General features: G+C 38.5%; 1 long non-coding RNA gene across 1 annotated transcript; it reads left to right on the forward strand.

Annotated features, from left to right (window-relative positions):
• The first annotated feature begins 17,367 nt into the window (after positions 1-17,367).
• LOC140689401 (uncharacterized) lies at positions 17,368-71,273 on the forward strand. The gene is made up of 4 exons (XR_012064317.1): positions 17,368-17,445; positions 47,614-47,682; positions 70,255-70,431; positions 71,165-71,273. It is a non-coding gene; the product is annotated as an uncharacterized lncRNA (long non-coding RNA).
• Positions 71,274-144,179: the final 72,906 nt, after the last annotated feature.

Below are 144,179 nucleotides of genomic sequence, written 5' to 3' on the forward strand. Positions count from 1 at the left end.
TTCCACTCGTGCTTTGCACTCTGATTATTATTTCATTTCTGTTGTACGATCAACTTTGTTCTGGTGCCCACCAGAGAAGGAAGGAGAAGCTTTGTGTTAAAAATTTTAAATAATAACCTTAATGGGATGCACAGTAAAATGATCAAAGCTGTGGGAAAATGAAATCCAATGTAACAGTATCAATCTAACACCTCCACACAAGGCAGACATTCAGCGTTGAAACATTTCAATAGCCTGTTGATGAAACTGTATTTCTAAGGGCACAAGCCTGCTTTTCCGAGTTTTAATGAGCATTCACAGTGTTAAAGCAATTTGCTTATTCCTCTTTAATTTATTTGTATTGAATGAAGCTTATTCAGCCATCAGGAAATGTGCTCAGCCTTGTGATAGCGAAGACATAGAGATGTTTGTAAACACTTTTGGAAAAGGAAGAGTCTGTGGAGAGAAAGCAGAAGAGGAAGAAATCCCTGGCTTTGAGGATATTAAAAAGTGATCAGGTCTGGTAACCAAGAAATGCAGACAGGAAGGGGATGTTGAAAGAAATCAACCTTTCCAGAAGGACACTTGGCCCAGGGTCAGCTGGAGAGAACTCATCACCTCTGAGTGCACAAAGGCCTCTGGTCCAAGAGCGGGGACCCAGGCATTCACAACTGCTTTACATAGACCAGTTCTCACTGGACGCATCACGGACAAGTCAAGAAAACCTTATGTTCAATTGTACGTCTTCAGTTCTGTGCTGCCCAGCAGGTAACTACTTTCTGGCAAAACTAGAGCAAACCCAGAACCCACTGCTGCTCCCTTCACGACAGTCAGACCACAGGGAGTGTTATCAAGGTGGAAAGTGAGAGATTATATTTTAATGGTTTACCAAAATGCACCAATTATTCCTCTGCAAAGTGCTATAAACTCTATTCTTTTAAAAGTTATACGAATAGGAAACAATTATTCCAAAATGCTGCTCCTCGTGTTCACAGCTGTACAGAAAAGATGCTGTCTCACCATCAAACAAACTGCTTGGTATACACAATGGGTGTGTCTTTGAGAAACCGTTATTTTGCTTTTCAGTGAAGATTTTGGTAACATTTTCTGTTATTTTTAAAAGTGATGTTTCAGTGAGTTCTATAATTTTTATGATGGAGGTGATTTGCTGATATCTTTGGTGGTGATGATCTGGTGGTGATGATTGAGATTTTCAGATAAGACTGTGAAAATTGCCTCGAGAACTGTAAAGCCTCAACCTCTCTGTTTGGCTAACGTCTTTAGCCGGAACTTAGGCATCACTTGGGAATATGAGTTGATGAGATTGTTGTGGAATTGAGGAGGAAACTGTTTCATGTCTGGTTTGTGATGTGTACAACATAAAAACAGGCCACATGAGAACCTCTTAACAGAATAAACTAATTCAAAGGAAGCAATAGCCTAAAACGGAAGTGACCGTGAAGATGCCATTCCTGTCTCTTTGCTCAAATTCCCCTTCCTCCCCTCAAATCTGCAAAACTCTTGTGGAGGACTTAGTCATCTCCAGGATTTGGGATGGGACTTGAGCCAATCTTATGTGAATTCCAGGGGCCGGGAAACGTCAGCTGATATTCAGATTACACAAGCACAACCAGAAGCGGGTAGCCTGCTGGTAGGACGTTACTTGGCAGAAAGTCGGGGGAAGAAAAGAGAAGAGAAGGATCACTTTCATTTATGATACATTTCAGCCCACACAGAGATGCCTGCATGCTGTGCAGGTGACGCACTAATCTGCCCCATCCATCCCTCTCTGGATCATAGATTCAGAGGTTTTATGGTTGTCAAGTCTCTGGACTCCAAACACAAGCCTCTTTTATGGACAAAAGACAAATTTATAGATAAAAGGACAAACAGCATGCTTTGGGAATAGCATCTTTTGGCCCTAATAATCTTTCTGGAAATGTCAAATCTATTAAAAAAAAAACCTTTTACAATGTAGCAACAATACAGAACCAAAAATATTACATACAAATCTTTAGAGAACTCACATAACAAAATTGTATCACCTATAATCCAGTAAAAGTGTTTGGACCTGTAATGATCCCCGTTAGCTTTTGTTTTGGACAAGATTCAACCAGTGTTAGTGGGAAAGGAAAATGTTAGCAAATGAGTGCCCTGGGTAGTTTTGTTCTCTCCCTGATGACTTGTAAAGATGGCTTGTGCCTTAAGAATTGATTTATTGGTCTCTAAAAGACTTTTTCTTTCTTTTCACTAATTTAAAAAAATTGTAATTTGTTTAAAGTACAGTATTTATCATAAAAGCTTGAATAAGGAAATTCGATGGAGAAAGCAAAATATCACGATGGGTAGAAACATACTAACTAGTCCAGAAAAGTACATTTAGCAAAATCAATTGAACTATCTGGGGGGAGGTTCTGGTTGGACAGTGCTCTGTCTGCTTGAAGGCAGTTAGAAAAAAGTGTGGGGGAAATGACAAAAAACTTAAGGAGGATGGTGCCCATGGCTATCCAGTCATTAGTGAGAGTCTTCCGTGGGCAGAATCAACAAGTACTATTGATTTTTATGGAATTTGAGGCAGTTGCCAGGATTTAAAAAATTGCAAGATTAAAAGAAAAGTTGGCTAAAGAATCTTACTGTCAACAGTTGGGGAGTGATCACAGTCTGTGACATGACATTTGTTCCTTAAATCCTACAACTAAGTTTGTGTAATAGGGTAAAATTAACGCATGGTATTCTTAAGTCAGCAGCATTCACCTAGAGTCCTGAGAAACACCCTTCGTAACGAACGTATTGACCTTGGCAGAGAATCCTCACAATAACCGTTTTGTGTATGAGCTCTGAAGTCACAAGAGCAGAGCTTCAGTTCTGGCTCCCCTCCTCAGTAATTGAGTGAGTCTGGGAATCAATTAACCTCTCTGTGCCTCTGTTAATTCACCTGTAATGTGAGGATAATTATAGCAACTAACTCATCTCTATGTGCCGGGATAATAGTGGTATCTACCTCACAGAGTTGTTCTGAGACTTACGGTAATAAGTGTAAAGTATTTAGAACAGGATATCCTTGGCAAGTATATCCCCCATAATACTAGATATTAATATCTTTTTAATATCCTAAATTTACAGACAAGCAAGTCGAAGTTCAGAGAGCCTGTAAGCTACAAACTGTGTCTCCAGGAAGCGACAGGGCAGGGGATAAGAAGCAGATCTACTTGACTGCAAAGCACTTTTTCTTTTCCACATCATCATATCATAGGTCTGCCTATAGTTCAAAATAAAAGAAGAAAAACAAGCAGGTCATTGGTTTGGTTAGGTGAGTGAGATAAGAAGAAGGAGGGCTGACTGTGGTAGAATGGTGAGTTTACGACTCAGCGGTAAGGTTATTTGAGCTGGTGACTTGGTCTGGGTCTACGTGTGGGAATGACTTAAGAAAATGAAATGAGCGGTTATGTTTTTAAGCTATCCAAAATGTTGTCCTATCTGGGTTAGATGATAAAGGATTATAAACAAACCTCTTAACATTCTGTCTTAATTTTGTACTTTGTAAATTAAAAAGAATAGACCAAAGTCGTCTTTTAGCCCCCTTACCCAGTTCAATCTTTGACTCAGGTGTATACAATTAGCATTAACTTTTTGTCTGATCCAAACTTCTTTCACATTTTAAATGACTCCTTGCTACCGTCTTCATGGATATTTATTGAGTCCTTACTAAGCATGTAAACCATAACAATTATTATAAAAGTTAAAGAGCTAAGTTAGTGTTAATCCTGCACTGAAGAATGCCGCATTCTAGTGGGAAGAGCAAGCCATATGCACAAAACATTCTATGTGAGGCAGAAAGCAATTCTTTCTCTTTGAACATGTAACGAACTCAAACCTTGAAAGACGTGGGGTTTGAGCAGGAATTGGAAGGTATAGACATGAAGGAGAAGAATGATATTTTGAACAAGTTTAGGGAACATGAAATGTATGAACCAAACAGCTTTGCTGATGTATAGGGGATGTGCTTGGAGAAACAGAAAATGAGGTACAACCTCTCATTAGGTGCTTATGAGATAACAGGGACTGGGACCGTGGGGTCAAGGTAAGTACTTGAGAGCAGCCTGGGGGCAATAAGGAGCCATTGCAAGTTTTCAGCAGAGGATGACCAGATTAGAGCTATCTTTCTAGGAGAAGAATCTGACAGCAGATGACGTGGTGGGGAAGAGACTGCAGGAAGGTCAGCCAGTAAAGAATTGCCATAATTCTCAATCTACATCACTGAATGGACAAATACATATCTTTGATTGAAGGACCTGGTTTAGCCCTTTGCCGGCCCATTAATATGCTTATTGAATGAATAAATAATGGTATAAGATTAGAAAAAATTTGTTTAAATACTCTGCTGACCCATAATAAAATCCAGTAGACTTGAGCTGACAAGGTAATAGGTAAAGCTGACAAAAATATAATAGCATTATAGAAAGCAGATTAAAAAACAGGAGTGTTTTTGTCCACACGACCCAAAATATCTTCTAATCCATTAAAATGTTCATGTTATTTGCAAAATGGCCCTGTTTAATATTTTATTTTTACTCATTTCCAAAAATGCAACCAAAACTCCGATATATTTCACATCCAAGCTTGTGCCGTGAAATATGATAGTCTGTTCAAACAGTATCATAATTACACAGCCTCAAAAAATTTACACAAAATCTTTCTTTTTAAGCATTAACTTTCATGAGTGTTTATTGATAGCTGTATAGGAGCCTAGCAGATGTAAGGATTGTATTTAACACGTCTCCTTTCCTTAAACAGTTTATCTGATATTATTAACACAAGTAAAGCCTATCCTTTTCTGTTTACCCTGGGACACTTGGCAAATGATAACTTGCAAGCTTTCACTAGAGCTTACAAAATTATCAGCTCTTACACAGTCGATTGCTATCACAATTTTTTGAGTCTGCCTAAATGTCTTAGTGGTTTCCGTATCTTTTGTTATATGATCAACTTTCTTGGAAAGAGGGGGAGATATGAGCCCTGCCTCTTTTCCTTAGAACTAAAGAGATATTGCCTCTCATGGAGAAACGCCTCTTTTTACTTGCCCTTTTGGCCTGAGTCACAGCCCTTAAGCAATAAAGGGTAAGTTGCATAACTGTGGAATGTCTCGCACAGTGAGGGTCTAGGAGGAAACGCTTCTGGTGTTGAGCAACTTGTCCATTTTGCTTCTCTGGGGCCATTTAGTGTATATAGAGACCTGGAAAGACCCCAGTAAAAGTGGAGGAAGCCTGTGTCCTCTCACCTGGTTCAGTGAATCTTCTTATAAACTGGTTATTTGGAAAAGTTAGCAAATGGGAGTCATAAAATATGATCTTACATACATTGATATTTTATCTATCCATCTAATTGGCTTTTAATTTATTATCTAGTTAATCTTTGATAGGAGGCCAATCCCATTTTTAAATATGGGTTCACAGATCGGGGATTCAATATTTTTTTTTCACAAATCACACTCATAATTCATCTTTATAATTTTAGAATTATGGTTTCTTTGGAATGAATTAGAAATAAATGACAATCAGACAGCAGCATGGATGCAGAATCCTAATGAACATTCTTTTCCACTCCAGTCTGCTTGGTTGACTTGCCCATATACCATCAGTAGCATTTTTTAACAGTTTGTGCTCAAAGGACTTTAAATGCATTTTTATTAGTTTTGATAGAAATAGCAGCCCTTCCCTTGGGCACTCAAATTTCACCACTTTTTTAAACAGCTAATTAAAATATGTAGTTATAATAATAAGTAAACCTGGCATAAGTAGGTCTGGGAGAAAATGCGAGTAGCCCTTGCTAAGCACTGGACTCAACGAATGGGAACAGGATTGCGCTGTGACGGGGAAGCATGGTGACCAGCCACAGGGTTTCAGTGGGCTATGGCAGGGGTGTTCAACAAAACAAATGAAGACCATCAATTAATTGTTGTGTTAATGAAATGGAGATTGATTAAATAAGCTTATTCCTCTCTGGCTTTTTCAGCATTTGGGCTTTGACCAAATCTCCAAGGCAGTTGTTTAATGTCAAGCATACAAAATATATATGAGGTATCTTGAGTCTGTAATAGTTCCGAAAAATGACTTTTCTTTATTTTTTTTCTTTATAAAATGTAATTGGTACATTTCATATCAAAATAAATTGTAGCTGAGAACTACTAATTATTATCGAGCACTCAAAACAGGTCCTCTGCTCAGTGTTTTTAATCAATTTGTGTTTAATCTTTTTTTAACAACCCCATGAATTTGATACTAGTGTTATCAGCATCAGCAGATGAGGAACAGGCTCAAAAATGTAAAGTTACTTATCAAGAATCTTACAGGTAATAGGCAAGTGCTACAGATGAAAATTCATATTCTTCTAACCGTAAAGCCTAAGCTTTTAACCATTATGCCATCGTTTATGATTGTCCCATTTGTTTATTCATTTTTTTTAAAGAAATCTACATTTGGGGGGACCACTGAATGGATTTCTCCACCACTAGGTTTCTCAATCTTGAGTGCTCTGCCTCTCGTCTTTCCCTAAAGATATTAATCTTCAACTTCTCTGTCTAGTGTCAGTACTAATTGCTAAATTTAAATGAACAAAACTTATTCAATGTTTTCATGACAGTATTTTCACATCTTAACAAATTTTTTTAAGGATCTGGGGGTTCTTTAAGTTTCTTCTTCTGTCTCTCCCTTCCTCCCTCCCTTCCTTTACTTTTTAAAAATAATCCACATTATGACATTCATTAGTGTCTTAACTGGTCTCTTCTACTTCCAATCCTATCTCCCAGCAGTCTTTCCAGAGCACAGTGGTCAGAGTAGTTCTACTAAACTATAAGTCTGACCACATCACTGACCTGCTCTGACCTTCCAGGGGCTTCCTGACTTACCAACGACATTAATCACACATCTCTAAAGACGTTTGAGACCTTAAGGGATTTGCTTGCCTTCCTGACGTCATCTCCTTCTGCTCCTCCCTCCTCCTTGCTCCCTTGGAGCACATCAGGCTTCTGCTTCTGGGTTTTTGCACTTGCTGGTCCCTTTCTCGGAACCCTCGTCTCCCAGATGTCCACTCTCACTACATTTATTTATTTTTTTGTCCAAACGTTATCCTTTCTTTGGGCTCTTTGGTTGCTCATCCTATTTAATATTATACATTTTGGCATCTTCTGTCCCCCTTTCCCACTCACTATACTTTTCTCCATAATATTCATCGCCTTTTAATTGTGTGTTATTTTAGTCATTTATGTCATGTTATGATGGTTAGGTCTCTCTAAGTAGAATGTCTGCTTTGTTCCGTAGGTGTATCCTCAGGGCCTAGACCAGTGCTCAGCACAGAGTAATGGTCTACCTTGTGTTGGTTGAATGACTAAATGAATGAATGATGATTTTAATTAACACTTTATCAAATTATAATGTATGTGGGTTAGAACCTGAACACGTTTAAAAGCATTTGTGAAACTGTAGTCAGTTTAAAGATTAGATCTTTAGACTTAAAATATAAGGTAGGAAGAAGAAATTCATAAGATACAATAGTATTTTACTTTGACAATTCAAAATTGTTATTTAATTACAGGAAAGATTTTAAAATGCTGACATTTTGTCACCTAGTTATATTATAAAGGAAAATGTGTCTGTATAATATGCATATAAATGACATACATATTTATACACACACACACACACACACATACATATATGCTTAAACACACAGACACACATCTCTATATTAGAATCTTAGGAAGTATATTCTCAGGTTTTATTCGGCAAAAAACACCACAGTATTCTGTCCTGTGGTAGCTTTATAATCTGCCGAACCAACTTCATCTAAGTCTGTTACAATTAAGGGACAAAGAACAGGTATAAATGCACTGTATCGAGGAGTTCTTCAACTTAAAAGCTTGACTAGGAGGGAGTTATATCACCCTGTTCTCAACGTCTTCAGAGGCTTAAGAGTTTGGGCTGAAATTGAATTACACAGCTGAAAGACACATTTTCAGATCATGCTTGCTATATGAGTTTCCATGGGGAATACAGAGACCAAAAATAAATAACCAGTCTTAACTTGGCGCAGAACGATGTCACATGCCTGCTAGGTTAGGAGACATGGAAAACCTACACCCATTGTGACTATTTAGAAGAAATATTCTGGTCTTCTGCTCTATACTTCTGCCATAGGAGCTCCTGCTCATTTGGCAAGAAAGATACATCAAGTGTAATTTTAACATCAATATTAAGGGGAGGCATTTTCACTCACAGAACAATCCAGCCGTGTCCACATCTGTCACAGTAAATGGAAGGGTCTGCATTAGAAAATCTGTATGCTTCTTTCCAATTCTATCGTGGCATGATGCTAAAAAATCTCAAAATTTACAATTTGTCTAATATCATAAGTTTTTTTAAGGCCTGAACCTTGTCCCCTTACCTCTAGCTACACTATAGCCCTGTTCATAATTTTTCCTGAACTTCAGTTGTTCTATAACATGATCTTTAGAAAATGACTAAACTAACAGATAATACCATTTGTATCACATTCTTAGTTGACTAATTATATTGGTAAACTGACCAGAAAAGGTCCTTAAAAATCATTTCTCCAGGCAGACATGCGAACAAATGATGCTGGAGGATAAATCTCCAGCAGGGTTAGCACACAAAAGAAAACTGCGTTCAGCTGAAAACTCCACTTTTGAACTCCTTGCTCAATTCTGAGTTGCTTCTGGACGAGCAGAAAATTACAGTGTCTGTTTTTCCTTCCAGTTTTATTGAGATATAACTGATACACAACACTGTATGAGTTTAAGGTGAACAGCATCATGGTTTGACTTCTGCACATCATGAAATGATTATCACAAGTTTAGTGAGTATCCAACATCTCATACAGATACAGAATTAAAGACACGGAAAAAATTGTGTGTGTGTGTGTGTGTGTGTGTTTGTGCATGTGATGAGAACTCTTACCCTCTAAACAACTTTCAAATATAATATCCTGCAGTGTTAATTATATTTATTGTTTTGTACATTATACCCCTAATACTTATTTACCTTATAATTGGAGGTGTATACCTTTTGACTGCCTTCATCCAATAGACAGAAAAAATAATAATGTCTATTTAATCATATAAGGAAGAAAGTCTAGCTCACTCAAGTTTTCAGTTAGTGGTTATATAGAACAGGATTATATAGAATTGGGCATATTTCAATTAGTTTGTGTCAGCTTCTAAAGCTTTATGAACAGTTATTGGAGAAAAAATCCTGAAAATGGGTCAACAAATTTAGTGGGTTTCTGGAAAGATGTTACAGATTTTTTTTTTTAATGAGACCTATTACTTCCCTGGATCTGTTTCTGCTTCTGGAGTGAGCCCCATGCAGGGCTGCCGGAAGTGCTCTTAGAGGGGAAATCGGGTCGAATGCTTTCTTCACCCCCACCCTTTTGACTAGGAGAGAGTCTTTACTAGCCATGCTGAACCAGTTATTTTCCTGGTTACCATTTCCTCATCCGTGTCTAACTCCTTACCAAGTAAATATGTCAAGGACAGGGAATTTCAGGCAACTCTTAACTCGTTATCTTTTATGAATCTCAACTATACAGAGTTGAGTTGTAAGAGTGGAAAAATTGATGTTCCTCTTTCTAAGATGTCTTGTGGACCACCACCAGGCAAAGCACAGAGCTTTAAAGTCTGGATGCTTTGATGTTCTCCTGGACAGTCTTTAACTTTCATACAGCCCTCCTTTTCTCTTCCTCACCATCACCGTTTTTCTCCTCTGAAATCCCAGTCTTCGCAGTCTTTCCCCATGTACAAGACACATTATTCCATTTCTCAGCATCCATGGGGTTGAAACTCCATCCTTAGATTGTGTAAACTGTTACCTCTTCTATCACTGATTATAAGTCAAAATTATTCTTCCTTTTTACTCTGCCTTCTCCTTCTGCATGTAAGTGGCTTCTTTTCTGAGCATGGAAGGGACGAGAGTGAACATTCTAGTACTCTTCTAACCTCAATTTAGAATTCATTCAAATTTACTCTAATTGCTACTCATCACATCCTTCACGATACAGCTAAAGATTAACCTCATTTAAAAGGCATTCTGTATTGAGTCCCCCTCAAATCAACTTTAGATTTTATTAGCCCATCTCTGCATTATTTCTTCATATTTTTACTATCTTACATATGAATTTTGTACTTCTCCACCTGTAACGTTAAATCAAGGAACGAGACTGTCCTCTCATTTAGAAATGCACATTTAGAATTGCAGAGTACCAGACCCACAGTTCACCTTGGAGATCACGCAGTTCAATGACCTCACTGTAAGGATGAGTAAATGGAATTATTTTATAGTCTCCCATTAACATATAACACAATGTACACAGTAAATGTGCAATAAGCGCATGTTGAATGAATGAAGTTCAGCTGCTCATTTAACGGCCCTTGTTGCCTTTACACAGCTGGCAGCATTTATTAAGTGCCCGCTTCCATGTGAAACAGTGGTAGATGCTAAACAAACAGAACTGTAGTGAAGCAATCACAGAAAGAGACAGATAACATTGAAGCAGGAGACTCTATTAAAGCTATAAACATGGAGGAGAGGTTGGGGCTGGTGTGACATGCCCGTAATCAGGTGGCTCTAAAGAGGGAGTTTCTAATGGGAAGTGTAGGTTGCAAGGAAACTTCCAATTCTCTGCACGTTAGTAGAGACTGATTTAACTGAAGGAGTGAAGATTTTAGAAGTTGAATGATAGTCCTGAATTATCCAGGAAGATGAAGTACTCATTCATTGTCTTGTATGCTTCGTTATTAATTGGTAAAGTGTAGGACCAGTTCTTTTGAGAGATGTATTCTAAATTATATTTATATTCCTAATTAGTTCTATTCTTTCCTATAACATGATTCTTCCAGGAGAGTTCTTCAAATCACTGAATCTTTAACAAGCATTTACGGTTGTTAGAGAAACCATCTTTATTTAAAGTTATGTGCCTTATGTTGGAAGCATTTAATTTAAATATCTAAGTTAAAAATGCAGTTAATTGGTTTCTGGCTTAAGAGAGAATATACTTTAACCCACGCTCAGGAGATGGGAATGATTGCCCAAATCTATTTAATCAGTTTCTTTCCTGGGAGAGGTAAACTTTAAAGTTCAAAAAGAGAAGAAAGACAGAATCAATGTCAAAAGCTAATTCAGACCAAGGGCATGAGTAGGTATAGTGACTGTGTCTAAATTGGAGAATTTATGACTGAGCAAATACAAATATCTGAGAAACAAGATGGGCAGAGTATCTGGGATGCAAAGTAAATGCTACACACTATAGAAACACATAATTTTTAAAAAGGTAGTACACATGTATGAAAAAATTCAGACACGGTATTAAGGTGTTCAGAGGAGAGTAAACATGTCACTTCTCACATTTCATTTGAACTTCTTAGAAGCAGCATTTGTTATCAGTATCTACTGATGCCTTTTCAAAACTTCCCAAACGCACCTCCATCTCTATTTCCATATCTATCCAACTACCAACCTACTTACCTACCTACCTACCTATCTAAATACCGATCTATTCATCTTTTACTTTATCTATAGCTACAGGTATCCATCTGTCTTTGTGTTTCTCTGTCCAGGGTACATGGGGTTTTAACACAAATGAAATTATTACACTTTGCCCTCTGCAGCTTTCCCTTTTGTTTCAAAAGTTAACAACATACTTGCCATCTTTTCAGATTAGCAATCGTATTTTACCTTCACTTTTTTCATTGCAAAATATTCCAGTATGTGAGTGTACAATTTTTAAAGTTTAATCACTTCCTTATTTATAGACATTTAGATTATTTTGTCTGGGAGGAAGCTCTCTTCCTCTACCCTTCCAGGATCTTCTGGCTGGCCTGAAAATTAAACTGACACAAGATAGATTAACTGGAAAAAAAAATCACACAAAAGTTCAGTAACATGTATACATGGGAGAGACCCAGGAAAACTGAGTAACTCACCAAAATGGTCAAAACCCTCACCTTAAATACTTCCTTCATCTAAAGACAAAAGAGGCTGTTGGGGATAGTGGTTTGGGACTTCAAAAGGGAGGAAGGCAATAGACATGGAAATGGAAAAGGAAATGTTTGGTAAACAAATGTTTGCTGGGTCGTGCAGAGACAGTGGAACACAGAGGAATTTTAACAAACAGACTTTGCTATGTTCCTCCTGGTCTGTATAGTTCATGCTATAGTCCATTCGATAGCTATCTGTGGTGATAGCTCCCTTCCTGGAACAAGTCCTCTACAGTCTTCAGACAGCTAAGGGGGAGGTCAAAGTTTCTTCCTGAGTATTTTGAGCATTGACTGTTTTCCAGTCAAAACAATCCACACGCCAAAGAGACACTTTGGTGTGGCAAGTTGTGCTCCCCCAAAACTTCAAGGTCTCTTACAATGAACCTCCCTGGGCATATAAATGATAAATTCAAAGCATTTTAAAGGCTCCTAAGAGGGGAAGTGAGCAGAGTTTTCAAGAAGGTTATACAGTTGGAGGAGAAACGAGTAAAAATGGTTTTAACCAGGTGGAATATTGAATGCAATCAGAGTCAGAACTGTACTACAGAGCAATATATACATATGAAAATTCTCATATACTCAAACTATTTTTAGTTAAAGCCAAGAAAGTTAGAGACATTTTCCATATTTTAGAATCCACTTAACACTAATTATGCAATCCAATTCATCATTCTGAATATTACTGGATTTTATGTTTAAGTTCTAATGAAAGTCACTTATATAGAATAAAAGTAGCATTTTTGTCTTGGCGAAAAAAAAAAGAAATTAAAGAAAAAAAGTCAGAGTCAACAGTGAGTCTGTCCAGGAACTAAACTTTGTACTAAATCATTCTCTACTTAATTGTTTGTCAGAGCTTCCCAAACTACCAATGATTCTTTTCCTCAAGCTTTATATTTCCTGCAGACTTTAGGACAGAAAAATAATTCTAGTCTGAAAAGGCTAATATACTATACTTTCAAAATCCATTTATAGTCCACTCCAGATCTGAAAGCCAGGGTAAAGCTAATGATCTCACTCACAAGGATGACATAAAGAGAATGGTTAAATTGTTATAATAGTTGCAGAAAAACTCCATATTAAAAATGCCTAACAGTGAATTTTAGCTGTTTTAGTTATGTGCAAAATTTCGAGGGTCAAAATGGAGAGAGAGATAAAATCTATAATTTTTTTTAAAGATCTTTAAAGAAATTCTTAAATATCTTTAGTCTTGTGCATGCGATACCCTTGCAGTAGGCGCTTGGTACCAAGGTGAGTGTCTCTGTGATTATCCGGGGCTATGTAACTGTACCTCTTTGCCCTGCTCAGATAAGGGAGGGCTTTGAGCAGGGGAGAGGAGCTGGAAGATGTGAAAGAGGTCATTCAGACAAGAAATCACTCACGCGAGGCTAGACGTGAGCTTTCTAAGCACTGGAAACGGAGCTAAGGATAGAAAACAGCATTGCTTTATTATTTAGGACGGTGGATGCATCTAGATCCATGCATGCCGACCTTCCATTTGCATTTGACTTTATGAATTCCTGAAGATTCTGACTCAGTAGTTCTGAATTTCTAACCAACTTCCAGGTGATGCCAAGGCTACTATCCTTTGAGTTGCAAGGCAACCTAGGTATGAATGGAAAATTAGTTGTGGAAATGAGTGGCTAAGCTGGTTGAAAGTAACAACTGACAGTTAGGGCGAACAATTTCTCTTCCTTGGAGGGGCTAACGCTTATGCATGGCTTCAAAGGACTGAGAACGTAGCTCTACAAATGCTGATGAAATATTTAGCAATTTCTGTTACTACTGGAATGTTAATTTCAGTAGCCGAAGAAAACGCTTTTGGCAAACTTAGTGCCAGAAAATGAACTCCGGAAGGGCACTGCCGGCTGAAGAATGCTGCTCACCATCAGGCTCTGCTGTAAGGACTGAGTCATTTGCTGAGCTGACCTTCAACACACCCTGAAAGGAGTTCAGGGTGATCAGGAATGAGGCATTCTATTCTCTGGGAAAACTGGCAGAACAGCCCTTCGGATAGTTAGATATTTTCAGAGGAAAATTTTATGAACCCAATTCCTTGCATCTTCCCATATTTAGAAAAGCACTAAAATCATTAACTAAGATATCTGTTCCTCATGACTAGCAGCAACCTTCTACTAAGATGTGTATTTGATTGTACATACCCCCTCTTTGGAATCACATATACGCTGATCTCCACCCTGACCTCTTCGGAGTTGTTCCCAGGGCTATCTGAGGGGCCATCTCATGGGCTATGGTCTTAGTAAGACCCCCCCGTAAAACTGAAACTCACAGATTTTGCATTACGGGTTTTTATTTCAGTTGACAGCATCCAGTTCGCAGAAAGCTGTCTTGGTCTAGAGTTGATTCCACTTCATTAGACTCAAGTGGATGGATGGGAATTGAATTGAAAGGAACCAAGAGGAAAAGGGGCAGGAGAATTGGAAGAAAGTGACCCGAAACATCTGTCATCCACTGATCAGTCATAACAGAAATGTTAGTGGCTCTTTGCAGGTAAAGGTTAGTAACTTGCTAGCAAACGTATATTCACTACGTCTTCATATGAGTATTAATTTCATTGAATTAAATAGGATCCATTTGTTTATTCTTCTCAAGTGTAAAGCCAATTTACTGATATAATGCAATCTTTTATTTTTAAGGAATTTTTCACCTCATTTTGGCAAAGCCATATACTTTCAAGTTTAGATTGTTTCAAACAAGGAAGATGACAGAAATCATACCATAGGGAGGTATAATTCCTCCATATTTTGTCATGTCTCCTACTAGTATTATAGCTAAATATATCAATGCAAACTATGACTAAGTATTTGTTAATCTGACCATTTAGATCTGAATTTAAATGGTCAATTTATTCCCAATCTTTAAAACCACGTGTGTAAATAAATACAACCTGTATGTTGTAGTCACTTTAAAGCAAACTTTAATTGGAAGAATGAAAATTATTAGAAACTATAGAAAATCTTTTAAATTCTGAAGACAGAGGAAAATCAAACTTTGTAAAATATAATAGAAACATAGTTCCTGAGTATGCAGTTTTAAATGTGAATAGAGAAAGAAAATATTAACATATAAGGAAAAATGGAATAAAATATTTATATATAGAATTGAAAGTCATATGAGCTGCATTTTTTCTATTTATTAATATCATTATTTTCAAGAAGCATAGCCAAAGCCTGATATTTTACAGTTGTTAAGAAAGCATATTTTTTTTATTATTGGAATAATACTCAAGGAGTTTCAAAAATGATTGCATTTGTTGAAGAGAGCACGAAAGTAATGTATTGACTTCAAAATGTCCTATTTCAAAACTTTCCCATTTTAAATTTCTTTTTTATTCATGTACACTTTATAATTAACTTTCAAGTTTTGACCAAAGAATGGTATGTCCTTCAGCCTAACCCCTGCTATTACTATGCATGAATGTACTTGGTGCTTTCCACAGGTAATCACAGATTAAACTTAGATTTAATGCCTTAAATTTGGGTCAAAGTGTTGAGAGAGAAACACCAGGTAATTTGACTTCAAGGCAGGCTGCTTCTCTTCCTTTCTGCCCAGCTCTTTCTGCCCCATCTCTAAATAAGTCTATTGTTCTTATTCATCTGGCAACATAATCAAAATGGCTTACACCGTTTCTAACCACATTTAGCTCCTTTGAGATGTTAAAATATTGAAGCTGGGAAAAGTATCGAAAGTGTGTTTAATTTCCCCCCACCCCCATTTTCTAACTAAAAAGGAAGCAGTCAGTCAACGACATTTATTGGGTTCTCCCTGGGTGCCGGGGGCAGTGGAGTAGATTATATGCACAAGTGCTGAAAAATCCTGGGAAACATATCCTGTCTAAAAGGGATTTGCCTCTCTTCAGTCTACTAATCCTCCTACAAAGCAGAGAGTCCTTCTGTTGTCAGTAGAAATTCAGATGAGATGATAGGGAGGTGAGAAACTGACCCAGAATCAATGGCTAATAACAGAATTTAAATAGGTAATTCCGAACCCTCAACAATGATAGGTTGAATAGTTATTTAAAATTTTTTTTAATTGAAATTTGCTCTCTCTGTATGAAAATCCAAATAAAGGAAGAAATAAAGTTATAGCAAGTATGTGAATTCACGCAAATTTTTGCTGAACGTTTTGTCTATCTAGCATCTACCTATTACCATTTTCCTTTGATTCAGAATCAGAACTGAAATAAAATGTTAGTTCCTCCTCACCGGGTAACCGTTTTGTGGTTTATCTCAATATGGTAACATGATCGTAAAGGAAATACACTAATCTTCAGTGCCAGAGAAGGACAGAACGGGACTACAAGGCTGTGTCATTACCACACCCAAATGCTCGTGTGTGTTTGAGTCATCACACAGGATTGAGTAAAAAAAGGAAAAGCTAATTTTGTGTGTGTGTGTTGTTCAAGTGAAAATGTCCACGGTTGTATTTGGTTCGGTTTAAGTTAAAAACCAGTCAATAAAAATAGACAATGCAACATTGCCTGATTTTAAAGCCACATTTAAAAAGTTGTTTATATTACTCCAAACCATACCAGGAAATGCACAAAGAAATAGCATGCTGTGAACATTCTACATATCCTTTATAACTGGCTTCGTTGGCTTCATCAATCCCATCAGGGCAATATTAGTGAGAAAATGTCATCATCCATTATCTTCCATCTTTCAAGTCTAGGGCCACTTCTAAATTTATCACCACATTAACATTTCCAAATGTTATTGTTAGTAGGTGATTAAAACAACAACAATAAATGGAGTTCAGAGCAGTGGTGCAAACCACCAAACATCTCTTCTGCGTTTTCAGATTAATATATGAAAGGCAGCACTGCTAATTACCCTAAAAATCAAGTTGTTCATCGTAGGTGTGATGTCTGCATGATAAGCCAGAAACGTCACTTTCTTTCTCTGAAGTGAGAACTCATCATAGACAATGCTTATTGCTGAAAGCTTTTGGGGGTGGGGGTTGGACATTAAGGCAAAGGAGATACAGATAATTTCAAGCTCTATTGTGTTTGCTTTGTAGAGTTCTTATTTGCTTAAAATATAATATACAAGTACTTCAAATCTTTGAGGAATCAGTCTCCAGATACTGTTTTTATTTACTTCTTATTCCTGAATTTGTACCATAGTATCCATGAAAGGAACAAAACATAATTTAAATCTATCTTTCTTGGTTTGGTATCTGATTTGAAGAATTCAACTTTGGGGCTCATGTTACACTGTTCATCTCGCTTCTCTTTCTCTCTGTCTCTGTTCTTTTTTTTTTTCTTTTTCTTTTTTATGAATATGTATTGAAAAACGATTTTCTTTTCCCTGTTTAGAGATGACCAAGGATTAAAGTGAAAAGTCACAACGAAATTCTGCTTTATTTATTTACCTGCTTCGTCAAGAAATGAGAGAGGACCTGTAAGTAAATCAACATCTTCTCCTTTAAATATGATGAGAAAAGCCATTTTGATTTATTATTTTCCTTCAAAGGACAGGTGACATTTCCTGCAACGTTAACTTTAATTCATAAGCCCCTTTTGGCAAGCCAAAGAGAATTACAATTGGAAAGATTTTCACAGTCAGACGCTCCACTAGAATGAAATGCTGTAGAGTGCTTGACTTCAGCCAAACCAGCAAACCCTTCCATTGCCAATTTTTCTTTTATATTTTGAAGTTGGCCTCTCAGCAAAGATTTGATTCACACCATTTAAAAATAAATCTGGCGTCTGCAAAGCAAAAAAAATTCAGGCTATGTTGTCATAGTATCAGTATTTCCATTTTTATGCCTGGAGACAACCTTGACTTCTAAAGAGAGCTATGGTTCCTAATCTTATGGTAAAAGTAAAGACTAATTTTATTGTAAGTGTTCACATGATTTTCATATTTATTAAAGAAAAAGAAATATTTATATATGGCACATTAAACATTTTTATGAGTGATTTAATTCCATGAAAAATATATATATTTGTGTTACGAGGTGATATCCTATGGCAACAATTGATTTTGAGTTATATAGCTTAAATAAGAATTTGAATTCAATGTCAGCATGCCAGTTTGTTTTCATTTTATGGTAAGGATTTTATCATTACCTGCTTAAAAATCAACTAAATGATTGATGGGGTTTGCCTGGCATTCGTGTGATAGCTTGCCTCTAAAGATGACTCTTGACAATTCTGTCCACAGTCCCTACACACATGTGTCCACAAGAAGGGTAACTTTGCTCCCTCCCTTGATTTCTGTGGTGGTTTTGACTAAGAGGATGCAGAGGATGTGATGTTCTGGGACTTCCGAGCCCAGACCTCAGAGTGTGATCACTTCTACTTCCTGTCTTAGAGCCTTGAGCCACTATGTATGAAACCCAAACTACCCTGTGTGCATGTGTGAGTGCGTGTGTATATGTGTGTGAGAGAGAGAAAGAGAGAGACAGAGGTAGAGAGAAAGAGAGAGAGCAGGGGAGAGGACCCAGGAGCCAAGCCATCACAAAAAAAGCAAGACCAGAAGTGTCAGAGCCAAGAGGAGCCTAAGGAGACATGACAACTATATATAGTGTAATATTCTCAATGAGCTCCTGGAACAAAAATTGGACATTAAGTATAAACTAAGCAAATCTGAAAAAAAATACGGACTTAAGTTAAAAATTATGCATCATGGTTGGTTCATTAAGTAAGATATTAGTTTTAGAGAAAACTGGGTGTGGAAACTCTCTATACTCTCAAGTTTTCTACAAATATAAAACTGTTCCAAAAAATAAGCTCTATTAAACAAAAAAGGTGAAGCCATCGGGAGGAGCATCAGGGAGCTAGACTTGAAGTCACAGGTCCGCCCAGCCACTGTTTGTCTGCAGCTGCATGAGAGACTCCAAGTGAGGCAGCAGAACCACCCAGCAGAGCCCCGGCCAATCCACAGAATCAAGATCTAATAGAACAGCTGTTTAAGCCTCTAATGGGATTGTTTATTATGCTGAGATAGGTAAAATGATCAACGTGTTACTTTAATTTGGCTATATCAATGATATGTGCCTATTTTATTATATTTAACTTCAAAAGAATCACTAAGAATTTCATTGCATCTAGAGTTATAGAGACGTCTGGAGAAGCCACTGCTTTCTGGGACAGGCAGTAGCTTAGTTTGAAATATGAACACACAGTTTCTGGGACCAGAAACCAGGATTCAAGTTCAGTTTCCGTCCCAACCAGCAGTGTGTACTAGAAGTTACTCCTCTTCATTAACTAAGACTTTCTCCTTCAGTAAATGTGTCACCATGCTTATATCATAGAGTTAGCATGACTAATTAAAAGAGATAATATATTTAGGGTCTTAATACAATTCCAGGCACAAAGAACATGTGCATTAAATGTTAGATGCACTAAACAGACCACATGGTCATGATGTCTCCTCAGCCATCCATGAGGCTGCTCGAGAGGCCCCTCTTCCCCATTTGCTTACTTAGTTGCGGATCTAGGTCTAGTTCTGTTTTAAAAAAAAATCTGAGCAAATATTAAACTCCTAGTTATTGAGCAATTATTATATATCAAATATCTTACATGTATCATCTCATTTAATTTTCATGGCTACTATCCAAGAGGGGTACTATGACTTTCTTTTATCCAGTGAGAAACTCATACGTTACACCATTTACAATACCCGCCCGAGCACAAATAGATAGCAAGTGGTAGAGCTGGGATCCAAAACCAGCCTATTCGATTTCCAAGCCCATGCAGTCAAACATGCTATGCTTTATTTCTTCTGTTTGCATAATTTAGTATTTTTTGTTCTTATTAATCAAATACTGCATTTTAAAATGTGCATTTTTGGAGCTTGGAAACATTGTATTCATCTTGTATGATGCTAAAGGAAGTGCTTCCTGTTTTTAAGTTACCAGGTTAGCACTTTGCAAGCTGTTAAAAGTATTTTACTCTTATGACCAGCTAGATATTAATCAGTTTGATCTAGGTCATAATTTTTTTTAGCTGCTTTGCTATGAAATGCTATCAAAAGGAAGAGCTGGAAATATCTATATATCTATATATATGTGTGTGTGTATATCTATGTGTGTGTGTGTATGTGTATGTGTATATGTATATGGCTTAAATTAAGAAGACAGAATACTCAAGTAGTGAAAGGAAACATTTTTATACTTAAAGAAAGAAACATTCAGTACAGCTAGATAAAGGTCAAGGAAAAAAATCCACCATGCTGCAGTGATTGAGCTGAAGAACAGAATTAGGCTGTGATGAAGGGCAGCAAATGATAATGACAGAGATATGAAAAGGAAAAAAATAATAAACAAGTTAGGAGAAATACAACATGGTCTGCTCATATTGGCAACATTCCTGAGAATTCAGCTGCAGGGGAGAGAACCAAAGTTACATAACTAACCTCTGATCATAATCTCTTAAGGGTAAATAAAGAAGGAACAGGAGAATTTCTATACAAATATTACACACACACACACACACACGCACACACACAAGCAGTTTTTTTAGAAAGCCCTAAAATTGGTTATCTGCCAAATACTCAGAATGCCCAAGTCCATCAGTTTAAGAGCTGTATTTTTAAAAATGGGAAATGGTTTTCCTCCTGATAAAAATGGCATTTCCATTTCATCATCACAGCTCTGTAACTGCTGAAGGAGTAAGAAAAGAGAGGCAAATGGAGATCAGGGAGGGTAACAGAAAGAGCCCCTTTATAAGGAGAAAAAAATCATTTTTTAAAGCTTTTTCTTCACAAACGAAGGAATAGTTACATTGCTTCCTTGTAATTAGGCAATCGACGTTTAACACCGTATTTGTAGTTTCCTGATAGCTAGGTGAACATTCTGCCTTATGTGGCTGCTACTTATACACTTGTTCTGTTTACTTTGCTATATAAAAAAGTTTGAGGTCTGCGGTAAGTAAAATGATGACTCGCCCAAAGAAGTCCATGCCGCGATCTCTGGAACCTATGAATATGTCATGTCACAGGACAGAAGGGCCTCTGTAGATGTGATTAAGGGTATAATCCTTCAGATGGGGCGGCTACCTCAATTATCCACTCGGTCCAGTCTCATCACAAGAGCCCTTAAAAGCTGAGGACCTTCCCTGGTGGGTCGGAGAGATAGGATATGAGAGAGACTCAGCCCACAGTTGTTGGTTTTGAGGATGGAAAAAGAGGCCATGAGGCAGGAATGTGGCCTCCAGAAGCTGAGAATGGCCCTCAGTTTACAGCCTGCAGGAAAGCAAGTCCTAGAAGGGAAGGAAATTGAATTCCGCCAACAACCTGAATGAGTCAGGAAACAGAGAGGCGCTTGGCCTGACACACCTTGATATTAGCCCCGTGGGATGAGCAGCAGGCTTTTGACCTCCAGAACTGTAAGATAATAAGTTTGTGTTGTTTCAGGATGCTAAATTTGTGGTAATTTGTTACCGCAGCAATAGAAAATGTATACAAGGTTAATTATATCTTGTCCACCTTACATTTTTATAGAGCATAGCAAAGTGCCTCAGTTATATATATGTAACTATATTTATATATAAACATTATATAATTAACTTTATATACAATATACACAATTATGTATAATTGTTAATAATTGCCAAAGTTATAACTATTTATTTTCTAGTCCTAAAAACAAACACAGAGGGGCGCACCGTTATCACTCCTATTTCACAGATGAGGAAACTAGGCTTAGAGAGAAGAGAGGGAAATACACAGGCATTTCTAGCTCTCGTTCAGATTTTCCAAGCCGTAGAAACAACTTGTGAATGCGTCCACTCTGACAGACCTAAAGACCCTTCACATAATAGTTTTGCTCACCACCCACATTTGTGCTAACTATATAGACATTAATTATAAATACAGGCTAGACATTTTTTTCATCAATGTGAAATTTAAACAATGATACAATTTATTTTAAAAGCTAAAAGCATTGATGTGGGTACTCAAGACATCAAGCTTAATGAATCAATCAGACTTTATATTGTTCATTCAGAGTAGACCTTCTGTATTCTCCAAAACACTCCCAACGCAATTAATATTTTATTCAAACTAAAAAATTACATCCAGTTCCAATAAATGGGCTTTAATAAGCTGGTACCTTTTCCTTTCTGTTCTTCATGTCTCCCAGCACACAAAGAATGTTATAAATACATTGTTTAAGTGAACAATCGAAGGCATGTGGGTTAATTACTTAGCAGAGAAGCTGAAGGATCCCTTAAAGATGTTATCTATCTATCAGGATTGGTGTTTAACCAAGGCCAGCAGATATTTAGAATAGGGAGGACTCAAAAGCAATTTTGCCTAGTGAGTAACTCTAATTTGCTTGTCTGGAAAAATATCAGCAGAGCATAGAGCTTCCTAGGATAATAACGATAATGAGATGGAGAAGGAAGAACACAGCAACCTCTGCGGGTTGCATTTTACACTTAGTGTTTCACTGGATTCCTCCTTAAATGCATCAGGGAGGGGCAGCAGCGACATTTCATGGGGTGGAAACCCAGGCTTTGCGAGGCTGGGTATCTTGTACAAGGGCACAGATAAAGCACGACCTCTAGATGAGAAAGTGTCTAAAATGAACAAATTCTCTATGTACAACTTGACTTCTCATGATTTCTGTCATTTCAAGATTCTATCCTTAAATTACTGCAAGTCTCCATCAGGGAGGAAAAAAAAATTAATTAACCCAATTTGTAAATGTATAAATGATTTTTTGTTGTTGTTTAGAAACAGGTGTCATTGATACGATACTTAAGTAAATTTTGCCCTTAGAAATGTTTTCGTCACTTCTTTGCCTTCAGCTGCCGAGTCCTATGTGTGCTGATCATGATTACTTTTGCAAGATGTCTAATGTGTCACAAAGTAAAAACACTTGATATTTTATTTCTAATATTTCCAAATTAAGATAATAATAAATAGGATGAAATCAAGGCTATACATATATATACACATATATTATGAAAAATATCTAAAAGTATATATGTGAAATATATATCATATATCAGGGCGCTATATGTATTTCAGATCTATATCAGAGCCACATATATCTCAGATATGTATTTTCATATATATGATTTTTCCTATGTGTATATATGATTGATGGATTGATGTATAGTTGAGTTTCAAAGTTCTCAATCAATTCACATTTTCAAAGTCCTTTTTATTCCACTTTTAAAAAATAGGCTCTGAAATAATGGGAGAGAGTAGAAATATAAATACATACAGTTGCTCCCAGGTGTTTCACCTGAGAAAGCTATGTTTAGCATTTTCACTGTCTTAGAATCCAAGATCACTACTGATAAGTAATTTAATCATTGTGCTTACTCATTTTTTCCCTATTAATTCATACCATTAATTCTTTCAAAGATTTCTTTTTGAAAAACATGTTTTTTATGGAGTGTTGTTATGTTATTCCAGCAAAAATAGCCACTTGGAACCAAAATGTACTTATAAAAACTACGTTCAACTCAGCTTTACCTGTCAATGATGTAGCTTGATTTGAAAAAATAATCATATCCTCTTTAGCATATGTAAATACGGATTCCATGATATATAAATCTGAATTCCAGGATGCCAGGAATTATTTTATTTCTAAATGATTAATATTTCGGAAAAGGTTTGTTATACTTCTATGTCTACAAAAACTAAAATTATTTGTAAATGAAATCATAACAGCCATGGTAAGTAGATGATCCTATATTTTATAAAGTTATGAAAATATTCCAAAATTTTTGATAAAATTAATGCAGCCAGAGTGATATTTAATAGTGTAGATATGTAAAGTGAGTAAAATGTTTTACCCACCATTTTAACACATGTGCTTTTTTAAATGATGTAACTTCTGCACATTTACAGTATAATAAAAAATAGTGTTTGTTTTAAATTTTTTCATTCATTCCAAAAATCCAATAAAACTTATTGATAGGGTATACTGTGTAAAGTTAAAAAAATCTTATCATCTGACACAACATTGTAAAATGACTATAACTCAATTAAAAAATGTTTAAAATAAATTAAAAAATGAAAAAATCCTTTCAGAAGCAAAAAGAAAAAAAAATCTCTTCATCAAGCAGCACTTTGTTGGTGAGATGAATTTCATTAAGGGATCTCCAGTGTTCTGCAGAACTCTATTCTTCTTTTTCTTGCTCCAGGTCACAAAATTCTCTCCCATTGTATTAGTTTCCTAAGGCTGTCCTAACACGTTACTACAAACTTAATGGCTTAAAACCACAAGAATGTATTCTCTCACAGTTTAGGAGGACAGAGTCCAGAATTAAGGTGTCGACTAGATGGGTTCCATTTGGAGGCTCTGAGGGAGAAACTGTTTCATGCTTTGTCTTAGCTTCTGAGGTTTGCTGGCAATCCTTGGCATTCACTGGCTTATAGACCCTGACTCCAATCTCTGCCTTCATCTTCACAGCACCTTTTCTGTGTCTGTGTTTTCTCCTCTTCTTATAAAGACACATCGTCAGATTTAGGATTCTCCAAAATCCAGAAAAATCTTGAGATCCTTAGTATAATTACATCTATTAAGACCCTTTTTCCCAAATAATATCTTCACAGGTTCTGAGGATTAAGACTTGGACATATCTTTTTGGGAGCCACTATGTAACCCACTATACTCATCTTTAATATATGTCTCTTTGTTCTATACTGTGCACCCAATTATTGACCGTTGCTCTTACATGTGTCCTGCCTTAAGGAAGCAATAAAATATGGTGGTTAAAAACATGGATTACTGAGCCAAACTGCCTTTCTTCAAATCCTGGCTTTGCTATTTCACTAGCCGTTAGCATTAGATGAATTACTTAACTCTGCCTTGGTTTCCTTACCTGTAAAATGTGCATAATAATAATACTTAACCCACAGAATTCTTGTGTTAAGTAAGTTAATATGTATAGGCACAGACACATACAGTGTTGCCAATTACCATAATAGTACAATTATTTCCTTTAGCAGGAGTTACAGTTTTCAAGTGTGGCCTTACAAGAATAGTCATTGGGATTGCTAGTTCTGTAGAAATGAAATCCAAGATCTTAGGTCACTAACTTGACAAAATGGCAGGGATGGTCTAAGTACAGAGCAGGCTCAAAGAAAGAAGATTTCTGATATTATCTCTGCCCCGAGACACAAACTTCTGGCCATTGAGGACTGCAAAGCAGAAGGTGCAAAGTCATGGGAGAGGATGGTTATGTTGTTTGCGTTTGTGTATGTTGAGTTCGAAGTAACAGTAGACACGTTAAGCCAGTGATTATAAAATACAACAAAAGCTTGGGAATGGAAATTTATTAGTTATTCACGGAGAAATAAATAAAAAGACTAAGGGAGAAAACTTAGAAAAAGAAAACACCTGAGAACAACAAAATCTTAGAAACCATCCAACCAAGGAAGACAGAAGAAGGAGAGTTCCCACTAAGAAAGATAAGAACAAGTATTTTAAGGATAAAAGTGAGAAGACACAATATGCAATCTTGTAGAAATTAGGGGGAGGAATTTCATGAAAGAGATTTAAAAAATATCAAACACTTTAGCAGGGTCAAGGACACTGGAAAGACACTGGCCTTTTCTCAGTTTGCAATTAGAAAGCCAGTATTGAATTTTAGATGAGCAGTATTTGCAGAGATTTGGGAAATCCACTGAGATTTCAAAAGGTTGTACACGGTATGATTTGAGGAATTGGAGCCAATAATTAGTCTAGAAGCTTAGCAATAAAAGAAATGAGTTTTGAAAGTTTGGTAGCAGGATTTATTTTAAAAGTAAGATTTTTGAATGTATTTGAAGATAATGAAGATAAACTAACAGAGTGCAGTAATTGAAAGGATAAGAGAGATGGGGCAATTGCTGTGAAGCCTTAGAGGATGCCAGAGAGGAGGGGCTATGGGAGAGGGATGGGAACCTCAGGACTGGGAGCAATTTGGTTTAGTCAGACAAGTATTTCTATGGCCTAGAGAAAGCATTTTCCTGCGTTGCTTCATTGCTTCATCAAATATTTATCAAACCCCCACCACAAGGTAAGCACTCAATAGACACTGAACGATAAAACAGACCAAAACACCTTCATAGACCTCACATCTTAGTTTTTATGTGAGCTTAGATCTGATTTGTAGACTAATCAAATAGCATTGGACATTTAACAGCTCTGCTTAAGCATTTGAAGAAAGATGAAGGCATCACCTAAGGGCAACAGTTGATTATAGCAGAGGGTTAAAAGATCTCGAGTTGTTAATGCAGGGTTCTGGCTGGAACGAGTTTTCTTCATCTCAGCACCGTTGACATCTGGGGCTGGATAATTCTTTGTGTGAGGGCATTGTAGGATGTTTGGCAGCATCCCTGGTCTGCCAATAGCAACCTCCAACCCCCGCCCTCGCTGCCCCCGGCCCAGTTGTTGACAACCAAAAATGTCTGCAGAATCGCCAAATGTTCCCTGGAGGGCAAAATCATGCCAGGTGAGAAGCACTGAGCTGGAGGAATATCATGGACCTGGTTGACAGGGGTCCAGCTGTGGAGAGAAGAAGCTGACTGGAATTCTGTGGGAACAGAGAGGAGTGAAAAGAGAGGAGACCATACTAATGGTGAGCTGCAGATTCTGTGTGAGTCAGGGGCTAGGACAGTTGAAATGGTTGGGGAGCGTGATGGCTAATTTTATTCGTCAAGTTGACTGGGCTAAGGGATGCCCAGATAAGCTGGTGAAGTATGAGTTCTGGGTGTTTGTGAGCCTGTTTCTGGAAAAAAATGAGCATTTGAATCAGGAGACTGAGTACATGAGACTGCCCTCACTAGTGCAGGTGGGACCCATGCAATCCTTTGAGGACCTGAGTAGAATCAAAGAGTGCAGGAAGTGAGAATTCAGTCTCTACCTGAGCTGGAGCATCTGCCTTCTGCCTTCAGGTATCGGTGCTCCTGGTTCTCAGGTCTTGGGCTGGGACTTGAATGATGTCACCAGCTTTCCTGGCTCTCCAGCTTGTGGATGGCAGACTGTGGGACTTCTCGGCCTCCATAATTGTGTGGAGTAATTCTTATAGTAGATCTCCTTTTATATCTTTCTCTCTATACGTACATCCTATTGGCTCTGTTTTTTTTTCTGGAGAACCCTGACTAATACAGGGTGTCGGCAGTAGCATCAGACAGAACTTGGAAATCAGAAGATTTAGGTTTGAGCTCTGATTCCCTATGTGTGACCTGAATAAAACATTTACCTGCTGGGTCTCAACTGCTTCCTCTATAAAATGAGGGTAATATTACAGTTTGGTTTTGTTATAGAGTTAAATAAAATTCTGCCTATTAGATTATTTTATGCAACAAACTGTGCTCAACAAAAATAGCACTTTTATTAAGTTTGAGCATGTGGGAAGATAAAAAAATTAGCCACAGGTTTGGCTATTTCATATGAATTTCATATGAATGCTTCTGGACATGTGCAACACTTCAAAGATGAGTAGTTTATAAAACCTCAACTTCTTTAGATTTGTTTCTAAAAACTTTCGATTGCTTTCAATGCTCTCTGCATCATCATGATGGAAGACAGATTTTGGACAAAATCAGACCAGAGAGTTTGGATAGTGGCCTAAAATTATGTGTTCTTTTTGTGTCCTGTGAATTTAGAAATAGTCAGGACATTTCTGGTTTATTTTAGTGTGTTTAAATGTGTGTAAAGCACAGCTATATTTGAGTCTGAAAAATCCTGTTCTTACCACCCTTGTGGTCTACATGAACTAAAAATATAATTCTGTTCCAAAAAGGTTTCAATGCCTGGATCCTGCCTGACTTTTATAGTCAACATATAAACTCCAGATGATACAGGTTTATGATGGAAATGCTGACAAGCTTTTAGGTCTACCAGTTCTAACTTCCTGGCCCTGGCTTGCAGCCCCGCCCAACACCACTGTTAAGGGTTATTCAGTAGGATCTTTCAGATAGGAGGGCTCTGAGGAGGTGCGTCTGGGGTAATTCACACCATCAGAAACAAGATGTATTGACATTTAAATGAGTTTAATATGGTACTCTTTTGGTCCTAATTATAGTTGGATGTCAGTCTGTTTCTGGTTTTAAATAAGTCAGCTTCTCCAGATGGCTGTGAGAAATGATTAGGAAAATCCTCTAAAAAAATTGTATGAAACATCGCAACTACTCATTTTGCCTCAATCTGCCTTTGAACATCGACACATTTCCGTTCTGAATGGTCCACTGGAGTCACGATTGTCTTACTGTTCTCCCGACATGCTCGTGTTTGCAGTTCATGGGTGGAGACAAAGTTTCATTTTGGCTTATACTTGGCATTAGGATTCATACTTGTTCGTGTGTCCTGAACACACCTCCATGTGTTAGGAAAACCATCAGAATGGCAAAACCAAAGATAACAAATTTCATGAAAGTGTTAGAAAAACTCTTTGTTGCTTTTTCCTCTAGAGGTTTTTTCATATGAAGACTGGTTATACGTACATGCTGAAGTTTAACAAAGTCAATAAACTTTCAGTTTCACACCGTTTCCATTAATTTAAACAGTTATTTGCTATTTGAACTTCAGAATTGGCACCAACTACAACGGTTACCAATTTTTATTCTTTTAGAGCTTTGTGTGTATGGCAGAAACGAGCATTGGAAGACAACAAATCAATATAGAATGCTTTATAATATAATTTCCCAAACCACTTATTAATATCTTTTTTTATAAAATAGAAAAGACATAATTTCTATATGCCCATAAATGATGCTACAATCATTTTTCTAGTTTGTCTTTCTTGCCTGTAAAGTTGGAAAGTAATTCACTTATTTGTCTTTGAATGACAGCAAAATCTTTATTACTATAAAGGATGTTACTGAAAAGATGCACATTAAAATAAAATAGAAACACTGAAATGATTTTTTTCAGTTGGATTCATTTTAAAAAATGGTTACATGAAAGGAGAAAGATAATGAATATCCTTGGTGGGAATTTTTTTACTATTTAGAAGACACATTTTCCATGTACTAAATAAACCTCTTATCAAATAAAATTTGCTCTCGGCTCAATGTAGAGGGTTCTTTTCCATTATTTTCTGAAGTTCTTATGTTTGGATTTTGGCATTCTAAACACAAAGGCCTTTTTATAAGCTGTATTCCTTTTTAAAATCTGCTATATTATTCTGAACATTGTATATATTGCCCATTATTTGTTCGTAGACCTTCTGGGCATTTTCCCCAGTACCATACAAATTGGATCTCAAGAGATTTTTCTACTGAGTACTTCTTTCATTGCCATTTCTTCTGTTTGTTTCTAAAGATGTGTTAATATTGGGTAGTACTGAAAGATTGAGCGTACGCCATGGTTATGTTGCAGGAACACATTTTCAAGAAAAAAGATAACTGCAATTTTTAGGCCAACTGTATGTAAGCCAGGAATGGGGATGCAGTGAAGTAGGGAGAGAATGTATCATGACTCTGATTTTTATGGAAATTTTGTAATTTTTTCTGGTCCTTTTATCTTTTAAAAAAAATTGTTTTTTCAATGTTGTGCTTTGAGTGCACAGTTCTGCAGTTGCCAGCTTTACTTGGCAAAGATCTGCTCTATTTTAAGCTGCTGTTTCTGTTTCTGGTTTCTAAGACCATCAGGTTTGTGTGTGTCTATGTATATGTATATATACATACAGATATGGAGAGAGAGAGCTCAGAGGTGAGGCAGCAGAAATCACCCCCATTGTGTACGAACTTTTCTACAACTTTTGTCACTTTACCCCAGTCATTGCCGTTTTTCTTTGTAAGAGTCTTATGTTATTTCTATCAGCAAAACTTGCAATATTTTAAGATGTTGCTGTCTGTAATCTGCAGTTTATATCTTAAGCATAATTTATCTCTATCATCTAAATTCCTCCACTATGCATTGGTTTAAGTTCGTTCATCACCATCATTAATAGTAACAAGTTGAAGCATAGTTAAATATTACATTGTATGTTACAACCTTTTAATGTATTACTTCGCTTCTAAAAAGTTTATAATTCCATAGTTTTTCAACAGTTCTGAATCAACTCCTTTTCTTCAACATTGCTTTTGATTAAAAACTAATTTTTCCACCTGCCTAGGTGTCCTCACTACCCAGTGACTGAATTTATTTTCTCTTCCTAACCATATTCTCTCTCTCAACTTTTTCTCTGTTCTTTGAATTATTTTCAGTATCCACATTTAATCCCCATGTATACTTCACTATTGTTCAATGAACCATTTAAAGTTGTTTTAGTGGGAAGTGACAGAAATTTAACTCAAAATAACTTATACAGAAATGTGACTTCATTGGCTCCTGCAATTAACATATCCTGCCATGGACCTTCTTCAAGGAAGAATTCATGCAGAGGCTCTAACTGGCGACATACTGAGCAGGTTGTGGTGGGGAGGTACCCACAGAGTTGGCTCTCCCGACCAGGGAGGAGTAATTCATCACTTATGTTGTTTAAAATCATCGGTATGTAACGATAACTAAAAGCAAAACTTTTTTTCACTTTCAGAGATTCTTTTTTCTTGGTATAATTACTCTTTTATTGATTATGCATTACTATTAATTATTAATATCAATACCAGTTGTCTATCAATTACATACTATTTTCATGAATTTAAAGTAAAGTACAAAACAAGGTGCATTCAGAGAATTAGAGCTTCGATCCTTGTCCTGAATACCCTGTTCAACCCATCTCCCTTTGGCGAACCATTGTCTGTTTTAAAAAATACAAGTGGGTCTATCTATTTAATACACATACACATACATATAGACATATATCCATCCATATCTATATGATGTATGTATATTATAGAACTCTTTCTCTTTTCTGCAACAAAGGAAGCTGTATAATAAGCACTGTTTTGCATCTTTTTTTTCACATTGTATTCTGGTGATGTTACCATGTCAGCTAATAGAGAGCGTCCTCGTTCCTTTTTTTAAAACTGCATTACATTGTACTTTTTTGTGCAGCAGTAACTTACACGGCTGGGCCATTTTCTTTTAACTAAATACGTAGCTGCTATAATAATAAAAATAAATTTTAATTATAAAGCAAAATGACTTTAAATATTATAGTAACACATAAATATATTCCTTTATCCCCACAACAACTCCCTTTATGTGAGTTCCTATATGGAGAATATTTCTACTCAACTGTAATCATTATTAAGATTTCTTAATGCAATTCCCTCTTAAGCAATTTCCAACATAAACTCCAAAGTGAAAAACAATTAGAGGGAAGTTTTCCCTTTCTCCTACCAGCAAAGATTGTCCCCATAATTGGTGTTGATGTGTCTGTTCAAAAATAATTACATCCCATTTTCTTTTTTAAAATCAAAACCACTACTGAAGGGTATATTTAGCTGTTTGACAACTTCTGATTTTTGTTTCAGAATCCTGATTAATTAATGTCCAGCTTCATCGTAGCTTCTTACCATTTAAAATCATCTTTGGGTCCCTGAACATGCTGTTCTCTGCCTAGAATACTCCCCTCCCACTGTCAATGCCCCCTGTCCTACTTAACTAATGGACTTCTGGTCTAAATAACCTGCTTTGATCTACCCTCGCATAGACAAAATTATGGGCTTCTCCTTAACACTCTAAAAACACTGTGTGCATATATCAATCTTAGCACTTATCACACTAAGTGATTCACTTGTCTGCTCCCCTCCCTTCTGACTGAAGTTCCTGTAGAACAGGACGGTGTCAACGCTTCTCAATACCTTCAACAGCGAACATAATGCCTGGAAAGGTAATTGCATTAGAGAACTGTTGCATGTATGGCCAGTTAATTGTGTCACGTTCATTTTTATACTCTGATATGCCTAACACAACGCCTAAACATAGATGGAACACACAGTGTCTTTCCTGAGCTGCAAAGTTTATATGATTAAAGGGACATTAGCGTCTATTTAGGTTCACCTAGCATTAATACCTCTATTTTTGTTTAATGTTATAAAGAGAGACCTTACCAAAATTGTTCAGTTATAGAAAATGGATATGGAACAGAGTTTGGAAATACTCACAACAATAACAGCACATCACCCAGAGATAATGAGATTTTGTTGATCTTTTTCCTAGCCTGCAGTTACAGAATTCTTGCTAGGTCATTCTGCCACGCATTCTAAAGCGTTATCTCTCATTGCATTGAATACAATGCAGAAATTTCCTTCTGATTATAGTCACAAAAATTTTTCTAAAAAGATTGTTTACAGATAATTGGAGGGTGACTGTGTTCTCAGACATTTAATAAATAGCATTGAGGAAGATTTTGAGCATTTTAATGTGATTTTCTTTGGTCATTTTAGCATGATTTTCTTCTTTTTTTTTTTGCCTAATATTATATTACTCACTCCTAAAATACACTCATAGAATTTTATAAAATGTTTACATTAATTACTTGCACTTCAGAAAATAGCGTTGAGTTTGTAAAAAGTATGAATAGTAGGAAGATGTGGTCAAGAGCAGAAAGTAGACTTTTCCTATTTTAAAATTGGATTGAATATGAATATGCTATACAGGAAAGTATAATACTCCACATAAAAACTTCATGATGGAAGTGAGCTAAAGATTTCCTTCTAGAAGGACTGAGGTAAAATGTTTGCCCGAAAATAACAAAGATAACATTTTTTCCTCAAAGAGTACCTATGTCATTTTGGTCCTACCTATCCACTCTTCATGAATTCTCTATTAAAAATGACTCATGAAAATAGCATTTCTTTGATACTGGGAATAGTCATTTTGTTGAATGTGATATTTTCCTAGACTTTACAGATAGTAAAAGAATAATCCCAACTTTTTATCTTGAATTAAGAATTAGCAGCAAAACATTTTGTTGTTACCTTCTGTCTGAGACTGTTTCTAAGTTTTAGAGAGAATTTATTTTCAGGAAATCCAAAAGAGATGATATGCCGTGCTGATCACATTAGCTACATACTTATCCCATTACTGATGTAAAAACAATGTTACTCAAATTCCCACATGTAGTATTTTAATGTGCTGCTCTTTTGGTGAGGCTGGTTCTGGTTGTCTTATAAATACGTTGCATTTCTTCTGATGGCCCTTGCATACCCACCCGCCACCTGCTCTACCTGCTTTCTACCCCTAAGGGTCCAAGTAGCACGGACTAAATCAGCGGGCTCGCTTCCTGACTTCCGGGTGAGCTTGGCTCATGGGAGGCGTCGGGAGGAAGTCCTGGGGGAAGGAAAGGGAGGTTTGGCTCTTCATTGCTCGGGCCTTCTCTAGCCGTCAGGTACCCATGGGCTAACCTGTCTGTCCAGGAAAGACCACCGCTCCCACCCCCGCCCCACCAGGCAGCTCTCTCGGTACAAGTCTCTTCAGATTTTGGTAACAATGTCCCCACTTTGCCACTTCAAGCCTAGTTTTTGAAACAACTTCCTGCAGCCAGCCCCAGCTGTGACACAGTCCTTTGTAGCTTCTCCTAACCCCTTCCTACAGCTTCGTAAACACAGACACGCCTTGCTTTATTGTGCTTCACTTTATGGTTTGTCACAGATCATGTGTTTTTAATAAATCAAAGGCTTGTGGCAGCCCCAGTCAGACAAGTCCATGGTGCCATTTTCCCCAACAGCATTTGCTTGCTTCATGTATCTGAGTCACATGTTGGTAATTCGCCCAGGATTTCGATCTTTGTCGTTGTTTTATTTGTTATGGTGATCTGTAACTAGTGATCTTTGGTGTTACTGCTGTAGCTAATTTTTTGTTTTTGTGTATTTTTTATTAAGGAATGCACATTTTTTAGACATAATGCTATTGCCCACTTAGTAGATTACAGTAAAGTTTGAACATGACTTTCATATGCACTGGGAAGCTAAGAAACTCTTAGGACTCGCTTTATTGAAGTATTTGCTTTATTGTGGTGATCTCCTGGAATCAAACCCACAATACCCCTAACTGTAGTCTTCTATTAAGCTCTCCTCAGAATACCCGATTTGAGTAAGTTGTCTGTTTCCAGACAGGACTCAGGCTGATACATACACCATTTTTGCATGTCTCCATTGATGTTCAGTCCTTTCATTTCTATGGAGATTTATTAGTGTTCATATGTATGGTGTCAGTAGAGACACCTCATAGTAAATTTGCAGACATCCATAGCACAAGTAGAAATGAGAAACAGCCATACAGAATGGACTATCAGCTAAAGACTTTGTGCTCTATAAACTTTACTCAGAAACAGAATATCTCATTCAGCATCACATTTCTCATTTTTAGGACACAATTATAATTAGCTTGTCTCACTGTTTGCCCTACCTAGGACGTTTTGTAAACTACAAATTGGAATGCAAGAGCTGAAAAGCACACTAACAGCAAAATTTAGTGACAGACGACAGCCAAACAGCAAGAAAGGTGACAGAAAGTATAAATAGAAGACACAAGCCTTAAAAAACACAGCTGTCTAGCGCAAAAGGAAAAAGTATACATTTCTAGACACCTCGATAGACCCTGGAAACGTCATCGAATTCTAACCCAAAGGACAAACTCATATCCATGATGGTGATCCCAGACTACATAGCAGTGTGCCTGAGCACACAGGCGGGCATAAAGTATATGTGAGAAAAATCCTGTCAATGATAATTGGATTTTGTTAATTTTTGTTTTCACTTTAGCATTATTTAACTCAGTTGGGAATGAGATGAATTTACTTCAGAATTTTACACACACATATACATCACATGGAGTGAGTGAACAGCATGAGTTTGACTCTACGCTATTTTCATTTATTTTTTGGTTTACTACTTCTGTCTACGTACTCACTCTACTTCTGTCTCACTTTTTGGCCATTCTAGTATTTCTAAATGTGATCTTTCCAACTGTTTGGCTTCTCGGTCTCTTGACTGCCTCTTCTCCGACAATCTTTTCCTTCACCTGACTTCAGCCAGACACTAGACCTTGCAATTGCCACTACATGCGAACATGTCATTATTTCTGTCCATAAGTTAACGTTCCATGACCATCACCTCTTTTCTTTCCAGCTCACTCATTCTATGACAGCAATTCTAAGAAAGCGAAATCCCATGATCAGCCATTCTACGTTCTTCCTTGAGTACATGCTCAGTGTGGGGGGCTGCATGAAAGCTCTATATAACACCCACACCTAATCCCTGAACTGGCGACTACGATTTCAAATGTCAAAAAAAGAAGCTGGAGATGCAATTAAATTAAGAATCTTGAGGCAGAGAAGGTATCCTGGCTTTTTCATATGGGCTCTAAACGCAATCACATGAATTCTTATAAGAGGGAGGCAGGGGGAGATTTGACACACAGAAGCGTTGAAGGTGATGTGACCACGACGGAGAGCTCGGAGAAGTGCAGCCACAATGAGCCAAAAAAGCTGGCAGCCGCCAAAAGCTAGAAGAGGCAAGAAACGGATTCTCCTCTAGGGGGCGTGCAGCCCTCTTGACACCCTGATTTCAGCCCAGGAATGCTGATTTGGACTTCTGGCCTCAAGAACTGTGAGAGATTAAATTCCTATTGTTTTAAGGGAGCCATGTTGGTGGCCATTTGTTACAGTAGCCACAGGAAACTAATAATTCGTTTTTTTAATATTTAAGATGAAACCACAGTGTTCGTTAAGTACACTTCTGTTTACTCCACATCTGCATTCATGCAGCTGAATGTAATTGGGTAAAAAATCACAACCATCTTGAACACTCATACTTTTTATTCACACACATTCAATTCATGACCATGGTTATCTGGTGGGTTCTTGACGTCTCCAGCAATCATATTATACTTGCTAGTCTATCCAAACGTCTGGATCTTCTTCCTTCTCAATCTTCAATACTTCCTCCCCCATCTGCATCCTCAGCTAATGATCTTGCTTCTTATTTCACTGTGAAAATTCAAGCAGCGAGAAGAAAGTTTCTACCGAATCTTATTTTGACATCCACTCACCTTCCTCTACTCATAAACTCTTCCTGTCTGAAAGCGTAGAATGTTTATGATCCTGTGTAGGTCCAACCCCTCCACGTACACATTCCAACCTAACCCTGTTTGTCTACTTTAAGAAAGGAATTCTCTCTCTGTCCCGTGTCTTCAGCCTCCCTTCTCCACCGAATTGTTACCATTATTCCTGTTATGTCACAAATCTTTAAAATCTTTATTGCTCACGTGTTGGCCTTTGTGGTATAACTACTCCAAAGAGTTTTCTGTTTTCATTGTCTCAAGTTCCCCCTTTCTTATTCTCTCTTAACACACTCAGATCCGGGTGTCCACTTATCCTTTCTTTTACAATTGCTTTGCCACAGTCACCAATGGCCACTACATTCCTAAATCCAGCAGTCAATGCTCCAAATAAAATAGTTTCATATTTCTTGACTTATTAGCCATATTGGATGTAGTTGTGTACGCCTTTCTCCATAAGCTTTTTATACCCCCACTTGGCTTCTAGAACACTACATTCGCTTCGGTTTCCCTCCAACCTCATTCATACTTTCTTTCTGCTTCTTAACGTTGGAATACCCTAAGTTTAGTTTTTGGTCCTCTACTCTTTATGTGCCTCCACTGTCTTAATCATCTTTCTAGTCTGATGCCCTTAAATTTCACCTACAGGCCAATAACCCAAAAGTCACTGCCACAGTGAAGACCACTTTCCTGAACCTTGGTCTCATTTCTGATTCCCTTCTTGATATCTCCATTTGGATTAGTAATAATGCCAAAGTGAACACTCCCTAGAACTCAACTCCTGATCTCCATCACCCTCAAACTTGATCAAGTTGTAGCCTTCCTTATCAGGGCTGACGACGAAAGCTCCATCTATCCATTTGTTCAAATCAAGAACATTGCAATCATCTTTGATTTCTCTCTTTCTTTCATATCCCACATATGTGACACCAGGAAATCATCCTGTCTTCAGATTGTATCCTGGATCTAGACCTTCACCACCTTCTAATCTAGACCCTTATCAACTTCTTGCTACTTTTCTTAAGGGGATATTATCTTTCCTTGATTTGAGTGGCTTCCTAATGGGTCTCCATGCTTCTGGTCATTTCCCCGCAGCATCTATTCTCAACACATGAGCCAGTGCTCCTTCTGCATGTAGGTCAGAGCAGGTCACTCTATTCTTCTAATTTCTCTTGGAGTAAAAGTCCAAAACCTTGCAGTAGCCACAAGTTCCTACATGATGAAGTCTCTCTGCTACCTTTTTGAGCACATTTCCTTCATGCATTCTTCCAGACACATGGTCCCTTGCTGTTCTTCACACATGCCAGGCACACTTCTACCCCGGGGCCTTTGCACTGGCCATTTCCTCTGCATCCATAATTGACTCTTATGGCAAAATTTCTCACACCCTTTAAGTGATTTCACTTAAAATCCTTCTCAATAAGGCCTACACTGGCCCCCTGATTAAAATTGCACTATCATTAAACTTTTAATTCTCCTTACCCTGTTGTATTTTTCTTTTTATTTCCCAAAGAATTCACCACTTTCAGACATAGTATACTCTTTATTTTTATGTGTAGAATTGATTGTCTGTTGCCCTGCCTCTGGAATATAAACTCTTCAAAGGTGATATCTTTGATGCTCACTGGTGTACTGTAAACACTTAAAAACTACCCGGCACATAGTAGGTGCTAAATTATTTATTACATTGTAAGAATCAATGTAGATTTGCTTAAGAGGTACAACATTTTTATCATAAAAGATATGAGTGTAAATAAATATTATAATTTTAATCATATCAATCAATGAAGCTAAACTTGAGAATTCTCATCTTTTCAAAAATTTTAATTTTGAACCAAAGTACATTATTATCATAGTTTGATATTTTATCATGTTGGCCTAGGAACTCACTGGTTTTATTTTGGAATTTCTGTCTTAAAATTACATTTAAAAAATAGAGTAATCTCTCTTCTTCATCATGAAACATAATTGCCGTACTCAAAGGATTTTGTAATATTGATTAATTTGATGTTATAAATACTTGAATTTATACAAATAAGCTATATAATCCACAGCATTAGAGTGCTGAAGCAGAATAAAGAACTAATCTATATTGAGTCCCTAGCTTCTCTATTCAAGATGTGTATCCTTAATTCCACTGTGAAAATTGGTTTGTGTTTCCAGCACTGCGCTGGGTAATTTATATATGCAGTTTCAATGAATTATCTCAACAATTCTGTCAAGTAGGTAAAAATGATATGCATTTTATATGTGGCAAAGCTAGAGTGAGAAGAACTGAAGTCATCTATTTCAAGTGGTACTAACGGAAGATGTCAGAAGGGGTCCACGCTCTCACAGCCTGTGCGATAGCCACCGTGCTGTGAGAGGCAACTGTGCTAATTTATGCAGGAGGCTAGATTCAAGCACCATTGTTTAACTTAGGGGCACCTCTTTCCCAAAACTGCAAGTTCTCACAGTGAAAGGAATGCAGTTCCACAGTAACGTACGCAGTAACTGTTTTTGACTTCCATTCCAGAAACTCAGGCATTCTGAACATAGCTTGTTTTCAGCTTTTAAGATACTTTTGGCTGCCCTTCATCCAAAGCTTTGACATACCTTTTATCACATGACATAAGAAAGTGCAGATGATGTAAAAGACAGTTTCTTCATCAGTGGATGTGAGGAGACCAACCCCTGAAGCTGACGCTTCCAGGCGGATTCAAAGCACACACATGAAAACCTTTTCCAAAAGGAGAGAAAAAAATCCGGTTATCCACTTGAATATAAGCTTGAAATAGAATGAAAAGGGAAAAAGTCTAGCCATAGTCACAGAGTTGTTAGGCAAACCCCTAGGAATGCAATGTTTAAATAACAGAAATCTGTAATTTGCTCTCACTATTGTGAAATGTCACTGAGGAGGTCTCCAAACAGATATGCTTTGTGGTGGGTGAGTTGTTAGGCGAAAAATATGGGAGGGGGGAATTCTTCCATTTTAAGATGCTGAGAGAAGCAGGGTATGTAACCACTGGCTGTAGTTTTGAAGCCTTAGAAGACCTGCAGGGTGACAGTCTGGCTCTGCTCGGATACATTTCCTGGATTTTATCTGTGGTTATTTCAATGTGAGTCATTCCTGACGAACATTTACTCTGAAGTTAGTGGTGAAGGGTTATATTTCAAAATAAAGAAAGCAACTGTTTCTCTACTTTCTGTCCGTGAATTTGCCAGTTCTGGACATTTTATATAAATGGAATCACACATTACGTGGTCTTTTATGGCTAACTTTCACTTAGCATAATGTTTTCAAGGTTCATCAGGTTGTAACATGTATCAGAACTCATCCTTTTTTGTTGCCCAATTGTGTGGCTTTATTACTTTTTATTTATTCATTGATCAGTTAAAGAAAATGTGGGCTGCTCCCACTTTTTGCTGTGACGGACAATCCGACTGTGAGTGTCGTGGACACACCTCTGTATGGACGTGTTTTCATTTCTCTTAGGTGTAGGTCAAAGAGTACAACTGCCGGATCCTACAGTAACTGTGTATTTAGCCTTTTAAGAAACTGCCTAGTATGTGCATGCTACACAGTTTAAATTGCCACGCAGACCTTTTTTGGTTTGTTCAGCCTTTTATCGTGTTGTAAGGACGAAGGGTGACAACTTCCAAGCTCTTTACATGTCCCAGCTGAAGCTCAAATCCTGATACCCTCCTCCTCTTATCTGAGACGGCGCATCTTTCTGAACCATCGACGTCTGTGTGTGAGGCTGTCCTGGGCAGGCGTGGGAAGCGGAGCCCAGCGTAGCTGAGCTGAGCAGAGTTTTGATGTACCTGAGTTTTCTCTCTTTTTTTGAGATTGTGCTAAACATACTCTACCAAGAATCACTCTGGTCCCTGGGGATAATTTGTCTTCAACTCGAATTCCAAGTCAGTGTGGGGCCTCAGTGTTTTTGTTTTTGTTTTTCCTTATTACCATGGCTCTCCTCAGTACCACCTATCAGAGAGTGAGACGAGGGTCGGGGAGAGACCACAACTGTATGCTTCTTTCCTTTTCCCTTTCTTTGTATTTTTTCTCTATCATTCCTTTTCTTTCCCTCTTTTTTTCTGAAATCTATGGCAGAATTGTTACTTTTGTTTCATTTTGTCTAATTTCTGCTAGGTTTTCTCTTCTCAGATTTAAAAAAAAATTTGTTAATGATTTATTGGAATTGGGAGATTCTGTGTTTACTATCATGGTGATGTCTACCTGGGAGTTTGAAGAGAAAATTGTAAGTAGGACATTTTGGCTAGTATTTGCAAAAATGTTTGGATATATATATTTTTTAACATGGGGAATAAAAAGAATAGATTTTTTTCTTCGAGAAAAAGACCAAGTGGGAGGGAGAGTTCAGCGGCCGAGCCCTTGACGGGAGGTCAGTTGATGCAGGGGTCATTCTGCTTGTGCCGCTGGGCCTGACCCTGTGTGGGTTTGGACAGAGGTATTTACATTCTTCAAATGTTGTCTGGGCATCTGTTATGTTCCCAACATTGTGTCACTGGGGATTTATTGATGAGTAAAACAAATTCCTACTCTCAAGGCTTGCGGTCCAGATTCAAACATTTCTTTAAAATAGAAATTAAAATAAGGAGTTTCACTGTCTCTTAACCTTCTTGGAGCTTACTTTCCTTTCTTGAGATGAGAGGCTTGTCTGAATACGTAATTGTGTAGCACCTTTAGCTCTAGCATTCTTTGATTCTCAAGGACAAGAATGATAGAACATTACAAGGTATGTGATGAAGAAAGAAAGGATCTCTGTTAAGGTGGACTTACCTAAAGAAAACATAGAGCTGATAGGTTTGCACTTAAAACACTTGCAAAGGATTGGGAAGGCCATCAGTGTAGGAGATGTCCATGCTTTACAGAGATGCTGCGTGTTTAAGTTACTGAATAGGACAGCGGAAGACCCTGATGTCTTGGGGCTCTCTACTCTGTGGGGTCTTGGCAACTTAGAAGAAGCAACTTTTCATTGCTTATCCACGCTAACACACTTTTCAAACTTTTTTTAAGAAATTGAGTTGCTGCACAATATTATATGTTTCAGGTGTACAATACAGTGATTCACGATTTTTAAAGGGTATGTTCCATTTACAGCTATTACAAAATATTGGCCATATTCCTCGTGTAATGCATTTTTCAGTTTAAACATTCCTGAGCCTGCTACTGTGTTCCATCATTCCCAGTTCTGTAATCACACGAGAAAATATTACAGTGGTTTAACATGACAGGGGAACAAAGGATGGAGGGGATTTTATTAAATCTCCTCCAAATTCAGGAGCAAAAGAGCCCATCAAGAATCGTTCCTGTTCCCAAATGTTTTCATGCCCAAGTGGCTGAGCATCATGCCCCAGGAGAAGGGGGGAAGGATTTGGCTGGAGCTCCCTGCTCTTCTCTGTGCTAAGGCTGCGGTCAGATAAGCAGCAGGGGGAAAAAAGCGGAAGTTAAGAGTATTTAGCACTCAGCGAGAATACCAGCAACCTTGTGTCTAAAGCTTCTTCACCTTCAAATTATTTATTTATTCCACACACACTTCATTAGAACTTCGCTTAAAGATGAAGAGAAATAGCACGCAACAGTATCTTTCATCTAAAACCAGAAAATTCTAGGCCTTTTCAAAAGGTATTGCAAAAGGAATAAAGTATTAGTTACATAGGTCTTGCCTTCCTGTGTCTCGAATCCTAATCGTGTAAGTGAAACACCCAGATGCTTCTCTATGAGTTTAATAACCAACGTATTCTTTTTTATACATACACGAGTTATTCAATGTAATATTGCTGGGAGAAGAGTGGAAATAACTCAGATGTCAAACAACAGAAAAATCTGTTAAATTATCGTATGATAAAATAAAATACAATGAAATTCTATCCAACTAGTTACAAATTAAGGATGTATCCTCTTATTCTTAGTAGTGGGGTGGGGCGGGTGTGGGGAGGGTGTCAGGCAGGTTTGGGATTTGAATTTAAAGAATGTCTATGGCATTTGCTATCGTATGAGAGAAGAAAACGCTCTGCTGGTGTTTACAGTAGAACAAAGAAACTAATCCCCACTCTGGCCACTGAAATTTGGACCAATTCTTAAGCTCTTCGTTAACATGCCCATGGATGCTAGACGGGTCTCTGTTCCAGACCTGTCTTTACAGCTTTCATGGGCAACACAGTAACCAGAGAAGTGATGTTCAGAGCTTTAGGAGATAGCATTTAATCTAAATGTGGCTTCCGGAAAGAAAAAGGGTTTAGAAGATTTGATCCCGCTATTGGGAATTCCCAGGCACTAGCCCATTTCTGTCCGAAATGTCTGCCAGACCACAAGCACCACGGTCACCGCTAATATTCGTTGAGCTCTTACTCTGCACCAGTTGCTTTATATTTACGAACTCATTTATTTCTCGTAATAACCTCAGGTAGGAGGTGCAATTACTGTCCTTGTTTTAAAGACAAGATTGAGGGAAAGTAGGTGATGTATTCAAGACCTCACATCCAACAAGGTGTCAAACCGGAGCTGAAATACAGGCTGTCTGACTCCGGAGGCCTTGCTCTTGTTTACTCCCCTTTATCTCCAAGGCTCAGTTTCAGCCCAGGATGCTGTAAACACTATTCAAAAGTGCTTGTGGTTTAAAGAACGCTAGGCTCATTTTGGCCTGGATCCTCAGCCCAGCACGGATGGCGAGGCAGCAAACTGGCGTAGGAATTTGGCTCAGAAATGCCTCTGACACTAGGCAGGATTATTTGGCTTTGTTCTGGACCACTTTGAAATGTGTCATTGAAGCATCATTAAATGATGCCACACAGTCATAGACTCTGGGCACCTAACCGCAACACACAGACTCAGCTGCAAACATTCCAAAGGCTTTCGAGTTTCTTTTCCTGCATCCCACCCACCAGCCAAATAATTAATTCTCTGTTCCCCACAGACTCAGGCTCGTCTTGACTCTCTACGAAGACTCATACTTGTGCCTGTTTAAAAGTTCCCCATCCTCATGGTTCAAAAGACATGCAAGATTTCTTGGTTTTCCTAGTGAAAATAACAGTTTCTTTTGTGTTTTCATTGTGATATTTGTCATTCATTATCCTCCTCGTCTGAGAGCTAACTTATTCCTTCTTAATTTCTCTTTCCTAGCCATAGAGGCATGTTTTTCATACCAGATTTGGTCTTCTGTACTCCACGGCGCCTTGCCCATAGTAGGAATTCAGCAAATATTTTTTTAAAATAAATGAAGGATGAGTGAAATGTGTTGAGGAACCGTGATTCAGGGGAATGTCAGCAAATCTGAAGGAAGAGGTTAATAAAAGGAAACATTCATGCAGCAACTGAGTCAGTTGGCATTGCTCCATTGAGCAGGGTGGTTACTCAGAGGACATGATGCTAATTTTTATGCAGCGTTGACAAATGCTTATGAAACTCCTCGAGCAGATCTCTGTGGAGAGCCAGCTATCATATTCCATTCCAGTGGAGGTATAAGGAGACATGACTAATAACATAAAAATAAAATAAAACCAGCATGGAGATTCTAGGATAAAATGGCTGTCCTCACGTGTAGACATATTTTTGGGCGTCACAGAACTAACAGTGAAGGATGAGATTCCGCCACCTAATTTCACTTTCTGTTTCAATAGACACTTGCTAGGCTTTCTTTGCTGTCAAAGGCAAGGGTAAATCCTAACTTACGGAGCACATGGCAGAATCATTTTTCTAACTGTGACTTCAGGGATTCCACAGTATCTCTAAGCCTTCCGTGGATTCCATCATGATTGTGGGGAGATGCAGATCGGGCTGTTGTTTAGGACATCAGACACAAAGGGTTCATTCATTGCTTTCCGCTATCTGAATCTCAGCCTCCTTCTCGACACTTGAACACGGTATGACCATAGGTGACAGCTCCTTTGGCATTGGCATCACATAAAGGGATGGATAAAGCAGAAGATAAATGTCCTCTTCTCACTCCCATCCACATCCTATGCTTCCTGATGTTAAGGTACTAAAAGGGCAAAATTTTTTTTTATCAAAGATTGCTTAGTGGCTTTCAAATCAGAGCAAAATGATCACTTACCTAAGTGATGTGTATAAATGTCATCAAAGTGTGGGGAACGTTCCCTGCAAAGAGACTGCTTCTCTAGAGAGTTCCTTGGATTCCCTTCTGCTTACACAGGGCAAGACTCTCACTGACAAATTGACTTCTGCTTTTCTAGGCTGACCATTGCCTTCCAGCTGAGACATTCTTTCCATGAATGATGTTGGCACTGTTTCCATATCCCAGTTCCCATGGTTCTGGGAGATACCCTATGTGTGGCGATATCCTCCTGGACGCCTTTAAATAGCTTAGCCTTCATGAACATAAACACTGGCTCCCTCGTGCTACGGAATTCACGCTCTGGAGTGCCCAGTGGCCGTCCTCTCTTTTGCCTTTTCAAGTAACATTGTCATGCTCAGCCAAGCAAGTCTATTTTTTACGACTCCCTTAATTTCTTATTCTGAGTTTAAACTCTTTTCCTTTATCCATTTCTCCAGAGCTAAAATAAATTGTTATTCTTTGTTTGCTAAGATTCTTCCTTCTCTTTCAGAGAGCTCTCAGAATCTCCTTTCTTAAGCTTTCCCAATTAAATATAAGATAGCAATTTCTCTTCATTGTCTTAGCAACCAATTCCCTTATGCAAATAACCCCTCAAAACTGAAATAGACATGTAAAAAAACTTTTCTATTCTAATTCGTGCCCTTGCTGGGATGCCTGCATTTCTGTATTGACTGGATGAAATATAATAAAAGATTTCAAATATGCAAGATTTTGCATAGAATTCTTAGTAACTTTTGGCTGGACATTTTGTGTTGGTTTATTCAAACTCCCTTATACCTCGTCTTTAGTTGGGAAGGTTGGAAAGCTAAAAACTACGCTCTCCAAACTCCTTTGATGTTAAGATTCCAGGTTGATGCACTTGTGAGAAATCTGGAAGGCAGGCATGACCAGAGTCCATGTTCCTGAAGGTTTTGGAGGCTGCTGCTGACAAACAAGTTCATGGAAATATGAAGTTCGTCCAGCAGCAGCCAGTTCTACGTGGACTCTTGGATACTAAGAGGCAGCAGTGGCAGAGGAGCCAGCTTTAACTTCTTATCTCCAGCGGATCTCCAGTGTGGTGGCCTCAGGGATGACAGTTCTATTTTCTGTTCTGTGTTGTTTTGTGTGTAATTCCAGGAGATGTAACCCAGACCTACTCTTTGGACCTTCTACAGATTTTGCAAATGTCTAACTCACTGTATTGAATGACTTTCTGCTTAAAATACCTGGAGTTGTTTCTGGTTCCTGCACCAAACCCTGACTGATACATTCCTCCTTTGCCGATGTAGAAAATGTGACCTCCAGGGAGCCCCAGACCTGTCTCCCCTAGAAGGCTTCCGTCCATGCTAGCAGTCTCAGCACCCAACACTCTTGCCACTCTTGTGTTCTCATTACACCGTCCAGAATCTATCATGCTCTTCCATATTCCTGTGCTTTGAAGTAGCTGCTTGTCTTAAACATGTCCCAGCATCTTCTTCTCATCTCCGGGACTCCCTTTCTTGCACCCCAAGCTTAAGAGTCTTCTTCAGTTTCCTTAAGCCATTAGAGCAAAGTCAATTACATCATCTGCATCCGGTGTACAAGTTCTGCTACTGAACTTCTCACCGCATCCTGCAGGATGCCTTCAGATTTCTATCTTCTCTTCTAAACTGTTAGTGCCTTGAGCTCAGGTATCTTGTACACCATTGTTCTCAAACATCTAAAAATTAATAATAATTACTTAATGAAATGTTGAGTGAGTAAATGGAAATTATTCATGGCTTCTCACTGACCTTGCATTATTCCTGTCTCCCATATACTTGGTACACTTTGCAGCTGCATATAAATAATAGTGGCCTGTTGGATGACAATGTTGTCCTGCCATGAATGAAGTAAAGCATTAAAACTTTCCGCCCTCATGAACAGTATTTACACATGTTTTATGGCCGTTTCATGCTGATTTACCTCGACCGCAGAGCATATGCATTTGAATATGATCTGATTTATAGCATAAATTCTCAGAGGAGAGAATTGAATCTGTTTAGCTTGTTTGATATAGATACTGTAGCTGAGTCTTCAGGAATAGGACTGAAGGATAATAATTTAAATACTCCTCTAAGTGGGACAGTCCCGTCAGGGGCTTTTTCCATTCTGTGCTTGAACAGAGAAGCATCCATATTTGTTGCTTCATGTGTATAAAGAGCAGGGAGTCAGAACTCCCGCCTACTCCAAGAGGAAAAATGACTGCTGATGGCTATTATACCACTGTTGAAAGCTGGTATTTCCTTTTATGGGGATTAATATTTGAATGTGGTGGGAGATTTATTACAAGACTTTTGTTAATACTAAAATGTGCAGTTAACTTTTTGTATAAAATTTTACTTTCTACAATCTTTCTCACTCTATCTGATCTTTTAAAAATGTGTATTTATGGGAATGCCAAAGCAAGGACTGTATGAAAGTTTATTTGTCTTTACTTAATAGAATTTGGGGGAATTTATTTTTTCTGACAGTATGTACTTTTAACTTTTTTAAAAAAATGTGAACTTTTGGACTCTTTATTAGGAGAGATGTTATTCCAAAGAAACATTAAGTAAATTTTTTAAACTGAAAATTGTTACCACCATTTCATGATTTTATGTTTTCTTTATATCACACCCAAAGTCAAAAGTCAGTAATGAGTGCAAAACATTTATGAGGAATGAAGGTATAAAATAGGGTTATGATGGAATAGTGGCAGATTTTATATTGTTTTTGTAACCATTGCTAAGTTTTCTAAAGAAATATACCTTCCCGCCAGGAGAAAACACACACCGAATGTGTTTTTGTAAATGTGCTATTTTCACTTGAAGCTCATTCCAGGCTACCTTTACAAACCAGAAATCTTTACATCCTTGAGACTGAACATGGATATTTATCCAGTTATTGGACAGTAGGGACACTGTCAACATCAAGGTGCACAGTGAATTTTGGTACCTTTATGTAAGTTAACTACAGAGCTATTACCTATTACAGAGCTCTATTTCAGAGACAAGTCATATTCTATAATTCTCATGTTAGATAAATGGAAAATACTCTCTTAAAATATATTTCTTTACACTTAAACATTTAAATGGTTCATCATTTTTGTGGCCACTCAAGGGCTAAGATGAACCCCACACAACACTTGGATTGGTCCCCAAGACCCATGGTGCCAGACACCCACCAAGAGGGCAGGAACGGTTCACTTCTCACATGAGGGGACATTGGAGAGCGAGGAGGGGAAACTTCCCAAGCTGATCTGAAAACGGCTTGACAGAGCAAGAGAGAAACCTGGCCTGGGTTTTTCATGACAGTGACAGGATGAGGGGATGAAGATCTTTTCTGAGTGGTTTAAACTCCCTGTTGGTGCCAAAAGAGAGAGGACCCAGACTTTCACGTCAGCTTGCCCAGATGCGGGACACTGGGGTCGGAGAGAGGGTTAGGCTCAAAAGCCGTCAGCAGACAGACATCAAAAGTCAAGTCAGAATCTTTAATGCAGTTATGCTTGGAATTTTCTCCATTTATGTAATATTGAGCTCCCAGAGGAAGTTAACAGTGCTTTGCATCACACAACCTGACAAGCATAGCAGAACGAACAGGAGCCTTGGACGCAGACGCGCTGAGTTCACATTCTGATGTTGTTGCTTGTTGGTTTTCTTTCCACAGGGCTGTAATGAGCAGCGGATGAGGAAAATGGATGCAAAACGTCTGATGCCCGATGGACGGCCCGTAACGGTAACTTAGTACATTTTGCTTGAGATTTCTTAAACGTTGGCTCCTCTGACATTTATGGCACGTTTGATTGCTGTAGCTACAGAGCAAATGAATATAAAATTTAACCTTTGCCAAATGTAAAGCGGAACGCTAGTTGAAATGGTAAGGACAGATTTTAATCAGTGATAACCATTGCAATAGGGAAAAGAGTCCAGTGTGAACTGAACTCAGCTTTGATTTGCACAGAGGTGAATGGGTGCCTTGAAGAGAAAATACAGGTTTGGGGAGGAGATGATCAGGGTTTTGGTGAACAGGGTCTGGTAAGAGAAAACTTACAAAAGGCAGGAGTGGGGATTGGTCCACGTGAATTCCATCTGGGTTTGCTAACTGGTGCTTGTCGGATTGGCAAAGTCCGGCTCCTACTTTCCCATGGATGCTGGGACACAGGGGCTGATCTTCAGGTGATGGCTGGAGCAGCGGATTTCTTCGGCAGCCTTGAGTTTCCTCAAGCAAGCACTCTAGGGGTGGCTAAAGTCTTCCCAGGGGTGCAGCTTTGAGCTGTTAGAAACTCTGTCAGTGTTCGTTCAAGTCTTTATTGGCCAAGCTTGAGGCCTAGTCAAGGAGAGGGCGTAGAGGATCCTGGTTAGAGTTTGGTCAAAGAGAGAATCTTTGTCACTTCAAAAAGGAATTTTAGAGAAATATTTCTTGGAAATTTATACTAAATTTAAAAACTGCTAAAATTGTTTACAAACATAAATTTAAAAATTCTTAGTCTTGTGTAGAGATAAAAGTCTCAGCATATGAAGTCGTTCATGTCAATATGAGGTTGAAAAAGTATGAGATTTACTCTTTTTTGAAGAAGGGTTTACAAAGGCAATTTTGAAAAACTTTATTTTGAAATAATTATAAAATCACAGGAAGTTGCAAAAAATAAATGTGTATATACAGGAGATGCCAAATACTCTTCACTCAGTCTCCCTCAGAGGTAAGATCTGACGCAATCATAGCAGAAAATCAGAAAATTGACATTGTGTAATCCAAAGAGTTTATTCTGATTTTATGGGCTCTATTCTCATGTAGGAAGGTTAGTATTCTAATTCCAGAGCGATAGATATGCTGCATCTGAGATGCAGGAAGAAGGCCCTGCAGTCACGCCAAGCTTTGGCACGTGCCCGTGCCTCGACCCGCACTCTTTCTAGTACCTTTGATCTGTCGTCACCGTACACAAGGCTCCACCCTTTCTCTCATTTTTTGCCTGGTTTTGCTTTGATTTGTATTTTGACATAACTTCAGACTCTCATAAAAGTTGCAATAATTGCACAAAAATTCCCCCATGCCATTTACCCAGATTTCTCAAACATTCGTATTTCACCACCTTTGCTTTACCCCTCCCGCACACGCGCACACACTTACACCCATGGCGCCTCCACACATTTTAAACTGTTTCCTTCTAAATACCCAGTACGATTTTCAAAATCAGGAAATTAACTTTGACCCAATACTGTTACATACCCTACAGAACTTACTCAGATTTTGCCATTTGTCCCAGTAATATCCTAGACGACAGATGCATTTAGTTTTCAGGTTTCTTTAATCTCCTTTAATCTGGAACACTTCCTCGGTATTCCTTTGTTTTCTGTGACATTGACATTCTTGAAGAGTTCCAGCCAAGTATTTTGCAGAATATGTGTCAATTTAGATTTGTCTTTGTTTTCCTCATGATTAGAGTTAGGCTAAGCACTTGTAGCCAAAAATAGCACATAAGTAACACGAAGTTCTCTTCAGTGCCTCTTATCCAGAGATGGAAGAAGTTTATCTGTGCCGTTATTGGTTATAACTTTGATCACTTGGTTAAGGTTGTTTAGATAGCTTTATCTAGTATAAAGTTATTATTTTTTTGCTTGAATTTATGAAGCTCCTGAGGACATAACCTTGCCACCTCTTCCCCCAGTACTTTAAGGTTCAGCCCAAACATTGCTTCTCTACCTGACACATTCTCCACTGTATACCTGTATTACTAAGAATGTAGTTTCATTATAGTATTCGTTACATTGAAAAGTAACTTTTTTTCCCTATAGTAGATTAGAACCTTTGCCATCAGGATTTTATCATATTCATCATTGTATATTATAGAAAAATAATGGGTTCTCAATAGCTGTTAATTGAATAAGCTCGTAAATGAACAAATGAATTCCAAGAGGCGGAATTAAGAGGTATTATCTTCTCCCTTCTATAAAGAAGAATACTGAAGGTCAGCAGAGTATGATTAATTTATGACAGCAAGATCTTAACATAGCTGCTGATTAGGTAACAGTGAATTTTATTAAGCTCATTTTCTTTGCGTTCAAGAGGCTACTCTAATTTACTGTAACCCAGGAACAGAGAAGGCAGAAGATTTTTTCCCATCTAGGTTCATATGCCTAGATGGATTAGAAAAATGTGACTGTTGATAGTACCTGGGACATCCGTTAGTCCTACAGGACAACCCACGCACAACTTAGTGACCGAAGTAGTGCGCAGCGTTCTCGCATACTCTTTTGTGGGTTATCTGGGAATCAACTGATACAGACCGAGCCCAGCTGGGCTGGCTGCAGGCTTCAGGTTGGATCCAGTTATGCTCCATTTATCTCTCATTCTCCTTGGAGCAGCAGACCCTTCATGACCAGAAGAATAACAGGCAGAGGCCATACCACTCAATGCCTCCTAAGGCTGGTGTGCGGAAGCAGCACTGTGCCTGACTTCATCTACTGTTCTCCAGAGCCGATCACCTGGCCACACCCAGCCTCACGAGGGCAGGTCGGTACACTCTGGTCAAAGGGCAAAAAGCATGGATACAAGAGGAGCAAATAATTAAGAGGAGTAATGGGAGCAATAATGCAATTCTTGCAGAAATACAAATGTAGGGATGGATGGATGCCAGCTTCAAGTGGAGGAGGGACACAGCAAGATTGCAAATCATGCGAGAGATCTGAGTGTCCAGGCACATGTGTCTGCCTTCTGTGGACCGGCTTTCTTTTTGTGGTCCCTGTGCTCTGCTGAGTCCATATTCTCATTAGATCCTGAAATCTTGTCTTCCCAGTAACGGCATATGTGTGCAACGTAAGGCGTTTAAACATTCTGATGTTCACCATATGCCCAACATGAGTCACACAGTTGTTGGGACGATAAAAGTCACACAAGAGAAAATAATGCAAAGTTACAAGTACTATACTAATAATATCTTATTGTTATTACCACCCTTTTGCTCTTTAGCCCAGATGTCAGTTGCTCCCCAGGGAGCGTGAAGATGCCCTTACCCTGAACGGCAGAACTTACTCCCTGAGTACAGACACATCAGGGTTTAGATTGGCTTGCACTGATCAGAAATAAGTGAATTCTTCCATTTCTATAAGTCCAGGGAATAACATCAGAGAATGTCCAGAGTGTCAGGTAGTTTTTCAGCCATTAAAAAAGAGAAAGAGAGAAAGATAAAGAAAATTCCAAAAGCAAAGCAGACTTCCTAGAGTTCCAGCTTTCAAAAAAATATTTAGAACTGAATTTTTAACGTTTATTTGCTGAGTGCTACCTGGAAAACAATTTGTATCTCCAAACACAGTCAGGTAAGAAGCATAATAAATGCAAGTAAAATTCACAGAAGATCTCTACCTGCTTCACGAAGAGCAGATAAAAATATCTTTTCCTCAGATATGCTCACACTCCTGCTATTATTCAAGCCATAACTATAAAAGTCATGGTCTGCTTTTATGGTTCTGTGGGTCTTTTTGGCGACAGAAAATAAATGTTTAAGTCTTTAATATGAGAATGTGAAGTAACTGCTCTGTCCTATCATTTAGTTGTGACAAGTCTTTACATCAAAACAAAAAATGCTACCAAATAATCATTTGCCAGGTTTCTTTTATCAGGAAAAAACAAAACAAAACAACCATTCTTAAACATAGAAATTATAAAGAAACTATTTAATATGTAGATAAAAAGAAAAGGAATACATAGAGTCAAAAGGATGCTTCTACAGGACACACACTCAAGAAAGGCATTTACCAGCTCCTAACCTCATTTACCCCCAAATAAAAAAAGGGGACCTTCACCGCCTTCAAATTCAAGATTTGCTTTCTGTAGTGCCAACATTCTGTTCTACTTGTCATCAGCTAGTTTTTTTTTTTTTTTTTCTTAGCCTTTTTCTTTGTTCTCCTTTCAGGCGAATGACTATGTAAAGGAGAATAGTTTCAGATTTTCTAGCAGCTTCTATGAGTGGAGCTCTCTTAATTCTCATTTCATTCTCAAACTTACATGTTCCCAACAGGTACCATAAGCACATACTCAAGACTGACTTGAAACATTTTCCAGGATTTCGCTTTGGTAATTTGCTTTTTGCAGCAAATGCATCTCACACAAACGTGTTACCAAATACACTGACTGCAGTGTGTGCAGCGTGCCGGTCCTTCCCTGCTCCATCTCAAACTTCTCGCCGGTCTGAAAGTCAACACTCACACCAGTCTTTTTAAGCAAATGGTATATATAGTTCTCCTCCAGAGCCGAGTAAACCTCTGGGGAAAATGCAGAGCGAGTAACAGTCTGAATCTCTTTTGTAGAGACTAAAATCCCTGAGCTTCTACAACTCTATTCTGAGGTCTCAGAAAGTGTATCTCTTTCTTAATCTTTTGAGGTTCCATGTCATTTGCAGTGCGGGTCCTTCAGACCATGGGCTCTGCAGGAAGAGTGAGAATGTTGTCTGTCTTTAAGTTCCCCATTGAGGCTTCATTCCCTTCCTTCTATCCTCCCTTCCTCCCTCCTTTTTCTTGTTCTTTCTTTTCCTCCCAAATTTAATTAGGAGATCTGATTTACCAAACAACAGATTTGTTATATTCCTTAATGAGTTTGCATTTTTCTCATAAAGTGATTTCAAATTTGTTGTCATAGAATGAGTGAGAGACAGAGGGAGTCTGGGGGGCCCATCTAAGTCATTTTCCAGATCAGTGTCACATGACTCTGTGTAGCCTGTTCACATTGCCTTTCCTATCTGTCGGGTTTTTTTTTTTAATTGCCTTGCTCTGCTTGGTATAATTTGCTGGTATAATTCCACCAAAGCCAATCTACACATACTCTGGATTTCATTAGTCAAGGTTTCTGATACTATATAACGACGTTTTAAAATGTAAGAACAGATTTATTATCTCTTTTTTATTGTAAAACCCATGAAGTTTACCATCATAACCACTTTTAAGTGTGCATAGTTCAGTAGTATTCAGGATATTAATGTGGTTGTGACACAAATTTCCAGAATTTTTTCGCCTGCAAATCTGAAGCTCTTGTTTCCATTAAACAATTCTTCTTCCCACCCCCTTTCCGGCAACCCCTAGTAACCACCATTCTATTTTCTGTTTCTATGAATCTGACTACTTTAGATACCTCTTAATAAGTGGAATCATAGTATTTTTTGTGACTATCTTATTTCACTTAACATAGTGTCCTCAAGATTCACCTGTGTTGTAGCATGCATCAGAATTCCCTTCCTTTTTAAAGTTGAATAAATTATGTTGGGTGTATATGCCACCTTTTGTTTATCCATTCCTCTACCGATGGACATTTAAGTTACTGTCACTTCTTGTCTATTATGAATAATACTAGTATGAACAGGGGTGCACATAGCTCTACTGTCTCTTGCAAAGGACAAAACTATATGATAAGAACCTCAAAATGTTGAGTTATCTGAACTAAATCTAGGGGATGTCCTCTAAGTTCCTGCCTTGCACACTGGAGAAATATTTCAGATTAAATACTTTGCCCTACAACTTGTAATGAAGAGCAACAGATGTAATTGGATTAAAAATTTTTTTCAGTAGAAATGTCTTACTTAGGCCTTTCATGGCTCAAGGCCATTCTTACAACTTGAAAGAGAAATGTACACAAGGGCGGTGCCTATGAAGTGCTCCTGGCGTGTCTTCCTCCCCCACAGAGGCCCAAAGCTGATCTTCACTTTCTAGACTCACTCCACTTAGAGGACAGATCTGGGTGCTCTCCGTGGCTTCCTTGGTAATGACTGGGGCTTGGTCATGCGCTCGATGGTGTTTTTCTAAACGTAGAAGTGTCAAGAGTCATTTTGGGAGCCCGGTTCTTTGTTCTGGTTCTTGAATCACCCAGAAACCTCTTTTCCCAATGATATCTGTGCCAGTGAGTGAACGTAAGGAGTTCATAATATAATGGGAGCTACATTGAAAGTATTGGCTTAAATTATATTCAAAGAGATGCTCACACGTGCTTTGGCAATATTATGACGGCTGTTCATACAGTGATGTGCCATAATGCAGTGATTGCTTTGCTTCTAGACTGCGAGCTCCTTGGGAACAGAGTCCATGCTCCGTTCAGCTAGGCTTCCCACGTGTGATGTTTTCGCTATTTACCAAAAATTGAAGTAATACCTGTAAGATACAAAACGTGAACCACATTTCAAGATGATTGAAGCTCTTAAAGGACAAGGGCCTGTAGCGTGTGTTTATTTGATTATTTATTGGTAACAAATTTACCTTTGTAAGACCAAGGAAGAAAATTCTTGATGCTGGTTAAGAGAAAAGTGTGCATCATTAGTAAAAACAAATGGCCCTTGGTCCTTTCAAGCATGATTTTGACCCACATAAGTAACACACATACCTATTTATAACAAATCACATAGCTTGTAAAGTGGTTTTGATGCTATCGAAAAGTGATATTTCTTTTGATGTCCCATGATTCGTTTTTATATATATTGAAGTGTAAATTATACAAATTACCTTATTAATTGAGAATTTTCATTGGTATGTGTGGTTGATTAAAAAAAAAGTTATTTCCTTGACCCTGCTTTTGGTAATAATCCAGAACTGTGAGAAACTCATTTGTTCTCCCAGACCAGTGTCACCAGGGAGCCACACTTTCGGATAGGAGAAAGTCCTGTCTTTGCTGGGAATGCTTCAACTCCTGTGTCATAAATCAAACAGCTCTAATGGGTTGGGGGAAGGGAAGCTGCTGTACGGAAGCATAATTAAACCACTCTTTGAAGGCAGCATGCGGAGGTAACTAAACCCATTTATCCCTTCCATGAACTTCACTCTTCTGTATGTTTGCCGAGGCTGTATCAGAAAACCAATTACAGATGTAGCTTCTGCACTTTGCTTCCTATCACTGAGGAGCAGCTAATGCCCTGTAAACACTGCTCTGTTATCTCATTAATTGAAGAAACACAACTCAAAAGGGAAGTGTGTTTACTTTCAAGGTAATTAAAAGAAATATCTAAAAAGCTGGGACTCGATGCCAACCTGCCTGCCTTTCAGAAAAAGTGAATGACCTCAAATTTCCGTGTAACACTCAGTGATATAAATTCTCACCACAAAGTGCTGAAGGGATCAAGGTAAATGCATTTGCTATAAGGCTTGTTCTGAAAGATTTAAAATTTAAGGAAACATTGTCTCAAACATAAAGTAAATTTTTATGTCTTTAGACAAAAGAACTTCAAACCAGTAGCCAAAAAACATACAAGCAGTCTAGTTAAGTATTTTTTGGAGGTAAAAGTGAAGATTCATGAATAATTCATGTAGAAACAGGATGAGAGGCAATGGAACGACTCCTCATCTACAGTTATCTGGAAAAGCTTTGTGACCGGTGCAATTTCAAGAGCTTTTTGGGTGATGAGAGTGTTTGAATTGGTGGCTTCAATGCAATACATCATGTATTCTAAAAAAAAAAATAAACACAGAAACGCTAAAATTTTAGACTGTATGTAGAGATATTCTTAGAAAACCAAAGTTCGAAAACACTAAACCAAATTTTCCTCAAGAATAAATCATGCCACAGAGCACTGCAGCAATAGTTTTCATGAATGATCTGAAATACTGAATGCGCTTCTCACAGTACTTAAACTGTGAGTGAAGGGAAAATGGAAGCACGTAATAGAGGAGCAGAGGAAGCCCAGAGTGAGTAGAAAGAAGGAAACAATAAAGATCAGAGTGGAAATAAATGAAATGAAATGAAAAACCCAACAGAAAAAATGTTCAAAGGAGATTAAATACCTATCCTTTTCAAATTCTCTCAAAAAATTGAAGAGAAGACACTTTCAAACTCATTTTACAAGGCCAGCATTACTCTGATAGCAAAACCCGACAAGGATACTACAAAAAAAAGTACAAGCCTATATCCCTGAGGAACACTGATGCAAAAATCTTAAATAAAATATTGGCAAACCAAATTCAACAACACATTTAAAAGATCTTACACCATGATCAAGTGGAATTTATTCCAACAATGCATAGATGGTTCAACATCTGCATTTCAGTGTGATATATCACCTTAACAAAATGAAGAATACAAATCATATGATCATCTCCACAGATGCAGAAAAAAGCTTTTGACAAAATTCAGCGTTCATTTATGATAAGAACTCTCAACAAAGTGAGTATAGAAGAAACCTACTTCCAAGTGATAAAGCCACATATGACAAACCCACAGCTAATATCATACTCAGTGGTGAAGAGCTGAAAGCTTTTCTTCTTAGATCAGGAATAACAAAAAGGTACCTACCCTAACCACTTTTATTTAACATAGTGTTGGAAGTCCTAGCCAGAGCAGCTATGCCAAAAAAAAAAAAAAAAATCCAAATGAGAAACAAAGAAGAAAAAGTGTCACTATTTGATGATGACAGATTTTATAAACAGAAAACTCAAAGACTCCACAAAAAAACTGTTAGAACGAATAAATTCCTAAAGGTGCAGGGGACAAAAATCAATATGCAAAAAATCTACTGCATTTTTATACACCAACAACAAACTATCAGAAACAGAAATTAAGAAAACAATCTCATTTACAATTGCATCAAAAAGAATAACATACTTAGGAATAAGTTTAACCAAGAAGGTGAAGACCTGTACTCTGAAAACTGTAGGAAACTGAAGATGAAATGGAAAGATAGTCTGTGCTTATGAATTGGAATAATTAATACCATTAGAATGTCCATACTACCCAAAGCAATCTACAGATTCCATGCAATCCTTATCAAAATTCCAATGGCATTTTTCACAGAAATAGAGCAAACAATCCTAAAATGTATATGGAACAACAAAAAATCCTGAATAGCCAAAGCGAACTTGAGAAAGAGAAACAAAGCTGAGGCATCCTGTTCCATGATTTCAAACGATATTACAAAGATACAGTAATCGTAACCATATGGTATTGGTGTAAAAACAGACACATAGTTCACACAAGTATGTTTAATTAATTTACAACGAAAGAGGCAAGAATAGGCAACAGTCTCTTCAATAAACGGTATTTGGAAAACTGGACAACTACATGTAAAAGAATGAAATTAGACTACTCTCTTACACCGTGAACAATAATTAACGCAATGAATTAAAGACTTGAATGTAAGATCTGAAACCATAGAAATCCTTAAAGAAAACAGACAGTAAGCTCCTTGACATCAGTCCTAGAGATAATTTTTTGAGTCTGATTCTAAAGGCAAGAACAACAAAAGTAAAAAAATAAACCAACGGGACTACATCAAACTGAAAAGCTATAAACAAGGGTAGCCATCAACAAAATGAAAGGCAGCCTACTGAATGGGAGAAGATGTGTGCAAATCATATATCTGATAAGGAGGTAATATTTAAATATATATAAAGAATTCATACAACTCAGTAACAACAACAAAAAAACCCCAACCAACTTAATTTAAAAATGGGCAAAAGACTTGTACAAAATTTTCCCCAAAGAAGACATACAGATGGCCAATAGATACATTAAAAGATTTTCAACATCGCTAATCATCAGAGAGATGCCAATCAAACCAAATGCGATATCACCTCACATGTCTCAGAGTGGCTAGCATCAAAAAGACAGCAAATAACAAGTGTTGCCAAAAATGTGGAGAAAAGGAATGCTTGTGCCCTGTTGGTGGAAATGTAAATTGGTGCAGCCACTACAGAAAACAGTATGGATTCCTCAAAAAATTAAAAACAGAGCTACTGTATGATTTAGCAATTCTGCTTCTGGATGTTTATCTGAAGAAAACAAACTAATTTGAACAGATATATGCACCAGTATGTTCATTGCAGCATTATTTACAATTGCCAAGTTGTGGGAGCAACCTAAATGTCTATTGATGATGGATGAATAGATAAAGAAGATCTGATTTTATATCTATCTATATAAATATATAGATATATAGATCTATAACTCAATCATAAAAAATAAAAAGAATGAAATCTTGCCATTTGAGACATCATGGATGAACTTTGAGGGTATTATGCTAAGTGAAATAAGTCAGACAGAGAAATAAAAATAACATGATTTCACTTATGTGTGAAATCTAAAAAACCAAGCAAAGAAAACAAAACAAAACTAATAGAACAGAATGGTGGTTGCCCAAGGGGAGGAGGTTGGAAGGTAGGCAAAATGGGCAAAAGGAGTTAAGAGGTACAAAGTTCCAGTTATAAAATAAATAAGTAATGGAGATGTAATGTGTGGCATGGTGACTACAATCAATAATATTGTACTGAATATAAATCTCTAAATTTCTCAATACAAGAAAAAAAACTGTAACTTTGTGTGGTGACAGATGGTAAATAGACATTGTGCTGATCATTTTGCAGTATCATTATATTGTAAGCCTGAAACTAATTTAATGTTGTATGTCAGTCATACCTCAGTAAAAATAAAGTGGTATTATTTACATATCATGGTACTTTTGGTGTAAATTACCGACAAATATTCAGTAAATTGCCAACATCCAAAATACGGACTATGATTACAGCTTAGCTGAACAGTCTTCAGTGTCCTCCTTAGAATCTCACCTGTCTCCATATAAGGGACTCTCTGGATCAATTTACTTTAAATTCCCAATCTCATTAAGGATGCTTTGAATGTGCAAGTTTACTTTAATTTTCTTATATCATTTTTAATGAGTTATTTACAAAAGCAAAGAACCAATGTATTCACCTGCTCCTACATCTCACATAATATGTACCAGAATATCAAAAGAGCAATCAACTATGGAAAACTTAAAAATGGATAATTTGAGGTGGGTGTTCACACCATGTTCAACAATTAAACATATCTTTAATGTTTTCTCCAAATTCTTCAGCGAATTTAAAGTGTCATTCTCAGGCAATCAAAGCACATGTGAGGAATTAGCAAGAATGTCAACACAAAGTTATGATAATAAAAATGGTCGCATCACATTTCTATAAATTTGGTCAATGAGTCCCGTCGAGAAGAAATCCTGACAGGAGCTGCTTTGCTGGCATAAGTCAGCATCACCAGCAGGACTGTTAGAGCCTCATGACTTCACTGAACAGCAATAAGAACTACTTGGATAATTCTCTTCTCCTGTGACCTGATAACTTTAGTCAACTCCTGGAGCTCTGGAAAAACAGAGAAGGGCAGGCATCGGTGTAGAGATTTGCCTAATTTTCTGTGATTTACTCTTTCCTTCTTGGCTCCTTCGCCTTCTCTCGGGAAAATGTTATGGAGAATATATCTTGGATCACCTCCAATTAAGCCAGGTTTTACACCGACTTAGTAGAAAGCATAGAAAATATCGCAACAAATCATGTACTGTATTTGTACAATTAATATCTCTAGTTATATAAGAAAAAATAATTTAGCAGGAAATCAAGAGCTTACGTGTGAAAGAAGAGAGGGCTCCATCTAGGTTTTGGAACAAAATCTGAACTTTTAATTTATTCACCTGTTGTGAGTGCCTTGGCCTGTCTCAGATTCCCCTTCTTAAAATATAAATCCTTCTTGGATTGGGGTATCTCTCAGTGCCTTCCATTCTGCACAACATTTCTGTGAAGAAGACCTTACCTCGTTTCAGTTTCAAACAGGGAGACCCAAACCCGGCTGAGTACTGAGACTTAAATTCTGCCTTCTGATTCCCCAAACTGGACTTTTATCACTGTATCAACCCTAAGGATTCAATGGGAATTATTTCAGGAAATGGGGATTTTAATGGGGAGATTGACATGATAGATTTAGAATTTCTATCATCCTCATCTCCCATCAAAGCAAAAACTATGATTCTATTCAGTTCAATTAAAATTAGTAGGGCATATCCTATGCTCGGGGCCGTGTGCTCAGCGCTGAGAGTTACAGACACCTGGCAAGATTCAGTCCCTGTCCTCAAATAATTTCCGTCTAGCATAAAATAAGAAAATATGATTAAATTCAGCTAATCATTGATGATCCGATGCGTAAGTTAAGACTGTTATTTTGTTCTCTGTATCTGTCATTAGAGAACCATGAAATGTTGTGGGGCTGGAGGAAAGGAAAACTTCGTACCCCGATGAGGTGGGCCAGCCAGGAGGGGGCCTGAGGGAGATGAGACTTGGCTCAGAGAGGGAAATACGAAAGGGAAGGTGGAAGGAGTCACGAGCAGGTTTCCTTTGCTCCTACAACATTGCTTAAAAGAAACAGAACTCTCCTTTTGGTGTATCTGTTTCCTGTGTAAGTCAGCGTTGTGTGGTAAAGTCTTCTCCACCCAAAGACCATGTTAACAGTGATGACAAACGAAAGATTGGGGAGTGTGGGGGACAGCAGAAGCAAGCCCCAGGCCACCGGTCAGAGCTGAAGAGGCAGGAGCTCGTGGTTAATGGACACTGTGGGGTACGGGGCCCTGACCTCCTCTCCCTGCCTTCAGGCTCTCTGCTCCTCGGAAACCTCCCCGGCAAATCTTCCCGCTCTCCCATCCCTCCGGCAAAGTGCATAGCCACTTGGACGGAGGATGGAGTTCATGGAAAACAAAAGTGAATATTGTTCCTGTACTACGTGGCCCTTACAAGTTGTGTTGAAAGGATTCCCTGAGGCAAGAGGAGAAAGAAGTCAAGACAAGAAAACAACTTAAAGGGAAAAGTGAGAGAACTAAGTTTTGAAAGGCACATATACCCCAGAGGAAAAGAGGGCAGAATACACTGGTGTGGGAAGGAAAAAAGAGGAAGTTGGAAACCAGGGGACAGGAGGCAGCGTTTCCGCCTGTGAGCAAGAAAGAATGTTTTCCTAGTTTGTGGTACTCTTCAAGACACACAGAAAATGACCTTCAGTTTCCAGATCTGTCCTTATAGGCAGATTTTCTCAATTTAAAATGAGTTCATCTTAGTAATGTTTACCACTTGCTGACTTTGTTTTCTCTTCTCCATTGTTCTTTGAGAAACTCAGAGCTTATTTTACCCCATGGGAGCACATATGCAGCATCACACTGCGTGTTTGAAATGTTGCTTATAAAGTTTGGAGACAGTTCCGCTGCAAGCATGGAACACAGGAGCTCTTCAGTCTTTTGGGGCTGCTGTAACAAGATGCCACAGACCTGGTAGCTTACATACAACCGAAATTTACTCCTCATGATTCTGGAGGCTGAACGTCTGAGATCAAGGTGCCAGCATGGTTGAGTCTGAGTGCTCTTGCAGGGGACAAACTTCCCCTTGTGTCCGCACATGAGGAAAGGAGTGAGCTAGCCCCCTAGGGTCTCTTCTACAAGAGTGTCAGTTACATCCCCGATGTCCTGCCTCCTAATGCCATCACCTTGGGCATCAGATTTTCAGCATAAGAACTTTGGAGGATCAGAAACATTCAGACCGTAGCACAGGAGAATGGACTCAGAACATGCAACAGGAAGTTCAGAGCTGGGAATCCTCAATTTGGGAGAGAGTAGAGCTGAATAGTGTTTTACTTACCAAATAGAATACACATTTTTTTTTATTTTAAGTGTGCCCCCCAAAAAGATAGAAAGGGACAGTTTTGCCCTGAAGATCACCAGGTGGTGACTGCATCATAATATACTAGTTCATTAATTTACTTACCCTAATATAGTCATGTTCTTGAAGCAATTTTCCCTTAGGTTTAAAATCTGTTTCTCAAATAAAAGTCTGCGCTTACCTCTTCTCTGTAATAAAGAATATGCTTTTATGCTTAGCAGAAAAGTAGCTTTGCAAATAAGCAAACGTACCATTGGTTTTCAGATTACTTTCCCCACTGACATCCTTGCTCATATGTCATAAGAAACAGTGGCTGCATTTGTCTGGCCGAATGCCATGAGGAAATACAATACCAAATGGCTGAAGTTTAAAATTTCCACACGGAGCTTCCACCATAATCACCACATGGGACTGTCCTCCGGACAGACGGTCCCAGATGCCTCAGTATGAAACTGTACATGTGTGCTGGCATTATCATTGCCCTGGGGTACTCTGTGGGCTTCAGATACAGAATAAAGAATTACCACTGCATCAGAAATACACAAATGTTAGTTCAAAGGCAGGGGGAAAGACACGCGGATGAGAAGACATGCGTGATAAGAAAAAGTACACAGATTCCTTGCACACTGGATCAGCTCTTGAAGAACAGTTTTTCTTTATATAAAACATGCCTCTTAAAGTAAGATTAAGACTTTATTTACACATGTTTGGCAAGATGATTGAATTTCCATAAAATGTCTGATTTGATGAACACCGGACTAGGCAGAATCGTCCACTAGAATCAGATGTTATATCTTCTACCCACATTTGATTTGTTCCTACATCTAGAATCAAATATAATTCAGCTGACTAAAGCAAAGTTATATGGAAATATGGCAAGAAAGGAAGATTCCACACAATTTACTATTTTAATAACACAGCGAAGAAGATAATACAATTTGTCTGCCAACAATAGTCTCAGAATGAAAAGGGAAAGCATACTGAGAAAAAATACATGTACTCTTCACTATTGTGATCACTAAAACAACATTTTGTCTTTGGCTTTTTTAGGAGGTTTTTAAAAAAATAATAAAATGTCTTATAAGGACTTAATTAGCAAAAAATATATAAGGAACTCATACACTCAATAGCAAAAAAGACAATTTGATTTTAAAAATGGGCAGAGGACTTGAATAGACATTTCTTTAAAGAAGGCACACAAATGGCCAACAAGTACATGAAAAAGGTGCTCGACCTCACTAATCATCAGGGAAATACAAACCCAAACTATGCAGTGTCACTTCACACCTGTCAGAATGGCCATTATCAAAAAGGCAAGAGATAAGAAGTGTTGGCAAGAACGTGGAGAAAAGGGAAGCCCGGTGCACTGCCGGTGGGAATGTAATTCGGTGCATCCACTCTGGAAGACAGTATGGAGGTTCCTCGGGAAATTAAAAATAGAACTACCATATGATCCAGCGACACCACTCCTGGGTATAAGTCCAAAGGAAATGAAATCACTGTTTTGAAGAGATAGCCACACCAGCTAGCTCCATGTTCATTGCAGCATTAATCACAATAATCAAGACACAGAAACAGCCTAAGTATTCATTGACGAATGAATAAAGAAAATGAGGTATATATGTATGTAAACAATAGAATAATTATTCAACCATAGAAAAGAAGGAAATTTTGTCATTTGTGACATGGGTGGACCTTGAGGACATTATGCTAAGTGAAATAAGTTAGAAAAAGACAGATATTGTATGATGTCACTTATGTGTGGAATCTAAAAACATCAAACTCAGAAACAGAGTAGAATGGTGGTTGCCAGGAGCTGAATGATGGGTAGAATACAGAGATGCTGGTTAAACTTCCAGTTATAAGATGCGTAAGTTCCAAGGATCTAAGGCACAGCCTGGTGACTATAGTTAACAGCCCTGTATTGTACACTGAAAAATTGTTCTGAGAGTAGCTCTTTAACATTCTCACTATAACAACAGTAACAACAACAAAATGGTAATTACGTGAGGTAAAGGGTGTGTTAACTGATCTACTGTGGTAAACATTTCACAGTATATACGTGCATCAAATCATCACATGATACACTTTAAACTTATACAATGTTATATGTTAATTATATCTCAGTAAACAAAAAAACAAACAGATAATCTTCACAAGCACCTCAAACTGAACAATTCCATTCAAGCTTTCGTGATTTTTCTCATGGAATACCGCACCCAGTAACCTTCTAAGTGGTCTTGCTTCCACTGTTCTCTCTTCACCTCCAGTGTTCCCTCTATACTGCTTCTAGAGTTTTCTTCCTAAAACAGACAGCCAGGCCTGTCACGCCACTATTCAAGGCAGAAGTTAAATCCGGCTTAATTCCTTAACATGGCACATGTGTCTTCATAATCGGAAGCCCTCACACCCTCCTAATGCCAACCATGTGTACCCCTTGTCTCATGGCCCCTCCCCTCTCTGGTCAAATTATATTATTCTAAATGTAACCGTGTTATACTTTGTAGACCTCCTAGTCTTCAACATGTACTGCTTTTTCCCCCAAGATACTCCATCTCCTAAGTGTTCACTCTACCTCAACCTGGGGAACCTTTGCAGACCTGGGGAGCACCTACTCATCCCTCAAGATAACAGCTCAAATAGCGCCTTCTCTCCAAAGCCCCCCCAGCCACTCATTACTTACTTGTGGGTTCCTCCAGAGAACTTTCGCTGGAGCAATGGTCCTATAAGATGTCTTTCTGTTTCTCCCTACTAAGGTGAGAAGACTATAACTTATTCAAGTTTTATCTGGTAATTGGCTGGTAATTTATCTGGTAAATCATTAAATATTCAAGAATTTTGCAAACTGGTTGTTAATTGCTAGTAGCTTAAAATCGACCATGATAAAAGAATTTATACCCCACAGTTGACAAACACTACACATAAGGAGTCTTTTTTTTTTTCCCTCAAAAAGGTGGTTTTTGAGCATAGCTGGGTTTGGCCCCATAGTCTAACAGAGTCCCTACATATTCAGTTGAATCGCTCGAGTTGTTAATGTGACTTCAATTAGCTGAAAATCATTTGGGCATAAATAAAACAAAGATAATTATAGAAACAATGATAGAATTTCCTACATTGTCACAATTCGAATTACAACCAGATTACAAGAAGCAAATATGGATTTCAAGTTTATAAATACTTAGAGAGTTTATTCCAGTATAACACAGTCTGTAGGTTCAGGAAGAGCAGCTCAAATGCAGGGATGTTGGCTTATTCATCTTTGTGTCATTAGACATCATGCAGAATCTGGCATGTGGTTGATCCTCATTAAATTCTTATTAAGCAAATTTCCACATGAAAAACCATAGAATATGTTTCTGTATCTGAAGGGTTAGCTATTTTTATCCACTCATATAGAATCACTGCTGGAGAGTGGCAGCACCCATATGGTAAATTTTTTGTTCAGGAACAAAAAATTAAGCTAGTTGAAAGCAAAAGAAAGAATTTTCTAAAAAAAAAAAAAATCTGAAAAATAATTTCTATTTCTCCAGAGCTGTTAAATTTTTAAGAATATTATATATTGAGCATTTTGTTCATTTGCCTATTTTTAGTGACTATATGTATATTGATGTATAGATAATAATCATATTTATATATTATATTAACAACTTATTTATATAATTGCTTATAGTAAATATATATGTATGTATATATATACATATTCATAACTATAATCTTATAAGTAACCAAAATTACTTATAGTATATTGGAAAAAATTATATACAGGATAACCAAAATTTTTCACATTCATTTGTGTTTAGGTTTTTATTCATTTCAGAAGTCGGACGTAAGGTATGTCACTGGTTGTCAGTTTTCTCAACAGCGTCACCAGAGGCGCTATATAAAACAGTGAGTCACTGCCCACATGATGAAATTCACAGAGCCACGTGGGAACCAGCCCAGGGTTAAGACTACCATTCTGTCCAACACACTTATTTTACAGATGAGGAAGTAATGTCCAGAATGGTTGATTTTGTTTATCTTCATACAACTGGCTAAGGGCATAGCCAGGATTTTAGTTGACGTCACTGACTTTTAGGTTGGCATATTTCATCGTAGCTAAGCTTTGGGATGTGTGTGTGCGTGCGTGGTGGGGTGCAGCTAAGAATGCTATTCAGAAATTATTAAAGACTAAAGAACAAAAGAAGAAACATTTTAAACTTAGGAGATTTAATTAGTAATCCAGTCATGAGTTGGGTGTCCACAGAGGAGTTATCACTAAGAATGACAAGCAAATTACAGACTCAAACCCACAGCTCAGATGTGGATGAATGAATATAGAATGGACTTTCCCAGCTCTTTTTCTCTCAGTGTGTGTGTTCATTATACATTGTGTTCTTTGCTCTTTACTGTTTGTTTTGTTAAGAACTTTTGAGTTTCCCGCAATAACATAGCAAGATCAGTTGCTGTATTGTTTTCTTATTTTAATTTCATATTTTTATGATTTTGCAAAGTAGAGGAAGATTATTAATAAACAATGTAATCAGACTACTTTACCATTGTTAGATAGTGAGGGTTTGAAAAATAGTTCTTAGCGTATAAATGATTTAATTATACTTAGTAATTGCTTTCTACTGGCTTTCCCGTTTCCTCCATCTCTATCAGAAAAAGATTTGGAAACCCATTTCAGCTAAATGTATCTGATCATTGAAAACTTCTACATGAGTATGTTTTTCACATGTCTTATTTTGGGCAAAATATTCCCCACCCCAAATTTCTCCTTGATTTTTCAGGAAGGTCAAGATACTCCTTACAACTTAGAATAAATATGCCTCAGAGCTTAAATTTTAAATTTATGGTCAAAGAATACAGATTCTCACTCAAGTGACATCCATAATTATGGTCATGGATAGCCAGTTCCAAACATTCACAGTCCCTTGTTTTTTTTTTGTCACGATGATCTCCGTGAGATTAATTTCATAATTCAATAGGTAAACCTGCTGAAATAAAGAAAAATATCTTTAAGTTCTTATTGAGGGCAGAGACCACATTGTCTTTATCTCTTCAACACTAACACAATGCTAAGTATAAAATAAACTGTCAATAAGTGTGCATCAAGTTGAACTAGGTAAGGAAAAATAAATGATCCAAAATAAAAAAAAATCTCAGCCCTCCTACAGGATTCATATTTTTTTCAAAATGTCTTTCCGTTTATACCCTGCATAATCATATTTAATGACTATTTCTACAATATTATTTATATTAAAAATGTGTATCTACTTCTTACTTTATTAGATTTTTTAAAATTAAAAATAAAAGTAAATGATTTAGGAAAATAATGTTTTTCTTCCTTTAATATACAATTTCAGAATCTTCTTCCAACCATTCAATGTTTATTGACCCCTGAAAACGTTTTTGTACTAAAGAAAAAAAAAAAGGTCCAGGACCTAAACTGCTTCAGGAAAATAAATTAGGCACAAGTACCCCTTTCTTACAAGTACCAAATTGTATCCTAGTGCTGTAAGAAAGTATGTGTGTACTGTTGTCCAGGATTTAGAGACAGGGAGATTTGTTGAGATTCTGAATTAATTTACTTCTTCCTTTAATAATTTAATTTGATTAATTTACTTCTTCTCACAAGTTGTTCTTGTGAGATTCTTGTGAAATAATGAAGACTGGAATTAAGTAGCCATCAGATGGCTACCATGCAAAACTTACATTTAAATTGTGGATTGTTTTCTATACCTCAGTGATTACTAAATAAAGATTAGTGATTAAAAAATTAAAAGGTGTGGAAGAAAGTGAAAAATAAAATTACATTTAAACATTCCTTTAGTTCATTAGTTAAATAAAATTTTGTGAGACACATTACACTACTAATATTTTAAATTCTTAGAAAAGATTGAGAGACTTTATATAATTTTGTTATCATTCTTTATTAATTATGTAGTTTAATTCTGCAGTCAACACCTTTAGTGCTAATGAACATCTTAAAACTTGACTCTAGAATGTTCATAATAAAATGCTTTGAGTACCCAATGATATAAATATGATATATACTTTTAATTATATTTATCTCCTAATTTTTCCTCTATTGTTCCTTTAGATGCATTGCCATATTTAGTATTACTTTGAGGCATATTTTCAAGTTTCAAATGTTCACATATAGGTTTATACAGATTTTCAGATACAAATGAATATTTAATGCCCAGATATTTAGGTGCATTATAGTATCATGCAATTTACATTGTAATAAGACAGTAAGATGCAATTAAATTGAACAGAAGAATCAAGTGCCAGTATCCAGACAGCTCATAACATTTTTAAAAAGTGTTTATAAAGATGAGAATTTTAAATGTGCTTTAATGCAACAAAATTTTCTTATAAGGAGTATTGTAAATAGCTAAGTAACAATTCATTTTATTACTTAAGTAGGAATGACTTTGTAAAAACGGATATCACTGTATTTGAAACTACTTGTGTGCAAAAAGATGATGATAGATAGATTGATAGATGGTATTTCTGTTAGTCAGCCTCACTCTTTCAAACCAAAGAGAGAAATTCTATGTCCTGCTTTCTGCAAATTATTTTTGTTTTGTTTTGACTGCTATTCATACAGGAGTACACAAAATATGTGAGGTCAATCTGATAGTGGCTACTCTGCCATTATGCCACCAGTTAAATCTTCATGCTTAGCATGTAGCCAAATGCACGGCACATATTAGGTGCTCAAAACTGGCAAATCAATTACTAGATATGGCTGTTCAGGTGGCTTAGAATATATTGTTATACATTGTCAGCCTCCTTAAACATTTCTTGAAAATGATAGTTAACTTCCGAGTTATTTTGAGTTTTAGGATAAGAAAATAGTTTGAAATAGTTCTATGAGTAAAAGTAGAACGATAATTTAAATAACTTTAAATCTGAAGCAGATTTTAGTAGAAAAATAACCTAGCTTGGTTAAGCGAATAGCCAGGTTACACAGATTTCAAAGTGCTGGGGAGAACAGCTGACGTTCTAGGTGCTTTCGAAACTCTGTCCAAGGATTAGGAAGGAATTTAACAAAACAAGAAGAGTGAGTTAATCTCCTTAACTATTTATGATAATATATAGGAAAACCAGATTTCAGAAACTAAAATGAAACCAGAACGGACAATTTTAATAAACATTTACATAGTGTTCTCTAGTAGGTGTTTTCCTTTTATTTTATGTTGAATTTACTTATTATAGATTAATAAGTTTGTTTATAAATCTTATTTATAAATGCTTTAAGTCTTCTGCCTGCAATTTATGTCATCTTTGTATCTGTTCACACACCCTAAAGTCCTTATGCTCCATTTCTGTTTAACCTAAGGCTGGGGTATAAAAACGTTTACCGTCTCCTTGAAGACTCTGAATGATTTTACCATTGTTCTATAGGACAGTTTAGGGAGTGATGCTCTCCGCGGATTTCACAACATGAATGTTTTCATCCCATTCGTAAAGAATTGGGTTACTCAGAGGGCAGGATCAGAGCCCAGATACCAGATATTAGAGCTGGTGTAATGAGCCAGAGTCCTTCTTTTGAGGGCTGTAATTCTGAGTCTCAAACTGTGCCCAAGAATAAAATAGAAGCTTTCCCTGAAACCTCAGTTATGGCCAGACTTCTCAAATATCGGGTGGTAGTTGCCCTGCCCAGTGCTGGATGGTTTCTGCTACTAGTTTACAAGGTATCACTGGTCTACTCCTCAGCACTGAGTTGCCTGACTCAGCACAAAGATCTTCCCAGCATCCCTCCCTGACAGGATAAGAGGACGGGACACATTTCTGAGGGAGCCGGAAGAGCCAAATATGATTCGGCCTTCATCGCAACCTTCAGGCTATTTGTCCCTGCTTCTACTAGACTGAGCAGAGACAGAGACACCGCAGGCACAGGAATGATGAAAAGAACTTCCACGATGACAAAAATATCTCCCCATGAGGGACAGTCACCAACACAGCAAAACATTTAGATTTCGCATAAAATTACTGAGACTTTCTGATGTTATTTTACCCGGCTCATCCTGACATCTCTCAGGGCAGCCACAGACCTGTCAGCCCTATTCTTCTACGCTAACTTGGTGGCACTGCTTTTTCTGAAGGTTGGGCTTCCATTACAGTGGCGATGGGGACAGAGGGAGGTTGCTGATGGAATACTAGTCATAAGAAGGCACAGTGTTGTGCACGTTGCTAAACCGAAATCAGGACGGGTCGTTTCATGAAGAATTATTATGCTGTTTCTAAGGACAAAAATAAGTTTTGGCAGATGAGGCTTGAGTGTCAAAAATTGGGATTTCCAGGATATTAAGGTTTATGGGACCAATAATATAAGAAAACGCTTCAGAAATAGCATATGATTGCTATGGATATAGTAAATAGTGCAACAGCTTACCAAAGACGTGATGTGGGGTTTATTCTTCACAGCTTACAGGCAGTCGGTCAGACTAGGTAAGACTCTGCTGTGATTGTTACAATGGACAAGGCCCAGAGAGATTCTTTTATACTCACTGTGGCCACTTTAAACTGCCTAGTGTGACTTGCTCAAGAAATCGGTGGTTCAAAACCAACGAAGCAAACATTCTTTAGCTTTATATAGAATCCATGTAAATAAATAAATACAATCAAAGGGTGCATTTAATTTGCATTTTCTCTGTACACTCAGTATTAATCCCTAGACTGTGGGGTTTAAATGGCGTGGAGGGGAAAAATTCAAAAGCTTTCCACAACCGAAAACAGCATGCTCAGGAGGCCAGAGCATTCTAGAGTGACTGGAGATCTCACGTCCCATCCGACCCAGGGTGCTCAATGACACCTCTTAGGTAATAAATTTCTGCTTTTGATTTTAAGGTCCTACAGGGCAGGATAATTCTCTTTGTATGGTTCCTAGGACAGCACTCTGCACATCTGAACATTTAATCAGCGCTACTTGATAATGAATATAGGATTTTACGGCACAGGATCAAATTGGTCCTGAGAGAAAAATTCCTCCCTCTCTGAGCCAAGCACTTTCTTCCGAGTTGCTGAACAGCATCTTCTCGGGTTCATCGCTGTGAAACATCTGCAGGTAAAGAGCCACTTCCACCTCCCTTGAACCTCCCCAAGGTCAGATCCAGGAGTGACGAAAAATAGAACACAGATTACATGGTCTGCTTCACTTTAAAACCTAGAAAACTAATAGTGACTCTTGAAGGGTCATCCATCCGTAAGGCCATTTTGCAAGAAAGCCACATTGCCCACGGACTGCCACAAATTGAGAAGCACTCAAGGCCCAGAGGTCCTTAAAATGTCTTCAGAGACTGTTGAAAAGATATTTCCCCTCTAACATCTAGGAAGGATGTAATTCCTTTTACTACGTGCGAGGATACAGTACGCACCGCGTGTCCGCTCATTAGACTCGCACCCCCAAGTGCAGTCAGGAGTCCTGACAAAGCTGTCAGGGTCAAGGGCAAACACCGGGCCGGTGGGCGGGAGGGAGGGAGGGGGGCCAGAGATCGACTCGTCGGGCCTGTTCTAGCCTGCTTGTCCTCTTCCTTGGCTCCTGCCTGGACGGGTTTTCAAATCTGACTAATTCTCTGAACTACCCAACATCCTGGCAACAGTCTCCTTGCCTCTGCAAATTAACCAGTTTCTATTCACTTACCTTTTTAAAAAAAATTATTCAAGAACTCTGACTAGTAAAAATGGGTGCTTTGTGAATGTCTTTTTCAACAAGATGTATTGATAAATAAAGGGGAAAAGTAGAACTGTATTTCTTATATAATACCAGTTTCATTTGAAATATTTTAATATATCCACAGGGAAATGGAAAAACAACGCTTTCATCAGTGGATATAGTGAGAGCCCTGTTCAGCTACACGTGATGACGGATGCCTGGCCATCCTGGGTGCCTTGTGTCCAGAGACCAGCAGTTAAGGACAGGAAAGTCCAAGCTGGCAAGGTAATTGGCTTGACCATCTAGTGGGAGTAGGACTGCAGGTCGCCGCGAGGCGTGGAGGAGTATGTGCGGTGATGCACTTGGTGATGCACTTGGGTTCTCTCTTTGTCCTTTGGGGCTGAGTGTAGTCATAGTCCCAGGTGAGCCATGAAGACAAGCAGAAGTGCCACAGAGCTGCAGGGAATCGAGCATGTGCAGGACAGGAGGGAGGCGATGACGAGGGGCAGGTGTGGAGGCCGGGTCACTCATCGTCTTCTGCCAAGTTTCCTCTAGGCAGAGAGGCCACCAGCAATCTTAGTTGCTGCTTCCCAGATGTATGTGAAGAGAGGGGTTGGAGTGGCAGCGGGGGTGGACTATGATGGACAAGGAGATCCACTGCGTAGATACCCAAGAGGATGCCTTGTTGCCCCAGACGTTGAGTCCTGCCAGAGACGGCCTCTATCTGTAACCTCTCTCAGGCATTGCTTCAGATTCAGAGAGCTGCCTCACCCACGGCCACATCCCTCCCAGGAGAGCCCACAACTCAGGAGTAATGAAGGTGATCGTACAAGTGCCTGGCGTTTTGCCCCAACATGGGAGGATTCGGACAGGCCATTTTCCCTCGAGAGCTCCATTCTCCCTGCCACTGGCCCCAGCCTGCTTTCTTCCCACTGGTGTTGATGCCAAAGACACAAATAAACCACCTGCATCCTGTTTCCCAGGAAACCTAACCTGCAACATAGGGCTTACAGCATGAGACCTAGTCAGGTCCCAAATAAAGGTGGTTCCTTTTATTCTAAGGAAAATGGGAGAAATAAATATCACCACTGGTCTTCTAAGGAATTATACTTGTGCAATATATACATATATGCTTAGCTCATGTAGTGGAATCACATCTCAGGCACCCACTGGCTCCGTTTTGTTTCGTGGCTGGAATGGCTCTACCTCCAGCTAGTCATCCCATAAACGGGTTCTGATAGTCTTCAGTGGGACTAGACAAGAATGGACATGCCCATCTCTCACTGAACCTGAAAGCAAAACATTCCCACAAAACCCCCACATTGCATGCCCTGCGAATCCTAAGACTATTGAATCAACTGCCGACCATCCACCTACTGTCACACACCTGATAGCAAGGCTCCTCCCTAACATGGGAGGATGGCAACATTATGGAGAAATTCCAGAGCCCTGAGCCTGGATTCTGTGGATGGATTTGAAACCCTGCCTGAGCTCTTCCTTTCAACCAAACTGTGAGTCCCTCCTTCCTGGAGCTTCAGGGTAGCTTGTTTATCTACTGTGGAAGAGCATGTCACCTCCAAGGCCGGACAAGCCAGGCGGCACTGAGTGAGAAGCTGTGCGTTTCTTGAGCTAATGATGGCGGCCCTTTGGCAGCTTCCAAATTATCCACTGCCAACATCGCCCCCTGGATGCGGTAGTCAAGATGGTAGAGAATTTCTGTGTTTGATCCCAAACCTACGTACTCCCTTATAAATTTCATGTGCAGCCTTTCAGATCCTAAATGTGTGGATTGATAGAAAAAAAAAAAAAGCAATGAACTTGAAGTCAGCTATTCTGGATTTAAATCTTAGTTCTGCCATGTAGAAGCTGATGAATTCAATATATTTTCTCACTGACAAATAAAAAAGAAAGAAAGAAAAAAACTAACCAATCAAAGAATTTTTAAAGAAAAGTTAATAACAAAAATGTAGTTAAAAGCACCTGTTGCAGGCCCTGACCTCTATTAGAGATCAATATTTACTAGTTTTTTTAGGCAAATTGGGATCCTCAGCCAGAGAACTACTTCTCCCCACCCCGCTTTATTCTTTGCCCTTCCTCCACAGCTATTTATTCAACTTGACTTTAGAATTTTAAGTCAAGTCCAGACTTAAAATTTACACATTGATTTATTTAAAATTATGAAAATTAAAGCAGTTCCAGAAACTAGATAATGTCTTTCCAGCATTAATTATGCTACCGTTTTATGATACAAAAAAATAAACACTCTTTACGGCGTGATTACATTAAATGCCTTGACTTTTCATGTCTGCAAATAGTTTTAATAATGAACATAGTGTAACAACAGGAATAATCTATTCATTTTCCTCACTGTTTTTCTGTTCTGGTAAGCTTTGTAATTATGTATAATAGTATAAATTCTTGTGATTAAAGGTAGTCTTGTTTTAAAATACTTGCTTCCTCTCCCTGGGTAAGGATTAGGCTCGGCCCTATGACTTATTTTGGCCAATGGAGAATGAGCAGAAGTGATGTATGTCTCTTCTAAGAGAAAGCCTTATGGTCCAGTGAGTGTTTGGCCATTTTTCCTCTCTGCCAAGGCCATAAAATTTCCAGATGGAGACAGTTCCATCATCCTGACTTGGGGACTAGAATCTCCTATGATACAGAGCCCAGAGTTGCCGAGGTGGAAAACCCAAAGTCTCCTGGTGGATTACGGAGAATGACAATAAGTAAGGTCACCTGGCTTCTATCCTTTGGTTCCTCAGCCAATTTATTCTCCTCACTGGGACACAGTCCTTCTTCAAGTCTTGGATTCAAGGTGGATATTTCATCACGCAGGAGAGTGACCCATCCTCACGGAGTGAGGCTAACGAGCTGGCGCTCAGGCTGTGCCTTCAGCAGGCCTCGCCGACGCTCTGTCCTACCCGCAGCGTTATGTAATAGGACTGGAGGTCCCCGGGCTATCCTACTTCAAATCGCCTTTGCAGTAAAGTGAGTCCATTTCATGCTGAATCCCATGCCAGTAGATCAAACACTCTGTAAACCCTTGGAGTAGAAAAGGCAAACCGAAGTCTGGAATGTGTATACTTCTGGGGTAAGGAAATTTTGCTCTTCCAGGTGGAAGGGTCCAGTGTACTCAACTTGCCACGAAGCGGCCAATTCACTTTCTGGAGAAATGGTGCCATAACTGAGGCTCAGCGTTGGTCTCTGTTGCTGGCAAGTTGGATATCTGCTGGCAGAAAGCACTTAATCAGCCGTGGTAAGTAGGAGCCAATACGTCGCCGTCATTTCTCCCACTGTGGCCACTCTAAGCTGGCAGTCCTTTCTGCCACTCACTAAGTACATAGGCCAGACTGGTATTTCCAGGTGTGGAATATGCAACCTCCAAAACCCAAAGAGGCTTACCAGATATTGCATTACTAATTACTTTGGGGGAGGACCAGAAAATCATTACTGTGAACAGTTGCTGTTTGATTTCTGGGTCCTGACCCCTGGAATTCCAGTTTCTTTTCAATCAGGTGGCTCTAAGTTTGAAAATGGACTCATGTCCAAAAATTCAACACAGAAAACTGTTGTCTATCCCTGAAGACAGAAAAGAGCTGAAGACTTTGATATCAGCATCCCAGCGGGGGAGGCATCAAGGCCTTGATGAAGAGGGACCTGGGTGTCAATTGCCACATCCATAATGCCCTCTCTCAGTCGTTTCCTCCAACAATAAAGTTCTCTTCAGGAAAAATACACAAGCCTAATGCAACCCCAATCAGAACCACTTGTAGATAATTATAGGAGGCACCTGTCAGACAGTGTAAAAGGAGGGAGAGACCGAACACAAACTTGGTGATTATTTTGAAGGATATGGCCTTACTAGCACAGGTGTTAGCTGCATTATCAAAGGCCATCTAACGATCACCATTAAAAGCAATACGGAGAATGATGACACTGCGAGACGGAAACCCACACCAACACAAATATAGAAAACTAAAGTAATTCTAATGTTCTAAGCACTGAAAAATCAAAGATTGTGACCAGAGAATCTCAAGCACCTTTTAAAAAAAAAAATGATGATCTTGGATTGTGGAAAAGCGTGGGAGGTGATTCAAGCAGTGACACTAATAATGATATCCAGACCCCGACGTTCAAGATGCAGATGGAGAAAACGGCCAGATGGCTTCCCCCGCTCTGTGCTGAGTGAGTCTTAGGGTATGGCCCTCTCCTGATCATGGGATGCGTGGAAAGCCTTCATGAAATTTCCCATGAGTTCCTTCTGCATCCTTAAGTTCGGAATCACATGGCAGCTTTCCTCAAAATCGCCAATGCAGTCTTTCACTATAGCTAATACAGTCAGTGCAAAATCACTTTTCAACTCAATACGGCAATAACAATGGAGAAAATTCAGTTTAGAAATGGAAGAATGAAAAAACCTGAACTTCGAATAAAAGACAGAAAAATGAAAGTTCAGTAAGTGTGCATAAAGGCAGCGTTGCTCAGAGATGAATGCATTTGGTTATTTTAGGCATTTCGTTTTGTTTTATGCTCTGGGCTTTGTGGACACATTTAGGCAATCTCATTTGGTGGACAGTGGCCTATTTCCTCAAGTTTATCAGAATCCTATTATACTCTAATCCTCTCCTAAAGCATCGATTCTTGGCTTTGGATTGTCCGCAAATCCAATTAGCACACTTTCAACTCAATTTACCAAGTATTTAATAGCAAGACTGAGTAGAGTGAGATTGAAAAGGGATTCCTCCAACACACACGCTGTTAGTAGGCTACTGAAAATAAATGCAGTTCATATTCTAACATTTTCCCCGTAAGATTGGGATGAAATCCAAACCATTACCGTAAAACCAACATTAGTATACGGCACATATTTTTATAAAATTGGTTCACAACCATCATTTTAGTCATTCTTTTCAGTAAACTTTGGAGGGCGGTTAAGCATTACCAAATACGTTCTTGTTACAATATTGATCTGACTTCGGAAAATGTGAAAATATTCATCTTTGTAGTACGGATGAGAAAACCTAAACTGGCTTAGGCAGTTTGGAACACACAAGCTTTTGTTCAGTATCTTAGTATTGCCTATTAGCCCTGCCCGTGATACTGAACGCTGTTTTTCTGGTTTCAAAATATTCATTCTGATCTATTTGTCATTTAACAAAAACTGGCTGCTCTTTTCACAAATATGAAGGAAAAAGAAAAACAATCACCGTCTAAGTTTTCTGATGGCCAGCATGTATTCATGCACGCAAGACGGTGTTGAGTCACTGCGTCCGGCCCAGGATGGCTTCGGCCTCTGCTTTAGGAAGTTGTTACATGTCTCATCGTCCTATCAGATGGCTTCTCCTCCCATCCCCTTTCCTGAGGAAACCTGGCTGCAGTGGACCTCTACAGACCACATGATGAATGATGAAGCCACAAGGAAATTGTCACTAAACTCTCTAGAAGTCAGAACCTGAAACAGTTCTCTTTGGAAAATGCAGACCATCACCATCATAATGAAGCCTCCTCTGAGCAGCTTAGCACACTGACACTCCCAGGAGTGAAGGGTCTCAAGGAACTGTTTCAGAAGCAATTGGCCCCAAGGTTCTCTAGCCCCAGTCAGGTGTTTTAAAGTTACCACGATGCCAACACAAATTTATACTGGCTTTGCCTGGAAGGAACTACTTCAATGTCTATGTTTCTGTCTAAAGACGTGGTTAGGATCTTTCCATTGTAGCCACTGCTGACTGAGAAGCCCGCCGTGGATGCGGGGATGGCTTCTGGGACAGATGAGCCCCTGATGTGGGGTTGCCTCTCCCTCACCTTCCTGGGCCCTCTTCTCTGTAACGGAAGGCTGTTGACTGAGGAAGCGAAAGGTCTCCCCTGTTGCACACATTTCTGAGACGTCTCTGGTTGAGCAGAGAGCTTGCTCCAAAGACCCTGGGACAGCACAGCCTTCTTAAGGGTGACTTTAATGCGCCACAAGTCCCACTGCTACCCAAGGGGCTTTCAAGGGGTCTGCTCTAAGTTTGTCAAAATAAATTTACATTTCTGAATATAACACTTGAAGTAGAGTTGGGTTGTGTTGAAATTCGACAGCAACCCCAGGCTTTTCTCGTGCTGTGTTTTTTCCTCAGCTTAGGAGTTCTGACTTGTTATTTCCTTATTCACAAATAACATGTAACACAGTTGTTCTATATATAAACTCAGCGGTTAACATTCAACCTCTTTTGTCATGTTTGTGTTTCAAATAATGAAGCATCTGTGAACCATACATCATCACTCTTTTTCCTGATTTGCAAAAATCACTTCTTACCCTTTTTAAGCTGAGCTGCCCTCCGGCGAGATCAAATTTAATGAGATGACCTCTCTTGCATAATTCCCTTCAAAGATGAACAGGGAGATAGTCTTTTACTACGTTTATAATTACAGACCAATTGTAGAGAATCCTCAGCAACATTGCCTGGAAGAGAAGTCACACAGATTGGTATACGTGGTGAGAAATTAATCCCCTGGTTTTGTATTCTCTCGCCCAACCTGCTTGGGACCGTGGAAAGCATTAATTTGGAGGAGTGCATTTTAAAACAGTAGCAACTGGATGAATGGACCATTTGCCAGAAATGCAACAAAATGGCAAGATTTTTGGTCCCACCATAATGTCTGCAGGAGGGTGGTGTGCTGAGTAGCTCACGCAGTCTGACCCTGGGCTGAGTGTGCATCCCTGCGTTTATCAGTGTCCTGTTCCTGAGGGTCTCTCCTCTATTGAGTATTGGTTGGTGAGAGGAGGGGAGTGAGAGCTGCTGGATGAGGTAAGAGGGCTATGTGGATGGAGACAGGGAACAGAACGGGGTAACGTGATAAAGTCCAAGGGCCATTACTTTGTGGTTGGGTGGGACCCACAGTATGGTCCTCACGATGAAACAGTGGCTTCCCTGCGTTCTCTAGTTGGTGCTTGTTGGTTGATCGCCTGAAGGAATGACCCTTGAAATTTCTGATTTGTAAACAGCATCTCTACCTGAGAAAACTCCCGTGGGGGTGGCAAGGGGGGATATCAACACAAAATCAGTGTGTGCAGCACTTCAAAGAGAACAAGTTCCCGGGGATAAGCAGAATGCGTTACGAAGGTGGAGCAGAGTTGGCCGCTAAAAGGCTGCTGGAATCTTGTCTCATCCTATTTCAGCAAAATCCTTGCTCAAAGGAATAGATAAAAAGAAAGTTGAGTGTGATTTTGAATCTGGTAAAGACTTAATATGTGATAGCATTAGCGTGTTATTACCCCCAGGTCCCTCCCATATATCTGCATAGTTGCCAGGTTTTGTTCTTTTTTTAAGACTGTCAGAGGTACAACGTGAGTGCTCATTTTCATAATCATGTGGAATATCTGCGTTACTAAGTTCCATTTGGCATGCTTTGAAAAGGAGTATCTTCTCAAAGTCTTCTAGAGTCTAAACTGGATTAGAGGGCTGATTCCTCTGAAGATTATATTTTAATTCTGTGCTAGTCATTCAATCCCCCCCACCCCGCCAAAGGACTTTAATATATAACTAATTTTAGAACTTAAAAGTGATTCAATACCCAATTAAACTGAACAATGGAAGTGCAATGTCACAGAAATTAACAATGTGTGCGAAGGGTAATATTTTGGAGGTTTTTGACGCTTGACGATTTTTGTTTGCTTATTTTTAACACATGAAGCATTTTCCTGATTCTAAGTACAGGGTTATTTTTCACCTTCTGTCACCCTCTGTCACCCTCTGAACAGTACTGTGATGCCAACAACAGTTTTTATGAGTTAAGCTTCTCTAATCAGAAGACCAGGCAGACTAAACACAGATACATGTACTTAGAACAAATGCATATGTATGTAATCAGAAAACTAGGAAGACTGGACACACACATATACTATATACATAGTACATTACATCGTCAGCACTATGTTTTCATATGTGTGAATCTATGCACCTAAAAAGATTAAAACTATATCCCTATAAATAGTTATAAAACCAGGTGGTGGTGCTTATCCCTCAGGTGATAGCTTCACGAGCTCCAGCCCCTGGACCGTACTTGGTTTTACAGCATCCCGTTGCGCTTCCTGCACAGGCTGCCCACAGCTGAGAAGGCCACACCGAGCCTTAGTAAAACCATTCTCCCGTACATTTTGTGGCCATGCCTCCTCTTCAGAGCCCTGGCATAAGTCTCTGAGGTGGGTAAGGCGGGGAGAAAGTAGAGAAAGTAACCCACCGAAGCAAGACATCTCACCCTGACTCACTGTCCTGGGACCTGACTTGTGCTCCTAAAAACTTGCCCAGCTACCATGGATTTTTTATTTTCCTATTTATTTATTTATTTACTTATTTATTTTTGTCTCTTGTACATGACCCAACACATCTGAGTTTTCTGGGGAACAAGGCTTAGCTCAAAACTTGAAACACTCTCCCCCACCACATATGTTTTGTGTGTTTTTCTAAATACGATAATGAGAAAGGGAAATATGGCTACATCCATGCAATTTTACAACCTGGACAACGTCATCTGCTCCAGGGTCACATGTCATCCATAATGCGAAATGCCAGACCCAGCAGATTAAGACAAGTAATGAACACAATGCAAAGCAATCTTTTATTTTTCTGCAGTCATGCAGGTGACGTCTCACTTGGCAAATATCTTCCAGTTCTAAGAAGGGTGCTATCACATTCATGCCTGTTGCGCCTCTCATGTTGTGCTTCAAAATCCTAGCACTCACGCAATTTAGTCTTCCATTTCTTCCAACATTCATTTATAGAAACTCTTTTTTAATATGTCTACTGCGGAGTAAGCATTTCTTTGTGCTAAGTTCATTTCTCCAGAAATACAAATGATCACCATGCGTTATCTTTAACTGGCACGGTTCAATTTGCCAGTCTGCATTCCCTCACAGAGAGCAGGGTCCAAGACCAGAGCAGACGAGGCATGGAGTTGAATGCCTCCGAGGCCAGGATGAGCTGACCGACCATCTACGTCTGTCTGGCACTGAAGAGTGTCCTTGGATGTGAGATGTTAGTGCTAAAACCAGGACAGTTACTCATCCAAACCCTAAACCGATTGGAAACCACTGAATCCTAGTTGGCGTTGTGACACTCAATCAGTACAAAGTAATTGTATGAAGCCTATGAAGCGTGTATACAAAGCAGGACTAGAGATTCTCTCTGGATAGCAGATTTATTTCTACTCTCTTATTAGGACCATCAGAAAAAAGTCACTTAGCTCTTGGAACTCCCTGTACTGCTTGAAAATAATTCATCACCTAAATTCACCTGATGCTTTGAAAAGTCATTCTTTAAGGAAAAATATCATGGCTCATTAACTCACAAAATTAGTTGAAAGGGCCCCAGCCACCCTTATAATCTAAGGAAATTTACTTTTTTCCCATTATTCAAAGTATTGCCTTTTAGTTCAGATAGATAAAAGTTTATATAGTATTGTGATTTATCAAAAATACTTATTCACACTATTAACACGGAATAAAATGCATTCTGAGATCATTTACTTTTGCTCACTTATGACTTCAAGCATTAACAAATGTAGTTAAAATTTATATCCAGCCACGTAGTTAAAAGATGTATTTTACTTGATTTACATATCAAAAAATGTGGGGGTTTTTTTCAGGAGAAATGTAACATCTTTCAAATAAACCTCAGTGTGTCTTTTACCAAAGAGTTAACATTCAGCTTAATTTTATTGTCCATAAATGGGCTGCAAATTGCTTTATATATATATTTTTAAAACTACTGTTTTTCTACATACCAATATCATATTTTTACAAATTTATTAAATTTAGTAGGTCATTTAGTGAGTTAAACGTTCTTACGTGTAAACTTTGTTGACTTAGTTTTAAGATGTCTGATAACTATAAACAGTGCCTGAATTTTAAAGAAGAGGCGGGAGAGAGCTGTTATGCAAATAGCACAGTCATTACACGCTGCGGAGTGAAGACAGGTGCTTCCCCACATGCTCTGCTGATGAGATTGTGTCCTGCAGCGTGAGCTCTGCCCCTGTTTCCTGTCTCCGTCACACACGTTGTTATGGAATGCTCCAACCATCAGCCATCGGCTACGGAAAATACATTCCTGTAGGAGCTTCTTACAGTGGTGAATGAGTCACAACGGCTTAAAGATTTATTTTTAGAAAATGTTCTCTTTATACTTTATCGTTAATAATCGTGATTATCCAGTTGTGACGTAAACCAGTGTCCCAAACTAGAAAGGCAAACTGATACACTGAATCTGGAAGAAAACCCATCGAGGCTTCCACATTTATTCTCATGTTTTTGTTTGTACTTGTTATGATTCAGGAGCCTTTTTTTTTTTTTAAAAAAAATTGTTTTTAATTGTAACTGTTTGACTTTAACTTACTGAGTAACTTGGTCCAAAGAGAGGCCAAGGTGTTTGGTCAAACAAAAGGCCAAAACAGAAAGGAAGAGGTGCTGTGGCATCCTTGTTACTGTAGAGATTCAAGCTGAGTTTTTATCGATCACTAGGAGTCAAAACAAATTTTTGAAAAATAGGATAGAAGTATGTGGGAGAACTTTTTGGACCAGAAAAAGACAATGACCTCTCTCTGTCTCCTGCTAAATAATGTCAGGCCTTTGATGAATTATTAGTAACTCCCATCCTGAAGCCTCATGGTAAGCCTGTGAAAAATGCATCTGCTAGTCCAGCATCTGCTTAGTCCTGCTCCAGGAATAAGTTTTTGTTTTTGGTTTACAAACTTTTCTCCAAGAAAGAAAAAAAACAGAGCTACAGGTAATACATGTTTTCAAAAACCTTGTCTATCCACCGCATGACCTAGCTTGCTCTGTTTTGTAAGTTTCATCCTTTTGTGAATAATATTCATTTTAATAATTTGTGTCGTTTTGAGCAGGTTCTCAAAATGAGGATATTTTAGGAATGCAATTCCGGAGTGGGAAAAGCTGAGGAAATGAACGGCAGGGAGTGTGTAATTTACTCACCCAGAGACGTAAGTATTTTCTGAGCATTTCCCACATGCCAAGCGCTGCTGAATGTCTGGGGATATGGTGGTAAAAAGGAGGAGCAAGGCCCCTGACTGTGAGCAGCAGTAGGTTGTAGCAGTGAAGCTGGAGGAGCTTGCCAGTGTGGCCCCAGCAGGCAACAAAGTCAGAAACGTTTTCCAGGTTGCGCTCGGCCTGAAAGTTGCCTCTTGCTGCCCCAAACAGCTAACGCTGTCTATAAAGTCACTCCTGGTGACGCTGAAGTGTGAAGATGCTCAGAGCAGAGGACCAAGTGCAGCAGACTCTTCCCAGGTACAAGAAAGACATCGCTTCCAGGGTAACCAGCAGCTGTGGTCCACATTCGCTGGTGCACATTGGAAAAAGGCTTCTTTCAGGCACCTTTATGGGGCGGACCCGCAGTGGTTACTAGGAAGCGGCAGAGACGTGCTTGAAGCATCGGTGCTTCACTTTGAGTACCTGCCAGGGAGGCTGGAAGCGCCACGCAGGCAGGGCAAAGGCTTTGAAATAAGTGTGATGGAAGGTCACCTGTATGGATGGCCTTTCCTTTAATGCCTGAGTAAAGTGTCTCAAAACTCCACCCCCCACAGTAACGGAATCTTTCTTTTTTCACTCCTCCTTGGTGGATCATCTTCCCCCGGGACTTACAAGTAAGATTGGTTTTCTCTCATCCGCCAGAGAGTCAGTCCACCTGCAGCCCGCCTCTCCACCTTCCTGCACTGTGACCGCCTCTCTACCTCCCCTTGGGTTTGCTGTTGCTCACAGTCCGCAGGCAAGGAGTCCTGCCTCCTGTCTGCACCCCCCAGAGTTCCAGCAACACAAGGCAAGTGTGTTTCTTCATGTGTTTTACTTACAGTGTTTAGAAAAAAAAGCAGGTTACTTTCCCTAGAAATTCATTAACCATTCTCTGCTAAAGGAAATTTCACTGGCCATGTCCCTCCGGTGGTCCAGGAATCCTGCCACCTCGCCAAGTCCCTCTTTCCGTTCTCCTGTCTACTCTTCCAAAGTCCTGCCTCCTGCACACGCTCGCACCTCCAGGCAACATTCGCACACTGCAAGCTTCCTGTTACTTTAATTGACAGAACAAGTTACTGATGGGACCCCCAACTTACAATGATTTGATTTCTGATTTTTCCATTTTGTGATGTTGTGAAAGCAATACTTTGAAGTTTGAATTTGGATCTTGGGTTAGCAGTATGCAGTACAACCCTTTCCTGTGATGCAGCCCCAGCTCCCAGTCACCCAGGATCGAGAGGGTGAACAACACTTAAAACCATTGTTTTTCACTTTCACTGCAGTATTCAATACATTGCATGAGATAGTCAACACTTTCTTATAAAACAGGCCTTGTGTTAGATGATTTTGCCCAACTATAGGCTAATGTGAGTGTTCTGAGCCCAGTTAAGGCAGGCGAGGCTAAGCTGTGATGGTCAGTAGGTTCAGTGAATTAAATGCATTTTCAACTTAATGATATTTTCATTTTATGATGGGTTCATTGGGATGTTACCCCATCGGAAGTCAAGGAAGAGACGTAATTCTTTATCTCAAATATTTCCACATAGATCATCCCAGGTGCGATTACACAGAAGCAAGAGATCACATGGGATGTTGCCGTGATCCATATTTAAGTCATTTAAAGAGTAAAGCATGTATCTGTGAAATCTCATTTTGAGAAACACTTCTCATAGCCCATATTTGGTCAATTCAGTACAACCTGCTTATCCTCCGGCCCCAAATTTAATAGACTAGAAAAGAAAACCAATGTTTGGATAGCATTTTGATTTTGTTTATTTGTTTTGTGTAAAGTGTCCTTGAACACACATTACATCCACTCTGGGAAGCACGCAGAGATTACTGCTTGAGGACAGTGAAGATTTGAGATGTTTGTAAAATAGTCCAGGTTACCCCCTGGGGGGTTAAGGATGAAAAGAACTGCACAAGCTGGTGCACCACGTACATCCCTGAGATCAGCTAGCTCGGTGAGGCGTCTCCATTCCCCACGAGGCTGCGGTCCCCCGCACGCAGACCACTAGGACTATGTGCTGGAGAAGGGGGTGATGTGATGTCTATTCACCAGCTGCCCCTAATCTTTAAGGGGAAAAGTTCTTTCCTTGTGCTCAAAAACACATAACATGGGCCTTTGTAATATGTGATTTATAGTAAAAAAATATGTATTTGGTCTTGGACCCAGTTTCTGGCACAAAGCTCCGAAAACCTTTGAAATTTCCTAAGTGATGAGAGCAGTAAAGGTGTCTTTTGTTATGTGGATGAGGTGACTTTTGGACACACCTAATGGCAGGGGCTGGTTGCCAGGACAACCAGCCGTGCAACTAGAGGATTGGAACTTTCCATCTCAGCCCCTCTCCCGAGGGGAGAGGGGCTGGAGGTTGGATGAATCTCCAGTGGCCAATGACGTAATCAATTATTTCTATATGTGAAGACTCCTTGAAGAAAAAAAAAGGATGTAAGTTTTGGGCTGGTGAACACGTGCTGATTTGGGGACAGTGGTTCTCTCAGAGAGAGGACAGAAGCTCTGTGCCCCTTTTCCATACTTGCTCTCTGCATCTCTTCAGTTCAGCTGTTTCTGAGTTGTACCATTTTATAATAAATCAGAAATCTAGTAGGTAGACTGTTTCTCTGAGTTCCGTGAACCCCTCTAGCAAGTTAATTGAACCCAAGGAGGGAGTTATTGGAACTTCCCATCTATAGCCCTTTGGTCAGAAGCACAGGTGACAACTTGGATTTGCGATTGGCATCCGAAATGGAGGGCAGCCTCGTAGGACCGAGCCCTTAACCTGGGGACCTGACACTGTCTCCAGTCAGATGGTGACAGAACTGAGTGGAATTGCAGGACCCCCAGCTGGTGTTAGGGAACTGCCTGTTACGGGGCAAAAGCCCGTATTTCGGAATTGGGTGCAAGCTCTTAGGCTTCTTTGTGGGCTGTCATTACAGAACTGTGCTCTCAAGGAGATGCTCTTCTTCAGCTGAAAATAAGCCGAAAAATGAGGCTTATTTTTGTCTGGGAGGCAAAACAGAATAGCGATTAAAGGCTTTACCTTCAGAGTCAGAATGTCCAGGTGTGAATTTTGGATCTGCCAAAATTCTATGACATTAAGCAACTTAAATGCTCTAAACTTTAGTCCTCTCCTCAGAAGATGGTAATGTTAATTGTATTTACCTCATAAGATTGCTGTGAAGATTAAGTGAGGTGATGCATGCAAAGAATTTGGCACAATGCGAGATACAGAGTAAGCATAAATAAATATTAGAAATTGTGTATAAGGACCTCATCCACCACTCTTTAATTTTCTTAGGGAAGTCTGTGTTGTTTATGTTCCACTTTGTTAAGAAGGAGAGAATCTGGGTCTCACATATATATATATATATATATATATATATATATATATATATATATGTTTAAAGGGTGGTGTCTGGATAGATCTATGCAAAGAAATCTGTATAAATATAGAGGTGTATAAATATATAAATATATGCTTAACTCTACAAAACTGTATAAAATTATGATAATGCATTTCAAATGCATGCATTTTACTTACAACTTAATATATTAAAATCCTATAAACATTTTATTATAGTGTTTGCTGTGCTATTTCCAGGAAGAAAATACAGTTTCCAAAAAGTCATCTTAGATTTGTTATTTCGTGAAGGTTTCACTTTTATTTTTTTTCCATCTAGGTTGAAAATAAAGGCAGACTTCATTCTATCCAAGTATACTTTAAAAATAACTCTTGGAGCAATGACATTGGAACAATGGAAGGCCCCAAGTTGATCAGAGACAGTTGCTCCTCTCTCTGCTTCCTCAGCCCCAAGCAAGATCAGAGCAGCAGAAGCGCCCTCTTGGTGGGGGGAGGGCCGGAATTTCTACAGGACGGGACTGCTGCTAAGTGGAGATGTCACTCTGGCCACCCTTGCTGGAAGTCGTCAGGTTCTGGAGTCGCCGTTTTCCATTGTCCCAATCCACCCAGCACCCAACCCGGGAGACAGCACTGGTAACACTTGAGTGTTTCTGAACTTCATCCTCACCCCTTCATGATTTGGTTGTCTCGTGCTTCCAGAGCAGGTGAGGGAAACAGAGTGACACGAAGAAAATAGTGCAAGAGTAGCATCACATTACACTGGATGGAATGTGCAACTGAATACCCAGTTAAGCGCTCAAGTCAGGAAGTTGAGTGTGTAAGGACTGAGGTGTTCGAGACAATGTTCGATCCCTGGAGGCAGGTGAAGGTGAGCGCAGGTGAAGGGGAGCGGGGCTTAACTAGAGGGAACCCAAAGAGCATGTTGTGTGGTGGCTGGTAGGAGAAGGGACTGACAACCAGACAGAGGAGTCTGGGATTGATAATGCATAAAACTGGGAAAACTCAAAATGTTTTTGAGTAGGAAAAGTCTGATGAAAAGCCAAATGGCAACAGTAACACTAAAACCTCAGTTTTCCAACATGTAAACATTGACGGGTTTGCACACTCATAGTCTACAAATATTTTGTGCAAGGAAAGTTTGTTGGAGGGAGGGAGGAAATAAACAAATGTATCACTGGCATTCTTAAGTGAGAAAGTCAAATCTCTCCATTTGCATTAATATTAAAAGCACAGACTCTGCTTTTCAAAGTTTGCTTGTTACCCTTGCAGTCACGTGCTGGTTCCGGCAGTGGCCACGACAGCTCCATCTGCAGCACGAAGATGACAAAGGTGGAGCGCGCAGGAGCTCCTGTCTCTGGGACATTTAGGTAAAGTAGACACTGGTACTGCTTGATTTTGGTTTTGAAATTGTAGTCTCACTTCTGAAGTCCTAGAACACACAGTCACAGGGAATCTGAAGGCGACTGCAAGCTAATGGGATCCTGCAGACCTAAACGGGGAGCTTGTTCTCCATGTCAGCTGTGACGGGCGCTGGCTCCCCAGAGGGGACGCTGGGCAGAGCACACATGTGGATGTGGAACCCAGGTCAGGACTGTGACCAGCAGAGGCACATGAGGCACCGCATTCTTTGTGAGTCAGGGATAAAAGGCGCCATCATCACGTTGTGAGGTCTGGCTTTCCCCTGTGTTTTGCTGAAAGAGGACTCTGGCCAAAAATACAAAATGAGAAGCTACTTTCTGCTTGCTTTGTATTCGTATTACTGCATTTCCCAGGGTTCCTAGAATGTTTAACAAATTAACTTTTAGTAAAAATATACTTTCAAAAAGTTACAATTGGGTAACATATGATAAAAATATCGTGCACAATATGTATATATTTTTAATTAATTTTTCACACAGTTGTCAAAATTCAAGTTTTGTAGTTTAGTTGCTTAATGTGCCTAAGATTAAAATTTCTTTAAACAGGACAAATACTAACAACCATCCTCTACCCTAGAATGCTTTCTGTTTCTTCCACGTTACAGGGAGAAGCTCAAATTCATGTTCTCAAATCAAGGCAGAGCTATGTTTGCAATGGTAGTGATTGTTATGTAGGTCTTCCCATTCAGTGCTCGAGTTAAAAGGCACTGCAGTTCATCTTTAAAAATTAAAGTGCACTGACATGCAGAATGATCATAAAATAGATGTTTCGTTGTTTGTGTGGAAAGTTTCTATAATTGGGTTCTAATTAAGTTATTTTAAATGGATATTTTGAGACCTGAGTGGGTGTGTTAATAATGTGCTAATATATGCAGCTGGTAATGTCTTTTCTCCTATTGATTGTCAGTGAATTGAACTTTTATCCGGGTTTGCCCCCTGTCATTTCTTCCTCCACACCCTTTTTTTTTTTTTTTGGTTCCCTGCACAGGGATTCTGGTGGCAAAACCTTGAAAATACTCAAAACCAGGAAACAAAACTGTGAAGCCACATTACAAGGCTTCAGATCAAAACTTCCTCTGAACGTCTTTACTGTTGTGTCCACGCTACTTAGGATGTCAGACAGCGTTTGTACTTCAAAAGGAAACCTATGGTGTGTCCTCCGGAGGTCAGATCCTGCTGTCTGGGATACACTTAGACATCTCGGAGGAGAAGAATGAGCTGGTGGATACAGAGGAGGCTGCTTCCTAGCAAAAAGTCAAGTCCTTCAATCGTCTCATCCTGTTTTTAGTACTGGGAACTCAGAGTCTAACTCAGGGTGTTGGACAGACTCTCCGGAAGCCACGCCAGATGGCTGGCTGTGAGATCAGGATGAACTCCAAAGAGTTGCCCTGACTGCTGTGAGCGATGATTTGATAAGACGGCCCCCTCCCAAATGCTGGCCTTCAAACCGGCCCTTCTGACGCCAGGCTGTTTGCAGTTCATGCAACAGGCCGGGCAGAATTCAGTTCTAACGTGTGGTGCCTCCGCGTGTCTCCAGGAGCAGCAGCGAGCCCCCCCCCCCCCCCCGGCTGTCTGCTGTGACTCCAGCCTTCCCGCCCAGGGTGTGCGTCTCCTGGGCGCGCCGCCCTCTCCCGCCTCCAGTCCTCGGCTTGTGGCTTGTCTTTAGCCTCGCTTTGCTTCTGTGCATCCTCACCAAGGCTGAGGCACTGGAGAGCGTTCAAGAAAAGGTAAGAACTCTGTGAGTTGGAAATACGTCAACATCGATATCCTCTGACACCTTAAAAGCGCTGTGCCAGTGTCAAGAGGAAAAGTAATCACACTGCTCTTTAACCCACCGGCCAGATTTGGGTGGTTCAAGGTAACGTGTTCAGTTTTCACGCCTAGATGCTGCACTGATGTTATGATGGAAATACGCCGATCTGTAGAAACAGAGGAGATGACTAAAACCTCAGAATACATGAAAAAAATGTGGTATCTTGAATCTAGGTTGCAAACTCTAGAATACCATGTCTAGTTTCATTGAAACAATGGGCTGTGTGTGTGTATGTGTATGTGTGTGTGTGTGTGTGTGTGTGTGTGATGTCGGACAAGTTCCTGAACTTCCCCAAGCCTCAGTGTCCCCAGCTGTGAAGTGGGCATGTTGACTCCCTCCTGTGTTTGTTGTGAGGACTCAGTGAATTATTACCTGATTAGACAGCACAAGAAGTCCTGCCTGTTACTGTTACTGGATCAGGCAATAGCGTTTGAATGGATCACTGTTTGCAAAACAACTTTGACTCAATTAAAGGCAAGTGAAAACACACGCTGGAAGAGAAGCACATTCACTCCACCTTCACAAAAGAAAAGAATCTGGCAAATGTGTTCAATATACAAATCACGGATAGAAAGTGTGAATTAAATAAACTCCAAATAAATGTATGCAGTAAGTCGTGTTCTACCCAGCTTCTAGTATCTGAATGCTGTGAACATTCCCTTTCAAGCACCTTCCTTGTTAGACCTCTGAAGCTGGTTTTACAACCTTGCTCTTTCATCTCTTGTTCTCAAACTTCCCGTATACGCCAAGTCTATAATGCCTGCCCACCCTTCCCTAATCTGCCAGTGCTGTGGGCACTTTCTTCCTCCGTTCCTGCTAAAGACAGGGGTTTGGAATCTAATACCTCCAAAAAATTCAGAACAAGTATTTCCCTCTCCTCAGAAAAATGCCTACATTATCTGTATTAAAATGACACCTGAGGAGGGTGAGTATAGCTCAGTGGTAGAGCACCTGCTTAGCGTGCACGAGGTCCTGGATTCAATCCCCAGTGCCTCCATTTAAAAAAAAAAACAAAACAAAAATTTGGCACTCGCTTGGCCCCAGCACAGGACCTAGAATGGACAAGAGGATTGGAAAGGTTACTGTTTAAGGTGGACTTAGAATTCAGCTGGAAGAAACCACAAACAGACAACCACGACACAGTTAGATGAAGTTCCTGAAGTTTAGCTAAAGATGTAGACGTGGTTCTTGCCAGGTGGGGTCTTGCTAGAACAAAGCATCCCAGTTTCTCAGTGTTTCACAGCTTTTTCATACCCATTCAGGACAGACATGTTAAAAGTTTACAAATGTATGGGCAGCCACCAGTGCCCGTCTGGATTCTTGATGGAAACCAGTGATCAACCAGTCGACGCCTTCATCTAGGAGAAGAACAGAGAGCTGTTAGCGTGATGCTCTGATCTGTACCTCTAACTTCACAGCCGTCCGTCTTCCACTCTCTAGCCTTTTCTTTCTGTCTTACTCTGCCATTATACTGGCAGTCTGATTCTGAATTTTGTTGCTCAAAATCCAATTACCCACAAAATGGTACATCCATCCAAAAGAAGAAAATAACAGCAGGAGATCTCTTTACTCCAAATATGAGCATTATGTCAGAGTAATTTCATAGCGTAAAGAAAAGAGAGGTAAACATATGTTACACATGTATACAATTATAAATATGTTTATGGCTACAGGTATCAGTCTTCCTGAGCTGCTGTAACAAAACACCACGATCTGGGTGGGTTCAACAACAGAAATTTATGTTCTCGTAGTTCCAGAGGCTAGAAATCCCAGGTCAATGTCTCTGGGATCAGTTTCTGGGCCTGAAGACAGCTGCCTTCTCACTGTGTCCTAACACAGCCTTTCCTTGGTGAGTGGAGAGAAAGAGAGAGAGACAGATTCTTACAAAGCCACCATTCCTGTCAAATCAGGGCTCCACACTATGAACTTGTTGAACCTTAATTACTTCCTAAAACCTGTATCTCCAAGTACGTCACGTTGCAGGTTGGGGCGTCAACATAGAAACTGCGGGGGAGGGTGTACAGTTCAGGCCACACTGTACAACAACCACATTAACACCACTCTTTAACAGATTGACTCAGGACAGTAATATAATCTGCTATAATTAACTGACAGGTCATCCGACTTACTCTGTAGCCCTTACCAAACGCTCTCTCTTTCATTTCCGTTCTGGTCTCAGTAACAGGACAGCTTTTCTTACCACATTTCTCTCCTCATGAGTGTAGCTCACACACATGGCATTATTTCGGCGGCTGGCATGTGAGCTCAGCAGCCCCGCTCCTCCCGTGCCAGCCTGCTTCCTGCCTGGTACGTGCCAGGTCTATTTTATGAGACTTGAACTTGTGCTGCTTTTGCTCTTCAGACGTCTCTGATACCTGAACTTCACACTGAGATCCCCAGGTTGTTTATCCGCCCACCCTTCTGCGTTCTGGAAGCTGCACCATAAGTGCTGGCCCCCTCACACCCACATGTGTTTGCATTTTATGTCTGAAAGCCAAGCGTCACACATTTCTGGAAGCACACTGATTTGTCAAGGAGAACTTATTCTGTTCAGTTGTGCTCATCACATTTGACTCTGTCTCCCTGAGATTTTTTTTGAGTTTCCAACCAGGACATCACTTCGGACTTCGCTCTCTTACCATTAAGTTCTCGGAGCGCTGCCCTTCCCGCCGCACCCGTTCACGCACATACACCCCGGCCACCACTCCGCCAAGCACATCTGCGTCCGCCTTCCCAGGGCAGGTTCTCCCACTACTGCCAGGTAGTGATGAACTGTTTTCAGAAGAAAGAGATCACATGTCGTAGGCCCCTTGGACCACTTCCCCAGTACGTGCCAGAAAATTTCATAGAACTCAAAGGAGCCTTTGGCCAAAGCTTGGTGTGTTTCCTAATTGCAGGCCATGCAGCTTGGGCTCTTTTTAAAGATTTTCAGGGACAGTCACTGCACACTACCTTGGCAGCCTTTGCAGGCCCTGACTCTAATAACAGAATGCTAAACTCGGTAGTTAAATGATGACGTAGATTATGAGTCTGGGAAGTCTACGTCTAGAAACCCTTTTAGATGGCCTTGAGTTATTTGGGGGAAAGTTTTAAAAACTGAAATGATTTCTCAAGCAACATCGGAAAGAGTGTAGGAATTTCTGATTTCTTATTAACCTCCAGGTTATTGTGATTTTATTTAATGCCTCTCCCTTCCAGAACCTCACTTACCTGACCAGTTCGCCAGTCTCTAGCTGAAGGGACCCCTAGGAGAGGCTTGATCCTGGCCCTGAGATTGTTCGGCTTTAGGAAAGGAGGATTGAGGGAGATCAGTTGCTCTCTGTGGGCCTCCTACACTAAAAGCATGTAAGTCTGTGATGGGCAGGGTCCTCTTCTGCCGTAAAGGGAGTCAAGCTACAGAGAAAAGTGGTGGAAGCTGACATCCAGAGGGAAAGAGAATAAGGATCCAGGCGGCCCTAAAGGGAGAGGGGATGACCGAGAGGATGAGCTGGATTGCCAGGGGAATTCCCGGTTGCTATTCCCATGGCTTCTGAGGCCCAGCTGATATTCCTTCACTTGAATTCCATGGCCTTCCCCTACATAGGGAGTTGAATGGTGCTGTGGTCCGAATGTTCATGTCCATCCCCCAGATGTGTATGTTGAAAGTCTAATCTCCAACATGTCGGCACTGGTGGTGGGGCGGGGGCCATTGCTGGAAGGTAATTCAGTCACAAAGGCTGGAGCTTCAGAAGTGGAATTAGGGCTCTGATAAGAAGAGACATTACAGGGCTTGCTTCCTGTCTCTGCGCCCCGCCGTGTACAGGCACAGCAAGAAGGGGCCTTCAGCAAACCCAGGAGCAGGCCCCCGCCAGACACTGGATCTGCTGCCCCCTTGACCTTGGACTTCCCAGCCTCTAGAACTGGGAGAAACAAATGTCTACTGTTTAGACCACCTGGTCTATGGTAAGTTGTTACAGGACCCAAACTAAGACAGAGGGTGACCTCCCCCCAAAAGATACGTCAACCTGAAACCTCAGAATATGACCTTATTTGGAATAGGGGTCTTTGTAGACACAGGTAAGGTAAAGATCTTGAGATGAGGTCCTCCTGGATTAGGATGGGCCTTAAGTTCCCATGGTGGATGCCCTTTTGAGAGACTGAAAAGAAGACAGACAGAGACACAGAGGAGGAGATGGAAAGCAATGCTGTAAAGACGGAGGCCGAGCCTGGGGATGCTTGGACCAGTCAGCCGATCACAGAGGTTGCTGGGCAGCCCCCAGAAGCGTAGGCTACGGTTCTTCCCTAGAGTCTTCAGGCTCTGCTGACACTTGAGTTTGGACTTCTGGCCTCCGGAACTGTGAGAGAATAAATTTCTCTTCCTTCGGGTCTGTGGCCTGTGGTTTGTGGGAGTTTGTTACAGCGGCCCCAGGAAACCAACACACCCGGTAATTCTCACAATTCATTCTGTTTAACAGGAGCAATATTTAGTTTTACAAATAAGGAAAAGTCATTTCACTAAGGTTATTTGTAAATAACAACTACTTCACAAACACAGTTTAAAATTATTGTTGTTGTAGGACAACAAAATGGTATTTTAAATAATGTTAAAAATATTTAACAAACTGTTGGATCTTAAGGAGGTGACAACTAAGACGACAAGCTCCCTGTCATCACTGTTTGGCCATTTGACGTCAGCACTACATCCAGGATGAATATGCTCCCTGATGTTCTAAGATGTGAAGATCTTTGCATGAATTTAATTTTCCAAAGTTTTGTTTTCTAAGCATCCTGGGAATGACAATGCCTTTTTCTTTAGATACCAGTCAAAGTGAAGTGCAAACCTATAGAATTGCTAATCTGAAAACAGGAGAAAACCATCCCATGGTGAAGGGGGAGAGGCAGGATGAGGCTCTGGGGCCTCTAGCAACACCACCCACAGTCTCTTTCACAGATGGACAGGCATGTTCTCTTTGGCTGCAGCCCCTTAACGAGCTGATTCTCCAGTATTTGGGGCTATAGTCAGAGATTCCGTCTTCCCACAGGGGGACATGCAAACAGTAAGCCCACACAGACCTAGATAATAGACCAAAACCCTGGCACAGGATATGATTTAGTCGGACTCTGTTTACAGAGAAAAGCCAGGGCCCGGAGAAGTGATGTGAACTCCCTACCGCTGGCTGGTTGATGCCTCCTCCCCACAGGTCAGTGCAGGACGATGGAGGCGGCAGGACTGGGGGCTTCGAGAGGCACAAGCCGGCCAAGGCAAAGAAAAAACAAAACAAAACAGCAGCAAATACAAAGCACTACAAGGTTTTAAAATGCTACTTTGTGGTCACTGGAGGAAACTGAATTCTGCCTTCAATTCCATCTCTCTGTCCCTGAAGTAAATAACAAAGAGAAGTTCATGTTTCTTTCGAGAGCGATGTTGTCTGTTCAGTACAGTCTGAACGGTAAGAAAATTGGGTTCTGCCCTGCCCTCGTCTGTATTTTTCAGCTGGGTATATTTTCCCGAACCATGTCACACATCTGCAAGTAAATTAATCCGAGAGGAAAGAAAATGGTGTTTATTTAAAGTTCAAGGCATTTCTTCAACATAAGCATTTGGTCCAATGGGTCACTGATTCCATTTCCAGAGCTCTGATAACAAAATCCATGTATTTAAACATTAAGAAAGTAGTAATAAGGAAACCCTTTTACGTGTTTTTGCTTCTTCTCCATGACATTTCTTGAGAGTTAGGCATTTGGCCACTCATTTTATTTTCACTTCACTGCTCTGACAGCCAAGCCACATAGCTTGGTGTTTTTTTAAAAAAAAAATCAGTATGACTGGTTGAAATATATAATTTCCTTGGTTTGAGAAGGCTCGCAGTGTCCGGACACTGACTTCTACCTTCTTTGTTGGTTTTATTGAGATGATGGATCATCCAGCTTTGTGATGAAAGATGAATTGGAGAGAAGAGAAGGAACATAATTATCCAGCTTTGGGTCTGATGGCGTGGAGACGGCCTGGAGGGCTCAGTACTAACTCGAACCCTGTCCCCTTCCCAGGCCACAGGGCAGGAATGTCAGTTGAGCCTCCTGATTTAAACTTCTCGTCATTCCCCAGACGGGAGAGTGGTGTTCCGTTTCCTTTTTTAATGCATTGCCACTGTGTTTTCTGTAGTCTTTATCATCATTTACTTCCCATCTCCTCTCCATCCTGAAAACTCGGTCTTCAGAGCTTGCCAGTAAGGTCACCGTCCTCACCCGTCGGCGCCCCTCCCTGGCTTTCTGATGGGCAACCCTGCTTCGCGGGCCCTTCTCAGATCAGCCCTGGCCTGGGTGCCAGCCCCTCTGTAAACAGCTTTCAGGTGAGATTTTTAGATTCAAAAAAAAAAAATTGGAGGCTCCATTCCTGCCTTCCTGTGGCTGAATGTCTGCTGGCTATTATTTCCCGCAGGGAAACGGCAACTGGCAGGGAAATGACTCAGTCCTCCGACTAGAGTATTGAATCGCCTCAGAGTCTTTACTTACACTGTCTGGGGACAGAGGCAAGACCCTGCTGGCCTTTAAGCTCCAACGGAAGCCCTACAGAGCCATTTTCTTAACAAGATCTGAAAGGAAAAAAACCGAGCAATGCCCAGAAGTGTCTACATTTGCTAGGTTTATAAATCGTGAATGAACTGCGCATGTTTTGCCTTGTCCTGGAAAAGGAAAATCTAAATTTTAAATGTCTGCTCCTCGAAAGTAAACAAAGAAAGATACTCAATTTGCAGATACTACTATATCTAAATCTAAACTATATCTATATCTAAAATAGATTTTTTTAAAAAGGTCCTGCTGCATAGCACAGAAAACTGTATTCAGTACCTTGTAATAGCCTATAATGAAAACGAATCTGAAAAGGTACGTATGTGTATAACCAAATCACTAAGCAGTACGCTGGAAGTTAACACATTGTAAACTGACTATACCTTACTAAAAACAAATTTAAAAAGAAAGAATTTAATCAAAAGAGAATAAAATGAAAGAAGGTTTGAAATAATTTTTCTACAAGGCCCCCTGCAGGGCTGCTGGGCGGCTCTCAGGGCGGAGGAGGGAGGAGGAAGGCGCAGGGCAAGGGCCACCATGTGGGGGCGTCTCCCTGGAGCTGCTCTGTGCGGGGGGCGGGGCCAGCTTTGGGGCCGGGCCGGGCCGGGAGGGAAGTTGCCTGAGGGGTAGGCAGATAGGGAAAGGCAATGCTTTCTCACCGTAAACTTGCCTGAATGTCGCTAATTGTCATTTAGTACAAGAGCCCCGCTAGGACACCCTCAAAGCAGCCTCAGGACTGGGGAGGAGGCACTCTCCTCTTCAGCGGGGGGTCTAGAGATGGCCGTGTGTTTTTTCCCAGTCTCTCAGTGTATTCTGCTTGGAACTGGGTTCACCCAACACTTAATGCCCCCTTGCTCTTTTCATGTAAGAACATACGCTTGTTATTTATGTCTTTTCTCCATCCTTGTAGAGCCCAGCCTTTCCAGGTTATTGCCATTATTTCTGACTCCACTCAAATGTAAAACTGGCTTCAGAAATGTCAAACAGACTAAGGGGGATGGAGAAGTCAGAGACGGAAGTCAGTCATGACCAGCCCGGCAGCGCCTCCTGCTACGTGGCAAATGTGACTTACTGTCTCATACAGAGCGCTTTTGTGGCAGTGTGAAAACCCCTCTCTTTCAAATGCACACACACACACACACACACCAACTTGTCCACAAAGGTAAAACAACTATTTGCTAAGATGTCAGTTTACTGAATTAAGTTTATATTTAGCTCTACCTTAATTTCATATTAAAGGGCTTACATGCTCTTTTTGGAGACAATTTCAGCACAATCTTATGTAAGTTCATTTTGAAAGGCTATATTTAAATCAAAAGGGAAAAATGGGAATGAAAAAGGAAGAAAACAAATCTGAATTATTCAAAATGGAAAGAATGGAATAATTTCTTATGAAACAATAAATACTGGTGGGTAAGGATTACAAGTCAAAAATAATTTGACCAAACTTCTATTATCACTATAAATTTTAAAATAACTGTAAAGAACTAGGGTAGTGAAATGGGAGCCCCTAGGTTCTAGTGGTGAATCTTTTTCTGACCAATCATTTAACAATAGACCAATTCCACAGCATTACGTTACCTCCATTTCTTCTGGGAGAAAGAGAATTAGAGTAGACATATGTCTAAAGTCTTCTGAGACTCAACTTACATAGTTTTAAATCATTTACAAATTCAGATTGAAAAAAAAGTCAGAGGAGGTTAAAGAGTGTATGATTGTGAAAAATTCACCTCTGATTTTTACTAATGGAATTCTTTTTAATATATAATTATGTTTATAAATGATAACCTATTTCTAACCCATAAATTTATGTTTGTGTCTAATCTCACTGGGAATACCATCAGAGATCCACAGGGGAGATGCCATTAAACTGACCTGAGGGTAAACACTGAGACATAGGAAAGCTAAAAGTGAAACATAAAAGAAGTTTTCTGAGTCCCAGTACTATGCTTATTCTTTAAAGCCAAGCTACTTCTCCGAAAGTACAAGAGACATAAATAACTTTTTAGAGAACCATTGAATACATCCCTAAAACACTGAGATTAATTTCAGTAAATTTGAGAGAAATAGTAGAAAACAGAAAAGAAACTGAACTAAGAGAGGCTCAAAGAAAACACATAAAATCCTTCCCGTACGCAGAAGCAGGAGTGAGAGCGGGCTGCTGTCAGCGCCTGTTGTCGATGTACACTGCCTTCGCGTGGTTCCCGGGGAATGGACTCAAAACTGGGGATTTGTGCGCTTGAGATTTATTGGGAATTGGTCTTGGGAATTATACATACAAGGGAGAGAATGAAGCAGGGTTGACCACAGAGCAAGACTGAACCATGATACAGCTGCAACACGGACCTCAAATGATTCTTTAGGGATCCTAGAACTGAGATCCCTACAGGCTGTCCCTTACTGAGGCAAAGGGAACGGTCCCTGAGATGCCCTCATTGCTCAGCATTGGTGGCAGGCTTCCCCTGGGATGGAGACATAACATGGGACCAAGTGATTCTCTTCTGCCAAGGGGGATTTTCACATCAGGACTCAGCTGTGACATGTCAGCACCCAGTAGCCCCAGCAGCTAAGGTATTCAGTACTCTCCATCCTAAAGGGGGATCTAGGTGGCACACGAAGGCATTTGCTACCAATCCCATACCCTAGTTAAGTGGACTCCCTTTTTATCTAGCCACTGTAAGTTTAGTCTAAAATAAAGTATCTGGAGAAACTGAAGGAAAGAAAAAAAAAGACATCTGTTGAAAGTCTATTATCTATCTCTGATTGCCGACCCCTTAAATCTTCAAATGAGATTTTCTTTATGCATTTGGCACATATTAGGAGGTCCTCCTGTTTGCAAAGCACCAGGGGCTGGCCAGGAAATTTCTACACATAAAAATATTTTAGAAGAAAAAAGAGGAATCTAGAAGATGACTGCTAACACTGCTTTCTTTCTTTGTGCGAGTTAGTGTGAAACAGTATAAAAGATGTAAATTTTGAAGGCAAATTTAATCTAATTGCATTAACCTCTCCGTTCATGTTTGTTTATCTCTCTCACCAAAAGTATTCTGTATATAAATCATAATTAACCAAGAAACATTTATAGATAACCTACTGTCTACAATATGGCACTAGTCTAGGTAATGTGGGGGAGACAAACAAATGGTAAGACCCAATTTTATGTTTCTCTTGTATAAAAGAAGGAAGCGCATGTCACACAAAGGAGTGATCACAATGAAGAGGCAGAAATACATAGAAAATATTTTAAGATAGGAATTACATAAAATAAAGAGCCACGAGTAGATTAGTCATATTATAACATAGGGATGGGAGTGGTGGGCAGTATGGGAAGTAGATTCAAGGTTAGACATGGCGAGATTGTAGAAGGCCTTGAATGTTGAGCTAGGGAAATGAGGACTATAGTAAACAGGTTTTAAGGACGGGAGATGAGCAAATTGGCCATCTAAAAAGCATGCAAAATGGATTGGAGGAATGGAACCACGCAAGTATCTAAAAATAGTCTTTGGCGTTCACGGGCAAGTTGACCTTCTCGCCTATCAGTCTGACAGGTGTGAATAATCGGGTTTTTATAGCAATGGCATAAGAGATAAAATTATCAAATTAAAATGTCTGTATACACTTTTATCCTTATGTGATCTTACAATTGTATTACTGATCAAAAATTTTGTTGCATTTTCTAAAAAATGGAGAACTTAGCAATCATTTTATGTCCAAGCCCATGATATACATTCGTTTCCCCTAGGCTTTTATTCTCTAGGGTTTTGCATAACAATAATACACTTTGAATGTACTTGTCTAGACTATTTGAAGGTTTTCCTAATATCTTCCAAGATGTGTTACCTTTGTTTCTGTATATGTTTAACTTCTATTCTCTCTGATGATCTTACATCTAGCTGAAAATCTAAACATTTCTTTCCACTCAAGAAATATATTAAACTACAAAAACATGATATCCAGGGTTTGAACAAGACAAAACAAACCAACCTTGAGATATTCATGAACTTCAAATCATTCAGAATTCACAAATCTGTACACATTAGGCTGCAGGAATTTTAACAATATGTGTAATGTGACATACTGTCTGCTTTACATCTAGACAAAATAAATAAAAACGGTAATGGTTTTGTGGAAATCTTAACACACATGAACATTGTAAGATACGTTAGGTAGGAAGTCTGTTATGAACATTAAAACAGCATCTTATGTATGACTTTTGCAATAAAGAACATGACCCAGATATCTGGTGGGTACACATGATCACACCTCTTCTATCTTCGCAAGCATCCACAATTTGGACAGTTCCGAGTAAAGAGAAAATTTGATTGATTTTAATGCAATTTTCTTTCAGTCACTGCCATTTGGATATAGATTCTATACATGAACCTCTCTATTTACCTTTTAAAGATTGAAGTTTCTCACAACTAGGTTCTTAGCACTCTTTTCTTACTCGTATACACTCTGACTCAGTTTCTCAACCACTCCCATCAATGTAGATGCCAGCTATAGGCTGAGAAATACTGATTATACCTTTAACCCAAAACCTCCTAGATCTAGGTTTAAATCCAACTGTTCATTTGAAATCTACATGGAATGCCTCTTAGGCATCTCAGTTAGCTTGACTGTCCCAAATAGGTTGACCTTCCCAGACATAGCCCTGGCATTGCCATCACATTTCAGTAAAGGGTGCCATCGTGCATGGAGCTCCTGGCCAAGAACCTGAGATTCACCTGTGACCGCTTCCCCTGCCCCGCACATCTGCCCATCAGCCTATCAGCCTGTCTTGGCGCTTCCTTCCACATCCGTCTTACTTGCTTTCCTCCACCTTCACCCTCACCACCCTGATCCAAACCACAGTGTTGTTTTGCCTGGATTATTCATTAACTGCTCTTCCAGTTTCTATTTTTACTCTTTTCAACCCTCTCAACCATGAAGCCACAAAAATAATTTTTAAAAAAATGTAAATCCTATCATAGGAGCAAGACACTTCCCACTAAAATCCTTCGGTGGCTTCCTGTGACCGAGAGGGCCCTGCGTGGCTTGGCCTCTGCTCTCCTTTCCAGATGCCCTGTTTTCTCAGTCACTAAACTCCCTGCTCCAGTCATACACCAGAAGCCCTCCCATCTCAGGACCTTCAGAGTTTCTCTTGTGTTGTCTTTTCACATGACTGGCTCTTCCTCATCCACTGGGTCTCAGTTTAAATCTTACCTCCATAAAGGTCTCCCTACTCCAAACCATCTTAAAGTAAGTTCTCTAGATTTTTTCTCTCTGTTTCTAAGACCCAATTATTATTAAATAAGGACCCAGAAACCCCATTTCTGTTTTTTATGACAGTTTTCACAGTCTGGATTTTATTTTATTCATGTGATTATGTGTTTGTTTCCCCCAAAAGAATGTGAGTTGGGAGTCAGGATCTATCAAGCTAGATTCCTACTCCTAAACACGGGGCCTGCCACAGAGATTAGCCAAAAAGTATTCTGGAGTGCATAAGTAAATGAACGGATGAATGAAACTTGGAATTTGAGTGAAAAATGTCAACAGTGCTGAAATTACAAATTCCCTGCTAGAAATTATCTTCTGAGCGCTTAGTCAGTAAGTGTAGTGATGGAACTGTCCTACAGCCACCATGGTGGAACAAAGTCCTTCTCAAAGTCATCATATGGAAAATGCAGGGAGTGAAATATTTCCATGGGAAAAAAAGTAGACCGTTTGTAATAAGGTTGCCACGAGTTTCTGGCTGTTTCCAAAGGAAATGGCGGTCTCCAGTTGAAGCCAAGCCAAGGAGAGTAAATAGGGTGTGGTCATATAGCCCAGAAAGTGTGTACGTTGGCAAAGCTGGAGGAAGACAATTTTTCAGCTGCCGCTTCTACTATATTTGGGCACGAGATTGTATCATTAGTCTTTTTCTTCCTTTCAAGAATGACACAATTAAAATAGGAAACTAGTTTTTTTTTAATTTTCTAAAAATAAGCTCTAACTTCATAATCTTCACATCTAATAAGGTGTGAATTAATAGTCCCTTTAAACAATGTCACAATTTGGACATTTATTAAACACTCTGGTTTTATTTAAATTTGCAATATTTAAATTTGCAACAAAATCACTGTTATAATCAAAACACTCATGCTTCGTTTTCCTTGGCATTGTAAAAGAGAATAAACCAGGCAGACATATTTTTAAAGCTAAAATAAATGAATAATCTTTGGTCACCTATTTTATAATTTTGGAACCAGGACGGGGTTTCTTCTCAAAGGGACGGATTTTATTCTCACCTCTCACATTATCCCTATACACTGCTTTCAGCTTCACTGCCAAAACTCCAGTCTCCACTCGTGATTTTGACAATGATGTATTTTGCTTCCTGAGGCAGAGACAAAATTATATATTCATCAAACCTTCCTTATTTAGCTCCTGGGCACACAGCGAGACTCTTTCCCAGTCTTGCTTAGCGTTTGGGCGCGGCCACATGACCAAATTCTGGGCAGTGTCGTGTGTGCAGAAGTGACTTACGCTCCTTGCAGGTTTGACTCCTGTAACACCTTACAGTACCCCCCTTCTTTCTCTCTTTCCTTATCTGCTGGGTAAAGGTAAATCTTCCAGTGCAGAGTTATTCCAAAGACTTCAGATCCACAGCGTAGACAGAACCTAGGTCACTAAGTAACTTCATGGAACAGAGCCACCACACTTCATCTTGACCCTGCTGATTGGACTAGGACAGATCCAAGAATGAAACCTTTATTTTGTTAAATAACTGAGATCTTTGGATCAGTATCTTTATGGAAGTTAGCCTTTCCTGATATAAATCTGTAAAACCCTTTTTTTTTAACCAGTTAAAAATTGTGACCGTTTATTTTAATTATATGACTATGTTAGGAACAGGCATACCTTGTTATATTGCACTTTGCTTCATTGTGCATCAAAGATACTGTGTTTTTTTTGTTTGTTTGTTTTTGTTTTTTTACAAAATGAAGATTTATGACAGCCCTGCAGCAAGCAACCTAACGCTGCCATTTTCCCAGCAGCGTTTGTTCATTTTGTGTCTCTGTTTGTCACATTTTGGTAATTCTTATAATACTTCAGACTTATTCATTATTATTCTATTTGTTATGATGATCTATGATTGGTGACTTTGATGTTACCGTGGCAAAAAGATCATGACTTGATGAAGCTTCAAATGATGGTTAGCATTTTTCAGCAATAAAGTATTTTTAAATTAAGGTTGTATATGTTTTTTAGACATAATGCTGTTGCACACAATAGGCTACAATATTGTGTAAACATCATTTTTATATGCACTGGGAAACCAAAAACTTTGTGTGACCCTTTGTTGTGACATTCACTTTATTGTGGTGGTCTGGAACTGAACCCACAATCTCTCTTGAGGTATGCCAGGACCGTACTGCACAGTTTATGTAAATTGTCTTATTTAAATAGATAAGAAAAATTATTTAAATACCTTTTTTTTTTACTTGGCAGTTAATTGTATCATTTTATTATTAACTGCTTTATTTGAAAGAATAGTTTTTGAAGTCAGGCCAACATAGGTTTAAATTCTGGTTCTATCCCTACTTCTGGTTTTGTGAAGGTGAAAGTAATTAAAATGTCCTTCTGAGACTTTGTTTCTTTATCGATACAATGGACCCGTTAATGCCTAACATAAGTAATTCTGCTGAGAATTAATTGAATATCCTATGCCAAACAATATAGGACCTGACACAATAAAGAGTGACTTAAAAATATGCGGTAGCAGGGATGTTGTAAAATAGTGCCTTTTACCTCTTAGACTATCAGTCATATTGAGAAGACAATGAATAAAGGAAAAAAATATGCCACAAGATGTTTTTAAAACATATTTTTGATCAGTACATCAGTATAAAAGCAGAATCTGTTGGATCAAAAGAGCTTACCAGATCAATTAACATGGGGAACCCTGATACGCAAACAAGATTTACAAGTTACGATTCTGTCACATAGTCTACAGTTGTAAATATATCAGAAACCACAATAAATTAATAGAGATAGATACTCAAGGGGAGGGGCTTTTGATTTTAGGGAGAATTTCCTCTTATTTATGATTATATGGCCTAAAGGAGGATTCCAATATTTAATGACAAATTGAGAGAGAACAAACAAGGAAATTCACAAATTACAAGAACACAGTAAAGTTAAATGTCAATGCGCAATAGGAAAAAAATGCTTCTACCATTATTTATGAATCATTGATTCAATTTTTGTGTTTCAGTTGATATTCTAGTGATTAAAATAATCAAGTTATTTAAAAATCCTGTAAACGTATAAAATATTATCTTAACTTATAAAATCTCACGATATAAAAATCATTCTTCCACAGTGAAGAAATTATTCACATTGTAAATGCATGCAGAGCGCTGAGCATTTGCTTTTAAGTATAGAATACCTTCTTAGACTCCAGAAGCATGCTGCTGCACAGATTTTAATTTTACCCAATTAGTGCAGAGTAGTCATCTTATATATTTTCATTGAATTCTTCTTTGAGAAACTTATCTGATGGGCACTGAAGTTTTCCTTTCATCTTATAAAAAAGCACATGCAGATTTTAAAATTCAGTGTTAATATTATGATTAGTTCCATAATAATCAGACATCAAAAGTAACCTCTCTTTTCTTTTCCTTCTTTCTCTTTCTCTTGATACAATTATCATCCTGAGAGTATCTTATTAAATACTCCCCTACAGATGTATCCTCTTGGAAACACACAATTTGATTTTAATTGCATTTTTAATCAAGAGTATTCCTGTTTCTCACTAAGGTCTCACTAGATACTTTAGGAACTCTGAGTCCAAAGAGGAGTCACCCCTGTCATTCACTGCATTCATGGACTGGACCTAAAATTCCCCATTTTATCATAGTGGAAGGTGAGGGGTGGCAAAAAGCCTTCCAGCAACAACACAAGCAAGAGACGCTGATCCGTAAATCAGCGTGAGTTCCTCCACGCGAAGCAGGAAGTGACCCTCACTCAGCCACGATTACTATGAACGGTCACTGTAAGACTCAAGGGAAGCGGTCTCAGTGCGGAATTCAGGAGTTCTGCTGCAGGATGGTACAAGTTCTTCCGTCTAACGGTAGAGTCTCAAAGAAGCTCTTATCAGCCCCTATCTCTGCCGTGCCTTATGGAACATCCTTTCTACTGCCTGACAAAATCTTCCCCAAATAGAACTATTTCTTTAAAAAGCAGACACCTTGTCCCCCAAACCCCCCACACAATGAGATTCACATTGACAGGGCTAAAGAATGAGCAGGCGCTAAGCAGGCGCGAGAAGGAGGGTAGTAACTTCTGAACAGATGAAACAGTTGTGTGCAGACCCTGCGGCAAGTCCTGGTCAAAGAGAGCCTGGGCAGCTGGAGAGGGATGAGGGCAAGCGTGGCTGGGCTGCCACGACAGTGGTAAATCCACGGGCTAGGTCAGAGAGCTCTGTCTTTATCCCACTGTCAGTACAAGTCCACGAAAGCCTTTTAACAGGGCAGTGGCACATCAAATCATTCAGATACTGAATAGGGATTGCTTAGAAGCTTTGATAAACAGGATCCAGTAAACATATACATGTGTATAAAATTTGAAAAGAAACATGTAGTGACTGAGCAATCTATTTCTGAAACTGCAAACTACATTCAACTGCTTTGGCCTAGAAGAATCAGATTTTACTTCTTAAAACATATATCCACCTGCCAAAAACTCCGATGGTGTATTCATAGTTTTGTGTGTGTGTGTGTGTGACTTAAATATGACGCTTGTCAGATTTTTATTCATGGTATTTAAGAATAAAAGATTCCAGAAAGTGTATACATACCATTCTCAAAAATGGCATTTGTTGTTTTAACTTTCAGAATTTAGCTTTTGAAGAAAACAAACGTAAAATCTGTATGAGCAAAATTAGTATTTTATGGATAAATTCAAGAAAAACGTATTAGATTGATCACCGTCTCTCCCATAAATACGTGTAACCCCTGGAGGACATGGAGTTGAGCTGATATTAACAGTTTCAAAACTTAAGTGACCGACGCCGCACATTTCAGGCTGTAGGAGGTCAGAGAATACACTGCGACCTCATGGCTTTTCTAGGTACTCGTAATGTCTCCTTTAGAAGAAGCATTTTGATTTAGTAGTTAGGGGAATGACCATGCACTAGATGTTTTATATTTTAGAGAATGGAAATGTCTAAAGTATTATGTTCCAACTTTAGTAAGATAAAAAGAATTTCCTGCCTGGTGGAAAACATGTTTCCCAATAAAGTAATGGACTCTCACTGAAATCTGTATTCAAAGGACTAGGAAGCAGAGAGTCAGTCATGAGACTGGAATGGTTAAAAAGAGGCTGCTGAAAGCACAAGTGATTTATAGTGCTTGGACTCGAGGTGGAGGTTTACGGGCGAGACATTTTTGTCATGTATTTTCCCAGTGACAGGGCACTTACAGACTAGCCCAGTGTTACTGAGCTGATGAGTCTGACTGGCCTGCCATCCCAGGGAATTCTGAGGCCAGGGCACTGGGTAGCCTGGCTACGAGACCGTGAGGAGCCCTCTTCCCACTCTCCTGGAAGCAAAAGCAAATTCCAAGACAGTTAGTGCTTTTACTTTGGCTTAGGAATATCCGGGTTGGGAGGTAGGATCCCAGACATACGCTGGCCTGGAGTGCTTCCACCAGGACAGCTCGGCTCCAGGAAGACTCAGAAGGCGGGTGCATATTCTGTTTGGGACCATCTCACTTTTAAACAACACCCAGAGAATCTCAAGAGTCAAGAATCCACCAGGATACTCTAAACTTCTAAACATAAGTGTTGAAGTAATTACACACTGCCCATTTTACAGGTCTGCATCCCAGTGTTTCCAATAATGGAGCCCTCTGGGGAGCTACTGCTTTGCCCGAGTCAACTTTTTATCTCTTTGAACTTCAGTCATAGGAGCAGACTCTTTGAATCTCCAGTGCAAAGGCTTTGAGAGAATGGTGCTCTTGCACCTTTTATTGTAACTTCTGGGGCTTTATGATTACACACATTCTTAACAAACAAAAAAGTATTGTATCACAACAATTTAAAACATACAGAAAAATAGAATACCACAGAAAAGACATACTTACCATCCAGATTCAATAACTATTAACATTTACCTTTTCTGTTACTCCAGATCTGTACTCTATATGTAAACATATACTTGTATCATTACTTACGTTTATCTTTTCAGCTACATCATTTAAAATAATTTACAGATATTGTGAATCTTTCCCCTAAATTCTTTGGTATGAGAAGAAAAGCTCTCCCATATGATCACAGTAGCATTATCATACCTAACAAAATCAGCAGTAATTCCCTACTAACATCAGATACCCAGTCTGCGTTCAGATTTCCCCAAATGTCTGTGCATCAGGATTCAATCAAAAAGTACTCAGTACATTTGTTGGTTATGTCTCTTAAGTCTTTCTAAATCAAGTAGTTTCCACCTTTTTTTTTTCTCTCTGAGATATTAACTTTTTTTAAAAACATCAGACCAGATGTCCGGTAGATAGAATGTCTTAAATTTTGCAATTTGTCTGATTGTGTTTTCATCATATAATTCATGTGTTTCCCTATCACCTGTATTTTCTATAAACTGAAATTTTAAACGAACATCATGATTATATACAAGCTGAATACTCATGTGAAAAATAGTTTATGGAGAAAATCAGTATTTCTTGTTGTTTATCATTTATAGAATGTCTGAGTCGTTCACGATTAAGTGGTGATTCTGGATTAATTTTGTTACAGTCAGACCTTTCTACCATAAATGTGTGTTTCCTCCTTTGCAATTAACAAGTAATCTGTGGAGAGATACTCAGCATTATGTGAATACTTTGTTTACCAACATTTCACCAAAAAGTGTTAGCATCCATTGAAGTTTCTTCCTTTGTTATATTAAGATTAACAAAAGGTGATTTCTAATTTTACTTTTTAACATGTATTATTCTTCTTCTGTAAATAAGTAAAAGCTTTTCTTCATCACTTTTTAAAAAATCTTTGAACCTACAGCTCTTATTGAAAAAACAGAATATTGTATCTTGTTCTCATCTTTTAGCTGCCAGTTTTCAAAGAAAGGAATTAGTATATTATTCACCTCTAGTGGTGATAAATGAGTTTGTTTGATTTATATATTTTCCTAGTAATACTACTAACTCAATGGAGTTAGTAGTTAGGTAATGGAGTCCAGTGGATTACAGCTACTATTATTGTTATTGGTACTTGAACTCTCTGTCTGGACAAGAAGGAAGCACCTGTGTCCCTTTAACACAGTCCATTCATTCTTGAGCACTTTCTTTCTCAGAACATGGAAGGCACTCCTGGTGTGAAAGGCTCGGCTGTCACCACACCCTCCCACCTCTCTGCTCCTCCTTTAAAATCAGTCGTTTGCGAAGGGTCTCTGGTTCCCTCAGTATGAATAATAATTAGAAAACAAAATCTGGGTGTGAGGAGTGCTGATTTCTATAAGCAACATCATTGTTTCTGGATATTTTTTGATGGCGAGAACTAGAAAATTGTATCTTTTAAAATTATATTTTTATTTGGTATTTTCAACTTTAACATTGCATGGTTTTTATTTAACTTAAAAAAATTATAGCTATATCTCTTTTCTATTTTATTGCAACTCTTGGGCCTTAAACAATACAACTCTTACTATGAAAACAAAAATATTGAGATAATTTTAAGGTTCCCCTGAATTTTTTTAACCTTAGGATATATCTCTAGGAATAAACAGAGCATGTAATTTGTTCTAAAATCATTCAGATGTGAATATTTATATTTCAAAAGGCCTGTAAGTGCTACACACATTTTTTTTTAATTTGTCTTATAAAAACCATCTCTTTACACCCCTTTTTGTTGTTTCAGTGTAGACTTTCCAGTACCGTCCCGTTAAACTTTCATATGAAATCTGACTTTGGTTCTCCCAACATTTTATTCTGTGTTTCTATAATACTTCTTATTACTTGTAAGCCAAGACTCCTCCCTCCAAAGGAGGAAAACTTTCCTTCTCTGACGCTCCAATCCAAATGCCAATTACCTTGATTCCTTCCTCACTTTCAGAATTAATCCAGTATCTTCCTCTACATTTAACAGGGTCTTCTCTAGTAATACCAGCAATTATATAATTTTAAAAGACACTTAATCATATTTTTATGCTGTTTGACTTCGCTGCTGTGAATAGAAAGAAGTCATTTTAAATTGATCACAATATGACACCCGGATACTCAGAAGAAGTTAGAGTTAGGTATTTGAAATAATCCTGCGGTAGCTCACGGCGGAAAAAATGTGACAATGAATGTATGTATGTTCACGTATAACTGAAAAATTGTGCTCTACACTGGAATTTGATACAACATTGTAAAATGACTATAACTCAATAAAAAAAATGTTAGAAAAGAAAAAAGAAATAATCCACTGTTGAAGTGGAAAAGGGAAGCCTGGAGTTGAAACAATTATTCTGACAACTCAGATGGGAAAAGGAACTTAATTAAAGAATAGTATTACTGTGGAGAAAGTAGCAGGAATTTGGGTAAAATTATCCTGAGAGTCTAGTTTGATCAAATCCTCAAAAAAACTGCTGGGCATTCTGTTTCCTTCTACCTGACACCAGGGGCTTTTTTGCAGTCTTTGAAGAGTTGTGGAAAATAATTTCATCATAGATTCTTGCCCGTTATAAGATTTGCAGTGTTTTTCACCATGGCTTTTGGGGTTTTCTTTCTGTAAGAACTGTGACCCTCTCCCAATATTTATCATTTATTTAATAGATGATATATTTCTCACACAGATACTTTGGGGGGAAGTTTTATGACGCAGAAACCTCGTAGTGATCCATGTAAAATTTTGCCATTCCTGTAAACTTCACTAATAGTTTGCCCTGATTCTTGTGACAAAGTAAATTACTTTCTACTTATTTTAAGACTCAATAATAAGATTAAATAATGTTAAAAATGATTTTAACTTACCTGAGAATGTCATCAAAGTATGCTTGATATCCAAGAGTCACATTTATTAAATGAGAACAGAGTTAATTACATGTTAGACAAGAATATTTAATGCAATTTGCACTAGTGTAATTCTTCTAGATCTTGAACAACATACTGTAAAATACTAATTTAGTATCTTCTGTGTGATATTTTGACTGCTTTTTTATTTTTTAATTTGATCTCAGACTGTACACTTCAGATAACAAGAACTCTCCAAATAAATAATATTAACTAAAGGGAAAACTAAACTGTAGTAGTTCTTAAAGGAAATATAAGTATACAGAATTTAAATGAATGCAAAGTCTTTAATCCTATGAGTTTTCAAACAGATACCATCGTGTTTCATTCTGTGTAATATTTCACTTTCTATGTCCATTTTAAGGGCATCTGATTTTGAAGAAAGCAAACAGAACAATGCGGAGAAGAAAATATAGAAATACTTACAGCTGAATACTTTGGGAGTCCAAACAGTGACCTGGAAGATTTATTACTTAATTTATTAGCAATGAAAAGGATCAGTGTTATTTGTGGATTCGGATTAGGAATACCTAAATCTAATGAGTAAACTGTAAAGCTCAGATTCACAGATTCTTTTAAAATCTGAAATTTAATTTAATCTTCTTTTGGGTAAACATTAATAGTTGACAGAAGAACAATATGGAGGAGACTAAAAGTCTATGTCGGTTTGTTTGAGAGAGAACTAGACATTGAAAGCATAGTGAAGCAAAAGAGAAGAAATGAATTAAATTCACAAAACACTACGGTAATATTCTTCAGCTACTGAGGAACATAAGCAATAATGTTTCCAGCCGTAGACATCTTAAATAAGAGCACTTGGACACGTGACAGCTGCGGTAGTCAGATAAGAAAAGCATTGTGCGACAGTAGAGAAGTAATTTTCCTGCAACTTATTTGTGGTAGCCAGGGCTATAAAGGCAGTGGGAGAGGGGTGTGGGTGGCGTAGAAAAATCAATCCCAGCCTTGGAGGGAAAGAACTCAATACTGATTTTGTAAACATCATACATTGAAACAGTGATACTGTTATTCCACTTCGTTTCCCACACTTTTTAGATATAAATCGGCCCAGTGAAGACTTCTCATTGATGCCAAGATGCGTTTCTTGGTAGTTGTCAAATGTTGTGAGACAGCTGTAAAGCTGCTGGGAGTAATTCAGTGTTAGCAGATTCTAATGACGTTTGTGTTGACAGAGTAACATTCATGGCATGTAGCCGGGCAGAGCCGTACGGAGATCTAATAACCTTCTGGCCTAATGTGAATGCCTATTATAGCTCCCAAAAGAAGCCAAGGAGAGCTATTTGAAGCAACGTATGGAGACACACTGTCCTCTGTTCCTGAAATTTCCACTGGGCATCCAGCCCAGATATCAGTTCGGTTACAAAGTACTACACACTTTAAACGGGAAAAACCAAATCTAACTGTTGACCAGCAAATTGTTGGTGCATCTTTCCTCTCCCCAAGACCTTTGAGTACAGTGACAAGAGCAAGAAAAAGGGGAGAGAAAGAAACATTTTTCCCCCTTCAGTGAGGGAGAGGCTATGAAATCATAGGGAAAAAATGTTCTGACAAAATACAGTAAATAACCTTTTAAAAATACCCTGGATGCCCCTTTACCTTGAGTGCTTCAACTGTGAAAATAATACGGCTGAAAAATTGTAAAACGCATCTTTCAAGAATTAGACTTTCAAAGTAGATTAGTTCTAACACTGTGGCTATTATTTCCACAGCATCCCCAAGGGGATTAGCTTACTTTCTCACAGAAAAAGTAATGCTGTGTATTACAGCTCCTACAAGGAACTCAGGCCTGCTCTTGAAATAGCCACGGACTATTCCAAAAATAAGAATTTTATGACTATGGGAATCCCAGGGTCGAAAAATCTCGACCCCAGGAGTCGCAGTCCCATGCAGATTGTATCCTCCCCTTGGAGGGAAGCCAGTCACTTTGATGCTGCTCTAAAGGCCAGTCTTTTTCAGAGGTGACCCAGTAGCTAAGGGCTGTCTGAGTAGGTCAGCAGGAACGGAAGGAATAGAGAATCAAATCAAAGTGAAAGTCAAAAGAAAACCCAGTTATGCTGGAGTATGTAGAATCAAATATAGAAAAATTGAGACAGCCTAGTTTCTCTATACAGCTATTGCTATGAACCAAAATTAATTTTAGTAATTCTTTTAAAGGGTCTGTTGAATCATCTGGCTTTAGAAACCTTCCTTTATCATTTATTTTTCTCCCCATTATGCACAGGTAGAGTGCTTGGAATGTGACTTAGGTGGAAACAAATTCTGAAGACTCAGCCGCCTTAACAGAGGCATGTACTGAATTTAACAGCATATTTAAAAGATCATACACCATAACCAAGCACGATTTAGCCCTAGGATGCCAGGATGGTTCAATATATGCAAATCAACCAATGTGGCTATAACACATTAATAGAATAAAAGATATAAATCGTATGATAACCTCAATAGAAGCAAAAAAAAAGTATTTAACAAAATTCAATATTCACTTATGATAATTTTTAAAAATTTAGGTATAGAAAAAATGTACTCAACATAATAAAGGCAGTGTAAGGCAAGCCCACAGCTAAGATCATACCAAATTTCCTCTAAAATCAGGAACAAGACAAGGGAGCTCACTCTCGCCACTCTTATTCAACATAGTACTGGAAGTCCTAGCCAGAGCAATTAGACAAGAAAAAGAAATAAAAGGCACCCAAATTGTAAAGAAAAAAATTAAAATCGTCTCTGCTTCACAGATGACATGGTCTTATACATAGAAAATCCTAAATACTCCACCAAAAATTGTTAGAATGCAAGAATTCAGTGAAGTTACAGGATACAAAATCAACATACAAAAATCAGTTTTGCTTCTATACACTTAACAACAAACTATTTGAAAAAGAAATAAAGAAAACAATCTTGTTTACAATAGCATCAAAAACAGTAAAATAATTAAGAGTAAGTTTAAACAAAAAGGTAGAACTGTACACAAAAATATTGATAAAAAAATTTAAGGCATAAATAAATGGAAAGATATTTTGTGTAGATGGATCAGAAGAATTAATATTGTTAAAATGTCCTTACTACCAAGGCAATCTATAGATTTAATGCAATCTCTATCAAGATTCCCATGGTACTTTTACAAAAATAGCAAAAACAATCCTGAAATTGTATGAACCACAAAAGACCTTGAATAGCCAAAGCAACCTTGAGAAAGAAGAACAAAACTGGAGCTACCACATTCTCTGATTTCAAACTATTTTACAAAGCTATAGTAATCAAAACAGTATAATAACTGGTATAAAAACAGACACATAGACCAAAGGAACAGAGCTGACAGCCCAGAGGTAAATCAATGCATATGTGGTCAATCAATATTTGACAGGGAAGCCAGGAATATTCTAGGAAAACAGTAGTCTTTTCAATAAATGATGCTGGGAAAACTACATCTTAACACAGAAAAGAATAAAACTGGACCTCTATCTTATACCACTCACAAAAATTAACTCAAAATGGATCAAAGACTTAAATGTGAGGTCTGATACCATAAAAGTCCTACAAGAAAACACATGGGAAAATCTCCTTGACATTAGTCTTTGTGACGATTTCGTGGGTATGACACCAAAAGCAAAAATAAACAAGTAGGATTACATCTAACTAAAAAGCTTCTACACAGCTAAAAAAGCAATCAACTAAACAAAAAGGCAGCCTACAAAAGAGAATAAAATATTCGCAGACCATATATCTAATAACAGGCTAATATTCCAAAATAGATAAGGAAATTATACTTCTCAATAGCAAAAAATAAACATACAAAAATAAAACAAACAGCCCACAGATAATAAGATTAAAAAATGGATAATAGACCTTAATAGATATTTTTTCCAGAGAAGATATTCAAAGGACCAACAGCTACATGGAAAGATGCTCAGTATCACTAATCATCAGGGAAATGCAGATCAAAGTCACAATTAGCTATCACTTCATACCTGTTAGAATGGATATTATTATCAAAAAGATAGGAGATAAGAAACACTGATGAGGATGTGGAGAAAAGGGAACACTTATACACTGTTAGTGGGAATGTAAATTGGTTTAGCCACTATGGAAAACAGTATGAAGATTCCTCAAAAAATTAAAGATAAAACTACATATGATGCAGCAATCTCCCTTCTGGGGACATATTTGAAGGAAATGAAATCAACATCTTAAAGAGACACCTGCACCTCCACACTCATTGCAGTGTTATTCACAATATGCAAGACATGGAAATAACCTAAGTGCTTAATAAAGAAAGTATGATTTATATAATGGAATATGACTCAGCCATAAAGAGAAGGAAATCCTGCCATTTGTGACAACATAGATGAAACTAAAGGGCATTATGCTAAGTGAAATAAGTCAGACAGAAAGACAAACATTGTATGACCTCACTTATATGTGGAATCTTAATAAACCAAGCTCATGAAAACAGTGAATGGATTGGTGGTTGCCTCAGACAGGGAGGGAGGTGAGAGAAATGGGTGAAGATGGTCAAAGGGCACAAACTTCTAGTTATTAAATAAACTCCAGGGACGTATGTACAGCATGGTAACAATAGTTAATAACGCTGTATTGTACAGTTGAAAGTTGGTAAGAGTAGAGAGTAAATCCTAAAAATCCTTACCAGAAAAAAAATTTGCAGTTATGTGAGGTGATGTATGTGTTAACTAACCTTATTGTGGTAATCATTCTGCGATATACACATGTTCAAATCATTATGTTTGTACATATTAAACTTATACAATGTTACATGTCAATTATATATCAATAAAGTTGGAAAACAAAAACACATTGAGTTACATTCATTAAATATGTGCAGTTCATTGTGTGCCATTTATACCTCAATAAAGTTGTTCAAAGTGAATAAATAAAATATTTTTTAAAATAAAGGGAAGACTATCTCAGGAAGAGAGACAAAAGATGTGCAAAGCCATGGAAGCCTGAGAAAGGAGTTCTGGGTCCCACCATTAGCGTACATTTCAATACAACATCTGTACAAGTGTGGGAGGAAGACCCCGGAGGGAGGAAGGGACAGCAGAGTGCAGAGATCAATCCCACAAGTTTGGTTCACCTTGTAAGTAAAAATGCTTCATCTATTTATGCATTTCTGCTCCGCTTTGCTCTAGAAAGGGGTTCTGGCAACTTAACAGTTTGCAATAAAATGATTTTGTAGATCTTTCCGTAAGTCTGTTGGATGGGCTCCCCAGCAACCCTACTGCATGCAAGTTCTTTAGCGGAATGTGCAAACCTAGAAACCAAAAAAGCAAACAAAGTTCCTAGATTTACTTTTAACAGAATCCAATTCAGAAAAATACGTAATTGGAAATAAAACAGAAATATTAAAAATAGTCATCACTTAATTGGGAAATCCTGGGTAGACCTGAGGACTGGAAAAGGAAAGTGATATCTCATACATTGCTCTTAATGTTGTGGCAAAACCAGGCCAAACAATAGGAAAAAAATCTGTAGACAGTAATTTGGCATGAGTCAGAGGAAAGTCTCCATCATCTGCAAAGATTTTGCCAATTCTAATTTATCTAATTCTGTGAATATTGACAGATTTTGTTTAAAGAAATACAACAATATAGGAAAGAAGCTAGATGGAACTTGCCAATAAACAAAATATGTCAACTTCTGTGCCAAGTTATCTTGCCAACGCTGTTTAAAAGCAAGGCCCGGAATTACTATTAAGTGATAATTAAAAAGAAAACATATGCTCAGAGCTGGCTTGATTTACTGGGGGAGGGTAAACTTTGACAGCCTTGTACTTCATGAATTTGTAATTTCTGTTGTATAGTGGACCAACCCAGGCTAATATACATGCTTTAATTGATTAAAAATGCCGGTATCTGCAAGATCAATGTACTGTTTCCCTTGCCATAAATTTAATCATTAATTCATTACGAGTAATGTAATAAAAACATTTAGATGTTTTTATTTGATTATCGTAATTCCATATTTTGAATTTTAGGAAACTAAACCGAGCAATGTTCTAGCGAACAAAAGAAGAAAAGGAATAGAGCCTTAAGAATGATCTCTCTGAAAAGTTTTAACCAGATGGGAATAATTTTAGAGACTTTTCTTTATCTACAATTAATGTCAGTCTGTACAAGAATAAATTATCTCATACAGTAACACTAGCTTATACAGTTATGATAAACCCCAGAGAATAATGGGGAAGCCACCAAATTAGGTCATTCCCTCTGGAACTTCCATGATACTTCCTCCACTTAACAGATACCTTTAGCCAACACGTATGCCATCTTGCTGTATACTGTTTTCACAGATGCATATAATACCATGATTCTTTCGCTCCTAAAGTTATTCGAACTATATTTCAAGGCCTGGTTCACTGTACCATGAGTCCAGTCCACAGGAGTCGATAGAAAGATGAAAGAGGCTCTCATTTCTTTCCTTTAATTCTCAGAGCACATTAGAGTAACTCCAGGACCTGGCGTCACAAAGGAAAATGAAATGTTGCTTTTTGTTTCAGATGGGTGCTTGAACATAATCATGGAAACATCTCCACTCAGCGGGTTAAAGTTGGAAGGCTGTGATCTGCATGTCCTACAAACGCCCCAGTTCTAAGATCTACATTTTGTTCTACAAATGAAGGTTTACCTCATGAAAAACAATGCAACTCTACTTGGGCTTGTTAAAAGACTGCATTCCACAGTGGCTACAGAAATGTTGATGCAGAAATCAGAGCCCGGGGGTTTTTTGCCTGAAAGGATCTGGAGAAATACAAAACTGCTTTTATAAAAGTCTTTCTAGAGATCAGACTGCTGTGATTAGGGTGCGAAATTGAAAGGTTTGCTTTCTAATATTTCCCTTTCCATGCTCCCTTCTGGGTCATGACAATTAACTGGCCTACCTGGGGCTAAGTGCAGTTAGCTCTGTGATAATTGCTAAAAAAAAACAAAACAAAAACAAACAAACAAAAAAAACCCACACACACACACAAAAACAAAAACCTATCTTGAAGTCAAAATAACTCCTTGGGAATTTCGCTTTTTAGTCAATGAAACACTCCAGGACAAATACTTAATCTCTGTCTGATACCTTCTCCCCAGTTACCTTTGCAGAATGACTAAAGGATCCACAGGTTAGCCGTTGCATTTTTCAAAGCTTGCCCATAGGAAAAAAAATGCAGTCTGAAAGAAGTATTATTAAACATTAGATTGGCAAAGTCTTTTTAGGGCCACAGTACTGAGTCTTGCTGACTTTCATCTAGCTTTCCCGTGACTAAGGGGATCCACATGGATTAAGGCAATAATTCAATCTGAATGTTTGCTTTGTATTTTAAAAAACAAATGAAATGTTGAACAGTTGTCAGGTGTTAGCTTGATCTTCATGGTAACTCTCTGCTAAGATTACAAGGATTACACTGAGCACTTGAAGTAAGATTTGAACAGTGACAAGTACCAGGTTACTGTTTTCTGACGTCAGCAGCAATCAAAAATGTATTAAATAATCAGATAATGTCTCCAAGCTCTCAAAAAACTAAATCCCTTTATGGTAACCCACACATGCTACTAATCATAAGGCAACCACAGAAACTACACAAGGAACAGCATATATGGTTCCATTCACAGATCCTGTATATCAATATGGACTAAGAATTAAGATACTCCATTCTGATCATCCACACGTCTTACACCTTCAGGCAAGAAAAAATATCTCAGGGTTTCAGGGCCTCTTCTGGTTTACGAAGTTCATTGTGAGCCCTTCATTCTTCTTGCTTCTGCTGATTCCTTCATTTTTTTTGATTTTTCATCTATCTTTGGACCCAACTTCAAAAATGAAAACATTATTATTATAGAAACACAGCATTTTGAGTCTGAGTTAGAGGTTCAAAATGGTTTACTCGAATCCATTCACGTTATGAATAAGAAAACTGTATCCTACAAGGTTATAGTTCATTTTTAGTAGAACTGAAAACTTCTGATCCACAGCTCAATTCTATTTTTCTAACACCAAGTTAGTTCTTGTTTTGGAATTTTTATTGCCTGCCTGTGCTCTAAATCATCATTATTTATAAAGAGGAAAACACTTAGAATTTTTAAACAGATTTTTAGAACATTGTTTTCCATTTTCGTTTGATGATATAGGTGACTTCATGAATATTTTCAGCAAGAAGCAAGGATTCTAAGTATAGCAAAAATCAACAATGTTTTTTAGCATACAGTTGACCCTTGAACAACACAGGTTTGAACTGTACAGGCCCACTTACACAGAGATTTTTTTCAATAAATACGTTGGAAAATTTTTTTGAGGTTTATAACAATTTGAAAAACTCAGATGAAACTTGTGGTCTAGAAATATCAAAAAAATTAAGAAAAATTCAGGTATGTCATGAATGCATAAACTAAATGTAGATAATAGTCTATCCTATTGTAGACATAAAGTGAGTGATATTTAATACAAAATTAATAATGTGTTCATTTTCTTCCTGTTTTATAACTTTGCTTTCAAGGAGTTACATTACTGCCTCTCTCTTAAGTAGAGAAAGAGGGTATCAGTCTATCATCACAGTTAAGTGTTTTTTTTTTTTAATTGTAACAATGTTTCCAATACTGTGTGATAAACAGGACTGTAATACTGTATGGCAGAAAAATTGTATAACAATTTATTTATTATCGTAAAGGCTAGGCTACTGTGAAGCTATCCCACTGGCTACACGAAGTGACCATAAAGCAATCATATCACTGCTTCTTCATTATCTTGCAAGAATTATTACACCTGTAAATAAATATAAATTTCTTTTTCATATTGTCTCTTCACTTTTGATGTCTAGTGTTAGGAATACATACAACAACTACAGTGTTGTGTATCCTATAAGACAATACAGAAGGTACTGATGGACAGAGGATTCATCTTGTAAACAGACTGAAACTTTACGGTATCAATAGATATAGCACAGGACTGTAGATGCATTTTCTCTTCCTTACGATTTTCTTAGTAACAGTTTCTTTTCTGTAGCTTACTTTGTTGTAAGAATACAGTATTTAATACACATAATGTACACAATATGTGTTAATCAATTGTTTATGTTATGAGTAAGGCTTCTGGTCAGTAATAAGCTATTAGTAATTAAGTTTTGGGGGCAGCCAAAAGTTATACATGGGTTTTGGACAGCATTGGAGGGGTCAGTGCACAAAACCCCCACGCTGCTCAAGGGTCAAGTTTTTCTTGTTTAATAATAATGATTGACTAACTTTGCCTCCCCTCCTTCCTACGATCTTACTTCTCTCCTATATATGTGCTTACATTTCCTTGAACAAATGCTTCCCTCCTGCTCACCACCCACTTTTCTCTACAGTTTGGTTTCTATCTTCCCTAAATTCACTGAAACCTGTCATTTTTCCTAGATCAATGTCTACAGCCTTTCCCCTGCCGTCTGTGCACTGCCCCAGACAGAACTTCACAACTTAACCCAGTCTTACTTTGAGTGATTCCTCCTTTTACAACTTCTGTATCTGTATTTTCTAAGATTAAATCCTTTCTCAAATTTGTTAGAAAAAAATAAGGGGCTTAACAACAATCTCTGAAACAGAGAAGTCTCAGCATAATAGAAATTTTAAAAGACTACACTTCTGTTCAGACTAGTAGAATGTTGTTATCAAAACAAGAGAATTTCCAATTTTGGTCATGACTGAGTAACTAGTATTGTACTTGCCCATCTAGTGCAAACATTAGAAAGCTGGCAAAAACCACAAGATAACTCTTTTAACTGGACAACAGGCAGTGTAGGATGGATCCTTGAGCAAAGGTTAGCCCAACATTTATCCAGGCTTTCTGTGGCTAGATACTCCCTGAATCAGGCAGAACCAGAGGCTTTGCTGAGCTGAGGAAGCACAAATTGGAATTCACAGATGCGGGAATGGCTGGAATTTGTCAGGAAAAAAAAATCCAGAGACAAGGCAGTTGAATGTAGAGGAGTCTTAGAAGTCTGAACTGGGGTTCTGCCTAGGTTCTTGCCTGAGAACTAGGCTGTACATCACAGGCAAGACTCTGAGTCCTGGCAGAGAGGGACTATTGTGGGACAAAGCTCCAGATCAGTCAGAGTGGAGAGATTTGCTGAGATCCCTGGCCATCCAGTTGGGACCTCAGAAAGGCCACACCTGGGAGGATGAACTATAGTCACAGAGAAAGACTGAACATGCTACTGCTTAGAGCAAAGGAAATCAGCTCTAACAAAGAATAAAGCTAAACCTAACAATGTCAAGAGGGCCTATTAGTTAGTAAGTAACTTCGCAAGATAGAAAATTTAATATCCTCTAAAGAAGACAATATTAGCCAGACTCCTTATAACGTATCATCCAAAATTCTAACATACAAAACCAAAACATTATTAAATAAGTGAAAAAGCAAAAATATATATACTCATAATCAGGACAGTGAAATCACTCATTTAAACAGGTTTCAACAGACCTCAGAGATATTGCAAGTTTGATTCCAAATCACCACAATAAAGCAAATATTTCAATTTTTTGGTTTCGCAGTGCATATAAAAGTTATGCTTATGTTACACTGTCATCTATTAAGTGTACAGTAGCATTGTGTCCAAAAAAAGTACATACCTTAATGAAAAATACTTGATTGCTAAAAACTGCTAACCATCATCTAAGCCTTTGGAAAGTTGTATTAAGGGTCTCACCTTGGTATTGATGGCTGCAGACTGATCAGGGTGGTGGCTGCTAAAGGCTGAGGTGGCATTTTCTTAAAATAAAACAACAATGAAGTTTGCTGCATCGATTGACCTCGCCTTTCACGAATGATTTCTCAGTTGCATGCATTGCTGTTTGGTAATACCTCAGCCACAGCAGAACTTCTTTCAAAATTAGAGTCAAACCCTGCTCTTTATCAACTAAGTTCCTATAATATTCCAAGTTTTTTGTTGTCATTTCAACAATCCCCACAACGTCTTTACCAAGAGCAGGTTCCATCTCAAGAAACCACTTTCTTTGCTCATTCGTAAGAAGTAACTCCTCATCCATTAACCTTTTATTATGAAATAGCAGCAATCGAATCACACCTCCAAGCTTCGTTGCTAATTCGAGTTCTCTCGCTATTTCCACTGCATCTGCATTCCACTACATTAACGACCACTGATCACAGATCACCGTAGCCAATATAATAATAGTTTGAAACCCGGTGAAAATTACCCAAATAGTTCACAGACACACGAAGTAAGAAAATACTGTTGGAGAAACAGTGCCAATACAATTGCTTGACAGAGAGTTGCCACAAGCCTACAATTTATTAAAAATGCAATGTCTGTGAAGGGCAGTCAGGCAAAGCAAAAGGAAACGAGTTATGCTTGTGACCCAAACGCTGAAAAATGAGCAGACAACAATTTTAAAACAGCTATAATAAATATCTTTAAGAAGGTAAAGGGAAAGGTGACATAGTAGGTAAATATGCGAGGAATCTCAGCACAGCAATTAAACCTATTAGAAAGAAGCAAACGGAAAAGTCTAGAACTGAAAAGTACACCATCTGAAATAAAAATTCATCAGGTGAACTTTACAGCACCCTGGATAGACCACAAAAGAAAGACAATGAAATTGAAGATTAAAAAAATTAGAAATTATCCAATCTGAAGAACAGAGAAGAGAATGTTTTAAAAAGTGCAGTTACATGTGGAATGACATGAAGCAGTGTAATGTTCATGTATGTTTTGTATCAGAGAGAACAGTCAAAGAAATTATTGAAAAAAATGATACTTCAAATTTTCTTCATATTTGGTAAAAACCATCAACCCAGATCCCAGAATGACAGCAAACCCAGAACAAGATCCATGCAAATACAGCCACATCCAGGCACATCCCATCAAACTGCTGAAAATCAAAAATAAACAAAATGTCTTAAAAGCAGACAGAGTAAAAGACAATTTACATGCGGAGGAACAAGGATTGAATTGAGAGCTTCTTATCAAGAACAGTGAAGTCCGGAAGACAATGGAATGGCGTCTTTAAAGAGTTTTAAGAGAAAACTACCAGCCAGAACTGTAATATTCTTTTTTTTTTTTTAGTAAAATATTCTTCAAAATCAGCTAAACAGAAATTCAGCTAAACAAAACCTGCGCGAACCCACTGCCAGGAAATCTTCACAGTAAGAAATAGTAAAGGAGTTCTTCAGAACAAAGGGAATTAGCACCCAAGGGAAACTTGAAAGGGAAGAATGGCAAATACTTGAAATGATAAATATGTGGGTAAATACGAAAAGATTTAAGAGAAGTTTGTCTTCAGATTTGGGGGCTCATTTTTGTGGTGTTCTCTGTCTCTGCCCCTTGGGTTTTACCGATTTTGCCCACCTGCCTTTGCCTCCAGAGCACAGAGAGGCTCTTCTTGTCCACCTGGGCTATTGCCCTGAGGAAATGAACCAAGGTAATCCTCTGATTTCTTTTCCTCAGGTACTCTCCGTGTTCCTGCTCTCCAGTGTCCTCAGAGTTTTTTGGGTTGTTTTTGTTGTTTTGTCAAGGGTTCACATTGTCAGCAGGAGGATTAGTCTTATAAGCTGCTCCATCGTGGCTGAAACAATAAATTAGCCAAGCAATCTTGAAGGATAAAATCAAAGCTAAAGAACGTAATTCTATATTTCAAAACATTATGAAGTTATAGCAATTAAAACAATATGGCTTGATGTAAGGAGAAAAAAAATACGCAAGCAAAACATAAGAGAGCCCAGAATAGACAAACATGGATGGAACTAAATTTATGACAAGGATGGCACTGCATCTCAGAGGAAGTGGTACAGACATTTCAAAAACTGACACCAGGGAAATTGGAAATATATATATTTATAGAAACAATCTTTAGACCTAATTTACATTATAGGCAAGAATCAATTTTAGATGAATTGCGGATCTAAATGTTAATTATAAAATAATAAAGCTTCTTGAAGTAAACACAGGAGACTATTTTAATGATCTTGGTCTAGGCAGAGACTACTTAAACAGAACACAAAAAAGCACTAAAGATAAACAGAAATATTTCAAAATTAAACTGCATTAAAATTACAGTATTCTGTTCAGCACCAATAAATCAAACAACACTAAGAAAACCACAGAGTGGAAATTGTGTTTGTGTTTTGTTTTGTTTGGGTTTGGTTTTGCCACAGTTACGGATAGAGACAGCACTAAACACCTATCAGAATAAATAAAATGTATTTAAATTTATGGTAAAAATTACAGTAGTAAGTGTTGTCAAGGCTATGTAGCAACAAGGACTCTCACATATTTTTTGACAGGAGGGCAAACTGGTGACACCACGTTGAGGAATCATTTGGCAGGATCTATTAAAGCTAATATTAGTGAAACAGCTAAAAATCAAAAATTCCACTCTTAATATATGCCTAAGAAAAAGGTATACTTACATTTACTTAAAGATATGTACAAGAATATTCATAGCAACATTATTTGTAATAACCTAATGTAATCAACCTGGATGTACGTCATTAGTAAATGGATTTACATACAGTCATACAAAAGAATACCACCTTACAATGAAAATGCACAAAGTCAGGCTACCCACTCTAAGATGAATAGATCTCATAATATTGAGCAAAAGATGACAGAATATAACAGCGCTCGTTCATATAAATTTATATGAAGATCAAAACAGGCAAAAGTAATCAATGATGTCAGAGGTCAGGATGGTGGGTATTTGGGAAGAGGATCAGAGACTGGAAGGAGCGTGAAGGACACGTCTAAGGTTCTCATATTTCTGACCCGAATGAAGGTTACAGGAGTGTTTAATATGAACATTCTTTGAGCCCCGCTTACAGTTGGTGTGCCTCTCTGTACGCATACTGTGCTTTGACCCAAGAAGCAGCTTACGAAACACGCAGTTTGGTTGAGCAGGAGGCAGAGGCACAATGATGAATTGGCAAGAAAGACCAACAACAGCAAGATTACAAAGAGAATGTTTTGAATTGAGGTTTTTCTAGGGCAATAGCTTTTCTGAAGCCAAAAGCCCACAGTGAGAGAGACAGTGTGTGTGTGTGTGTGTGTGTGTTTATACTTAGGCATATATAGAAAAAGAAACAGAACTTTAACAAAACAGTACCACACCAACAGCAACATACCCCGGAGCTCGCTGCATGCTAACTCCTTTTTTATTGTACTTCCTCAACCTGAAAAAGACATCTACAAAAAACTATAACTAACATCATATTTACTGGAGAAAATCTGAAGGCTTTCTCCATGAGTTTGAGAATAAGACAAAGGTGCTCACTAACACCCCTACCAGTCAGCATCGTACCAGATGTGTCATCCAGTTCACTTAAGAAAAATCAATGAAAGTTGTGAAGACTGGAAAGAAAGTGAACTTCAATCATCTCAGGACTGAATATGTAGAAACTCCAATGCTTGACTGAGAGATTTTTCAAAACCCGGATTGTCCAATTCCCCTGTTTATAATTTTCATCAATAATCTATAATATCTTTATTTTAAATTAATGAGAACATAGCATGTGTTCAATACATAAATTTTTTGAGACAGATACATAACCTGAGTGAGAGGGAGATTCAAAATTCTAAGTGTAGGTAAGCTTTGAACCAAAATTGTAAATTTTCATAACATGGTTTCAATGCCAGAAATCACTACAGTTTCAAATCTCTTTATCAAATTTTTATATAAACTATTCCTTTGAATGAATAAACCTCTTAGCATACAGACATGAATACTATTACAGGATTATTAATAATAATTTAAATGCCCAATGAATGCCTAACAAGATTAGCTTAACTATACCAGGAATGAGCATATAAGTTATCAGATGTGAAGTACAGACCTAAATACTTTGAATAAGGCAACTACTTTCCAAAGCTTGTCTTTCTTTTTTTAGTTCTACTCTTCCTTTTATTTTCATGTTATCAAGTAAAGAAAGAAGGCATGCGTGCATGTTTGTGCTTGTGAATGTGTGTGTGGGAGTGTGTGGGTACTCGTTCTGCAGGTCATGCTGGACAATATTACAAGCGCTCCAGTAGCCAAGACATTTCTAGGGCAAGGGGACTGGAACTTGAGTACCTGGCTGCCCCTGGGAAAACCACCTTGGATTACAGGAACAGGCTTTCTGGCTAGCATCCAACTCCACAGGAGGTCACATTTTTCAAAACTAACTTTTTAGCTTCGTGTGTTTATTTATTTATTTTGGAACTCCACTGGGGGTTTTGTCTCTTATTACTTTTTAAATATATTCTTGTAAGGATATTTACAATGTTCTCTTTCATGTGTAGCTTCAAATTGAGTTCAGAAACCCAAGGCAAGGGTATTCTGTGTGTCTTAACTTTTAAAGTTAATGACTTCTAATTAACCCAGCAAGAAGCTAATGACTTGTAATCACTTGCCAACTGAGTCTGGTTTTTTTTTTTTTTTTTTGGTTTTTTTTGGGGTTTTTTTGGTAGAATTAGTCTGGGTGAAACTGAGAAGGCTCTGGCTGGTGGGGAAAAGGCAAAGGAGGATCTGAGTTTAAGAAGCACTCACAAGGTGAGTTCTGGAAGATATTCAGGGTAATAGGAACCATACTTGTGGTCTTTTACCAATTATTGTAAGACCTATGAACGGTGTCATAAATAAAGCTGCATGTATTGGAAACTATATAACTGAAACATTGAGAAAATCATTACTTAATGTCATTTCAGTAACCTTAGTGTTTATCAGTTGCATCAATTCAGCTATAGAAAGAGGAATACACACACAAAATTGTGCATCAGCTAATTGATTTTATGAGATACTTTACTTACCATGATATATATACTTTGGTTGATGAAAGTTGTTCCATAAGAATCAAACATGTATGGCTATGAATCAAATAAACATTTATTAAGATTCTGCCCTTCGGCCAGGATCTGGGCTATCCATTGGGCAATGAAAGATGAATAATCCACAGCCCCTTTCTCCAAGGATTTACAGTTTCAGGCTAAGTTTAAACTGCTTCAGATTAATAAGTAATCAGCTAGAGTAAGGAATTCTATGACAAAAAAAAATTCTACAGGATATAAAATTTTAAAATGCATGCGTAGTCCTCCCAGGTCCTTCATACAAAACGCACGTATACTTTTATACCTTTTAGAATTAGCCAGTTACTAGCCATATTGAAGTTCAGGAAGCTGACAAAGAGATCTCAATATAAGGAAAATTTGATGGAGCAACGGTACCGGCTAGCCTTACTGGAATTGTAGGAACGTTTCAGAGAATATTCAAAAACAATTCCTACAGCTCCAGCTATGGAACAAGATACCGTTTAAGACCAACACTATTCAAAAGCATTACGCATTAAAAATAGTGGCTTATGATTAGGTATAATTGGCTATAGTAAAGTGATAAGAAACTGGGAAAATTTGTCATTACTCACTCCTATTTTTCAAGATAAGAAAACATACAGAGAAGGCTGACATTATGGAACAATTTTTACAACCATGATGTAAAAAGCTGTAACAATAAGGAGAATTTTTAAAATAAAATAAAAGCAAAAAAAAAGTACAATGCTTCAAACACTATCCTTTTTTTCCCCTTTAGAAAACAGTTAAAGAGCAATTCGGCCCTATAATTTTTTTCCAGCAGAGAAACAAGAAGGTCAGAGTTATCAGCAACACTGGATGTGTATGAAGCCATGTCACGTCCCTTTCTGCCTCTATACATGGTCAATACCTAATTCCTCCTCAGTCCTGCAGCAGAATCACCCACTGGCTCACTCATTATTAGCTGGCACCCCTCTTTTTAAGTGCCTGACAAAATATCCCACTTAACTACTATGGCAAAAAAAAAAAAGAAAAAGAAAAAGAAAAAGACCATCAAATTAGGCAAGTAAAGGAAGAATAAGGCCATTGTCTGTGCAGGTACCTTCCAGGCTGGCCAGTCATTTTCCCTAGGAGGGAGCTCTGAACTGAATTAATAGCCTGAAGTCTTAGGTTCTGTTCTCAGCCCTACCACTATGATGGCGCGTGACCTCAGCCAAGCTCTTTGATCTCACCAGCCTTCTGCTCTTCCTTCAGAGGGAAGACGGCTTTTGCTGATTGCTTGTGCTTGAGTACGCGTGTGCAAGCATCTGGGTGTGTCTAATCAGATACCTGACAGATTTGACTTTTGGGGGGGTGTATCGCTTTAATTTTGTGTGTTTTGTTTTATTTGATGATGTTAGATGATTTCAGTAATTCTGATATAAATACATATGTATCTCCATGTATGTACTACGGGTGTATATGTGTGAGTGTGTATATATTATAATGTATGTGTAGCTTTATAAAAGGTAGCTTTATAATAAGTGTATTGTTTATCGTGCTTTGATCAAGTACAAAGGCTAATTTGAGAATCCTTGGAACAACAGTTAGAAATCTGTTTTTTAAGTATTCATTCACGAATCTGTGTGCCTCTAAGGACAGAAACGAACATGACAATTCAGCATGGTAACGGTGATAACATCAGAACATAAAATAAACTCATTGATCTTTCTTACAAAACAAAAACTGAAACATGACAGGGTTTTGCTGTTGGTGGTGGTGTTTTAGACCAGAGGCTAGCATTTCTTCTGGGTTTCTCTTCTCATCCAGGAAAGCTGTTCCACATCCCCCTCCACCCACTGCTGCTCTCTGTATGACAGCTCTCAGGACCACAGATCCCAAGAGTTGAATCTAGTTTGAAAACTCAGGAAAGTTCAACCCTAACCGTTACTTGCACCAGCAAAACACAGGATGTTATCCTTGCAGACAAATACAGATGAAGATCATTAATGAATCTTTCCTCCAAACTACACAATCCTCTGACTAATATTTAGTGAGAACAGATACAATTAGGCTCTATCAACATGAGTAAAATGCTTATGTAAAGAACCTTAGTAAGTAAATGCAAATGATGGTAAATCACAGGCACAGAATCTTTGCCTGGTTGTTCCCTCTGCCTGGAAGGAAATTTTCTAAGATCTTTGTCACGTTTCTCGCTTCTCATTATTGAGGGTTCTGGTCAAATGCCCTCTACTGAGAATGGCCATTCTTAACAATCCCATCTCATAAAGCACCCTAAACTCCCTTTTCCACATTTCCTTGTCTAGTTTTTATAGCACTTTGACCGTTATCTATTGTTGTTCTTTTGTTAATCTGCTGGCTGTGTCTCCCATTAGCCTGTAAGCTCCCTGAGAGCTGAGAACTTGCCTCCCTGATTCACACACTATTTCCAGCGCCTAGAATCATGCTGGCATATGGAAGTCTCTCAAGAACATCTGATCAGTGAATGCATGAACAAACGAAGTGCTCGTTTTCCTGATGCAAAGGCAATGATTAGATAGAAATAAAAGGGTGACCAGTTGCAAACAAGCCCAAGACTAATTTCACATGGAGGTACGCATAGTTCGCCAGACACTACTTATTGCACACTTGAATTTTTAAACCTCAGTGTACTAATCTTCCTGAAATTTTACATATAATCGCCATCTTAAATTTGTGTGGAGAATATGCAAAAAGGATGCACAAATAACCACGGCAAACGGGAAGTATTACAGTGAAGTAAAATCAACAAACCTGGTCTCCTCCGTGTGACAACTGGCTCAAAGTTGAATTCCTAAGTAATTGAATTAGAATCATTATCTTTTTTTAAATGAACTTGCAGATTGAGACACATCAGCTCTATCTACATTATAAACTCATGAAACATAGCAATTATAAGTTAATGAAAGTAGACGGCAGCAATAAAATTCATAACCCAGTTCCCTCCTAGACAGGTCGCCTATGAACAACCAATTAAGCGCTCTGGCACAAAACAACAGGAATTACTCATTTCCGTCTATGTTCTAATTGTGCTAAATGCTGTCATTGCACAATTTGATTCTGAATTCTTACCTTAAAAGACGAATGGTATTTTCTTAGTCATAAAATCAAAATCTGAGTTGCATGACTCAAATTACTTTTTATGGCTTATCTTCTTCGTTATTAAAAATATGATAAATTATTATATGATTGAAAACCATCATATAATTAAAGAAAAATGACTGTTTGAAAGCATTTTGATCAAACTATGTTTCAAAAGTACTTGCCTACAGCAGTTTATTTTTCTCCCTATTTTTAGGTGTCAGATCTGCTATAAGGCAGAACTTTAGGTAACAAACACAAATTAGAAAAATTCAGTAGCAGATTCACAATAGGCAGGCATTCTCATATGTTTTGGATAGAATAAAACCATCTGAATTCATTCTATATTGTAATAATAGAAAAACAGCACACAAAATTTATGTTTGCTTTGACCTTTCCTTGATCTTGCCACTGAGAAAATTTTTGTTTTATGTTAAACCCCAATGATGAAGACCTATGTGATTCATGTCACTACCTGGACTCAGAAACTGAAAATCTGATAAAAATATAATAAGGAAATTTCAGAGTCAGGGTTTGTTTTACAATAAAAGGTTAACATGTGTGGGGAGATGTGGATTTGCTAAACTAGGGTCTTTTTTTCTCTGTAATGATAATTGGTTCTCTTTCTATAAGGTAATATCTTCCAAGTCAGACCTCCAAGAAAAATGGATTCTGAAATTCAAACATACCTGTGCTACTGCAACATCACATTCTCATGGCAGCTTGGTCATAATCCTAAGAAAATATTAACAAAGTTATGATTGTAAGATAGTAAGTACCGGTCGTAATACATGTGGCCATCTGCCTAAACAGCACTTTAAACCTACCCTGTTAAGAATGTCAGGATTATTTGATGGAAAACAACAAAAAATATTGGATTAATTTTTAGTTATCAAGTTATATCCAAACTCAACCTTTCTTCTCTCCTCTATTTTTTACATTTTTTAGAGAATCCTAATGATATAAAGATGAATGAAACCCATCTCACAATAAAGTTCATTTTTCGGTCTATTGGGAGAGAGATAGGTGACTAAAAATTAAGATACAAGCTATGATGTGTAGAAATTGTAGCCCTCATACATTGCTGGTGGGAATATAAAATGATGCAGCCAGATTAGAAAAGATTTTGGCAGTTCCTCAAAATGTTAAACATAGAATTGCCACACTACCCAGCAATTCCACTCCTAGGTATCAACGAACAGAAATAACAAACATATATCCACTCAAAAACTTGCATACAAATATTCATAGCATCTTTATTCATAATAGCTGAAAATGGGAATAATCCAAATGTTCATCCACAGATAAATGATTTAATTAAATGTGTTATAATCATACAATGGAATATTACTCAGCAAGAAAAAAGAATGAATTACTCAGACATACTACAACATAGATAAACCTCAAAAAACATTCTAAGTGAAAGAAGCCAGTAACAAAAGACCACATATATTTATCTATTTACATAAAATGGCCAGAATAGGCAAATTGATAGAGAAAAAAAGTAGATTAGTGGGTGTATAGAGCTAAGGAGGAAGAAGTAGGTGGAGGTGGAAGAGAGGATGGAGGGTCACTGATAATGAGCACAAGGGTTTTGAAGAAATAAAAATGTTCTAAAACTAGATGACATGGTTGTACAATTCTGTGAATATAACAAAATGATTCAATTGTACATTTAAATAGGTAAGTATTATGGTATATAGACCATGTATCATACAGCTTTTAAAATGCAAGGCGATATGTTATAAAATAAAAATACCAAGTAAAGTCCTCCAGAAGGATGGGAAAGAGAATGAACAATTCTTCTTCTGGTAGAGCAAGGGAGGGAACAGAACGTTCGGATTTCCTAGCTGAAGAAAATTTTGAGTTAGATCTTGAAGAGTAAGCAGAAATTCTCTTAGATGAGAACATTTATCATGTTAGACAGAGGAGCAAAAGCATGAACACAGGGAGGACCACAGTTCATTTGATGAATGATTGAGTAGTGGGAAGCAGGTAGACTTATGGAAGGAAAGGCATTTGGAGTGATAGAGAATGTCAGAAAACTAGACTAAAAAGACAGGTAGAAGACAAGCCTGGTTAAAACTCTTTAGACCATGCTAAAAAAGGAGATATTAATTTTTAGATGGCAGAAAGCTATTATTAAAGTATTTTTTAAGGAAATTAAATGCTTGTTTCATAGAAATAAAACCCAATTCTTTCAGATAAGATTTCCATCTCTGATCAAAATTATCTATGAAATCTTGGAATTAAAAAGACATCAGGAAGAGTAGAATTCCACTTTCTGGGAAAAATTTCTTGTAACTTTGTGGTTCAAGAGAGAACTGACATAATCTTACAGACACACCTTCTTGGCCACAGGTATATCTGGGGACAACCTTGAGCCAAGTAAAGTCAATCATAGCAACTATGACACTGTCCAAAGTCTTTAGTCCTTTGTCACTTCCTTTTTTTTTTTTTCCTTCTCTATTTGGGACTAAGAAAAGAGATCCCCTTTCTGTTTGATGATAAAACCAGAAAGTTAAATTAATCCAAACGCTGCTGCTTTCCTTGGTGCCAGCATCATAGAGAATGTTTGTGTATGAAAATTAAGCAGAGAAGCACAAACTGGCAGCAGCAGGAAACCAAATGCATCCTGATGGTATTCAAATCCATGGTCCTAGCAATTTTTGAGGCCATACCCTGCCCGTCCTGTAGTTTGGTAACAAGAACTATTAATTTCTTCTTTTGGCTTAAGCTGCCTAAAGCTGAGTTTCTGTCACTTGTGGCAAAATATTTCTAACAGCAGTAGAGCTAGCCAGCTTAACCAGTCACTGGTAGATGCTTGCTGGCTTATTTGATGCACCAGAGTTTATCAGTCACCTTTATCTATGACTTCCTGGCTTAGCTGGAACCTGGGTATTAAACTCAGAAGCAAGAATCATGTGCATGTGCTGTGGAAAGGGGACTTGAAAGGGAACAAATAAAAACGTCCCGTAAATGTTTAACATCAGTTCCTGGACGCTAGATGTTGGCATAACCTCAGTGTACACATGTACTTGCAGAACGCCATTTGCAGCTAAGAATGTGGTCAGAGACACCAAATATCCAGCATGTGTGTCAGCTCTCCCTCGATGCTTTTGGCAGCCATGGCTAGCTGTCAGCAGAACTATTTTACAAAACCCAGATGTGCCCCAAAATTCTTCATGGACAGCCCTGTAAGAAGCCACTGACAATTAAGTAGAGTTTGCGTGCAAGATAAAATCTACTTGCTAACCTGGATTAGGTTAGTGATCATTATCTTAATAAAATCATTATGACCCCCCTTTTTCCTTCTTCTGCATAAAGTTATACCCTACTACCAGGTTAAAACAGAAATCTAGTATTCGTGTAGTATCACTTTAAGCAAGGAGTCACCTTTCCCAGTGTATGTATGTGCATTTTAATCCTTTACTACAAACATTGGATGAAAGGATTTCCTTTTGGTGATAAAGAATTTCAGGCATCTGAGAGCAAATGGAAGAGCTATTTCAGGAAGACTTTTTCCCAGAGCTCCTAAAAGCCTGCCATGTGTTTGGGGCTAATCCCCCTTTTTTGGAAGTCACGCTGCCTGTATTCCACCCACCAGGCCCACTCTAGACAGAGAGTTTGAGAGAAAGCTTGATTTGCTTCATTAAATGAACCCCACACAGTTCCTTTTACAGATTAGTTCAGAAGTCTGTCAAATCTTATTTCAATATCCCTCAATATTATATAGACAGAGAGTCAAAAATGATATATATTTTTTCCACCTGTGAGACTCTTTGATTTCTCTTAGCCAAGGTAGTTGTGGGGGAAAATCAACCAGCTGTTCCTAAAAGCTAAGCTCCCGAATCCTTGCAACAACTGTCAGGAGCCCATTCTCTTACACACACACACACACACACACACACAGGAGATTACGACAACCTAAGGAAATCATGTCATTTGATTTAATGCACATACACACATTTATACCAAAGGTAGAAATTCAGAAAGTGTTCATGAAGGGAAAACCCTGTCTCCTTGTCTTCTTCCGCCTAAAGAAATCCCTTTGTTCTTTGTCTTTCTCACAATGTTGTCGGGAACAACGAAGGGTCTGAGATTTTTATCCTAACTAGAAGCTAATACGTCAGCTCACCAAAGTTTCAGGGATTCTGTCAAGTCATGAGACTCAAAGGCTAGTGACAAACGACTTTGTTATTCAAGGAATAGCAGTAGCCAGAATATTTCTTGCTCCAGTTCTGCAAGCTTAATTCTCAAAGGGCAGCTCAGAGGCAGGTGACTCTGGTGCCTGCAGTGGGTCGTATTAGAGGACTAGAACCCCGAGCTTAGGGAATTCAAGGCTTTTACAATGGGCAATAAACTTTCCTGCCCGTTTGTTCTAGAGGAATATAATATAGTATAGCATAGTATAACAACAATTATTATATTAAGCAAAACTGCCTTTTGCACTATCTCTATCTTCCAAGGCTGTTTGCTATTTTAAAATCCTTGAAAAAATAGCACAGAACTATAGCAGTCATTGCCGCTGCTCACAAGACATATAAAAATGAAAAAGACACTTGGAAAATTATCTCCCAACAGATGTGTACAACACATTCTTGTTAGTCAATATGGTTGGTTTATATTAAAAGCAATATAAGACCAGTTAAATTAATAGTGAGCAATTGATTTCATGATAAATGTTCTCACTGAGAATTTTTTAAATGTAGTATTAGCTGATTACTGTCATGTAATGATGGGAGAAATACTGTCAGTGTATAAATCAAGAAAATATCAGGTTTCAGGAGGAAATAGTGGCCATTTTATGTCTATCTTATTCCAAGGGTGGAACACACATTGAAAACAGTCAGGAGAGGATTTTACTGGTAGAGCAGCACCCTCATTGATCTAAAATCAACCATATAAAGATAGCGTAGTACATATTGAATGTTGGTTTGCCGTAGGGATAAATGTATAAAAAATAAGAAAATTAATTGTGTGCGACCCAGAAAACCAGCTTTATTTTTAGATGAAATATGTAATTGACTAAAATAAACATCATATATTTAGGCCCTCAAAATGACAGCTCACTCCAGATTTTACAATCTAAATCTATAATCAAGTAGTAGTTTAAAAGTATGGTATTGCTAACTAGAAATAAAATTTGACACACACTACCCTGTAGTATTTAATCAAGTGATTGAAGTCATTTCGATATTTTCACTGTAAATGTGCCAGGTTTGTAAAATGCCATTACCCACGCACATGACTCACATACAAGCTGTGCTCACAGTTCTGGAACCGGTAATGGTCCTACTTCCAAGCTTGTGTCTGTTTAGGAAGGACCCTCACCTGTCACTTCAGGCACAGATTGAGCCCTGCCCTCCCTGGTAACTTCAAGGTCTTATCTTTTCCAGGTTGGCCTCTCACATAGGGATCCTTAACAAAAGAGGCCTTTCTAGGAGCCCTATGGAATTAATGCACATTGTTTCAGTGGCATGGCAATTGCTAATCCAGCATGAACTTGATCCAAGACCACATCTGGTGGGTTCAGACTGGACTGAACCTTTTGGGCCACCTGAGCTCCGTGATATTATCCACGACTGCATCCGTGATTTCAAGGCTCTAAATACTCCAAACTCTAATAGTTTCCTTTGGCTCCTGTGCTCCCAATTTGTCTATTCCTTTCGAGGCATGAGTTTAAGGGACCACATACCAGGCCATTCTAGTTCAACTGGAAGCCTGTGTAGAAGCCAGACTGCTTTTCTATACAGTGAGCCTGCATTAGCAGATCAGTTATTTCCTCTCTGTCATGCTCCTTGTTCGTATGTTGCACCATATGCCTGAACGTTAACTCACACTAACGTTTTACTCGTCATCAGGCTGGTCTATGCCCTGTACTGACAATTCCTTCATTCTTCTGTCATTGCACATGAATCTTCACCCTGTTCAAATTAGCCCATTTCCAGTTATTCTCCTCGAGTATGGCTTCCTGATCAACATGTTGCTGCCAGTTTCCAACGCAGAAGAAAACCAGCGTGCCTTCCGCCTTCAGTGAGGGTTGCCTTAATTTTAAGAACCCTGTTACAGCAAGCAGTCTAAGGACCACTTTTGTTTTTTTCTCTATTTCCTGCCTGTCTAAGTAGTAGAGTGTACAAGACTGAATGTAGTACTGGTTTGTATTTTTCTTCATTGTAAAGCCATAATTAGTTTGTTTCCTTTATACAGTGTAAAACGAACAAGATGGATTAGAGTGGTTGCTTCAAGTAATTATGTAATTAAGATGTGTGTGCACTGCTAAGTGAATTCATAATCCTTAGGAAATTCTTTCCAATGGTAATTAGTGTATAGCAAGCGACATTTTAACTTTTAAAACCCCAACAAACATTTATTTTTTTCCTTAACATGCCAAGTTAGACTTTATTGACATACTGGCTTACAAATTTTCCTGTTTATATTTAAATTTTAGTTGGCATAGAAGTGCTCTAGAAAGGTTCATGATCAAGTCTGAAAATCTGAATTACATAAAGAACACTTGTTAAAAATTGCCCTAATGCACTTACTGAAACTAACAGTCAACAGCTTGGATTTTATATAGTTTTGGGTCTAAGAGCTTGAATGAATTAAATCTGGATGGCCCAATAATAACACTACCTGAACATTCAAAACTAATCATATTCTTGCAAATATTCTGTAGGAAGCTAAATCAATATGAAATTCAAAAGTGCACAGCAGGCTCATCTGCTTCATAATATACCTATTTACCTTTTTAAAATTATAGCATTGTGATTTTTGAAATTAACCATCATTCCATCCTAATTTGTCTTACATGACTCCATAAACATAATCAATCAAAAATGAACAGAGAATTTCTTCATTCAACATTTATAACCATCATTCAATAATTCACATCTAATGAACTAGAAAATATTCTCACTTATGTTATAATTATCTTTGTACCTGTTTTATATTACTCTACCTTATTGTCACCAGCCAAAGTACCTAGTATAGTACATTGAATGTAGATATACACGTATTGGCTGAAGGAAGGGTTGGAGGGAAGGGAGAAGGGTGGGAGGGAGGAAGGGAGAACCCACTTTGGGATTTTTTTTTTTATCAATGATTTTACACATTTTTAAAAGTTAAATACAATCTTAATTGTAACTAGGCAAAGATATTATGAAAAGATTCCAATGAACACAACACTTAGATTCTTGCAGTAAGATCATCAAAATTATTCCAACGCTTCTGGTTAAAATTTACATTTAGAAGAAGTTGAGACTATGATACAAATACTTTACTCTCAGGGATAAGTTAATAGAAATAGTATCTGGCTTTTAACGTTCTAATATTTTACAAAAGTCTTTGATATTCTCTAAATTAAATATGTTTAAATATATTTAGAGTTTATAAACAATACAACTAAATCATATTTTCCCTAAATATGACACTGTTCCATCACGATCTTCAAATACTTTTACTTAGCTTTAACTTAAAATTTTTTTGAGGGCTTCTAAGATTTCGAGTCATCAAAATAAGGAAAGTTTTCTTTTGTTTTCTTGACTTGGAGGTTTTCTATCTTTCTCTTGTACTTGTAACTCCAGCTTTGGAAATGGCATTTTGTGTTTAACCTCAAAGTGAGTGTCTTTCTTATAGCTTCGACTCAAATTACATTTATGTTGACCAAGTCTAAATCTTAATTTCAAACACGGTTGTTTCCTCCAAGCTCCAATCATCTCCAACTGCCTAATCAACATTACAATTCAAAATTAGTGTTACTTTCACTTAAAAATGAATTTCAACACCAGTATACTTTTTACCCCTTATCTTCCTGTTTGGATCAGTGGCATCTGTACCCCATGTGACACATCCTTGAAATAATTCTTGACCCTCCTTATCCCCTCTGGGTGCTGACAACCACCTTTATCTCTAAATTGCGCTTGAATTAGACTTTTCTTGGGAAAGAATTGGAATCACAGACTCAAAGGCTTGTGATGCTTTAAGTTGTGAAAATAATCACCCATGCACTTCTTCCTGTTTTAAGGATGTTAGATGCAGACTCAGTAAGAAGCAGCATGCTATTTAAAAGCAAAGCTCAAGAACTGAAAAACGACATATGCCCTTGTGTATCAAGTGATCTTGACTATTCAGATAACAACATTGAGGAGCTGTATCATACTCAAGTCAGCAGCAAGATGCCACAAAGTTATTTTGTGTATTTCCATTAAGAGTTACAAGTGTTTCTGACAAAAGATGAAACATGACACCATTTGAGATACACCATAAACTAGTAAAGATGTTGGCCCTCATGTTTTTCTAACTCTCTTTAAAGCCTTACTCATTAGCTGTTGATCGTTAACCAAGATGATCAAATATTTATCCCTAAACATAAACTATTTCAAGTAGTTTGGATTTTCTATACTTTTTCAGTATTTTATGGCAAGACTAGATTTCTAGGATTCTTGGTGTTTCCAAATTCCATCATGTCCACTATAACTAGTACAGTGAACAAACCTGATGTGCGAGATACTTCTCACAAAGCAAACGTATTTGAATTCTTATTGTCATTAAGTTTTCCAGGACCCTATTTTACTCTACGGGTTAAAAAAAGAAGAAAAGCAGTCCCATTATTTTCTTAACATTCTTGGGTAATACAGTGTCCAATAATGACTTTAAGACACAAAATACAAACTAAATTTTAGAAAAATAGAGTGTTTAGTTCCATAAAATAATCAACACCTTGATCTTCATTCCAAGATAATCCTTCTCCTCAGTCATACAGCTAAGGTAAAGGCAATGCCTCCCCTGCTCCCACTCCTGCTCCCTCTGCCAACAGCTGCGACTTCTGCCCTTCCAGTTTGGGGCAGGAAGGATGGAGGGCAGAAGGAGGGATCAAGAAGACAACCTGAATAGATTATCTAGAATAGGCAGATTTCATTCTCTGAGTCTAGAAGTTGTCTGAAGAGGATTCTCTCCTCTTTGCATGTTATTGTGTTTTCTAGAGCCTTCCTTCCCTTGTTCTACCCCTCCTCCTTTCATCAGTAGGGATCTTTGACTTGCAGTTTTCCTCTATTCTCGCCGCTTAGTCCTTCTGCCCCTTTTCAGAATTCAGAGATTGAACTCCAGCAATTCTGTTCACGCTACATGGGGCGGTAGGGAGTGGACACAGGGCAGGAACGAAGTAACTAAACCATCCATAATCTTATTCCCACCTTGTACTAGTCATCAGCCAACTCAGCCTTTGCGGAGGGAGAAAAGAATTGTAAAAAGACACTTTGAGATGAGACATTGAGGAAGCAAGAATTATAAAGGGAGGTTCGATTGGCCCTCTAGAATGACTTCCACTCAGCATATAAAGAAGGAAATCATGTGATTTAAGTTTTAGATTCACAAATTAATTAAACATCCACTGTATTTCCTAAAAAGTCTGAGGATCTGAGTCTATTAAAAAATTCTAGAAAAATTTTTCCTCCAGCAATAGGTAGATAGATTCTGCTTTTTCTGCAGGCTGTCTTAGAAAGTAATAATGAACCAAAAATCCAAAGGTTTCAGTTTTATCCATATTCACCCATGACTGTGTAGATGTGACCTAACTTGCTCACTGGTAGAATTCAGACTCAAACTCCATTCTATCTGTTACATGGCATTTTAAAGCTGAAATTGCCTAAGACCTTTAATTTGACTTCCAAGCAATAGTTTGGAAAATCCTACAATGGCAAAAAATTTTGGCAGCAAGAATGGAAAAGTGAGGTTTGTCAGGACAAAAGGACAGACCTAAGCCCTGAAAGTAATCAGACACTCTTCAAAGGAGGTTTCTTAAAGTCAAAGCATGTACTGACTGGTTAGAAATTCTACACCAACCAATTCTCTCAGAAGGTTAAAATTACACCAATTCAATATCAGAGCTTTCAGTGCAGGGTTGATATTGAAGTGTGATATGTAATTCAATGGGGTAGAATTTTCCAGTATAATTAAATCTAAAGCTATAGCTAATGTGACTATAAAAAGGACATTTGGTCATCCAAGTACTGTGACTCAGGGAATATGTTTGTTCATTTAAAGTGTTCAAGATATTGAAAAGTAAATTGATAAGTGATCTGTTAACCAAAGCGGGAGGGGAAGAGCAGGTAGAGGACTGGTAAAAGGCAAGAAGAAGGTAAGAGGGAAACTGAAGTAGACCTTTAATCTATTTCTGTAATTTTTCTTTGCTTTTTAATACATATTAAAAAGCCTAAAAATGTGTTTATTCATGGCCTTATCAGAAACAAATACATAAAGAGAAAGAGATCAATTGGCTTTTCATTGTTGGACACTAAATTATCAATTCAGAACAATTTCTAGAGAAAAACAAGTCTAGTCAGATACTAACAGGAGCACACACATCCTCTGCGTCCTGTGAAGCTGCGACGCATCCCAGGGCAGCTGACCACACGCTCACCAGGGCCAAGGTGTAGCCACCCAAAGCCATGAAGCAGCGTGAGGTCGTCAAGAAAACCACAGGCCTGGATGGGACCTCTCAGGCATCCTCCAGCCGTAGAGATGGTTTGACCACTGCTCTGAAATTTGTATTGTATGTCCTTTCCACAGTCTTCACGTTGTCAGTGTATTGACACCCATGCTCTACCTACTGTCAGCCTAGCAAACGCTATAATACTTCAAGCAAAGTCAGCTCTGCTATCAGTAGCTTAATTAATTCATTATTTAATAATAACGATTGCTAATTATTTATTTCATGAGGCTCACAGTCACGGAAATCCTCATTTTTCACGTGGGAAAGCGGGAAGCTTAGCTTGTTCAGTTAACTTGCCCAAGGCCGTTTACACAGCTAGAAAAGTGTCAAAACCAGACCTCAGATACATGCACGTCTTAACTCATTCAGAGCCCGTGTTGAAAACACCATTTCTCTTTCTTTTCTCCCTCTTTGGAGCTGGCTTCTCCTCCTCGGTGCTTCTCCAGCCCTACTTGTCAAAAAGAAAGTGTTTTCTGAACTCAACACTCACTCTAGTATTTGTTCCCAAGTAATTTGGCCAACTCCCATTGCCCACCTAGTGAATTGCATTTTTTAAAGTTTCTAAATACCTAGAAAAGCAAGGCCTGATTCTATCAAATAACTTTCTATCGGGATGCGTTGGAGGCAGTGGGCAGGTGATACACGGGGGACTAGGTTTTCTCTCATATCACATTATACAAACTACTTTCAGCTCCACTGAAGTGGAAGGAAAGGCCAGCTTCTCTTGCTGTTCCCCTCCTGTCTCGGGACTGTGACTTGCACAAAGCAAATACTCTGGGGGGTGGCGATGACAATGATGGTAACAACACTGAATAGAAAACTCTTCCTACATGACTGTTGAACATTTTTTTTTAATTTAAAATTCCTGTTAGTTTGCAAAATCCAACTAAAATCCTTTTCAAAAAAATTACACAGAGAATAGCACCTATGTCTCAATTCAGGAAGTATCTTCTATTAAAAAGTTTAACTTCCAGCAATCAAATAAGCCGTATTCCTCAAAACATCATCAGAAAATCCGATTGTCTTGTCTCAGCCATTTCATTAGCTGATGCCCACAAATGAACTGACATCCTTAGAATTTTTATAAACTTGGCTTGCAATGTAAATTTTAGTTGAGTGATGTTTCCTCGTGATCTAAAATAATCTAAGGGCTCAACCTGTCTTTCTTCATACAGTACTGACTGCCCTTCCGTCAAAGCCACAAGTCCTCCCCTCTATGTTACACTGCCTTCTACCTCTTCTTACCCAAACTCCCAGGTTCCTAAAGCATCAATGCGTCTTCTACCTGCAGTTGCGCTTTGAAGTAATGCACACTTCTGAGTCATCCGTCTTTAATTCCCCTTCTTTGCTTTTCTCCCACTCTAGTTTCAGTTAAATATCACCTGGCATTCCTGCAACGCTACCATGATTGCAATATTATGAATGCCAGCGAAAGAGCTTCCATATTTTGCAACATCCCTGTAGATTAGCTTCCGTCTCTGGGAAACAGCAGTGCCTCCTGGTTCTAGTTTCCTACGTCACTAGTAGCTGACATCACAACTGAGGGAATCAGGGCTGCCGAAAGAAAGTGACTCCATCTAGGGTGGCATAGAATGACAAGAACGACACGTGATGTTGCTAATTATACCCACCACTTACTGAGTACTTACTGCGCGCAGAGCAATGTGTTAAGCTCATTTCTTCCTCACAGTGATGAGAATGTATTCTTCTCCTTGGAAATGTCCAAAGTGAGGAACTAAAACACAGAGAAATGAAGTCATTTGCCCAACATTAACAAACAAGCAAACGACAAAGTGGAGATTTTAACCCTGGCATCCTAACTTCAGAGCCTGCTTGCCCAGCAGTACTGCAAAGCGCCCAAAGTGGTTTGGGTGGGCAATACCGCGAAGGTAAGGGTGGTGGGCAGCAAAGCAAATGAAGATGGATGGACTTTCTGGATGAGCAGTGTTATGTGTGTCCCAGATTCCACGGTTGTTTGAAAAGAATAAAAATCAGCGTGAAGGGGATACCAAGGATGAACGCTTTCAAGACCGTAAATTTATTTTACTCAATCTCAGTGCATAGGAATACAGATGGCTGCATAATAAGCCGGCCTATGTAATGATTAGCAAAATAACTCAAGCCCTTGGCCTTTGGGAAAATTGCCAGTGTGGTTCCAGACGCTTGGAAGATGTGCCCCCTGGACCAGGCCAGACGGGGTCCCGTAGGCGAATTAGTGCTATTCTATGAATCACACCCCAAACGCGTAGGCTGCGTACTGTACTTTTATTTATTCAGCAACCATGAAAGACAAGGCTGCAGAGATTCCCAAAGCACCGATAAACAACAAAAGAGAGCCCAACTGTTTTCCCACATGCCCCTCTTCTCAAATGGCAAAACTGCTATCCATCCCCATGTTGACTTTAACAAAATGTGGTCATCTGCAGGGAACGTTTTCTCTTAGGAGCAAATAGCACTGAAGCTTGCTGCTTAAATTTTCCTTCCACTGATGCACTTGAGTATTTAAATCACAGAGTTGAAAGTAATGAGCACTTAGCACCATTTTCTGTCTGCATCAAACTGCTCTCCCCCACTAGCTAAGAGAAGGTATTCATCCTGAGCTTCTCAGATGAAATAGAAGAGGGTTTTTTTTTTTTTAACCTGCTTTCCTTTTTTATTCTCATAGTCCCGCAGTTTTCCCACATCTTAGCGCAACCGCTTTTGGACGCTTGCGTGCTTCCTTTAAATGAGAAACCAGTCCTTGAAGCCAGCTCTGCGGTAATGCCTTCCGCCTGTTTTTAAAAGAGCTGTCAAATCTAGTAAAACCCACAACGCCAGTGTTTTCCCTATCATTTTTCTTCCCAGGTAGTGATATTAGCTTCTTCTGCTGTGAAATTCTTTATAAAATATTTTTTTAAATAATGAGCAAATTTTACTTGTAGCTCAGTGTGTCACTTGCTCTCCTGCCATGGCAATGATTTCCAGTCAGAGGTACCACAGTGAAAAAGATAATGATTTAAAAATAAACTTGCTGATGTTCAGTGACCCAGGCTTTGGGGTGTGACTCCACCTGACCACTGACTCTCCACGCTAACAAAGACTGACAGAAATCTCAGTTTAGACTCAGCGTGTCTTTCAGCTACACTGTGCTTTTTCCTCTCTCCTAGGTCTGGACAAAGTGAAACAGAAGGCAGGGAGATGGCCCATCCGGAGTGGGGCCCTGAGTCGGTGGCTCAGTTTGTAATGAATAGGGTCCAGCTGGCTGATGCTCTGCTCACCACCCTGCTCCCCACGTCCCCGAGGAAGACCTCCCTCAGCTGGGCTTCCTCTCCAGTTCAAGGAGTGATGGGGAAGTGACACACCTCATACACTTCCTCTCTGAAAAAGGACCTCTCCACCCAGCATGTACCAGATCTGCTCACACCAAGGGAGCCCAGTCACACACGCACCACAAACCTCTTACCTGTCTCTAATGACTTCATACTGCACTACAGTATGCTTTTTTATAATAAGAAAAAATATATATTTTTAATGGAACTACTGGGGATTGAACCCAGGACCTTGTGCATGCTAAGCACGCGTTCTACCACTAAGCTATACCCACCCTCCAAAGAAATACATTTCTAAAGGAAAATTATGTATAAATCCAACAGTAACTCTGTTTTTTTGGAATATGCTAGTTTATAGACATTTAAATGACATAACAAAAATAGAAATTTCTCAATTTTCTTTAACAAGCTATTGAGAATGTATGACAACTTGTTAAAAACAACATTTAAGTAATTTAACCAAAACTGCATGAATCTCTATTTAACATTTAATATTAGATACAGAGAGAAGAAAATCTCTTAACTTTCTCATTGCAGCTTGCCAAAAAATGAATTTGTTACAGCTTCATTAAATTTTTCATCATATTATTTCATATTATTCTTTTTAAAATATATGCCAAAAATAGATATGATACATAACATTTAAAAGAATGACAATAAGACAAATACTCATTTAGCTACCACTGTACATTATCAATATCTTTGCATTCCATTATGTTGAATTTATTTATTACTAAACAATGTTGTTTGGTTTGGCCTGATTCTACTTTTATAATGATGGAATCATGCCACATATATGTGTAGCTTTATGTGCATGTGAGTTTACTTTATTGCTCCATATTAGCTTTTTGAGATGCATACATGTATACATGTGTGACTCTAATTTGTTTATTCTGGTCATAGAAGACAGAGTTGCTTCCAGATTTTTGCTTCTGTGCAAACATATTCATAAACATCATTGTACCTCCTGATGCATAAACACAAGAGTTTCTTCAGAGCATGTGCCAGGGAGTGGACTTGCCATGCTTTTTAGGTAACGTTCATATTTCCCTTAACTAGGTCAAGCCAATTTTTCCCCCAATAAACCAATGATTAATGAGAATCCTAATCTTCTGAACACCTGTAGTCTTACATTTAAAAATTTTCCCCAGAAGTTAGGTGTCAAACGCTAACTCATTGTGATTTTACCTTTATTCCTCTGATTCCTAATTGAGGTTTAACATGTTTTTCATACATACATTAGCCATTAATGATTCCTTTCGTGAACTGCCTGTTCACCTTTCTGCACATTTTTCTACTGAGTTTAATTTATATATTCAATTTTATATGCTCTATACACTAACATTTATCAGCAGAGTTAACTGTGGCTGATATTTGTCCAAGTTTGCTTGTTTTCTCACTCTCTTTATTGTGTTTTATGAAGAACAGAAGTTCTGAATTTTAATGTGGTACCATTTAGCCGTTTTTCTTTATTTGGCTATAATTATTTTTATTCAAAAGTTATGTTGCCACCATTAAGTAATAAATGTGTTATCCCATATTATCTTCAATTTAAAATTTTTCTCTTGTCACATGATTTTTTTTTAATCAATCTGGAGCTGACTTTTAGCTAACTGTTTCAGAACCAGTCCACTGACCTACAATTCCATTCTCTGTCATACTTTAATATTTCCAGACACATATGGCTCTGCTTCTGGGTTCTTTACTCACTGCATGCATCTATCTGGCTTTTCCTGCATCAATATCCACTATGCAATAACAATAGCTTTTTAATAAGAATTGTATTTAGCAGGGCAGTTCTTCCTGACCCAATCTGCAGGTGTGACTGGCCAGCATGGCCCTTTGCTCTTCATACATACACATTTAAATCATCTTGGTTCTATGAAAAACTATTTTGAAAAATTTACTGGCAATACGAAGAATCTCTGAATCAACGTGGGGGTAAATTGGCAAATTTACGGTACTGATCTCTTCCTATCAGTGTACGTGGTCTGACTTTCCATTGATGTAGGTCTTCTTGGAGGTCCTTCAGCTAATGTCATGCTATTCTTCAAAAGAGTCATATACATTGCTTTTAATTTTATTCCTGTGTCACACTTTTGCTGTCTTTGTGTGTAGTATTTAGCAATTTCTAAGCATTATTTGGTAGTATAGTAAAAATAAAATCGACTTTAGTACCTTGAATCTTTTATCCAGAAAACCTGTTAAATCACCTCGTTAATCTCAGTGATTTGTGGATGACTTTGGGTTTTCTCTTTCCTTTAAGGTAAGGATGGTGTAGTCGTGCAACATGGAGAGGACTTGGAGAAATC

The sequence above is a fragment of the Vicugna pacos genome, chromosome 26, assembly GCF_048564905.1.
Source record: "Vicugna pacos chromosome 26, VicPac4, whole genome shotgun sequence".
NCBI classification, from domain to species: Eukaryota; Metazoa; Chordata; class Mammalia; order Artiodactyla; family Camelidae; genus Vicugna; species Vicugna pacos.